Source organism: Ammodytes marinus, assembly GCF_949987685.1.
Source record: "Ammodytes marinus genome assembly, chromosome: 14".
NCBI classification, from domain to species: Eukaryota; Metazoa; Chordata; class Actinopteri; order Uranoscopiformes; family Ammodytidae; genus Ammodytes; species Ammodytes marinus.
In genome coordinates, this window is record NC_137218.1 from 29,336,429 (window position 1) to 29,480,607 (window position 144,179).

Genomic DNA, 144,179 nt, shown 5'->3' on the forward strand with positions numbered 1-144,179 from the left:
TGTCAGACTAGTAAAATAATGATGGGGTTTGGTCAATTAAGCAAAGCAAATTTTCTAAACACTTGAAAGTAACTCTGAACAAAATCAAATACAACATATTATAATTCAAAATGTTTTAATAAGATTCAAATGAAAGATAGAACCAGTTAGATTAGAACACAGTCTGGGGGTCAGAACACAGGACCCTTAGAGCCAGCTTGTGTCTGGGGGTCAAAGCATAGGAAAATCAGAACCAGCGAGAACAGCCTGGGACTCAGAACACAGGAGAAGACCCAACTGGATTATAACATCAGCCTGTCATACAACTAGGCCTACTCTACATTCCAGCCCTGAAGGTTACGGGGAAAGATGAGAAGGTGCTCTTTCCGTGTGGTTGCCCCAGGTCGTCTTCCTGGTGTATTTCCTTGGCATGATGGCTTTTCTACAATGTGTATGACATTAAAATAAAACATATGTTATGTAATATTACATTAAAGTGCCTCACTTTCCCCCACATCATTTGGCTCACTTTCCCACACCACCACAATTTGAGAAAAAACTACCTCTCTTAGCATTTCAGTCTAATCTTTAGCTAATATCATCACATGGTTTTTGTATGTTGGTAGTTCATCAACACGTATGATAGAAGTTTTTCTACGTGAATACATTTGCTTTGGCACAACAGTTGATTAAGTTGACAGCAAGAAAATTTACTTTTACATGCAAAATACCTATTTTGGTGAAAAAAACATGCTTACCACAGCACCATGAGGTCCTCTCTTTCAGGGCCATGGGGAAATGAGAGGGGCTTGAAAACATATATCTCACATGACCAAATTTTTTTTCCGTTGCCTAGATACAGGGGGTGGCTCACATTACCCGATGCCTCAGATTCCCCCGTTCTCCCCTGCATGAATTATGATATCCTTAGTCTGGATTTTTTTCTCAAGTGATTTTATACTTCTTTAGGCATGAGAAGAAAGAATATAACTTAATTTTTTTTAAACACACATTTTTCAGAGAGTTTTACACATGTCCACTCGGGTGGACTCCATGCGTTTTGACTTCTCAACTTTGCACTTATTTATTTAACAAAACAGTGAAAAAAAGTATATATTATCTGAAAACTATAAAATAATATATATGTTCAATGCCTGTTCACATATATAAACATATTCCAATCCCTCAATCTAATGCAAAAGCGTGGAATAATTTTTTCAATCAAAAATTTCTATAAAAATAACAGATAACTTTTTCCTTTGTTTTCCAATTTCTCTTTTTCAGATGTCATTTTGCAGTATAGCCTAATGACTTGTACATCACTTCATCAAAGCTATTTTAATATGAAAATTGGCATCATAGTGACACCAACTGTTTTACACATAATGGAATGGTCTGGAAATGTTTTTCTTTTTTTACACAAATACTTCAAGTTGCATTCTAATAACATAAATCAATTGATTTAAAACCAAAAAGTTACAGCAAAGTAAGCTTTTTCAAGCACAACACATCTGCAGTCATAGTATTTATTGAAGTCTGTGATGCATGATGTCCAATTTAGTGGACATGTGATTAAACATCATTTCCTCCCAATGTAAAATCAATAATTGGAAATTTGAACAACTATATGACTCCTAAGATGTTACTTGATGTTGTCATATTTTTTTTACCTGCCAGAGTCAGTTATTTTTGAAGTATTTACAGGATATTCCTGAGCTACACAACTTTTCTGCTCCCCGGCGGCCATCTTGGTTTTGACTAATTGTGGCTGCTCTTACAATGGTTGGCCACTGGTTGGCAATGCATTGGATGACACACAAGAGTCCACTGTAGTGGCTGATATGCAACTAGGCGATCTACACCCATGCATATTCAAGAAAACAGCATTTGAATAGCTGTCCACTGTAGTGACCACTATGCGTGAAAGGGTTAAGTGAATCATTAAAAAAAAATCCAGTTTTGCTGTCGAACTTTAGCGTTTGATTATATAGTGTATGGCAAGGCTTTTCAGTTTGTCACTGACCTTTTCACATGTACTTTTTCAATTTATGTCCTGTATTAAATGAAAGGCTTATTGATATTATATATTGAATATTTTGTATGTATTGTTGTTTTTCCTTTGAATTTGTTTTGAACTCGACGTCATTGTAAATGAGGGTCACCCCTCAATTGGTCTCTCGAGGATAAATAAAAGTTAAATGAAAAATTAAAATATCACCTTCAGAACGTCACAGTGAAAATAGAAAAATCAAAATAATCAATGTAAGCTCTTCAACATTGTGGCCGTGAAAAATAAAAGAGTGAGGCCTTTCAAAACTATGTCTCTCTATAGTAAACTATAAACTATAGTCTCACACAAATGAATAAAACATATATTTACTGTAGACATGAGGGATGACCTTTTTTAGTCACCAAAACTACAACTGTTGAGGATTTTTTTTCAGTGTTCTGAAATCTCAAAGAATAGAAGGATGATTTAAATGGTAAAGCTTGCTTTGGTGTGATGTGTTATAGACAGAGTATTGTGAACAGACAGAGACTAAATATAAACCAGGAATCCAATTTTTTTTAAAGGATGCCACAGTCTAAATGTTAATACAGATTATTTTCAATCTTCAATATTTATTTGTATTTCCTGAAAGGCCTTTGGCCAAATAAATGTTCTACTAAACATCCTAAACTTCTATCCTGATCACTGTCTGCTCCTCAGCTATCTTTTTCTTTAATCTCCAAAGGTGAATGCTTTGAATGATCTGCTATCTCCCAGCAACATGCTTGAGGACCCTCCCCCCCTCCACACACACACACACACACACTCTCTCACACACACACACACACACACAAAACAAAACAAAAAAATGGCCTTCAACAGCACATAATGCTGAATTCCTATTTGAAGGCTTGAGGCTGGGGGTGGGGTCTGCTAAAGTCCATTTACAGTACGGGTCAGTACATCTGAAAGCCTTTACCACTGCAGCCAAATGCTTTGTCTCCCTCGTTCACAGCTAGTTATCTAGACCACAAGCTTCACAAAGGCAATTGGCATTGTATTGTCCAGGCTGACATTAACCCCGTATATTTTCACTGCTCTCCATTTAGGTCCTCTTTTCCTTCTCAGTTCACACAGAGCCAGGGGTCACAGCCAGAATGGAGAGATACTTAGATACTTTCAAACAAAGACAAAGCAAGAAAAGAAAGAGCAACTGCCGTGGCGATTAGTTCCGTTTTTTTTTTTTTTTTTCGTTTTTTTCTTCACTTTTGTTTTGTTTGTTTGTGACACAAAGCTCCTTAACAGCCAGATGGGGGGCTGCTCTTAAACTGTTTCTTACCTGATCCCCGCCAATATGGCCGCCCATTCATATCCTTTTTTCCACACAGTCACTCAGCTTTGTGTTTGTGTTGACAGACAGAAGAATGTGGAGCAAATTAATGTTAACAACAGCTTTAAACTGTTGGCACATTCAGGCCGTACATGACATGTTGTTTTATTGTGTGGACAATGTCCAAGGGAGATATTTCAGGCGGGTTAGACTGAGGTCAACTGAATAGTTGCATGTCTTCATGATAACAACGGTTACTCAGCGGGTCAGTTGGCCAGGTTCAGCATTTCCAGACTAAAGCAGGTCTGTTAAGCCCCTATCTAATCTTTAGATGCACGAGGAAATCATTCCTGGTGTGTGATAGAAAATGATTTCTCATCTGGTTTTCAACATTTTCATGAGCACATTTTTGTACATTTAGTACATTCCTAGAACAGACGGAAATGGACTGATAGTAAAAAAAAAAGGTATACACTATCTTAGTTGAACATATGACTGGTTTTAGCATGGTACTCTAGGGGTCATGAGTTCAGCTCATTCCCCCATTGTCAGCACTTTTTTCGAAAAGTGCTTTAACATTCCAGAAAATTCCTTTGAGAAAATTGTATGACGTGTTTTTGTGGCATATTGGAATGGGTTAAGAGTTACATCCATGCGTTTTGCATACCCAGTGACATCAGTCACATTAACATGACCGTCCTCATTAGCATTAGCTCAGCGTAAGAGTGCAAGTGCTCAATCAGCAGGTGAAGCTTCACAGTGACAGACATCAGAGGGTACACACACACACACACACACACGCACACGCACACACACACACACACACACACACCTGCCTCCAAACTGTCTGGCTGGTATAACTGCTTTTAGACTGTGGTGATCACAACAACATACACAGATCAGACCTTATACAGTATAAATATATATATATATATTTCAGTGATTCTTGAGAACCGGGACAAAAGGCTGGGACAAAATGTAACTGCTGTTATCTTTAAAACTAAAAAGATTTAAAATTGTAGATGTTATTAGGGATTAAGAATAGAATGTCTGGAGCACAATTATCCCCTTAAATGTAATTTTATTATTATTATGTCAAATTTATGACACTTGTTATCTTCTCACGACGTCCAAAACAGTGTGTCCACAGAGAAGGTTTCAATCTTTCATATGCAATAAAACCTATTAAAAATGTACTTTAATGATTAAAAAGAGCTTTTTTCATCAAAGGCAACACTAAATAATCGCTCATATCAATAAAAAGTGTTTTTCTACAACGCATTCATGTTTTATAAGGTTTCTAAGTGGGGTGACACTTTTTGTCACCACCGTCAGACATTTCATTAAAATGTAATAAAATCAGGCAATATGAGGGGCAGCTGTCTCTGTGAAGGACCTATTGTCACAAGCTATCTGTGCAGAGTACATTAGAGTCAGACAGGCTCTGATTAGTGTTGTAGTTTTAGAATATTTTACATTACAAATCTTGAAAGTCCTGCGTCACAACCATGATATGTCAACACCGACTTACAATTTCTGAAGAAGTTATATGAAATGTTTCGATAATTTTATTTTCCTGAAGTAGTTCATACTAACATCAATCATCAACATAAAAACCAAATGGCTACTATAAAAACTCTATTTGTTCTGTTTAAGAAACGTTAAATATGTCAACACCGTCAGATATCAAAAACATGTAGGCCTATATTCATATACATTTTGAAAAAAAAAATGTGTGGCTCTATCGGTTTTGGTGAATATTTGTGATCACTATGCATCTCATGGGTCTAGCATAAAATGAGGGAACATTTATTTGTGTTTTTTGGTTGAGTTGACACAAAATAAGGAATGGCAAGATAAAAAGCCCATGTTAAAAAGGTGAAGCAAGGTAAAAAGTCCATTTTGATAAAAAGGACAAAAGCTGGGAGGTTGTGTTTGTAGGGTTTGTATTTTTTCAACATTGCACCCTGTTTTGTCCCACTTCGCAAGAATCACTGATACATACACATACACACACACACACACACACACACACACACACACACACACACACACACACACACACACACACACACACTCGGTTGAAACATTATAGAGGCTTTTTGGCCTTGGATCTGGAGTCATATTTTTCTTCATTTCCTTCCTAGTCAACTCTTCTTGACCTATATTTACATCCAACATGAAATGAAAGGAAATCGCCAGCTGTGAGAGAATCCTTACATAACCTCTACATTCTTAATGACCTTGTTTTTCCAGCCTATGTTGAGTTGTGTTGGCGGTTTGTGTGTGTGTGTATCAGCAGGCCAGGTCAGGCTCCACTGAGTGTGCCGGCTGGTGCTGCTATGCATCATGTGAGCTCACAGCACGGGCCAGACTTCTTCCACTGCTATTTCTGTCAGTGTAAAATCATGAGAAGCACTTCAACCTACACAAGGCTGGCCTGAGGCTAAGACCTGGGCTCCACACAGGGCCAACTCTGTTCCCTCCCACAAGCTAGCAGCACAAATTAGATTAGATTTGTCCATTGGAAGTCTGTCCCTCCTCAGTCAGATGAGTGTGTGAGCCGAGTGACTACAATCCCTTTGTTAGGAGGAGGAATGTCCAAACAAACACTTTCCCAGGGTTTGGCTAATTCAGATACAGATGCTGTCAGGTTGAACCCTACAGCTCTTGACTAGACTATGCTGAGCTGATTTACAATCACAGTGTCCTAGTAGTTGTGCTACACTGTTCTTTTAGACTGGGGTTTGCAGCGAATTCCAGTAGATTTAATTTTAAAAATGTTTGGAGGTTATGGACTTGTCTTTGCCAGAATTCTATAAAATGAGCTAAAACGTATATCACTTAAGAAAAAACATGCCATTTCCATAGAGTTTACGGTGAAGATCATTTAATTATTTTATAAATACATCTTTCTTTATTTCAGTATACAAAATAACAGTATGTACATCCACCCTAAAGTGGTTTTACAAAATCCATGAGTTCCGCTCATATGCTCTGAAAAATAGAATATACTTTGGACTGTATGTCAGACAGACAGATAATGCGCCACTTTACAAAGTCCTTATTGCTCTACTCAAGATCCACACAGGAGACACGGTGAGAGTCCACAAGTTCCCTTTGTGTTCCTTCTTCCTCTGTTGTCCATTGCTCCAGAGGAAAACCAGCTTGAATAGTACCTGAAGAAGCTATCCATGTCTTTGGAATAGAGCCAAACATCTGTCTAGTGAGGGGGAAAATGCAATCCCTCTTCTCCAGCATAAAATCCAATATTATTTATTTTTATTAGAGATAGAATAAAAAAGGTTTGTCATCATCCCTGTTAGAGGGATTTATAATCATTAACAAGAAAAAGTAAATACCCAGGAGGACGGCGGTCTTCACGTAAACCGGCACTGAGCCACAGTCTCCACGCTCCAGTTTTGTGAAGCCAAGAAGCTTACGAGTCCAATTGGCAGTTTTTGGAGATTCAATACGAAAATGATACTGACACAAGAATAGAGCACTTCTCTGTGAGATACACATGCTGAAGCTTAAGTCCAAAGTAAGCCTTCTCTTGGTATGGTAGTGCTTTGGTTAGTCTGTAGCCTGGGGTACAAGGAGAGAGGGGTGCTGGATGGGGCCAGCAGTGGCACACACTCTCATTTGCAGACGTATCGCTCCACCACGCGCTCACACTTCTTGCATGTGACGTAGCAGCACCAGTGGTACTTGCAGTGGCAGCGCTCCACCAGCGTCTCTGTGTACGGGTTGTAGCCACGGCCACAGCACATCAGGTCACAGCTGTCACTGCCCAGGGAGGTTTTGTTGCACTGCCTGAAATGAGCACAGACAAACAAAGGATTGTTAAGTTAAGTTACATTATTATGGTTGGTTACATTGAAATTTGTCTTTTCGCATATCCTCTCTCAAGTTACCACACATTGGAGGGGGTCAGAGCGCAAATCAGACCATTTTATTTAACATCTTTTGCATAGAGAAACAGGAGGCATATTTCCAGAAGTTAACAGCATTCATTCTAAAATGTGCGTTGCAGTGTGGCAGCCTAAGAAGAGCCTGCAATAGTCCTTTAAAAGTCTAAACCGGTGAGCTTGACATTTTGTGCAGTCTTTCCTCCAAACATTGTTTTCTTTGACTGTCTTTTTGTTTGGTGGCCTATGGGCCATGGAGCCTCTTGCTCCTGCAACCCATCTTGAATGAGCAGAGAATAGCCCGCCGTAAATCACACTGAATACACAGGGCTGCCATCCCTTTCTTTAGCGTGCCCTCTCTCCACATAATTGCATTGTTTTATGATGGCAGAGTGTTAATGACCAGTATAGTGAGGGGGGTCGCTGTGCCGATGCCTGCTGTGGGGGGGAGGGGGGGGGGGGTGAGACAGCTTTATTACATTGGGTGGGAGCTTGGATACAGACAGAAAGCCCCACAGCACAGTCATTTCAAGTCAGTTGCAAGATCTTGTTATCTCACTGCAGTCTTTTAAATGGAGCAAGAGGACAACTAGGTTCATTCAGTGTATCTGCTGGTTACAATCACAGGCACAACAATGTCATTTGAGAGTAGAGCACAGGCTTTAATAGCATGCCTCATTCCAGGGATATGATCACCTTCCTGCATCACTCATCACACTTTATCGATTAAGAACGGTTGCTAGAATTCTCTTCCCCTTGTTCCAGATTCTCTTGTTATTCCAAAAAACCTACAAGGTCAATTCAAGTGTACAAACTGATAAAGGCTCTATTGGCTCAACAGTGAGCGAGCAATCAGTGACATGATTGTGGCAAAGCAGATGATATTGTAGCGATGTGAATGAGTGTTAGTACACAGGGAGGTTTCAGGATTGGTCTGATAACATCGGTCTAGACCAGGGCTGTACGCAAAAATTCAGTAGCACAATTTTTTTTTTGTAGCACACGAAGATGATCGTTCGAAGACTTACATAACCTTAACCCTTGCATTTCGCTCTAATTACCTTTGAGCATGTTGGTCATCTTGGTCTCATCTGAGATTCTCAATCAATATTATATCCTATTGTGCAGTAATAATTGTAATTAATAAAGGGTGCAATTATTGCAATTTAGACAAGATTTACCTGCCAATAGCAATGTTTGCTGATTGAGAATTATTTCCATTATTTAATATTTAATAATAACAATATTTTTTTATAACATTCCCTTTTAATTAAAACCAAACTTTAAACCATTGGACATAGTCTATAAACTAGTTTACACGTGTACAATTTAGGATAAATTAAATAGGTTGCTGTGAATTTTTTCAGCTGAAGGACCAGTTGCCTTTCAAGCTAGAGCAATGTGGGGCTGTGAGTGCTAACTTCCTGTTCTTATCTGCTTCAAAATAAAAGTGAACCCACGTTTGGCTATTAACATGCTTTTAATGTGAAGGCGCATAGGAAATGGTATGTTTGCACACGCGGTAACTTAACTGCGTTTAATGTAAAAAAGAGCCGTGTCCTTCCGTTTTTTTACCGTTGGTGAAGTGTATTAAGGCTCATTTATGCTCCAATTCCGTGCGTAAATAGAGACGTACGTTTACAGCGTTATATCCGTCACTGCCCTCATACTTCCATGCGTCCTTTATGTTGGAATCGACATTACGCAAATCAACCATTAGTGGGCAGCATCGCCGCTCAGAGTAAAACGTTACTCAAATAGGAAGAACAAGTCAAACAGTGAATTAACTGGAATAAATATTTTATAATAGGTCCATGGAAGAAACAGCTTTAGCGATATAGGCCTACTACCGTAGCGATGGAAGAGGCTAAACTAGAGGCTGTATTATAGACAGCGGGGGTCTGTGAGGACATTAATCACGACATGTCAAACAAACTAGTCTCGCACGGACCTCCGGCACTTCTCTATTGCTGCCGTCAGCCTGCCGTCTAGCTGACATTCTTCCCCGTGCGATCCCCGCTCATGCTGCTCTGTTGTAGTTGTATGTCCCTGTGCCCCGGCCGTGTAACTTCATAGATAGATAAATGTGTATGTCATTTCGTACCAACTCACACAAACCTCTCCTCAAAAGTTAAGACATTTTCTAAAGTATTATGTCTTTCGTTTGTGTTTGTAAACAAATGTACAGTAAGTGAAAGTGAACTGTTGGCGATGCCCCCCGTGATCTCCGGTAGTAATGCTCTGTTCTGTCCGTTTGGTACACATCCACAAGCTTGCAGGATACGTGCAGAAATACGGACGTAATGTACGCAGAGTACGGACAGAAGGCTCCATCCGTATCCGTATGTAACGTAGAGCATAAATGAGCCTTTAGACGCTAGAATCGCCGCACGAGCATAGATCCTGAACACACATCTTTCACCAGCCAAAGTGGCGCGTGGACTCAACTACTTACTCGCCTAAGAATACATTTACCCGCTTTTGGAGAGTGTTAATGTAGAACCTTCTAAGCAGTGGTGTGCATCACTCCTCTCTGTGTCTAAATGAGATAGTATCTCCTCATTAGCAACCTGTCGCACTAGTGCGAGTAGACTTGTATTCATCATCGCACGTGATCAATTTTAATAGCAAATGCGATCAAGACTGTCACACTGTACAGCCCTGGTCTAGAAACATATGAGAATAATCTCTCCCCACTCATGGACACTCTGTGTTCCTCATACACACACATCAGCGCCACACCTCCATGTAACGACGGCAGCAAAGTGCGCGCCTCATGGTCTGGCTAAAGCATCCATGTTGGCGCAGCGTGTGGCTGCTGCCCTATCAGGATACAGACATGGGCACAATGAGTGTCCTTGACATGAAGCATGTCTCTGTTTATCTGTAGAGTGGCCTAAAGCTCAGGAGAAACATATAGTGGTCATATGATGTATGACATTTACAACACAACAACATCACCTTCCATAATGGAGCATTTTATTGACAGTGGCTTGCACAGCCATGGCTGCTGGAAATGCTGTTTTGCATTGAAGCCTATCAAGTACATGTTGAAGTCATTGCATTCATTCTTATAAAGCATGACATATCAGAGTGTGTCTGTTTAAACCATAAAATGAAACGGTAAAACCTAAAGAAACCAAACCACGTCATCCACAACAACATATGCCTCATGGGCCATACAGTACTTAAACAACTAAAAGACATATCCAGACAGTCCATCCCTCCAACATTTTAAGGAAAACAGGTAGGGGAGGACGGGGGAATGTGAGGCATCGGGTAATGTGAGACACCCCCTGTATCTAGGACACCAAACACATTTTTGGTCATCTGAGATATATGTTTTCAAGCCCCTCTCATTTCCCCTTGGCCATGAAAGAGAGGACCTCATGGTGATGTTGTAAGCATGTTTTTTTCACAAAAATGTCTTTTTTGTATCTAAAAGTAAATTTTCTTGCTGTCAACTTAATCGATTGTTGTTCCTTATCAAATTGATTCCGGTAGAAAAACTTCAATCATACATGTTGATGAACTACCAACATATGAAACCATGTGATGATGATAACTGAAGATTAGCCTGAATTGCTGAAAGAGGTAGTTTATTCTCAAATTGTGGCAGTGGGGTAAAGTGAGACAGTGTCTGTGCCCTATTTTAGGGGCTGTTTATACGACAACACGAAACGGTGCATACACAAAAATATTTTCGCGGATGCACTATATCATTTACATGAAAACAGCCAACGCAGACATGAAACCGCAAGTTTTTGAGATCAACTTCCAGGGAGGATTTTTTGGAAAACACAATGGTTTTGGTTTCTTGTAAACACCGAAACCATTTTCCCTGGTAACGCTGACGTCACAGCTCCACTTCACGTATGCGTAGCTGATGCGTAGTCTATAACATTTGCTGTCAAAATACCCACACGCGAGTTATAAAGTTAGAAGACAACATAAAATGCAAGGTGTCTCCGTGGCACCATGACAAGTTATTGAGACCACCCGTCACTTTGTCTGGGGAAAGATTTGTGCTCTGCCGGTTTTTCTAGCGAAATAAACGTGTGTAGCTTCTATATGCCAGGGACACGGCTCTCTCTACATTAAAAAACACTATCCATAGTTCAGCGCGCAGCGGTTAAGTTACTGTTCAACAAAAGGAGCATTAAGGCTACGGCTTCACAGTAAAAGCATTTCACTGGCTAAACATTAATAGCATTTCACTGGACAAACGTGAGTTGACTCTTATTTTGAAGTATGCCTAACAGGAAGGTAGCCGCTCACAAAGCCCCTTCACTATCAGCAAGTCTTCTGTTTTCACGAGTTCAATGCGGTGAAATAAGAGGACAGAAAGGTTGTCATTTACGATACTTGTAACCCCAAGCTTACACCAACCGCTTTATGAACGTTAGTGGCATTCATTTTCGGTTACAGTTTTATGCATCAAATTGTACCGGAAGAGCTATCTACTAGGCTGTGTCACCGCTGACTATAGAGCTGATAAGCGGAAGTCGCTTACTTCCGGGACATCGGACCTCTCGGCTCGAAAAATTACAACGGTAGTCAATGGAAAGAAATGTATTATTTTCTGGTCCCAGTCATTAAATTTGTGGACTAACAGCTCTTCGCTGCTCTTGACGCTTACATGGACGTCGATTTGGCTAAACAAGTGGGGGGGACAAACAGGCATTCTGGAGTGCATTTTCAAAAGTGGGGGGGACAATTGATGATAATGATATTATATAGTACTGTTTATGCCTAGACTGCTTTGTTTTTTGTGGGCGGGCTTTCCGCACCGAGCAGGTAGGCCTGAGGGGTATACTACGAAGTGAGATTAAGGGCTGAGCGAGGTCTGTTGAGTCTGAAGCCAGAGTTTTCAGTATCACGACGAAAGGTGGCTCTCTTTCTACCTGGCTAGATCACCGTGGTAACAGAGGCTGCACGGCTAACCTGCTCAGACCAGTTTTTGTTTCAGAGTTTGAGCTTAAATTCGGCTCTTAGAGCGCTGCCATTTAAGGAAACTACACATTTTGAAATCCCGCGGACCTGACTATATTGTCTGAGCGATACTTTTCACTGAGTAAACTAGTTAAATCAGTAAACTTATTGATCAGTAAGTTAATGAACGAAACGAAGCCGTGACATAAGGCTTACAGCAGAGTGAACTGTAACATCGCGCTGTGGCTTTTTGCCACATGCATACAGTTATTGATGCAGAAAATGTTAAATAGCCTAGACGTATGCAGCGCCATGCTCTCACCTCAAATGGTTTTACCTGGCGATCTACACACACTGGCTCTTAATGAAGCGTTCTATAAAATCACAGTTTGCAACATTATTTCACTGTAGGCTTCTTTCTTTTCATCAGTAGCGATTACAGTTGGGACGTGACAGGTGACAGCTGTCACAGTTCGGACATCGCTGCAGACTCGCAGGTTAAGCTTCTCACAGTAGATTCATATTTGTCCGGAAAATACAGACTACATGTTTTTTAATGTAGGCCTATTGGTATTTGTAAGATTCAAATAAAAGGCTAATAGTCTAAATCATTATGATGTGGACCAAAACTAAAGTGATTTTCCATAGGCTATTCATTTGGGGACAGTGTCAGACTCAAATTACATTCTTAAGTGTGGGACTATAGGCGTAGTGCTATAAATATAGCAAAGTAGCCTATATATATTAGGCTAAATGTTATAGTGTTTAAATCCGAGTTCAACGTTTCATTGTTTTATAATGTCACCTTACGCACTGCGAGAACGATCGGCAAGATAAATAAATCATGTCCATGCTGGCAGCATTCCACTCTCCTTAGCCTATTTGCAGTAAGAGTTTTTTTCGGCTCTCTGATTTCTGCTGTAATAATTCAGACTGACAAACTCTTCCTCTTGAATGAAGTTGGCGACACACTTTTGTTTTACTCAGCTGCTCACAATCAGTCCGTTTGTGTAAAGTTAGCGGCACAAGATCAGTCCAGGGACGCGCACAGAGCCTGAAGCCGAAACCCTCGTTCAACATAAGAGGTTGATAACTTCCTTCGTGATACCGCTTAGCTCTGAGCGAGGGTATGTGTCATGTTGAACCAGATCAAGAAAAGAGAGCCGGGCTCTGTTGTTGAGTTTGTTTCGTAGTATACCCCTCAGGTGTGTGTTTGTCATGATGAAAACTAAATGTCAAGGGAAAGAGGCGGTGGTTTAAAAAAGTATTTTGACCGCTTATTAAGTTCACTCGTTGCTTAAAATGGTTTATTCGTTTCCCAGTATATTTTACTTTATTTATAAGACAGTTGTGTTCTTTTTTGAGTTGTAAAGTAAAGGCAATAATTTTTTGAAGTCGCGAGTGCTTGGAGATTTTTGGAAGCTAGTCGAGCTGACCTCGCCTTCTTTACCCACGGCTGTACCCAAACAAAGAACAGCCGAGACGATGATACTGTCATACTTCAGAATGTATAACAGGTTTCAACATGTGAAAATAAAGTGACAGCTGCGATCAATATTTTTACAGTTGTGAATGATGATGCTGTATTATTCTACTTGTTAAACATGAAGGCTATTGCACCCAGATTACCCGCGCGCAAAAGTAAAGCTGCGTGTGTGTGTGTGTCCTTGATTAATGCGCGTGCAACCCCCTCCCCCCCCCCCCCACACACACACACACCTGCCACGGACCTTCGCCGAAAGGAAGGAGAGAGAGAGTTAGGACCGTTACTTTGTGTATTTTCTAAGAGTTTTTATGCTATCTGAGTAATTAGTGTAGACGTGTCAGATGAATCGACACATTTATTGTGATGTTTTATTATTCTTCTACTCAGTTGGTGCTGAACATAAATTGCAAACTGCGCGCTTACAGATGCACCGCAGGCTTAATATTCACCATTTGCTTAGCTCTATTGATAATGATAAAGAGAAGCTTTATTTAAACACTGTCCATGTGACGGTGGTGATTGATTCATTGTAACTTTGTTTGCTAGATAGAATCTCAGCGGCTGTCTCCCCTCACATTAAGGCTATTTTCTCTATAGGCACGCAGTCAGTCTTGCGACACAGTGCTGTGTTCTAATTAAAACCCGACAGGAATAAGTTGGCTACAATTGCCCCGCACGGCCACCGAATAGTCGAATCTCTGGACTGAAAAGCATAGCTGAAAAGACAGATCTGGCGGGGGGCGGCCGCTTGTAGATTCGCTCGGTCGAGAGCGGTCGAGAGGGCGACTGCGCGCCGGGCATCACTGGAGCTTCTCCCTGCTGGGAGAGCCAGCGAGTCGGGCAGGGCTGGAGCGGCTCTGCCCCCAGCTACGGCGCATGAACCACCGAAACAAGGATAGGCGGCGGCCAATCACGGTCGCGCGTGCGCGCACAGACAGAGAAGAGAGAGAGAGAGAGAGAGAGAGAGAGAGAGAGAGAGAGAGAGAGAGAGAGAGAGAGAGAGAGACCTTGACGCTGTGTTTTAATACGGCTGGACGCACTCCATGTCCGGCTTAAAAAGTGGGGGGGACAAAATGAGTCTTGACGAAAAGTGGGGGGTACATGTACCCCCCATACCCCCCGTAATCGACGTCTATGGACGCTTATGATATACGTCACCACTCGCACCCGCTTAGCTCAGAAACATGGCTGTGTCTTTAATGCACTTTACAGCCTTCTTTCAATGACAAGACAAAAGTCTTCAGCGTGGCGAAAACCACTACAAAAGTGGACATGTGGAGAGTTTCAATTTCTCGAGTGGGGAGATTGTTGGCGGAAGACGCAGCATTAGCACTGTCAGTGGAGAAGTGGAGGGAATGTGTATTGAGGTGACGTCACAGAGGCGGCAAGACTTGTAGTTTTTCTTGTTACATTTTTTCAAAAGCCGTTAGACGAATAATCATACAACATACCGTCAAACTCTTCACATCATGATCATTTAGACCCATACAAAACATGTATGTAATCCAAGGCATTTAACAGAAAATAGTAGATTACTTTCCATTGACTCCCATTAATTTTATTTTCAGCCGAGAGGTCCCATGCCCCGTAATTCCGCCCCTTCCGCTTAACAGCTAGAGCGATTTCGGCCTGTTTCCTCTGAAAACATGTGTACGAGTGAATATTTCAAATAAACTGCGTCTGAACGGGTTTAAAAAAGAAAAAAAACGTGAAAACTATCATGTTTTCACCGTGTAAAGTGCCCCTCAATGAATCCATTATATTTGAGGTAGCAAGGACACTAGTTTGAAAATACAAAAGACAATGTGGGCTGGAGGTGGGGGTTGATGGTTGAAGGGGTGTCAGCAAGGGCATGGTTTGGCACGTATGTATGTGGGGGACAGGAGAGTGACCTTTAACATCAATAGACTCTAAGAAATATGTCTTGTATGATCCCAATAAAACAAATGCAGAAAAAAAGACTCAAAAGATGGAAAATGACAGCTGGGTCTAGTCCTGTTCTGAGTCCCAGACTGTTCTGGTTCTGATTGTCCTTTGCTCTGACCCTCAGACCCTGTTTCCACCTGGCATTAACATCTGACTTTTTGAATCTGGTTACAAGTGGACAGCTCTCAGTCCGTGTGTTCCCACTTGTATTTTCAAATGTGACTTCTCTGTCTACTTGTGATCGGATTCCATTTACCCGCGCTGTATTTAAATCAACACGTTCATCATTTCCGTTTGCATTGGTGTTTTTAACTGGTGGGGTTCAAACAAGTAAACATACAGGGCTGTACAGTGCCACAGTTTTAATCGCATTTGCTATTAAAATGCATTACATGCGAAGATAATTACAAGTCTAGGTTGACGAGATATGCTACTGTTTCATTTAGACAAGGAGGCGCGATGCACAACACTGCTTAGAGGGCTCTACATTAACACTCGCCAAATGCGGGAAATATCATAGATAGTATATAAAAGTAAAAACTCTTAGGCGAGTAAGTTATTACGCCTCTTTGGCTGGTGAAAGAAGTGTGTTTGCGGGGCGCCTTTTCTAACGTCTGCTACACTTGTCACCACCACCAGTAGGCTACACGGGCGGCTTTCTGTATGAAGTTAAGATACTGTATGCGAACAGAATATTTCCTGTGCGCCTTCACATTAAAAGCCTGTTACTACCCAAACGCGAGTTGACTTTTATTCTTAAGCAGATAAGAACAGGAAGTCGTTGCCTTGCAGCTCTCCAGTCAATAGCAGCGATTTCCGTGTTTTCAGATTTACGCAGTGAAATGAAAACAGAGGAGTAAGCTTGTCATTTGCAACTCGTTCATGAGGCTTCTATAAAAGCTGCATGAACGCCGGTGATGCATTTTCAACGTATTTCCGCCCAGGCAGGGGGCAGCAGCTGAGTAGGAGGTCCCTAATGTGGACACAAACCACATTCGTGTTTCCACTACCAAATGAATGCGAACACATCGGACACGAGCGACGTAAACCACCTCCGAATGTGGTTTTTGTGATCCGATCTCAATGCGTCTTGAGAGTGTTCTCACCTGTAGTTAGAGCTGTATTCATGTGATCGGATCACAAAAACCACGTTAATGCCAGGTGGAAACGGGGTCTCAGACACTAGCTGGCTAAGGGTCCTGTGTTCTGACCCTCAGACTGTGTTTTAATCTAACTGGTTCTATCTGTCATTTGAATGTTAATTATTGAATATGAATTATATGTTGTATTTGATCAGAGTTACTTTCAAGTGTTTTTTTTTCTTAATTGACCAAACCCCATGACTCTGTTACTAGTCCGACATTAGTTTTGTAATATTTGGTTTTCAAGCTAGCTGTCAGGATTACAATTTGTGTTGTTATGGTAGTTTCAGAGTGTACAAAGTAGGAGGTTCAGTTTACCCCCTTGATTTTTCTGGTCCGTCTCAGTTTACCCCACAGCTGGGGTAAAGTGAGACACATGACAACTTTTTTTTAAACAATCATATTTTCACTGCCCTTTGTCTTGAAACAATTCTGCTAATGCCCATTTCTAGGAAACATCCTGAATTAATGGGAAATGTGTACATTTGAGTGATAAATCATTTTAGCTCGCTAAGAGGGGAGCAAATGTAAAAAGTGGGTAACACTTTAGTTTGATAGTCCACTGTTGACACTCAACAAGCCATCAGTAGATATGCAGTTGCATGTCAACAGTGGACTATCAAACTAAAGTGTTACCAAAAAGTGTCTCAGATTACCCCGTTCTTCCCTACATTTAAAAAAGCTTGCTAGATAGTTGAATATGTATACCATGTTTCTCTGATATTGGTAAGGCAGATCCTCAGACAAATTGGCTCCTTGCTGACCGCTAAAGAATCACAGAGCAGAAACACTTCACAGTGTGTGTCCAAACTGAAACACTGGAGCTGAATAGTGTAAATAAAGCTTTATCTTTGGGGTGGGGGGGGGGGCATTAACTATTTCCTCATCCGTGTGGCCCTCTCCAATCCATATCAGCTGGAGTGCCCTCAGTCCTAAGAATAACAGCATTAGTCACTGTTGTAGATAGTGGGACTACGGCTCCAGTCCACAGTGGCCCTTTCAGTGACACATGCTCAGACATACACAGACAGAGCCCTATCAGAGGCTGCTGGGCGTTTTATCAGGCAGCCTGCACACTACCGGTTCCAAGCTTGGATGAGCACACATCCAGTTGCTCATCTGTCACTGATATGAATCCTGCTACTAAAGCTAATAACAGAGAACTAGCATTACCAAATATATATATATCCCCCTGTTTCTCTTCTTCACACTCACAGTCAAAGCCACTCATGTCAAGTCTCACCTGTCCTGTGTGCCAACAGAGCCCTGCTTGTCATTCTTGGTACAGAAGTCCGGGGAGCTCTGCAGGTAGACCAGCTCGTTGTCCCTGACCGGTCTGATGTCGATGTCTTTGGGGACCAGCTGCTTGCGTGTTCCCATAGGCCGGTGGACCACCTTGGTGGCAGACAGGTACTTGGTCTTCAGGTCCATGGCGATCTCCCTCAGGTCCTGCAGGCCTCTCCAGCAGGTCTTTGTAGAGCAGGAGCCAGAGACACCGTGACATTTACACTTCATCACCAGAGCCTCTCTCAATGCCTGGACAGAAGACAGAAGACAGAAGACAGAGGACGTGGAGGTAAGATAGTGCTCTGTCTATGTGAGATTACAGAAAAAGATCCAATACAAACCAGGCACACACAAGTACATTTACAATTTGACCTTCATCCTACCGACCATGTTGTCCCCAATTACTTTTTATAATTGTTTTTTTCTGATTCCCTTTTAATGAGTGGTTTTAAAAATTTAAAATATTATTTAAAACTAAATGAAACCAGATTTAAACAATGATAAAAAAAAAGTTATGAAGGGGATTACACTAGGAATAGTAGCTTCAATTTGCATTAAAGTGTATATTCATCGATTACAATATGCTAATTAAATGTTACCTTAAATAATATGAATCCATTCATTTTTACTCATAATAACATAATAACAAATTATGTTTTGAGAATAAATAAATTCAAGTTTTGCTCTGATGGTTGTTTCTTTCACTACTTTATGCCTGGGGTCAGCAGGGACCCTGTCGGTGGTCCATGTACAGTATGTTACATAGGGTGGTAGGATGAGTTCAACAAACATTTGTATCTCCTTTAGAAAAAACCTTCCGTTATCCCTATCTTTTAGGATGAATCAAATCTGCCCATCAGCTTACTTGTCTCCCGACTTCACTGTTGTGTAGGTGCATGAGTTTGTTGGCATGGGAGCCTGCACGCTTCATCTTCATAGGAGCATCAGAGAACTTGGAGCCCATGATCAGACCATAGTGCAGGTTGTCAGCGCAGCCCCCCCAGCGGTGGCCAGGTTTGAGGATCTCCCCGGGGATAGGACCACACGAGCACTGCCTCAAGTCTCCAGAGGTGCAGGCCCGCGCTATGGTGTGGCCGATGGCAGCTGCTGACAGGGCGTAGACAAACGCCGATTCTCTTGTTCCTGTCAATCATAGATAAGAAACACAGATTATATCCAGGTCAAATCAAAGGGAAATGCCAGGTCTTTAAGGCAATGGCCCTGCAAACTGAACTAAGCAGAGACATAGCCATTCAGTGATCATTTTCTATATGTTCAATGCCAACACTTCAACGTAAACTATATTCAATGGTCCATAGCAGTTTTTAGGACTGCAACTATTTTAATCATCAATTATTTTCTTGCTTAATCAAGTTTTTCGTCACAATTTCCTAAAGCCTAGGCCCTAAGGTAAGATTGTCAGATTTCACTGACTTGTCTAACCTACAGTCTGAAGCTGGAACTAGTCAATGTTTGGCATTTTGACATCATAATAATAAGTCAATTATTAAAAGCTCAGATTATTTTTCTGTTTTTAATTGATTGAAAAAGCATTTAACTCTAAAAGTTTAAAATTAGCAAAACTAATGTTGGTACATTCCAATGGTTAAAAGTTATAACAGCAAAATAAAAAGAACATTTATAGCCACTCCTTTTTCTAATACACTTCTGTACTATCCATCCATCCCATTTCCCTCCCCCCTTTCCTTCTATGTTCTCAGTGAAATGGACTGCGTGCGCTAAATGAACCTATCAAGCACAGTCCATCAGTTGTGTGACTCGAAGGCAGAGTGAGCCCTGATGTGATTGCTGGTGATGGGCGTACATTCAGAGCACATATGTTAATAGGCCGGGGAGTAATTGGAAGTAAGGGGAAGAAATCAAGTCTGGCCGTGGGCTGGTTAGATCAAAGCCCTGCCTGGACAGAGATGAGCCGTTTCCTGTGGGGTGCAGGCCGTTCATTTGGTGTTTCATGTCCTCTCTGTAGAGCCATGCACACCCCCCCCCCCCCTCTAACCCCCACTGTCTCTGGATGACTCAATGTCCTTTTGGCAATAGAAAGTCCCACTCCAACGCAAACAGTTGTTCAGTCTGATAATGTCTGATTTTGTAAATAACAAGCCAATTATTTGATCATACAGAATGTGCACGTGTTGTGAGGAGGGTAATATATTCATATAACAGCTTCAGTATAGGTCCCTGGCACAGGCAGGCTTCAGGAGTAAATGATGGAATCATTTGGCTGGCAGGAAGAGAGTGTAAAGAGGAAACAACACGTCATCTTAAAAGCAGAAACATGTTTGAAAGGGACTTTCTCTAAATAGCATGTTAATAGATAGATGGCTTTTGAGGCTTAGACACTGTTTAAGGCCCCAGGATCATTTCACTAGTTGCTGTAAAATGAAGTGAAACCTTGGTTCTGGATATTCATTAAAGGTGTAGCATGAAGATCAGAGCCTTTAGAAAGCACAGACGGGTTGTGAGCCTACCTCGGTCCAGGTCCGGACGATACTTGGGGGCATCTGCTGGGATGTCGATGGAGGAGCAGTTCCATCTCATGTCCCCAAAGGTCTTCTGGCATGTCTTCTTGACTTCCCGTGCGGCCTGGATAATGGTTTGCATGAGCTCCAAGTTACTGCGGCACAGCTGGGCCTGCGAGGAGACCATGCCCGGCAGCAGCTTACAGTGTTGGGTCTGGTTGATGGGTACAGATGAAGGAGTGTGTGATAGCGCTCTGCGGAGCGGGGGCAAACGACGGGTATTGGTCAGTATGGATGATACAATACAATTTATACATATTCTCTTTGCAGTGACCATGACATTGTGATGATAACTAATTCACAATTGTTAATGTTGTATGAGTTGTGAACTGATCACATTCATATTAATAAGAAAGCATGTGAATTGATGATATTTTATTTCTCAAGCCTCCGAGACACATCAGCTTTGATCAAACAGCCTGACAGGTAAAACTACAGGCAGTGGGATATGTTCGCATGACTTTCAGAAAAGAGATGATCTCATCACAAGAATATCCAGAAGGAAAATCAGCTGTGGATTCATAAAACATAGGTTTTTGGCACATAGCATTTATTTTGTAAAAGACAGAAGAAGCCTTAGGATGTGCCAAAGAATATACAGTAAAACCCCACCACATTCCCATCCACATTCAGATGAGAAAGGATAATGATCCCTCTGCCTCACCATTTGCATTTCCCACCAACAGAAGGAGCCGTCCTCTGTTGGCATGAATCATTTGTTTACAGACTATTAAAGGCTGCAAACATTTCATTTAAACTTGAGTTTTATTGAAGATAATCTTAAAAGCTTAAACCACAAGCAGAGCAGGTTAGCTGTGATGTCTGCTGTGTGTGTGTGTGTGTGCGTGTGCGTGTGTGTGTGTGTGTGTGTGAGAGTCCCTGAGAAGCGCCTGCACCTGGGCCTGGTGTGCATTAGGAGCTGAGGGGCCAACACTCTGAGCCCAATGATAAGCATTGACTGTGGTAACCCGCAACTCACAGGTGTTTACAGCTGCATGTGTTTTGCATTGCAGCGCTGTGCATTATCAAGACTGTGAGACTTCTCGCTTAGATTTAGCACCGGCCATGCCAGCTCTCATGGGCCACCATTACAAACACTTATTCTGAGGAGAAAAACAAGGACAAGGATATTGTTGGTAAAGCCGGAGGAGAAAGTTTTGTGTTTGAAGTGATCCGACATGAGACAGGAATAAAACTCACTTTGAGAAATATCCAGCATTGTGTTCAAATAGTAAATAACACCTCAAAGCATTTGTGAGTAAAACCAAACAAAACTATCCAAACCCTTTCATTGAAACATAACACATCATACAGAATGTGCACGTGTTGTGAGGAGGGTAATATATTCATATAACAGCTTCAGTATAGGTCCCTGGCACAGGCAGGCTTCAGGAGTAAATGATGGAATCATTTGGCTGGCAGGAAGAGAGTGTAAAGAGGAAACAACACGTCATAGTGAAAGAATAGCAACATGAATTCCATACTGTCCAAAATTATGGGCAAAGATATGTTTCATTATTTTACCAATCTGCTCAATACGAGCAAGCCACATGATGAGCTCCCTTTACGGCACACACACAGTCCTAACACTGACTAAGGCCTGAAGAGACACACAGCACTGACAGCACCATGACGCCTGGCCATCTCTATCACCATCCTCTGCTTATGAAGCAGCAGGGGGCTCATTTCATCTGAAACACATATGGCATCTCCTTTGACACAAGCTGCATTCTGGTGAATTAAACAAAGAGGTTTCCGTTCCTAACCTGAACTACTGCCAGCTCATCTACACTGTCCTGCTCATCACACACACATGTACAGCACACAGCCTGTGTCTTGATCAGGAGCAACCTGAGGAATGTTGGGGCCCATTTCAAAGCTGCCACGGGCCCTCCACTCCATCAAACACTGAAACGTGCTGCGAGGAGTCAGTCACACTTCATACATGATGTATCTACATGACGTCATCTGGTCTGACATAGTTTGAAGGTAAAGCAGCTTAAAAAGGCGACAGGTCTACAGAAGGACAAAGTGCAGAATACTTACAGCCATTTGATGCCGGAGCAGAGCTGGGCCAGCAGCAGGGCTGTGAGCACGCCCACAGGCAGGACACAGCAGCTCCTCATGGTGACACACTCTGATACAAAGGACTGCTTGGCTCACACTCAACAGTCTGCTCTCATGCCACGGCGTGCTTCTCTAAACCCTGTAATACATATTATAAATATTAGCAATGACTTGGCAGTGCCACAGCGGGCCGTTTGGAACACTTTCTAGATGGTAGTAGTAGAACTACAGACCCGTACAAGGTTTAGGACCTCCAGATTAAAGATTTTAAAACTGGATGACGGAAAAATCTAATAAAGCAATGACACATTAATATGATGAAGAATATTTTAGTTCCAAAGTATTAATCACATTTAATAAAATAAAAACATGATAGCCAGATAATAATGTAAATTAGTTAAATTGTTTTGCTTTGCAAATCTAACACTAGACAGAAGAAAGCAGACAAGTCTAAATGAAGGGAAATAGATGTAAGGCCTATGGTAGGCCTACACTGTCCACAATGCTGACTTTCTTCATTGACTGACATTTTTCTGTTCCATGCTGTTTTGTTATCTATTGTAGTTTGATGGCCTATTATATTTATTATTAGAGTCATAAGATTAAGTGGCTGGTTGTTGTAACATGATACATGGTACTTTATGATTTTAAATCATTGATTTATGGCTTTCTCAGTGTTTGACGAGGAGTTAAATTAGACGGACGATTAAGGTTTCATACAATCACGTTAATTTGAGCTCAAGGCGTATAGCAGGGCCTGTTCGATTACGCGCCCTTCGCTTTATGCTCCAACGGAGAGTGAGTGCGGCGGGAGGAGCGCAGTGCTGTGCGGCATAGCGGCAGATAACGCTCCATGGTCTGGGTAAGAGAACCATAGTATATAAAAGAACATACTATCTATGGGTCAGAACAATGCGTTTGGAGAGCGTAAAGCGCCAGGTAGCGGAGAACGGGCCGCTCCTCGAGACGTTTGAAACCTTCAGAAATCACATCGACTGATGATTTAAATGATGACAGAAACTCACAGGCCGACTGTGGTGTGTTGACTTGACTTGACCAACGTCTTTGCACGCACTGAAGGCTAAAATAGTCCTACCTTTTTACTGAACATTTAGGCCTAGGCTACAGTCTCTGTTTGCCGGTTGGTGTCATGTAATACAGTGACTTTAGGCCTTGAGTTTCAATTCACAAAGCAGCTCCTGTCTTTCCTCCAGCCCGGTAGATAAAGACTAGGCGGCTCTCCCTCTCTCTCTCTCACACACACACACACACACACACACACACACACACACACACACACACACACACACACACACACACACACACACACACACACACACACACACAGTGCGTCTCTCATTCAGCCCAATGACTCTTAATCATATTTCCCAACGATATAAAAAACCCGTGATCCACTCTTAAGTCTTCACGGGTAGATAATGTAAAATCTAAGCTTCTAGCTGAAAGTCTAAGAACTAAACGTGTAATGTTACACATGACATGAAAACAGGCTTCAATAAGTAGCCTAGGCTACAGGCTCTGACTCTTAACAAAGTAAGGTGAATCACTATCAAACTCATATAAAGGCTCATTCAGCCCTGACTTTTCTCAGCAGAGTTCCGTTGACAACCCGACCCATTCACGCTCTCTCACACCAAACTTTCCTTCCAACTAGTTTGAGCTCACCTTTGCTGCGGCGCGCAACTTTCCACCGATCAACCAAAAAACAAAACAAGAGAGAAAAAGCAGTAGTGTAATCTCAGCAGGTAGGGATATCCGTCAGCCGCGGTGTGCTCGCTATCAGCCAGACGCCTTAGTAAAATCCAGCATGGGGAGGTAGAATAGCTCCGGACAGGTACGCATGGTGAGTGTGAGTGTGTGTGAGAGAGATAGAGAGTGTCCAGAGAGGCTGCAGGCAGTGAGCTGGAGTGGGGGCAGACTGACTCTAAAGTAGCCCGGCCTGCTTTGATCTCACTGCTGATGTCAGACCTGCATTAGCATAAGAAAGCACGAGCTACTTGGAAACACTCGAGTTGGCCTGAAAATCCGCTGGAATAGTGCCGTGGTATATCCCCATAGGGAAGTGAAGTGAGTTATAGTGCGTCTGTGGTGAGGGATAGTCCATGTTTAATGACCTGATTTTAATGGCATTTGTATAGCGGCTCTGGAATCAAACTGCACCAAACGCCATGAAGGATTCTCAAATGACCTTCTCTGACTGTCCTTAATGGTGGGCAATATTTTCACCTCACCAATTATTTAACACGGGACTGATGTAGGCTATTAGAGTTCCATCAAGCTGTTACAAAAGTATTCAAATAAGTTTCCTTGTCAAATATATTTTTTTGATTAGAATAGCGGGCACTTTTCTCCATAATGACTTTTAACATGGTTCCCTGCTTAAACATATAGGCTAATGATATGATAATGATCATTATTTTATGAAGTACACTATCAGTATCACTACTGCAATGGCTATAAATTAAGTACGAAGTAAGTGTTCAAAGGCCACAATGAGACATAGGCCTACATGGTTTTATATTTCATTATAATGATACAGGAGAGATACAGTGTGTTGGTCCATTATTGTTCCTGAAACAATATCTGGTGTGTGTGTGTGTGTGTGTGTGTGTTGATCAGACTAAGCCCTTTGAGAATAAATAAAATAATTGTATCATTGGAATAACATTTCTCATGCTCTTCATCCTAATCTAGAAACAATCTTTAACATTCCAGACGGTGTCAAATGATTTCTCTCTTCGGACCAAAAGAAGAGAAGTACCAAAACGCTTCAATAACACTGATCAACTCTGCCCGCCACTGTTTGTCGTGAGCAAGCAAACTGCCGTCTTACAATGAATGTTTCTTCTGTGCTCTAAAATATGAATGCGGTTTTTTAGCTACTGTTATATTTGAAAAACAGTTCTAAATTGAAATGATGCATTAAATTCACTACGATAGTAAAACCCTATTTTATTAAATAGTGCAGATACCATTTAACAGTCACAACAAGATGACAATTGTAACACAATAAGACATGATATTGTGGTACTCAAAAGTACCCACATGCACACACACAAAACTCTATCCAACGCATGCCCCTTTGAACCCCTTCAAATAAAACCTTCCTAAAGTTACATAGAGTTTTCCTGCACTGATTGCCTTCAATATTAAGACACACTGTAAGCGATACGCTGCAGAGCCAGCTGTGGGGAAGTAATGTAGAGTTTTCCCTGACAATGTGCCGTGCCTCCAGCGCTCAGACACAGGCAATAGGAGTGAGCTGTTGTCCAGACCTTGACCTTGATACATATAGCTAACATGGCTGGCCCTGTGCTCCACTGGGACGGGCCCATCAGGTGTTGTCATGCTGTGTGAGTGGACACATTAACCGACCACAACAAGCCCTCTGCTGCAGGGAAAACACACCCGGATCCTGTGTCTAAATCTGTCAGCCAAAGAGGGTGCACGGCAAACATTGGACATAGCCATATGTAGGTATCTTTATTTAGTGGGGCCGAGCTACGTGTTCCAGAGAGACTCAATGTGTTTTTACATGGCAGTCAACTGTGAATGGGCACAGGCCGGAGCATGAGTGGGAGCGAGGGGGAGCCAGCAGGACCGTGCCCGGGCTCCAGAGGCACTTTTTTACACTCAAGCTCTCCATTCCTGAGCTATAGGATCAACACACACACACACACACACACACACACACACACACACACACACACACACACACACACACACGGTCGGATGTGCTCGGTCATATGATTTACAATCACAATAATCAGCATGCTGGGATGACTGGTGGAAAAGCTACGGTACGTCCATGAAAATATGTCCCATTATATTAACAATAATATATTTTTTTTACAACACTCTTTTTTCCTTCAGATGTGGTTTGAGCCCCAGCTAGACGTTTTATTTTAAAATGAGTTTGAATAATTCCTTTAGATTTTGGGATATTACAAACACCAAAAATAGAAACTGTATTTTAGTTTTGCTTCGGCAAAACACGGTATGTGCAAACTGTATATCACAATTCTTGTGTTGTAAAACTATTGCCACAGTTTAAATCCTAAATGGAGAATGGAGTTAGCCTGGCTGTGGCTGAATGCAGTGAATGAGTCTCACAGCATTCAGCCATTCTCCATCCAGAGTCACCAGTCTACAATGTAGAAATGATGTACATGGCAAAAGAAAAGGTTTAAAGTTACATTTATTTTCCGATTGCTATTTTAAATGTTTCAATGTGATTAAAAAAAGGAGAATTAGATGGTATGTTCTCAACTTCGCTCAGTTCTATTGCCAATACCTCAGATCATTGAAAAATCCTCGCCACACTGTCAGGTTTATTTTTAATTTGAAGTGTAGTACCTTTGAGTTAATTATGTTTTGATAAAAGAACTGCAATATGCAAACCAGAAAGATAAACTAATAATGGTTGAACACTCTGATGAGGTACGTTCATTTCTGCCTGTTCTCTATTACCGACTCAACCCATCTGACCATATATGTTTCCCCAATCAAAACTAAAAGCAGGGGGTTTGATCAACAGCCATGGTGTATATATTAAAGTAAGAACTTGAAAAGGAATTTTCAAATGGAAACTATCAGTGAACCATATCCGTAACGGTTACTTATTCATGGTGCCTCTTATCTCCAACCAAACAGTGAGCGGTGCAGGGCCCTGCTGCCAGTAACAAGAACATCATGTATTGTCAACGGTATTCCTCAAGGGGAAAGACTGTCAGAGCAGAGAGGGACAGGGACAGCTAAAGATCTGGTGTCCCTCCTGTGAACGCTGCCTAGCTCATAGTTCGTACAGTCTCACTGTCTCTACTGTGCTTTGAGGACGCAGCCCTTTCAAGTGACAGATGGGTGGCACTTCTGAACATTTCATGTGGCCTTCTAGGAGCCTACAACAACCACGCTGGGTCTTGACGAGACCTGTTGGTTTCAAGGGGCATGGCCCAGGTCTTCACCAGCAAAATATCTTTTGTTTGAGCCGTGAGATTAATGAGTACCTTCACTGCACAGAACCAGCGCAAGCAACCAAATATATATTTTAAAAGGAAGATCCACCATAAATAAGATTTATGTTTGTTATCAAGTCGTCTTAACACAGATCACCAACCCTGCCGCCTACATTGGAACATTTGAAGCTGATGATGTTAATTGATGTAGTCATCCGGAGAAATCATTTGGATTCTTTTCATTGACTGAATCAATGGGAAAGTATCATTTCATTTTTTACCCATTTCTCTAAGTAGGTTACAATTGAATATGAACAGCATTTACAGCTGCACATTAGAAGATCAGTATATAATACTCTCAAATGTCTTGGGATTTTCTTTTTTTAAGTTATTATTTACTGTCTGTGGAGCAGCTGCAGGATTTTTTTGGTAGTATTCACAGTATGTCTCAATGGGTCCAAGTCATGAATTAAAACTGAGTTACAGATCACTTAAATATTAACATGTGAGTTTTAGACATTTCAGACAAGGGACATTTCTTCCAGCGTCAAGGGCCAGCCGCACTGTCTCTCACAGGTCCTTTATCCCACTGTATTGAAGCCATAGCACTGCGTCTGAAGAGGTGTCGCTGAAGAGGTGCAAAATGTGATGAGGGTCAGTCTGTGTGTGTGTGTGTGTTGAGACGAACTATGTGTGTGGGGTGATGACTTCAACAGAGTGTGGGGCGCCCCCTTCATCTGCAGACGTCTGTGCTCTCACCTCCCGGTAAACATAAAGCTGAGGATCATAAGCAGAGGCACCAGCCCGGCTGTGGGCCTCTAAACAGCACAATAGATAAATTGTGCTGATACATCTGGTTCTTATGAATTTAGCCCTTTAGATTGTGGTTTACTGAGGACTGCACCAGAGCATCCTTAGAAGCGATTAAAGCTCACTTCTTTAAAGATTACAAAGACATTTTCAAAATTCCAAGCTGCATTGTCCATTGCTTTGTGAAAAATGTCCAATAAATGTCCAAATAAATGGGTGCTTTTGCGTAGGTCCAGAAAGGTGCTCAGTAGCATTTTGACAAGAGTTATTAAAAACAGTCGAGTAAAGGTTGTGACCAATCAAAATAAATTGTATTTAATCGCGTGCTCCTTTATACACCAGTGTTGGTCAAACACATCCAAAGACACAGTCCTTTACACTCAGTTCAAAATCCTTAAGCTTCACAATGCGACGTAACCCTTAAGTGTTCCGTATAATCAACAAGCTGAATAATTAAAACCATAGGTTTTGCTGGTAGTACTGGGTCAGAGGACATGAATTCTGGACTGTGCTGCCAATTTTCCCTGAAAGGGAACCTTGAAATAAAATCCACTTAAGCCCTCTGTCTTCCCCTCCAGAGAGTAGTTAAATCCTGGCTGTGTATGGACATGATTACAGTGCCACGGGTCTTACATCAGTGCAGAACCTTGACTTCCAGCAGGAAACCTGCTGCACGGGTCAATTATGGCAATACCTTGTTCTGCTTAAAGATGGAGGATGTGTTCTTCATGCTCAAACACACCTACAATTTAAACAGTAACAATGTCCACTTTTACATCCAAAGTGTAAATAAATAAAAGCCAGCTTTAGGACATCCATGGCTGTTGGCAGACAGTGTAGAGCTGGGATTGTGATCCTGGTGTGCTCCACATGGCTACACTGTGAACACAGCAGACAGAGGCCTGTGCTCAGCAGCGGAGCGGGGATGAGGAGATGCTCCTTTCACACTGAGCTGAGCACCAACAATCAGGGCTTTGTCATCTGCTGTTACAGCCACAGGAAGAATACATGGCTCTTTAAAAAGAGAGAGGGGTTATCAGTGTTAAACATAAAGTGGCTTCATGTTAACAAACACAAACTGTATGTCAAAGGATTTAACAGTAGCATAGGCTACTTGTTCTTTTAAGGGGAAAATATTACATTTTAAAGAAACCCTGGGGAATTATGTCAGTGTAACTACAGTCAGTTAATAGCACTATTAACAGGATTATAATCAGCTGCAAGAAAACTGGAATAAAAAAGGACTGCTATTTATACATACATACATATCAGTTGAAACATGTCAAGGTACTAAATGTTGAAGTTAATTTATATATACAGTATATTTGGAGGGACATTGTCATTGACCAGTGGTTATAACAATATAAAAAGTAAGAACTATGGCCTTTAACAAAGACATACCTAAAAGCTACTTCCCTGTGCTTTCATAATTATCTGTGTTACTGAAATGTCGGTCCTAAAAGACTACACGAGACTGTCCCACCGGAGACCCACGGAATTCCCTTGTTCTTAAAAATGACTTATCAACCAAACCACTATTCTTTGAAGACAATTAAATGAAAATAAATAAATATTTACCAGCTCTAAAGTAAATGTAGTGGTTATATGACCTTAAAAAACCTCCCTCTAAAACCATCCTTGTTGATCAGTAAGGGAATTGTGCAAGAAATGTTTTATTCAATACATCATGACCCAAATAGAGGGGCAACTGCCCATTTGTGGCAATCATTTACAATGGCAGCCTGGATTGTGGAAGTCATGAACCATACACGGAGAGCACATTGAAATGCCCCATAACCACATCACAGCTAATATATAGGAATATTGTTCTCTTTCTTAAATTCAAAAGGCTGCAGGTTCTTTGTGGTTGTGTAGCGTACACATTTTAAGTATCACATAAGGAATGAGAATGAAGTCCAGAAGGTTCATAGCAATCAGCTACCAGCATATCAAATGTATATTCATCTATATATTGTGCAACTTCTTAACAGACTCACGTATCTCCTCTGGAATCAAGTTACAGCCTTGTGGCACCATCTTGTGTTAGTTTACAGACATGACAACACATGAAAGCCTACTGTAAATCTACTTTGATACAGAAACACAAAATCAAAAACATCTTTTTGGAACATTTTATTACTTTTTTGACAAATATATATGAAGGTTTTCCTATCAAGGAAACATTCTTTCAAAGATACGTTTACAGCAAATTCATTCCTGCAAACAGGAAACATGGGAAATCATTAGAAGACATGATGGAACTAAGAGTTTCTACTTGTGCCCAAGGAAAGATAAGGGTGCAGTTTAATAATTGTAATGAATATGTGACAGCGATACAGAAGTATGTTAACACCAATTAGACAATTTTAATGACTGTATAATCATGACACATGGGGTGAATTATCAGTTTTGCATCAAGGCACACAAGCATTAATAACCATTAGTGGAACATTGCTTTTTTTTTGCCAAGACATTGGTCCCATTGGGCAGTACAACTGTACAAACAAATTAAGAAAACAAAATATAACAAAGGGCTTGAACTGCAGGATAACAACTAAAGAAAATATCAAAGAAGTTAGATCAATAATGTACACAGAAATATTGAGTTCAGAGCGTGGGACCTCAATTTTGGTTTGAGAAAAATTCAGTTTTAAGAACGGAGGGGATGACATTTCAAACGCATTGCTCAAATCTGCTAGCTGTGACGGAAGACCTGCAACTCTTATAGAGGATGTAGATCAGTGAGGGGTCGCTTGTCCTGCTGTATAAACTCCTGTAAGCTTTTTTTCCCCTGCCTGAAGTTGCTCTCCCTTCTCGAGAAGGGCAGGATGACCTGGAGTCTGAGGAGAGTTTCAATGTTACTGAAACTTCTGATCTGTGACGTCTTGAGTGTATCGAGCACAGTGGTTGGGAGATAGCCTGCTAGGGGATCCAACCATTTCTCCTTCCACGACTTCATCTCAGAGTGAAGGGAGGCCTGATCTGGCAAGTCCTCCTTGTACAAGCGAAACACAAGACCACTAAGAATGCTGGTTTCTACTTTTGACATTGCATAAGGCACAATCTCCAGACACCTCAAGGTATCCAATACCTTTTCTGTGAACAGGTCGTCAATTTCTTCTATCGAGTGCTCTACGACTTTCATGCTGACTGATTCCTTGTAAAACTCACTCAATGGCTCTAGAAGCACTGAATGCAACATTGTGACATGAAGTCTAGAAGCCAGTGCCACAGCTTCCTCAAACCAGGCCTTGTGATGCGAGTCAATATCGCTCTTCAGGTTACTGAGGGATGCTTTGAGATCAGGCAAAGTACTCATAGCAAGTAACATATCTAATGGTTTGCCCTGAAGCGACTGACTCAGCTTTTTAGTTATGTTCAAGATGTTCTTCTGCACCACTGTTGATAGGATGAACTCAAAGTTTGTGATGGAATGGAAGAAGAGGGCTGCTTGCTGCTGGATGGCTGTATTTCCCTCCCCTCTCAGCTCATTCAGACAGAGCATGGTGGCTTCTAAAACCTCTACCATCACCTCATGCATGTCATGACTCTTATCCCAGTTTTTGATGAGTTTGTCCCTTAGCTCGTTGCCCTTTCCCTCATCATGCTGAAACACGTGAAGGATCATGTCTTCCAGTTTGTTCTGGCGTTCTGCATCCTCTGTGAGCCAATGTAACATTCTACCTATGAGAACGGCTCCATCTGCTGCCTCTTTAGCAGGAGAGGATCTAGCCAGCCATACATTTAGAGACAGAGCAGAGCTGACTGTTCTTACAGCCTGGGGGTACTTCTTAGCAATAGCTAAACTTACGGCCCTCATCTGAGCTCCTACTTCACCAACACTCAACGAGGCCTGTCCTCTACAGTACTCCATGTTGAGTCCCCACTTTTCAGACAGGGCAATCTCAATAGAATCAGCAAGGACACCTGGGTCTGCACCCAAAGGGATGAAAGCTAACGTTTCCTCACACTGGATGTCTTCTTTGTTCAAGTATCTGATACACAATGGGACATATGGCTCACCGTCAATTTCAACAGCTTGCTCGGTAATGATTGTGAAGAACTGGGAGTCCCAGAGTTCCTTGAGGATTTGTTCACGAAGCTGTGGTTCATAGAAAGACACAGCATTTCTTGATCCTTGAACCGCCTCCAGCATTAATTCATTAGCAGCTGATTTCCCCACTCCATCGACAGGCATCTCCGCTACACTGGAGATGTGTGATTTGTTTGCGTCACCTGGTTTTACGTCAATGCCTCCTGATTTAAGATAAAAATAAAATGTTAGCCACATCATCATCATCATTTGTTGTGTAAATTAGAATCAAAAGAGTGACATGTTGCCATGGTTGCACTTACCACTGTCCAAGTTTAGTCTTTTTAGAGTTCCCATCACCTGAAAAATATGTGGAGCTGATTAAAATGGCTATTCAAATGCAATAGTTGCTTTCTGATGCAACATTATGGTTGAAGAAAATACATTTATTTTAAATGTACCTGGGAAAGACATGTGCTGCTCTCTGGATCGACTGCCATACACTTCTCAATGACCTCCGGTAGTCTCTGCAGTGTTGTGCAGTGGGAAAGGAGAATCACATGATCCATCCTGCTGCCTTTGCATACAGTGTTTTTTAAACGATCCCTCATGGAATTGAGAGTGGTCTTCATCAGGTCCCACTCCATACTGACACTAGGCAGGACAGCTACTAGCCTTAGCAGTAAGGTAACAGTTGGGTGGCTCTTCGACTCGGGATGGACTAGTGTTTCAGTGATGGATGTTGGAGGAGCAACGTCCTGGTCTTTCTCTCTCCAGACAGTGGCCCAGGCATTGATCTCCTGCTCGGCTGCTTCAGGTTCGGGGAGATCTGTAAGGTAGAGGCTGAAGGGCTTGTCTGTGGACTCCTGTGACGTGGACTGTGGGTTGCAGGAGGGCAGCAATGATAGCACTGATAGAGCCTTCAAGTGGCTGTCTGAGAAGCTGTACTTCATTTCATCAATGAGACTTTTGAGGAGAGGAACACTCAAATTTTCCCTGTAATAAAGCTCAGGAGACTCATAGCTGTTGGCTTCCTCTGAGAAGCACACTTGTTCTGGAGCAACCTTTGTTGCTAGCTTGAACGCCTGCTCAAACCAAGTGGAGTGCAAGGTGCTCACATTTTCTAACATGTTGTTAAGAGTCTCTATGATGGAAGGGATTTTTTCCACCTCGCAGAGAATATCAGCAGGGTTTCCACAGCGGAAGACAGTGCTACAGTTACGAAGAGGAGCACAAGCATTTTTCAGAATCACTAGTGTGACAATGAAATCCATGTTTCTCAGAGCGGTAGAGAGAACTTGTGCATGCATGGACTTGGCACCGACTGCACTAGAGCTGACAGCATCTAGGCAGCTGAGGACCCCCTCTAATGTGTCAGTCAGTATGTCAAAGAAGTCCTCTCTCTTTTTCCACCTCGAACAACATGTTTCTGCCATTTCCTCCAGGGCCTCTCTTGGCATATTCAAAAGCCCATCAACAGCCTGTGCTAGCTGGCCCTCTAGTTGAGGAGATCCATCGAAGAACAGCAGCAGGTCTTCTGTGATATCCAACATTTTTGCTACTGAAGGACAAGGCACACTTCCTGCCAGCCAATGGGCAAGGCCGCAAGACTCACTGGGTGTTACGACAGAGAGCGGATAGCTCTTGAGGAAATCCAAAGACATTTTCTTCAGGCTTTGATAACCTGAGCCAAAATGCATGAAAGCTTGTCCACGACACTGAGACATTGGCAGGCCCCAGTCTTCAGTGATAATCTTTGCGAGGTTATTTGCTTGTTTATCAACTTGACAGTTTTCATCAAATGGTAGAAACCCCATGAGCTCTACTTTGGGAGCAGATTCTCCAACGTACCTGACAAAAACAGGAAGGTGTGTCTTGTCAGCAATTTTCACAGGCTTGTCTGTGATAAGTGAGAAGAACGGTGATTCCTGTATTTCCTTGAGTATGACATCTCTGATTCCATTTATGAGGAGGAGGACCATTTCATCTTCACCTATAGAAGGTGTGCATTTGTTCTCCTTTCCAAACCAATGGCACATGCTGAGCTCCTGGATGAAAAGCTCTCGATCCTCTTCTGAGAGGTCCAAGAGACTGCAACTATTCTTCCCCAGGAGTGCAGCGAGTCTGAACACTGTTGCTAAGCTTTGACGATTATCTCCTGAGTGCCCATTCTCATCTGTTGCTTTCATTTCTTGATCCTCAGTCTTGTCAGGAGATTGCTGAATGTTAGGTTCTTCGGGTTCCTCTTTGACATCAACTAAACGTCAGGGAGAAAAACAGACGTCACAATAATGACAAACATTCAGGTTATGGGAAACAACTATCCATTACTTAACATTTGTTAAGTGATAACTCTCTTTACTCAGTAGTTGCCACTAGGGGTGGGAATCTCTTGGCACCTCACGATTCGATTCCGATTCAGAGGTCAACGATTCGATTCAAAATCGATTTTCAATGCATCTCAATGCAAAACATTTTTATGTACATACCCATGTGTGAATTTCAAAAATATATTTATATGCACATCTGAGTTTGCTACTCGGAGTTTGCTAATCACTTCCCACTTTTGTGATGATCATTAAAGACAATCAACAAATGAATTGCCTTCTCTAATATTGTATTAAGAGAAAAGCTTTTCTTGTCACAAATATGACTTTCTATGAACAGCAGCTTGCATTTCAACACAATATGGAAGTATGTAAAAACTAAACCGATTCAGTTATTTTTATTTCTAATCTCGTAAATCATGTTTCTATAGGATTTCTATTCTATTATCTATTATTTTCTATGTCATTTCAACACACTGTACAAAAAATATGGCTTGGAATTCAGCTCTCATACAAAAACGTAAACAGAGATAAAGCCGGTGCAGGTCATGGGTTTGCTGCTCTCAGCCCTTTTGGGGCCACTTTGGAAACAACTCGCACATGTGTGGTGTGCATGCGCAATGGCGCAGGAAGTATTAGTATTTCCAAAAATAAATAAAAAATAAATAAATATATATAAAAAATAAATCGATTATTAACTTTTCTGAATCGATTCAGAATCGTCCGAGAGAGAATCGATATTAATCGGAAAATCGATTTTTTTTCCCCACCCCTAGTTGCCACATGAATTGAAGAAATATTGATCAACATCCATACCTTCCATATTATTTTCAGAGTTCCTGATGAAGCTTTTGGATTCCTTGTCCTGTGAATATACAATGTATATATCAAAATTAGTCTGACATTAAAATAACTCATGAATATTATTATTATTATTTTTTAAGAAAAACAAAAACGTACCAGGCAGATACCCTCCAAAGCTTGCGGAGTGACCTTCAAACATTGGGTTACCATGTGGTCTAGGTCTCTGCTGAAGTCTGAGCCCACCTGAAGCATAGCCAAGCATGGGGACCTATTTTTGGGATTTGTATTTCTCAGGTAGTCTTGGAACTTCTTGTGGCGCATTACAACACCACAGTCCTCCAGTGCTGTGCTGGGTAGCACTGACATAATCTTCAGCAGTGCATTGATGTTCCCAAAATACTGCATAAGGGGCAGACGCAATGTGTGAAATATTGAGCCTGGAACAGTCACAGATGCAACTTTGGTCTTCCAAGTTACTCTCCAACAGCACAGCTCTGTGAAGAAGTTGTCAGCATCAGGAAGATCTCTGCTGTAGAGGGGAGGCTTTGCCTTCAAGCTCTCAAACATGTAACTTGCTGTGACTGAGCATGGAACTAGGGAGAGGAAGTTGAGAGCTTCTTTGTGGTCCTCTGAAAAATGATCCTTCACAGCATTGATAAGGTTATCTACTAGGGGCACACTTAACCCATCTTTGTAAAAACCAACTGGCTTCATCATTCCGTCTCTTGGCATCGAGTTTTCAGGCACTTCAATCTGCACTCTTAGACTCTGTGCCATTGCACAGGCTTCATCAAACCAGTTTTGGTGAAACACTTTCATATTTGTTTTCACTCGGTTCAGAGTGGCCACAATACCACTAATTTGGCAAAGTTGGGATGCAGCGGTGAAGTGGTCCTTCTGGAGACCTGCACTTAGCTCTCTGGTAAAAGAGGAAGCATTCTTCAAGATCACCATAGCAATGATGAAATCAAATTCCATTACCTTCTGGAGGAGTGCCCCGGCTTGTTCAGAAACAAAGGTTTTCCATCTCTGTGGGTTGTTTTTGACTTTCTCCAAACACTCAACTAGGGGCTCAAGCATCTGCACAAACACCTCATAAGAATCATGCTTCTCTTGCCAAAGGGCACAGAAGTTCCCCTGTAACTCTTGCACCTTTTCATAGCTCTCTCTCAGACCATAGGCTATAACGTGGTCGAGCTGTTTTTGTAGAGTAGCGCTGCTGCCAAAAAACATCAAAACCTCTTCAAATGTATCCAGGGCTCTCTTAATGGCAGACACTGGGATGGATTTTGACCACCAGGTGTTGAAAGAGTAGGTAGAGCAGTGTGTGCTTATAGCAAGAGGGTGCTTCTCCTGGACTTTGCAGGCAAAGGCTTTCAGCTTGTAGGAAACATCACCAGAGCCTAGGTATGCCTGACCTCTGCAGTTATTCAAGTCGAGGCGCCACTCAACTGTTACTATTTCCAGGAGACGCTGTACCATGGCATCACACTCGAGATCTGCCTCCAGGAATCCCATCAACTCCAATCGCATGACATCAAAACTGTCCACAAACCTAAGGAAAAGTGGTAGAAAGTCTTTCTCCCCGAACTTCACAACACTGTCGATGAACAAGGAAAAGAATGAACTCGCCACTTCCATGAGGATTCCTTCACGGACGGCATTCTCACACACATTGAGAACTTCTTTCATTTCAGACTTGGTCACATACTCAACCTCTGCATCCTGAGCAGAAGCATCACCATGTTGGCTGCTTTGACTGCTGAATGCTGCGGTCACTGCAGCCTGCAAAGCAGATTTGAGGGCTACTCTATCAGTCTCTGCACATTTCATCTCAACAAGCCTTTCAGCATCCATCTCTAGGTTTATGATTTGTAATTCTTCTTCGGTGTCCTTTTCAGCATGGTTCCCATGTGATGCAACTAAAACGAAAAGGTGGGAATGGTCCTCATTAGTATTAGCATCAGCATATTGTAGCACTAGTAAAAAAGCAAATGCCAAAGTGTTCATATTCAATAATCACACTTTAACAAAACAATATTTGTATTATTATTATTATTATTATTATAGTCTTCCAGTCTAAAAGTCATTTAAATCCAACATGTCTTTTAAATCTTGCCATCACATGTACTCCGAAGACAAGCAGGCTGTGTAATGATTTACTGTGATATGTGATAGAATATAGCTGTGTGATTATCCAAAAGCTCAGCATGCTAAAATGGTCAAACAAACAAAGGTTCTCACCATGGGAAGGTTTCTCCTTTGTGTCATCATCCTACAATACAGAAAATAGAATGTCATTTCAAGTACAATCATTTTATCACTTCAAAGGGCGATGACATTTAATAGCATTCTGGTTATGAACATCTACTAACCATTTGCAGCAACTTCAGGATGTCTGGATGCTTATGGACATATGACTCCACCATTTGTTCAACACTGAAGTGCACATCTTGGTTCACATAGACATATGCCATGCTGCATCGTCTGTGGTCCTCTGGTGTGGCGCTCAGGTAAGAGTGGCACCGCTCCAGTACCATATGGTATTGGCCATACACATCTGCCTCTGCATTGACACATGGAACAGTGCCCAACACTCTCAGCAAGCTCTGCACATTCGGGTAAAACCCAATATCTGGAATCTTGAGGGTAGCGAACACTGTGGTTGGTAGGATTCTGCGCTTGCTTGCATGCCGCCACTTCACTTCCCAACAACCAAGCTCTTCATAGAATGTGTCAGGCCTCGCAAGGTTGTTCAAGTTGGCATCTGCTACTTTATCCCGGCGAATGCTAAAATTGTGGTCGGCCATGTAAGATGGCACTAACGAAAGCCATCGGAGAATCCTGACCATCTCTGTGCTGAACACTCTCTTCACCTCTGCAACAAGGTACTGCAAGATAGGCCTACTCAGAGTTTCTCTGTAAAAGTCCTCCAGTGATGTTTCGGTTGTGTCTCCTTGGTCCATCTCTGGCTTAGTGACCTCCACTCCCAGCTTCTTTGCTCTGCCAACTGCATCTGAGAACCATTTTCTGTGGAATATTGCAAGCTCCTGTTGGTATTTGCTGACCAGCTTTAAGGCATTAGAAATTGTGTACTGCAAGGTACTGCTGATGCTTATTATTCCCCTGAGACTTGAGTTGAGTATGCTCACACAACAGAGGGTGTTCTTCAGAGCAACAAGTGTGATGATGAAATTGAAATTCTTCAAAACTGGCTTGAGCCTGGCCATCTGCTCAGCAGTGTTTTCATCTACCTTTGAAATTATTTCGTTAATGCAGTTAAGGAATGGCTCCAAAATTTCCAACATGGTCTGGAAGGCATCAGTGCCATATTCCCAATTCTCACTGACAGCTGCCTTGATCCTTTCAACTTCTCCTTTCATGTGCCCATAGGTCATCTGGATCTTTCCCTCCAAACGCTTGCACAGCTCTGGTGTTCTCCTGAGTAATTTAGCCACCTCTTCTACAGTGTCTGCAACATTTTGAATGGAGGGCACAGGCATGCAGCGAATAATCCATATGTTAAAGGCATAGGGGTCACTCGGTGACAGAACTACTTGTGGAAACTCCTTCAGAATTCTGCAGGTAAGGTCTCGCATCTTCTGACACATGCTGCCTGAAACCACATATGCCAGTCCTCTACAGTGCTCCATCCTCAGCCCCCATTTGTTTCGCAACTCTGAGAGAAGCATGAAAAACAGGTTCTCTGCATCCATGTCGCATGGTAAGAACCCAATGAGATGCTTTTGTGGGAACCCATCTACTGTGACAGACCTGATGAAAACTGGAATCTGCTCCTTGCCCTCTATAATGGTCACATCCTGGAGCAGAATGGAGAAGAATCGTGCCTGTATGAGGCTGTTTTGGATCTCCTCCCGAATGAGGTCTTCGCTGGACTGGAGGATTTCTTTCTTGTCAATTTTCTCCACACAAATACGATTGAGAGCCTGCTGACCTCTTGTTCCTCCAATGGGCTCATCACTGTTGATGTTTGCACCATTGATGCTGAATCCAGTCAGTGCCAGGATTTCCTTGAAATAGACTTTCAGGGTCTCTTTTGCTTTGAAACTGGCTACATCCTCTTGGGTTTGGTTCTCTATTTGCAGTTCAGGTGTTTCACTGTTGGCTCCAGACACTTCTCTTGTCTCCTCAGTCACACCATCTGTTGTTTTGTTTTCTAAATGGGGGTGAGAAAAAACTGATTGAAATGCTGAAATTATTTATTAATGATTCAACCTTTCACAAGGACTGATAAAGTTTGACAAACACTTAAACTGAAACGGCTAAAAATAATGTATTTTTTTAAGAATGAATAGGATGAAGTTGCTGTACCTTTTGTTTTCTTCACAGAAGAAGGTTCCTGTTCCGACTAGGTAGATGGAAAGGATAATTACAGGTTTGCAATTTTAGTGTTTAAAGGACTAAGACAAATTCTATGAAAAAGTAGGGCTGCACGATTATGGCCAAAATGATTATCACGATTATTTTGATCAATATTGAGATCACAATTTTTTTAACCACGGTTATTCATTGATTTTAGTGACAAAAATATTTTTATTGGACAGTCACGTAACATAACACTGTTTTCATATCCATATGATCGACTATGCAATATTTCTGCTAATGTACAAATCTTTGCATAAAAAAAAAAGTATCCTCATTATTAACCTGAATATTAGGAGTTGCGCCTTGTCAAAATAAATCACAACCTATATGGCTTTACCATGTCAGAATTTAATTTCAAAGGACAGACACAGGAAGTGGCGGGCAACACTCAGCAGCAGTCCAAGTTAGTTAACCGTTGCTGCCTCATGCCTTTACTCGCAACACAAGGTTTGATCTTTGCTTCAGACAGAGGCACTGACTGTATGGAGTTATTATTGGGTTATAAATCCGGCGCACAAAAAATAAGTCCTAATGAGGGGATGCATGTGATTTCACACGCGCAAATATCTGCTCTCCCTCGCGCAATAAGCAGCTTCCGCTCGCTCGTGGGGCGCTTTCGCCGCGGGCGGAAAGTTATTCACACTTTGGGGGTTGAGCCACTGGACTTTGATTGACAGCTCTCGGGGAGTCTGGAGTTGCCAGGTTTTGTGTTTTCATGTTCTGTTGTACAGAAGAGAGACAGTTGCCTGCATGGACAGGCTGTGATTCCTTCACACAGACACATGGTCAGCGAGTGGTTAGGGGAGCGACTGATTTGCTTCGCAACAGAGCACACGTTCGCATGATCATGTAAATTTGATCGTGAGAAGCCAAAATCATGATTGTGATTATAATTGTGCAGCCCTACGAAGTATTTTAACTAAGCATCAAACAAAAAACTTACAGGATCTCTAGCTCGTTTCCTGTTGCAGGCTGATTGATTATTCACAGGCGTTGTAGAGTCAAACATCGTTGGAACAGCATCTTCCCTTAAGACAAAACTGGATGCGCTCTGAAAAGCAAAGAACATAAGATCACACTTTTAGTCTTACAGAATATACATGACTCGTCAAACAAGGTCACACCAGACGATACTAAGGATGTGAACAATTTAATTTCAAAGGACAGACACAGGAAGTGGCGGGCAACACTCAGCAGCAGTCCAAGTTAGTTAACCGTTGCTGCCTCATGCCTTTACTCGCAACACAAGGTTTGATCTTTGCTTCAGACAGAGGCACTGACTGTATGGAGTTATTATTGGGTTATAAATCCGGCACACAAAAAATAAGTCCTAATGAGGGGATGCATGTGATTTCACACGCGCAAATATCTGCTCTCCCTCGCGCAATAAGCAGCTTCCGCTCGCTCGTGGAGCGCTTTCGCCGCGGGCGGAAAGTTACTGTAAAAAATGTAGTGTCTATGTCTGAAAAGGAGTGAGAGGAAGCCGAAGCTTATGTATTCCCACCCCTTGTTCAACTGCTCGTGCTATGCATTTATCAGTTTTAAACAACTATACAATACTCTTATATTTACAACATTTACAAAGCTTTACATTTTTTTTTTTAAATTGACAAAAATAAACAAACGAAAACAAAAACCCCCAAATCACTTATCCGAATACAACCAGTGTAGCTAATATCACACTCAAAATCACCCACATTCATCACGATAACGTAAAAAAAAAAGTGTTTTTGTACCTATTTTTAAACTGAATTATGTTTGTGCTAAGCTCTACTACCTGTTCTTAACGATTCTACAAATTCACCCCACAGATGGTAAAGCACATACTTTTAAGAGTTGTTCTGAAATTGTATTTTTTTAAATTAAGTTCCCCTCTCAAATTCTACCCACCCTGTCTGTCCATAAACAGTTTCTGGATGTTTCCCGGAAGTAGTTGATTTCTTGCCTTGAACATGATTTGTGCAGTCTTAAATTTTACCAGATCGGTGAGCTTCAGTGCATGTGACTTTAGGAATAATGAGTCTGTTCCCTCAAACCACCTAGCGAGCGGGTTAGACTCACAGCGTATGTTGCCACAGTAACGGACTCTGAGATGCACTGAAGCTTCTTCATGAAACGGAAAACCCAGAGTTTCCTCTAACTCAGAATGAACAAACTCTGGGTTGCCTCAAAACCCGCTTCCTGAAACAGGCCCGTATACTTGCCAAGTGGGCAAGTGCTTTTGAAACCTTAGTGCCAACCCCTGTACTGCCCTGTACTGTACAAGAGTGTGAAGCCCAGAAAATGAACCAAGGCAGTTCAGGTCAGTAAGGCCAACTAAACTGCATCAATGCAACACCCAAACATCGATGCATAATGCTGTATTATATGCTTTTATTTTGAAAATCTCCTTGCACGGGTCGGGTGTGTGTGACACGTATTTCAGCCCGAGCCTGTCCAGCACCGCAGCCTCAGCTAAAGTGGATAGCTCCACCAGGCTAATGAGCTAAGTTAGCGAGGAATCCACCAAGTTTAGCTTAGCGCCTTGAAGACCCACATGTCCCAAAACTACACAAGTGTACCTCCAAGCACTTTTTTTTTTACTGCTGCTACACCTTATCTAACTATCTATAAATCTATCTATCTATAAAGCAAGAAACGTCTGTCTGTGTGTGAGTCTGTCTGTGGCTCGCATATCTCTCTGAGTTTTAGTCAGATCGGCATGAGCTTCCGGATATTGCTTGCGCACAGCACGAAGGTGTGCATCCTTCATTGTGAAGTTTTTAGAAGTACGAAGGTGTGCATCCTTCATCCTTCATTGTGAAGTTTTTAGAAGTACGTGCGCACACTGAAGGCTACAGTGAGCACAGTGAGAACGGAGCATGAATTAATCTCCGAATAAACCCCGCCTCCCTCTGACGAGCAGGACACACACAGCAGACCGACACAGCCTATTGTTACTTCCTCAACAACTCCTCACCTGCTCCACCTGTCCGCTTTAGTGGTAAAGACAGCACTTTACGCTATTTTCACTGTAATAATACAGCACGGTCTCAGATTCTTCCACAAAATGTTTTATATCCGTTTGAAAGCTAAACCGAAAGCCCAAGCGCGCACCCAAGTCCCCCACACACAGCTGACTGCTACGGACACGTTAACGTTAAAAAAGCTAAACCGAAAGCTTGAGCGCACGCATACACAGCTGACTGCTACTGACACGTTAACGTTAATTGACAGCAAGGTCTCGGATGCTTCCACAAAATGTTTTATATCCATTTAAAAGCTAAACCGAAAGCCCGAGCGCACACCATAGATAGCAGTGTTTTCCCCAGCGCTTTATAGTTAAGGCGGCCGCCTTAGCAAAACCAGCCCCCCGCCTTGACTACTGACCGACAAAAAAAAAAAAATTAAAATTAAATCTTTATTTTTTTTATTTTTAGTGCTGCACAATTAATGTACTAGCAAGCGCGATGTGTGATTTTTCATGGTCAGAAATGCGCGAAAGGCCGTGATTTGCGGTAAATAAATGTGCACATATGTCTCCAAGCGTTTCTCTCTGCTCAGACTATCAGCTGCTCTGTGTCGGGGGCTCTGCGCGCGCGACTACGGCATGTACGCGGGAAACGAGCAGCAGCAAACCGACATTTAACCTGTGGCGATAATAAACGCAGTGCGGTTCTATGGGGATATTTAGCTGAACAGAAAGAAGTGCTCTGCAAAGCTAGACTAGTTTAAGACTCCACATCACCGTGGCAACACAACTTATCGGCTCATACAGCGCAGAGAAAAGTCTGATACATGCATGAGAGTGATGGCCCAGGCACCTTTCAGTAAGTTTACAGAAGTGCACACTGTAACTGTCTTTGAAATGCATTTAGTAATTTTAAGGGGAAAACACTTTGTATTATTTCAATTATTGAATTATTTTTCAAACAGCATGCTTGTGTAGCCATACAAGATTTATTTTTCTGAATTTTAAATGCTGCTTTATTTTTATGTTTTAAATTTGGAAATACATGTTCCAAAACAACCAATAACCTCTGTATTTAAAAAGAAATCAAGCAAGTAGGCTAATAATAACCATATATGAATTAATCGCATCACAGTATGCCTATTGTCCACAATAATCTCACAACAGCCCCCCATCCAAAAAGGAACTTTAAAAAGCACTTTGATACACATGTTAAGTGTATGGTCCATTATTTTTATTTAGTGTGTCTGCATGGTATTGCACCAAAACAGTAGAACTTTTCTTTAATTGTATTTTGTACCGTCTGCATGTTTGCACAAAATGTGCACATAGCAAACAAAATTGCACAACTGTAAGGTCAGTGTCATTCAAATAAACAGAACTATTTCTTTAGGGCGCATTGGCATCTTTGAGCAAAATACCCCCAAAATTTTCGCCGCGCCTCCTGTACGGCTAAACAGTGACCACCTTGACTAAGACATTTCCTGGGGGAAACACTGGATAGTAAATAATATGGTTGTAGCATCCGGGCTGACCTCAGTTATTCACACGGCATCCAATAATCCTGGTTTGTGCGTGTCGCCATTTTGTGAGATTTTTACTCCGCCTCACGTCGGGGGGAGGGAGATAGCTGACGTATACCTCTGAGGCAAAGTGAGGGACAACGGGCGGAGAGCTATTACTCAAGAGATCGAGCCAATACATTTTAATCTCCGATAAAATAAAAACTAGCGTGTTCCAAAAAAAAAAATCACCCCCCATAGTGTTGTCATGGAGATATGACCTAAACATACAGACTAAAATGGTTTTGTGGCCCAGGCTGTAAATAGGTTTAATAAGACCTTGAAAACGGCCTATCTAACAAGTGAGTCAAAGAAAAACTGCTCGGTCTTGGCACCACCCCCCAGTGGCACTTTCTGGTTACTACAGTTGTAGGTCACTTCCTTATTGGATGCTGGTAAAAATCGCTGAGGTTGGGGCTTGGCGCGCACACAAGTCTCCCCCCCCCCACACACACAGCTGACTGCTACTGACATGTTAACGTTAATTGACAGTTATCCAAACTGTGTCTTATCTTTCAAATACCTAACAGTAATGGTAATGGGGTTGACAATGTTGTCATGGCGTGCAGCATAGACTCCTTTTATACACAGTGCAGCCATTTACTATAGGCAACTGATTGTAAGTTTGAGTGCATTGTGCAGTATGGATGGCAGTTTGCAGGGTACCATAATATCAGATTGTATAGGTAACACCTGTACAGCTCGATTCTTCTTTAGGCTTCAACACTTAATTAATTAACACATTTTGTGTTTCATTTCACTTAACAAAACACATGGAATTAGTTTGTGGTTATCTTTACACAATACACTAAGGAATGTTGCCCTACTCTATAGCCAACTTCTACAAAGTAAGTTACTGATAATAACCTTCAACAGTGTAAAATTAGCCATTAATGATAGCAGCCAAATGTACTGTCTAATATGTTTCTTTGTTTACCTGCTTCCTAAGGGCACTGCACTAGTATGAATAGAAAGAGATCGAAAGTTATTAAGGCAATCACACTTTTTTTTTTACCTTTATTTTATAAAGGAAGTCCCATTGACATTCAATAAAACGTCATCAAAAAGAGGGATCTGGCCAAGGTAGCAGCTGAAGTTTATTGTTTAGGGCTGCAACTAACAATTATTTTAATAATCGATTAATCGGTTGATTATTTTTTCGATTAATCGGATAAAAAAAACATTACTTCAAATTCACAGTGCAGACTGAAGTGTCAAAACACCAGGTTATTGCTCCAACGTCCCGGAACTATTAAAAGTAATATTAAATGATAAATTAATAATTAAAAACACAGTGTATGATATACTTTTATACAGTATATAACGGATGTCCATGGTAAACCAGTCAACTGATAATATTTTTAACCGGTAAATACTAACGGTTAAAAAAATGTAATCATCTTAATTTCTCTCAGATGACAGGAGATCGTTAATTTTTATTGATATTAATACCATTTGAGACTCCTTAACGATCCAAGTCTTTATTGATATCACTATTGATACTTTTCTATTATTTTGTTGAAATAGAACTTGTATTATTGCTTTAATTGCTGATATGATCATAGCTCAAGATAGGACTAAACAGGTCATAATTCCATCTTTACTATCTATTTTATATTGCTGGGAAGACAAGTTTTCGCCAAAATATTAAAAAAAAATGTTGTGTTGCATTTGAACACATCAATCATATTACTGAGCCGGCCTGAACACATCACAGTTGACATGTTTGCTACTTTTTTTAAGCTAACTAGCTCTATATCCTTCCGATTTTAACATGGATTTAAAATCTGGATCACTATTTTTAACTGAAGGGACTTTCTACACCGTTCGGTTGTGTGATTACTGCCGCTGCTTTGAATGACTGTTGATGCGCCGATGCCGACTCTCCGAGCCTGTCTGCACACCGTCTGCAGCAGCAGCAGCTGACAGAGTTTGTTTGGACTAGACGGATACTGAGTTGAAGGAGTTTTTTTAACCCAAAGACAGCAAAGGTACAACACTTTTATATAGGCCTACAGTCTAGTGTTAGATATGACCAAAATACAAGCTGTGGCCGCTCACACTATAGCTTTCCCGCACGTGAAGGTGGGCGTGCATGAACCTGTCGGCGGCTGGATGTAAACAGTGCCACGCCTACAAGTGACTTATTAATCGCGCGACTCAACGAATCGATGACCAAATTCGTTGCCAACGCTTTTAGTAATCGATTTTATCGATTCGTTGTTGCAGCCCTATTATTGTTTAAACCTTGAAATTTCAAGATCTTTAGTGTTAAGAATGATGCAATTATAATTAAGTTGTTTTTTTGTGAATTGATATGAATTGACAGGTTGTGTTAAATGGGCATATCGTCAATATCAATCGCAGGCCCCGAATCGAATTGAATCGTATCGCAGCAGACTTTTGATATCGGCAAATATCATATCGTTGTCCAATGAATAGTTTTAATATCGTATAGTGATGAAACCAGAGATGTACATCCCTAATTGTGACTGACAACCCTACAAACAAATAAATCATATTTCTACTGATTTTAAGATTAATTTTTAATTTTAATGGTGCAAGTGAATACGGGCCAGTAGGGGTGGGAATCTCTTCGCACCTCACGATTCGATTCCGATTCAGAGGTCAACGATTCGATTCAAAATCGATTCTCAATGCATCTTGATGCAATTTTTTTTTCATGTACATTTTAGGGATGGGCACGAGTAGTGTTTTCGCTACTCGAGTGATCGCTTGCATTCCTCGAGGATCAATCGATTCCTCGTTAAACTTTTTTCTATTTTTAGAACGCAGCGCACCTGTCTGCAGAATAACGGTGCAGCACAATAATGCCAAGACCCAGCGCTTAATGCTTATTGTAAAACAGTCACAGTTACCATATGATTGTAAGGATTTATTTTCCACAAGTTTAAAACACATTTTCCTAATTGAAAGTAATTAAATAGGCGGGCCACAATTTAAACCGATCGAGTCTGAGGTGGGGAGAAAAAAAACGAGAAAAAAAAAACCATGGGCTGTAGTTGGCTAACAAAAAAAAAGACACCATTTAAAGTAAGAAGGGCAGCAAATGCAATAAAATGATTGTCCTACAATTGAAATACATTGATAAATAACTCACCAAAGCAGTAGAACTGGTAGTTGTATAGGCTATCCAACCGCGTAATGCTCACTCCGTGTCCGTGACTATAATTAGCCTACCGCGACTAATTCCTCGTTAACGGAACGTTACACCGGTCGGCTTTTGAATCTCAATCCCATATTCCATAATAAAGGCTTCTTAACTGTCGTTGGCTCGGAGCGAATGTGCCCGAAGTCAGCCTGGCTTCTTTACGTGACTTTCCAAGTTTTCCAGCACCGCATTCAGTGCCGCGGTGCTGTGGAGACCACACACTGGCTGCGCTGCATGGAGGTGGCAGTTATTTGCGGTTGCTGTTTGACACAACGCTCAGTTTATTTCACTAGGATCAAAATATTTAATTTTGTTAAACTATATTTTACCCGTTTTGTGTCGTTTTTTACACGTGTATAACATTTTAAAATAGCGCCGGCCTACAGGCTACAGACACTTAAAAAAAAAAAATGATTTTCCTCATCCACCTATCGAGTTCATTTGAAACGAGGAGTACTCGAGTACTCGATTACTCACGCCTATCCCTAGTGATTTTCAAAAGTATATTTATATACACATCTGAGTTTGACAATCAACAGATGAATTACCTTCTCTAATATTGTGTTAGAGAAAAAGTTTTTCTTGTCACAAATATGACTTTCTATGAACAGTGCAATAATCAATGCAGCTTGCATTACAACACAATATGGAAGTATGTAAAAACTAAACCAATTCAGTTTTATTTTCTTTCTAATCTTGTGAATCATGTTTCTATAGGATTCCTATTCTATTATGTTCTGTGTCATTTGAACACATTGTGCAAAAAGTATGGCTTGTTTCGCCTAAAGGGGCGCGAAACATTGCTGACCCTACAGTTACACTCTCTCCTGTCCACCCATGTTATTGTCACTGTCTTTGTATGTTTCTTGGTGGAGTGTGAACTGGAATGTAATTTCGTTTCTCGGTAACAGTGCAATGACAAATAAATCTGATTCTGATTCTGAGAGCTGAAACGATTCATCGATTGATTCGAATAATTCGATTACAAAAAATGATCGATGAATTTTTCTTGCCTCGAGTCATCGTTTATTTAATTTTACAGCTGAGGTCACGGTTTTCCGCACGGACCATTTTTAGTGTGACACAACCGGCGCATACGTCACCCACAGAACGGACAGACGCGGCATGTTTTGACTTGTTTAGGGGCTAACATTAGTGTGTGCTAAAATGGAAGACATTAGCGAAAATAGTGAGGAAAGCCAAACGGGCAGGAGAAAGCGACAGAGAATGTCCAAGGTTTGGGATCATTTCACGTTGAACATTAATGAGAAGACCGTGGTGTGTGTCCACTGCAAGACCGAGCTGGCGTACCATAACAGCACGACTTCCATGCTGCAGCATCTCAACAGAAAACACCCATTCCAATCGGCAGACCGCCGGCCCGAGACAAGTAATTTTAAAATCAATGCTGCTATAGTTTACGCTACATTAGTGCAGTTGGAGGCTAAGTTATTGTTTATTATGACTAACGTTATAAGTATAGCTAGTTAATTAAATGTGGCGGCTAATAATTATGCCCCCAAGACTAACGTCACCACAAAGTTTTTATTTTCAAAAAGACAGCGCTGTTCAAGAAATAAATACACGATAGCTTAAGCTGAACTATAGCTGGTCACTTCTAGTTGACAATACGGTGTTGAAGCACGTCAATCAAGTGTGTCTTGATTGATGGATACAATATCTAAATAGCAGTTTAATGTGAATGAACTCTATTATCATATTGTTACATAGTCATTTTTATTTTATTTATATTTTTTTCAGTAAACCATCATAGTCTCGGATGGACACATTTATGCAGAGAACCCATCTCAGGATTTGTTTTTAAAGCCAGAATGTCTGAAACTATGCATGGGCTTGTTCCAAGTTTCCAAGCTTATGTTGTTCCTGAATTGCAAAGGTAAAAACTTGTAGTTCTGAAAGTGAAGTAAATGCTTACTTAAACCCAAGAATGTATGGCACATAAATGCACTTAATTTATCCAGTGTTTCCCCCAGCGCTTTATAGCTAAGGCGGCTGCCTTAGCAACGGCAGCCCCCCGCCTTGACTACCAACCACCCCAAAAAAAAAAAAGTATGATTTTTTATTTTTTTTTGCTGCACAATTAATGTACTAGCAAGCGCGATGTGTGCTTGTGCATGGTCATAACTGCGCGAAAGGCCGCGATTTGCGGTAAAAAGCATGTGTCTCCAAGTGTTTCTCTATCAGCTGCTCTGTGTCTGCGGCTTTGCACGCGCGACCGTACCGCGCGCGACTACGGCATGCACGCGGGAGAGTGCAGTTCTATGGGAATATTTAGCTGAACAGAAAGAAGTGCTCTGCAAAGCTAGAACAGTTTAAGACTCCACATCACCGTGGCAACACAACCTACCTATCAGCTCAGACAGCGCAGAGAAAAGTTTGAAGAATGCATGAGAGTGATGGCCCAGCCAAGTTTCAGTAAGTTTACAGAAGTGCCACACTGTTACTGTCTATGAAATGCATTTAGTCATTTTAAGGGGAAAACACATTGTATTTATTATTTCAACTATTGAGTTATTGTTCAAACAGCATGCTAGTGTAGGACAAGAAGATTTATTTTCTGAATTTTCAATTCTGCTTTATTTTTATGTTTTAAATTGGGAAAGACATCTTCCAAAACGACCAATAACCTCTGTATTTAAAAATAAATCAAGCAAGTAGGCTCAAAATAACCATTAATGAATTATAGGCTATCACATCACAGTAGGCCACAATAATTATTGTCCACAATAATCGCACAACAGCCCCCATCCAAAAAGGAACTTTAAAAAGTTGAATTTGCACTTTGATGTGCATACACATGTTGAGTGTATGGTCCATTATCTGTATTGAGTGTGTCTGCATAGTATTGCACCAAAACAGTAGAAGTTTTCTTTAATTGTGCTTTGTACTGTCTGCATGTTTGCACATAATTTGTACCTGGACATAGCAACAAAATTGCACAACTGTAAGGTCAGTGTCTGTTGTATTTTTCTATTAAAATTAACAGTTGTTTATTTCTTTACTGTGCATTGGCATCTTTGAGCAAAATACCCCGAAAATGTTGACGCGGCGCGCCTCCCATGACCAGGGGCAGTGACCACCTTGATTAAAGGTCACATATTATGCTAAATGCACTTTTTAAATGTGTTCTAACATATCCATGGGTCCACGGTGTGCCTAGAGACTGCCAAAATATAAAAACAAATAACAGACTTCCGGTCTGGCGTGTTACGTGATGGCAGCATAGAGCAGCAGGCTCCCGACCGATTTAACAAAAAGTGTCCGACAAACTCGAATTTATTTATTTTGCAAAGCGTTAAAGCTGTAGAAGAATTAACGGACGGAAGAAAATGCCCAGAGGAAAAAAAAGTCACAAAAGTAGTGCAAAAATCGACGAAGAGGTCGACCAACTGTCGCTAGCTAGCAGCAACATGGAGGACGACATGACGCAGGAAGAATTAGCACCGAGCGGCGACGCTAACTTGGGCTTAATTCTGAAAGAACTACGAGATTTCAGGAAAGACTCAAACCAACAACTCATCGGTATAAAGGAGGACATAAATAAAATACACCAAAGAATGGAAGAAGCAGAAGAGCGGATCAATGCGGCAGAGACTCGGATTCAGTCTTGGGAAGAGGTGGTATCTGGGTTGGTGAAACTACAGGAGCAAACGGAGGCTAAACTGACTGATTTGGAGGGGCGTTCGCGTCGGGATAATGTCAGAATATACGGAGTAAAAGAGGGAGCTGAAGACGGAACTACATCGGTGATCGCTTTTGTGGAAGAGATGCTGATGAGAGGTCTGGAGCTCCCCCCCTCCACAGCTTTAAACATCGAAAGAGCGCACCGGGCGCTCGGTCCCAAGCCCCCACTGGAGGCTCCGCCAAGATCGCTAGTGGTGAAGTTCTCCAGCTACAGAGTGAAAGAAGACGTACTCAAAAAAGCCTGGCAGAAAAGAGGTTTTGATTTTAAAGAAAAGAAGATACACTTGGACAACGACTACGCGCCAGAGCTGCAGCGGAGACGGCGGCAATATGCGGAAACGAAAGTGGCACTTAAGGAAAGAAACATACGATTTCAGAGCCCTTTCCCGGCCCGATTGAGAGTATTTTTCGAAGACGGCACAGTGATCTACAACTCAGCTGAGGAGGCGACCGCGGACATGGTGGAGAGAGGGATACCAGTGACAGTTCTGAAAAACCCAACCTCCCTTCTGGACCAGATTAACCGGCTGACTTGGAGACCCAGCAGAAAGCAGGACAACAGAGAGTCTTCACGTCTCAAGCCAAACTTCAAGGAGCGGCTCCATGCTTTCCGACACCGGGACACTTGATAAGTACTAGCCTAAATAAAAATTTGGCCATGCTAAAAGAACTTGGTTATTTAACCGGTAAAATAGAGAGTATTGATAACTACTTTTATACTTTTTATGTTTCCTCTCCCTCATTACCGTGACTTCTATGTTAAGATGTGATTAATGCATAGGGCATATGGGTGATGTATGAGGTCGGGGCGCAACCTTGTGTTCGACATGGACCTAAGCACCAGCCTTAGAGCTGAAGAGGGCCCTCTTTCGTTAGGAGGAAGAGATTTTCCCTCTATATTCTCACTCCAACAGACACAGGCCAAAAATGTAGCCTTAAATTTGGAAGTCAACTTTGTTATTCTTATATGTTTTTTTTATTTTCCTGTTACCATGTTACTGGTTAATGTTATAGTTCGTGCTACAGTTTGGTATAGCACCAGGGGTGTAAGTTTTCTTTTAAAGATAGGACTGCAGGGACCTAAAATATTTGGAAAAAACGTTTAATGACAAGGTCAATTAAAGTACTTACATACAATGTAAATGGTCTGGGAAACCCTATCAAGAGAAGTAAGGTCATGGCAAAACTAAAAAGAGAGGGAGTAGAAGTAGCTCTCCTGCAGGAGACCCATTTAACAGAACAGGAGCACCAAAAACTTCAGAGGTGGAAGTTCAACCAGCACTCATCCTCCTATAGCAAGGGCTCAAGGAGAGGAGTATCAATACTAATCTCAAATAATTTAGACTTCGAATGCACTTTTGAAAAAAAAGACCGAGAAGGAAGATTTGTATTTATTCGGGGTAATTTGCAGGGTGTTTTGGTCACTTTTCTGAATGTATATGCTCCTCCGGGATCTGAATGGACATTTTATAAACAAATCTTTGAATTGATCACTTTGGAGGCTCAGGGAACCCTAATTTGTGGGGGAGATTTTAATATCAGACTAAACTCAACAATGGATACATCAAAACCTCTTCATCAAGGTGGGGGGAGAATACCCAAAAATATTAGAGTAATGATGGGGGAGCTGGGGCTTTCAGATGTATGGAGAGACTTAAACCCAACTAAAAGGGACTACACCTTTTTCTCACATCCACATTCAGTTTACTCAAGGCTAGATTACTTTTTCATGTTTCAAAGAGATTTTTGTAGGGTTCAAAATTGTAATATTGAGACTATGGATTTATCAGATCACGCTCCGGTCTCCATGGACTTAATATTAGATCTTGAGAAGAAAAACACAACCTGGAGACTAAACACAGGAGTGTTGAACCAAATGAGGCCACAAATTAGGAAAGACATAAAAGATTATCTTAATGATAATGACAACGGAGAAGTATCTCCCTTGATCCTCTGGGATGCTTGTAAGGCTGTCCTCAGAGGGAAGATAATTGGCTACAGCTCAAATCTAAAAAAGAAAAGAAAAGAAAATTTGGAGAAGTTAGAAATGGAACTTAAAAAGTTAGAAGATACACATAAGAAAACACTTAATCAAAGAATAAAAATGGAAATAAACAAGAAAAAGAACGAATTGAATGAAATCCTCTCAAATGACATTAAGAAAAATTTGATCTTTTTAAAACAAAGATACTACGAAGCAGGAGGAAAGTCTGCTAGACTACTGGCCTACAAACTAAAAAAACAACAGGCAGGAAACACAATCCATAAAATTAGGGACCCTATAACAAACTCCATACATCACAAACTAAAAGATATGCAACAATCATTTGAAGCTTTTTATAAGAACCTATATGCACAGCCTTTAGTAGAAGAATTAGAGATTGAGACATTTTTTGATTTGATAAAACTACCTAAAGTAAGAGATGAACAAAATGACCAATTAATAAGCTTAATCACAGATTAGGAAATAGAAAAGGCAATTTCACATTTAAAACCTAATAAGGCGGCAGGCCCAGACGGCTTCCCCTCTGAGTGGTATAAGGAAATGAGGGACCTGATGACTCCAATTCTGAAGAATACATTTAACTGTGTTCTCCAGACAGGTGCGACCCCCCCATCATGGAGTGAAGCAGTGATCTCCTTGATACCAAAGGAGGGGAAAGATAAACTTGATTGTGGAAGCTATAGGCCAATAAGTGTACTTAACCAAGATTACAAGATTTTTACCCACATCTTGGCAAAAAGACTTGAACAAATTCTCCCCCAAATTATAAGTCTAGACCAGACAGGTTTTATTCAACAAAGACAGACACAAGATAATATACGTAGAACGCTACATGTAGTCGATTATATATCAGAAAATAAAATCCCTGCAGTACTAATGAGCCTTGATGCGGAAAAAGCTTTCGATAGAGTCAATTGGAATTTTTTATATAAAACACTAGAGAAATTTGGTTTTCATCACACATTTATTAAAACTATTCAAGCCTTATATAACAGCCCAATAGCAAAAATTAAAATAAATGGAGCCCTATCAAATGTTTTCAACCTTAAGAGAGGGACTAGACAGGGTTGTCCGATTAGCCCATTACTATTTGCAATTTACATTGAAGCTTTGAGTTTGGGGGTCATCCAAGATGAAAATATTACCGGTATCAATATGCTAGGACTGGAACATAAACTCTCGCTTTTCGCGGATGATATTTTAATATATTTGTCCCACCCAGAGAAATCACTTTTGAAACTCCTATCATTCCTAGATATTTTCAGTTCTGTGTCAGGTTACAAATTGAATATTGCCAAAACCCAGATACTGAGTTTTAATTACAAGCCTAGCCAAATTATAAACTCTAATATCCAACTCAAATGGGATCTAAACCACATCAAATATTTAGGAGTATTCATTCCAAAAGAACTAACAAAATTGTATAATTTAAATTTCAACCCCTTGAATCAGAAAATAAAAGAGGATATAAAAAGATGGAATTTATTACCTATATTGAGCTTTGAATCACGAATTGAATCAGTAAAAATGAATGTATTACCTAGGATGTTGTATTTATTCCAGACTCTCCCAATTGAAATAACAGACAAACAATTTAATGAATGGGATAAATTAATTTCACAGTATATCTGGCATGGGAGAAAACCAAGAATAAAATTTCGTACTATCCAACTAGCTAAAAATAAGGGAGGACTTGCACTCCCCTGCCTGAAGGACTATTATACATCGGCCCAGCTGAGAAGTGTGTATTGTTGGTGCAACTCAGATTACCGGGCAAAATGGAAAGAAATTGAAGAGAACATATCCGGAGAGGTTCCAATCCGAGCAAGGCTAGGGGATAAAAGATTAATTATAAACTTAATGGAAACAGATAATAAGTGCATCAATCTCTCATTGAAAACATGGTTAAACACTATCACTAGGTGTGATTTGCAAGAAGAAATGAAAATCCTGAAATGGTGCGCTCATGATCTCGACTTTTTACCAAGCAAATTGGACGCAAATTATAAGGGCTGGGCTAAACAGGGTCTCTCCTCATACTGCACCTTCTTTAATAAGGGAACACTGATCGACTTTCAAACGTTAAAAAGACTACATGGGTTGAACAATTGTGATTTTTTTAGATTTCTACAGGTACGTCATCACATAAATAGTTCCCTGTTAGTTAGTCAAAATGCCTTTGAAAATTCTTTAATGAAAGTTTTTATCAGTGCGTACAGGTCAGACTCTGGGTTTAAAGTAATCTCAAGATTATATAAGGGCCTTCAGGATATCAAACAGACAAGTACCACCTATATAAAACAGAAATGGGAAAGGGAATCTAAGAGAGGTATCCCAGAGGAAGTTTGGCTACAATATTGTGAATTTCAATGGAAAACATCAGGCTCAGTCTCATGGAGAATGTTTGGCTGGAAGAGTCTAAGTAGATTCTTCATTACTCCTGTCCAGTCATCTCATCACTCAGGCTCTTCCAGCTGCTGGAGGCAATGTGGCTCTATGGAAGGCAATCACTACCATTTGTTTTGGGAATGTCCTAAAATCTTCACTTTCTGGCAGAAGATCCATACAGAGCTAGAATCTGTATTTGAGACTAAAATTAATTTTAATTGGGACGAACTACTTTTTGGTTTACTTCACTCAATCTCTACAAATTATCAAACAAAATGCCTCTTTGGAATTCTTAGTATAGCTGCCAGGAAAGCAATCACAAGGAAATGGCTAAAACCAGACATCCCAACTTTAGAAAATTGGTATGATATTATCCACGATATATTTGTAATGGAAAGAATAACGTTCTCCGTGAGGCTCCAGCAGAGCAAATTCGAAAAAATATGGGAAAAGTGGAAGAGATATATCGCACAGAAACGACCTTCTTTTGTATGATTGATCTGATCTGTTGTCTTTGGTTTTTTTTATTTATTTATACTTATGTGTCATGTTTTTCTTTTTAGCTTTCAAATACAACCCCTGCTGTACTTATTTCATTCCACATTTTTGAAACTGAAACCACCCCCTGTTCTTTTTGTTCTTTTTATTGTCTCAAAAAAAAAAAAAAAAGGATGGAGCAGTGTATATTTTGCATCAATATGATTGTAAACTGCATATACGAATGTGTCTCCAAATAAAGATAATTTAAAAAAAAAAAAAAAAAAATAACAATCTCTTCTTTTCTCACTCTCCCCCTTTCTGAAACCCCCACCCCTCCCCCCCAATATACTCCAGTCAGAATTCTCCCCTTTTCTGACCTCAAAAACCGGAAAGCCAGAAGCTTCCACTGTGCAGCCCACACCCCTATTTCTTATTGGTCCACGGCCCTGACAGACAGAGGGCGAGGCGTATCTGGCTTCGCTTCCGGACAGGGGGCGGGGGCAGCTCAAAGATTGTATATTTACGAGGGGAGCTGCAGCTCTTTTTAAAAAATAGGCCATTGTGAGATTAGCTGAACATCAGCATAGTACAATAAATTATCTGAAAGTTTTTTTCAGCAAACAATTAAAGAAAAACGTATTAGGGACCACTAAGACCATATAATATGGAGTATAATAGAACCGAAAAGTGTATAATATGGGAGCTTTAAGCCATTTTCTGGGGGAAACACTGTTATCTGTCAACATTGTTATTTCTCATGGTACAAGTACAGACTAATAAACAATGGGAAAGTAACTAAATTGGTACTTTTGGTAGAAAATATGGTTTGCTACTCCATGCATTTTTGAAATAAAAAATGTTGATTTTTCAAAAAAAGGAAACAAATTGGTTGTTCATTGGTTGTTGGTTAATTGACATGTGTTATTTTCTCATGTTTATTTATAATTACTTTTCAATTAAGCAATGTATGTTTTATCCGATTACTCGATTAATCGATGGAATAATCAGTAGAATAATCGATTACTAAAATATTCGATAGCTGCAGCCCTACATGGAATTCAGCTCTCATACAAAAACGTAAACAGAAATAAAGCCGGTGCAGGTCATATGGGTTTGCTGCTCTCAGCCCTTTTGTCACCACTTTGGTTAACAACTCGCACGTGTGTGGTGTGCATGCGCAGTGGCGCAGGAAGTACTAGTATTTACGAATTGCTATACACTGCATTAATCACTGCAGTTTTTGACTGATGGAGGGCTCTTGCCTTAAAATCCAGGTGGTGACTTATTTTGGCCAGGCAGTGTACATCCCATAACAGCACCGCTTCTTCCCCCCCAGTGCTTTGGAGCTTGGGTGGTAACCTAGACGCAAGCCCCCCGCCTTGACTATCGACCAACCGTTTCTACCGTCAGCAGAAGTGCTGCACAATTAATGTACACGCAATAGCGAGCTTGCATGGACATAGCCGCGCAAAAGGCTGCAATTTACGGTAAATAAATGCGGGTGCATGCCGCCAAGCGTTCCTCTCCTCTGGAAAGTTAAAAGTTGCGGGAAACACTGGGTAATATAATGACAACGAAACGGGACGCTTTTCCTATTAGAATTATTCTAAAAAAGATTGATAACATGCACAACTGATCTGATCTACTTACCATTTGAGAGATCATGGAGGGCTCAAAGTGCTTTGCACAAAGTTTGTACAGCTTATGCAACTGATCAGGAGATTCCGATGCCAAATCCTGGCGATGACAGTTGTCCAACCATTGTTTGCAGCTGAAAAATAAAGGTTTAAGATTACATCAATTGTTTAGCATAGCCTTCGTGACTCAAATATGCACAATATGCATATTCCTTGTAATCTTTTACTTTCTATACAATGACTTGACAAACAGACGAGTGCTCAAAAGGTTTGTGACCCGTATTAACATGGTTACTCTTTACATTACTAACATGCCATCATAGTAGCAGACATAGGCCTACGCTACTTTCTTCATCTAGAAGGTTATGACTCATTAGAGGCACAAGACCTTCACCAAATACAAACATTTGTTCAGAAGTGTATACAAGGTGACATTGTTTTCTGATATTAAAAGGGATAAACATGCTTACTGTGTGAAAAACTAATAGGAAAAATACACTGTTTAGGCTAGTTGTTTCAGCGAACACCTGCTGTTAAATTCATTAAAATTTTAACATACACACAACTCTGCTTATTTATATAATTGGATGCTTTATATATGTTTGTGTTGAATCCTTGTGTTTTTATCAGCTTTTTTTAATTTATTTTCTTTAAAATAATGTTGATTGTTCGAGATCAATAACATATCAAATATTGCACAGTGCACATGCATGGGGCCATTATGCTTACAGGGGCATGTCTGCATCATTACATGGATATGGCACAGCACTGATACATTTCTGCTTTGCTTAGCTGAATTTATAACAAGGACCTGCCGATGTGTAAGTGATGATAAAAAGGAAAGAACAAAGTTGGAACTGGTTGCTGACTAAAGCCTTCTCCATTTAACACGAGGTATTTGCTTTCACTTTCATTACAATTCCCCCATAATACTTCTGTTATTTGGCTTTATTGATGTATGCAAAGATAATCATAGAGGTGAATAGATTTCCCGCACATAAGTTTTAACTCTCCAAATATGGAGGCATTTTAGGTGGAGTCCACTAACAAGCTGAACTGTAGATGTCATTCCAATGAATGGTTTATAAACAGGATAACACTCCTATAATTGCACAAATCTCAAAATGGAAATGAGAAAACACAAGTCAACGCTAGTAAGAGCGAGGCAACAGCAGGATCAAGGGAGGCGCTAGACTGCTGTTTACAGGGACATCACCTGTTCAAAGCAAGTTTCTTTTAAAACTGCCAAAAATGAACTGTACAGTTAAACGATTGATTACGTAACGCTTGGTAAGATATACAGACGATAACGCCATAAAGCACTATCAGTAGGAGGTATTTGGATCTTGATAAACTAGCGCTAGTTCTACTAATGTTACCACCCCATCGAGACGGTGGGTGTCGTGTACCTAACCAATGGCGATTTAAATAACACAAAAAGTTTTTAAATGTGCTTTCTCTTGGTTTGTGGAATGACTCAACACATAAAATAAACTGACAGAGCTTATACAATACGCCAGTGTGTCTCCAGGCCTCAATGAGTGAACAGAGTTTATTTCACACGGACTTTTCTTACAAGAGTAACGTAAGTCTGCGCCATTTTCGATAGAGTTGTGTCGCCGTTAGCCAACATGATGTGAGGCTAACGCCAGTGCTAACAGTGGATAGCTAACACATTCATTTTGAATGCAAAGTGGCTAATTTTTAGCAGAAATTTCAATTGAATAAGCACAAAACCTACCGTTCCGGATCCAAAGGAAAGCTGAAAAGTGGAGTGGAGTTTTCGGATTCCCCTGGCTGGTAATCACAGTTCGCTGCGGCGCAGCAGTCAGTCATTTTGGACTGCAATGTAGCTTGCTAACCAGTTAGCTAGCTTAGCTGACGGTTGCAAGCTGGCAAGCCTACTGTGAACAAACCTGCAGGAGAGCCTACAGAGTCATGCCTTGGGCAAACCCCGCCGCAGACACAGTTTCAAAGTTATTGTCGCTTAATGTCTCTTTGCAAACTATGAACCCTCTAATTCCATGCTTTCAAAAGTTGATGTTGCGTTGGAGCCAAGAGTCGCCGAAAGCGTGTTATCCCAACAACCAGGAACTAAACCGTGCAGTACGGCGTGTTAACCAGGAGAGGGCAGAGTGGCACCACCAGGCCTCACCAAAGACTTTCACTGTCAAGATAGTTCGCATCCAATTCCGAGGACCGCTGCTAGCTTTTCTGTTGACAAAAATGTGGTAGTTACTCTTCCTCACACGTTGTAAATCGGATTATGTCATTCTTACTGATCCTACCCATTCTTCAGTGTCGTAAAACCCATTCTACGTTTCTATCCTCTGTATTGTGTCTGTTGCAATCTTTTATATACTATCTATGGTTGCAATGCGCTATTGACCGAAACCTAGAACATAGTGATTGGTGTGTATCTAAGTTTTTTCTTTTTTTATAAACAAAAAAATATACATATAGAGGAATAGATTTGTCTGATAAGGATACCACAGCTGACTGACAGTCCTCCCTGTCAGGGTATGTCTTCATGTACACCTCAACCAGCTCATAACCAACATCATAGTTTATCCTCAAGAGTTAGACTTTTTCTCATTTGAATTTGTCAGACGTGCATGGTCTCCGTGTAGCCTACACCTAGTATAAAAATAAATTCAGAGGTAAGTGTGTTTCTGTAGATGTCTTATATAAGCACTTGCTATAAAATATATCTGAAGATGATGAGTGAAAGACATGCAGAACTTGGCCTTACGCCATCCTGCAGTGGGCCCTGCAACTGCAACACCTAAATGATTATTAGCAACCATGGGTGTTATCATTCACGGCTGTGTGCTGCTATGATCAATTAAAAGGTCTCCAGTTAAAAAGGTCTACTTGAAGGAAGAAAGGAATCGGCTGATCATTTAATGGATTAATAATATAGCATACAAAATAAAGCTAATGCATTCAAAAAACCTTTAGGAGAAAAAAAACATACAAGTAGTCTACCATATTGTGTCATTCAAACATGTGTTATGAGCTGCAGATGATTAAGTAAGGTGGTTCTTTGTTTACATTGCATAAAACGATAACGCTCCCCTTTGTGTTTGATTGTATCACATTTCACCACATACTTGAGTGTAAATTTGAGTCAGAACAGATAACTACCATATACCTCATTTGCAGACATTATACCCAAATTGCAAGATGGCAGGGGACAGGGGTGTAGATAAGAATTGTGATACATATTCACAGGCGACTTGAAGCTTCACACTACTTTGTCCTGATGTCCAACTCACCATGATGGCACTAGTCTCTGTGTCCCAAATCTGTCCTGGAAGGAAAATGATGTAGTAAACACATACATCATTACTATAAACACAAGTCTCTGGATTGGTATTTTGACCTCATTCAGAAAAGGAAAAACCAAAGAACACACTCAAACATTTCAAATACAGACCACAAAAGATTCTTAAACCAGAGAGAATACCTCTTTATTAACATGTTAATAAGCCCTTATCCAACAGTGACAACAATTTGCAACTTAATTAAACAATGGAGCTAAGGAATGGACTGCATTGCAAAGGCTGGAATCAGGACTCATTCCCACCCTGGAACGTTTACAGGGTGGTCAACACCTGCTACCTAAATCATAACTATGAAGCAAGACACAGCAAGAACTAAATAAAAGTTAATAACGTCACCGTTTGACACTACAGTGAAGTTGCTTGTTCCTTTACATTTTATATTTGTCCACAACACACTAAACAAAAAAGAACAAGAAAAAGACGTAGTCTTCAAATGAATGATGAGAAGAGCTGTGGATTATGTGTCCAGACGTATCAAACCACAGCTGACTGAGACACGTCCTCCCTCTCAGGGTATGTCTTCATGTACACCTCAACCAGTTCATCCAGGTCATAATCAACATCATAGTTCATGCTCAAAAGAGCAAGACTTTTTGATTTGAATTTGTCTGGCGTGGTCTCCATGTACATGTGGAAGCGCTTGTACGCCACATCACAGGTGTTCTCCATGGCCAAGGTAGGCAGGATGCCCATCAGTCTCAGAACAGCCAGCATGTTTGGGAAGAATTTGACATCGGCTAGCTGCAGTGTCCCCTGCAGATTGGGGGGCACTGTGTCGCCTTTGCCCTTTTTGGTCCATTTGACCCACCAACAGTGCAGCTCTGCAGAGAGGGTTCCTGCATTAGGGATGTCATTCTGAAAGACTTGAACACTCTCTTCATCAGGTTCGGTAGTCTTCTGCTGCTCTATCACAGCAGGGACCAGTGCCAGACATCTCAGAGCCTTCAGGTGCTCCTCACAGAAGAGTCCATTCATCTCTGTGAGGAGATGGTTGACCACAGGAACGGACAGGTGCTCTTTGTAGTAACGCTCCGCTCCACTGGCTCCACCTTCTGACTGATGCTTTCTTAAGTAGGAGCGAGGAACCTTAACGGGGATCTCCATGGCGGCGGCTAGGTTCACCGCCTCATCGTTCCAGAACTCGTGATACACATCGATGTTGTCGGACACTTCCTTCAGGGAGTGCAATACGGCTTTCAGACTGGTTGCAGCAAAGTGGGCGTCTGTTGCTGTCCCTTGCATGTTGGTGCCAAAGGCTCGTGTCAGTGTCAGAGTGTTTTTCAGCACCACTAATGCCATGACAAACTCAAAATCAGCTAGTGCTTTTGAAATCTCCAAAGCACTGTGTGTGACTTGATCATCCCACCTCATGTCCTCGTTGTCATGGACACTGTCCACACAGAGGAGCAATGCCTCCAAGATCTCCACTGCCACCTCAAACGCATCGTTACGTCTGGTCCAGCTGCCCTGACAGATCTCCTTCAGCTCCTTGGCTTTCTCCTCCCTGTCCGGGTAGAAAATAGAAATGGCATTTTCCAACTCTAACTGAAGTAGAGGGGAGTGAATGAAGAATGATTCGACCTTCTTAAAGGCAGACATGACAAGCTGAACCCCTGACAAAGCAATACCATTTGCCAATGACACGTTCAATGTACGAGTAGATCTTGGTGTAAGCACTGCCATTGGATATTTCTCCAGCAGTTTGGCAGCAAATCTTTTCATTTTACTCCAATGTGTCCCGCTGCAGGAGTGGGCCTGTCCTCTACAATGTTCCATATCCAAGCCCCATTTGTCAGTCATTTCAGACAGCAGTCCCTCTGCTAAGGCATCTCCATCTCCTTCAAAGGACAATAATCCAACAAACCTCTCCTGCTGGAAGTTAGACTGGTCCACGTAGCGGAGAAAGACGGGGAGAAACCATTCTCCTGAAATCTTCACCAAATCATCGGTAAGCAATGAGAAGAAGCCATTTTGTTTAACTTCCTCCGCCACCTTACTATGGATGTAGTGCTCGCACACCTCAATCAACCCACTCAGCCGAGAGGAGGGGCAGCACTCCTGATTCACATCGTACCTCTTCTTAAGGATTTCATCTCCACAATTCATGCGATATTCTAACAATGCCTGAAAGTTGCTTGACCCAAGGCCATCCTGTTTATCATCCCCAGGTCCTGTCGGAGGAATGCTTTGCTCTCCCAAGAGTACAAGAACTTCAAATAATGAGCGTAGATACTCTGTGTATTGGTCCTTCTCTGGGAGGGCCTGGACATCTTCTTTGACAGACTCTGCTGCTTTCCCCTTTTTCATTCCTAAAAAGGGAAACAGATAGAGACAGACAGAGACCCAATCAATCATTCATCATGTGACACGTGGGTGTAGGAGACAACGTGTCTTTCTGTTAATATTTCTACTTACTTTTTCTCCCCTTATTCTCAGTTTCTTCCTCTTTTGTCTACAGAATTCAAACAACAAAAAAATTACATTAAAACTACAAAAGTCGAACAATAGAAATAGTTTTTTACACATTTAAATGTAATAGGATTTATTTTACACACCGGCCCTTTGCTGCGTTTCACCTGCCCATTCTGAGGTTGGCTCGCTGGAACAACAAAGATGGTTGGTAAAGCATCCTCCTTCAACACTGCAGTCTGAGAGTTCGGTAAACAAAGTCAAGCAGAAAAGCTTTATTACATTGTACATATGAAGGTTCTATATAAAATATAACTCATGCTGAACTTGTATTCAGATCATACATATATTTACTAAGTACCACCCAATATACAATATTCATTGAATAATTAGGCTAATAATGATACTCTGACTGCATTAAGCCCCTATCACATATTGATTACAGATTTGAAATTACATTAAAAGCACTGCAAAGTCCAGTGGCATATTTTCCCTGCAATTAAGTCACAACACCTTTTACGACTTGAAAACATAACTTACTTACACTATCAAACAAAGATGGTTCAAAATGTTTTCCACAGAGTCTGTAGTATCTGTACAACTGGTCAGGGGATTTGTCTGAGAGATCTTGCCTCTGGCAATTTTCAACCCACTTCTTGGACCTGAAAGGAGAGGTTACACCAAAATGAGAACATGTTTAAGAATTGATAGAAATGTGGGCTTTGCCGTTCAGTGATTCAACAATTTAACACATACATTTTTCCAATAATAAATTACTAGTAACAATGACTGAGAATCCAATCCATCCAACATCAACAGTTATAACATATTTAAAATGTCCTATATATTATTATTGAATAGGAAATAAGGTGTCTTCAGGTCAAGTTCGCATGATTAATTATAAACGCAGCTTGTGTTGACAGTGACACACGTTATAATGCAGCACCACAGTTCAATTGGGTTTGGTACTGGGCATCGCTCTTTTGTTTGACTCAAATGTAATGAATGTGCAAGTTGTGGATTGATACAGATGCTTATGCTAGAACAAACAACAGCAACATGGTCATACTTTTAAAAAGGGTTCACACTGGACTAACAGACCTTTTCATTGCAGATATTTGGAATTGTCAAAGCAGAGAAGGCACAGGTGAAACATACCATTAGCAATGGCTTAATAGTTCCATCAAGACTCCCTTTTATAAGCCAGCATGCCACCAGCCACATAAAACTAGGAATGCAGCATTTTATAATGTTATAATACACACGTGCTTCTCTTGTTAGGATATGCAGAACTGTGGACTGAAGGACTTGTCTTTTCAGCAGTAAATGCTGCAGGTGTTTGTACTGCTCCTTTACGCTCAGGTTCACCCACATGTTGTATTAGGAACCACCGGCGGCTATGCCTACACATGTGACCAGCCTCCACATGGTCTACACATGTGCCATGTGTGTAGGCTACCTTTCGCAAAAAAACACAGGCACGTGCATCTGTCAAACTTTTAGATTAAGTGTTGCCGATCTTGCTACCGTATTTGTATCTGGTGGAAGTCATAAAGGACATACAACAGGGCTAAATAGGCAACTCATTTTGAACCGATTTCTTTTTTCTTTCTTTTTTTCAACTAAAGTGAGCCCTGTTTAAAATGTGTTGCCTTGTTGTAGTTTACTTGATTTTAGGCGGTTGGACAGCCGACCTTCTAGCTTTAGCATCGGTATTATTAGCATTAGTTACCTTTCTGGATCCTGCGGAAACCGGAAGAGTGGTTGCGGCTCGGATTTGCCGCTGGTACAGTTCAGCGCAGCGCAGTGACTCTGCATCTTGAAAAGTACAAATACAAATATCATAAAGCTCTTTTTAGCGGTTAAATCTTTCTGAGGAAAGCCAGCTATGTTGCTAACGATATTTATATGTCAAGCCACTATGAATGTCTAAATACTGTTTCCGACTTAGCTTTCAAAATAAAATATGTTTATTTGGTTTAATAGGCCTACATTAAATTAATCAGATAATGTAAAAGGAACGGTTTTTCTTTCAACATACTGATGATGACATAAGCCGTTTAGAAGCGCTCCAACATGCCCCCATGCCTCCACGTTGTGTCAGCTTGTCAAGTGTGAAAATGTCATAACGGTAGGCTACTACACTGCCATTACGTAACAAATCTAGAGGATCCCTTTAGCTTTGTATTGTGTTGTGTATACTTATTACACTTGTAAAATACACAAAAAATAATAGCAATAGCATATGCTTTTTTGTTTTTGGTTGTAGTTAAGATTTTATTATGAAGGCGAATTAACTTGCTTGTTCGAACCATGGGTTCGGTTCAAACGTTCAAACACTTTTGTAAAGCTTGATTTTTTTTTAGCAACGTTGTTGACATGTAAAAGTATATGCCCTCCATTGTCACAATCTGTTATATATACTTTGTTAAACATAATATACTGTATGCTGCGTTGTGTACAGTGGCAGCCAATAGGATGTCCCTGAATAGACATGTGACCTACGAGAGGTCAAGTGAGCATGCGTTTAATAAACGACTGCATTTCCAGTCAAACAGCAATGATGCCGCACTGTGTGTTATTTCTACATTTATTATATTCGGCCTAGCACTGGGTATGCACGCCAGGATCGTTGAGCGGACCATCTCTGCTAACAAACGTGCATCATGATCCCAATCCGCGCTTCTTTTGTTTCCCACAATCCTTTGCAACATTTTCAAAGCCCAAAGATTGAAAACCATGTTGAAAACATGTCATGACATGTTTCCAAACCAAAAACAACAACTTTAATAGGATCTATTTCTGTATCATTCAATCATTTTCACACTTGTAGGTCCAGGGGTAGGCTAGGCTACTACTCCCGTAGAGGATCAATCCTCAGTAGCAACGAATCACGGGTTCAAAACTTTCCCGTGTTCGTTCTCTGCATGCCATTCTCATCTCTGTTTCTACAGTTATCCATAAACATAGAAATGCCGAAAAGTAATTAAAAATCCCTTATATTCTCTGACTTAGTAAGGGAGAGTGGGGTGAGTTGTGCCAGGGGGGAAGTAGTGCCACCCCTTGTTTAAAAAAAAACATAAGAAATTGGTCATGTGACCACATATTTTGGAAGAGCCATCCATTTGACTCATCCTGCAATGAAGGGAGACATATGGAACGAGATGTAAGCTCATTTAAGCCACAAAAATAACAGTGTTTTGCCTTCAAAGTAAAATGTCCATGATCAAGGTTGTTTGATTATTGTGTCTAAACAATTATAGACACATTTGAAAACATTTGACATGTTTTAATGCTTTAGTATGCTACACAGTCACAATTAGCACAATGTTAGTCCTGAAGATGGCCAGAATGATGATGATGATGATGATGATGGTGACTTTGTCATTGTGAGCTTTGCAGGTAAAACCACCTAGACCTGCTAGGCCCTTAGTTAAGAAAATTGACCATCAATCTTTGTAAATATTTACTTTAAATAAACCTAAAATGAGTAATTTTCTAATGGATTTGTCTTGCTTTTATATAGCATTACAGTTTATGAGATATATCAATGAATTTACCCCAACGTATGAATAATGGCAGCCGAGCCGATTACTCTCTTCATTACACAGGAACTATAATTGGTGCCACAGTAATTTACCAGCTGCAAATATCTGATATAATTATCTTGAAGCTTTTTTTAAGTCTCTGTAAACCCAGACTTAAATAGTCTAAATCAATGTATGATATTGGGTGTTGGATGTCTCAATACGCTTTTCCAAAACAAAAAAAATGCTCTTTTTCTGACCTTTGGTTTTGATACTGAAGTAATACAGACTCACTAACAGTGTTTCAGGATTAAATGTATGGAAAACATCATCCGTCACTGCTTCAGATAATATCCTATTCATTTCATCTCTTTGACTCATTTTATGAGATGGCAAGAAGACCTCAACTAACCTGCTACATACTTTGTTATAAAAATAAACAATTTGTGGAATGTTTAAGTTGTTACATCGCCCTTACCATGTAATGTTCTTAGTTGTTGTTTTGTTTCCTGCTGTTGTTTGAGCATTTTTTTTCATGTGAAAATAAGATGTTATTAAGATCATTGTTCACTATCTAACTAATATGTAAAATTCAGAAGGCCTATGCTTAACGTAATAGGTCCATGGACATACTGGTACTGCCACATATAGGCCGATATATTGACACTATATGTGCATTTTGTGAAGTGTGAGTCATAAAAAAAATAACAATAATGATAATGGATATCACTCTCGTTGAATATGAATGAGCATTTCTCCTGGAGGATGGGTTGTTACAGTCTGACATGCTCTGGGCGTGTGGCAGTTTGAACAGACCGGTATGAGTGGAATTCTATTTGCGTTCAAACATTCAAACCGAAGGGCTGAGCAGTTGCTGCATGAAAGAAAGAACTATACTTTTCCCATTCTCGTGGTTAATTTTTGGGGACATTCTATTGGACTTCATTTTCTCGCGATACTAGCACGACCAATTGCAGCGCAGCAGCACCAAGTCAAATCCCAATGTTTTTTCCGCACTGAGGCAGAGGCAGGCGACGTGTTTTTCTCCAGAGCTGAGCGGCTGAAGATTGGATTTCTACAACAAAATACGACAACAGGGTAAGATAACTTTTATTATTAACAACATTAGTATTATAAATGCCGTCAACGCATTTGAGCAGAATGTAACTACGGCCAACGTCTAGAATGCACGATATGCTTTTATTTCTCATGTCAGCTTCCTTTACATGTTGGGCACGTTACGCCACAAATCACATACTTATAAATAAATATTGCTTTGCGTTTCGTTTTACATCACGTGCCCAACCTACGGTATAATTTGTTCAAATTGTTCTTAAAAAGTAAAAAAAACTAATTGAAACTAGTATTGTTAGCTTGTTGGAGTTTAGACGACAGCGTCATGCACGTGCGTAAAAAGACCTTAGTTGCAGATTATACTGAGGATTATTCTAGCATGTAAAATGGTGTAAATTAATGAACCTGGTTGTTCACATTAACCATGTTTGTCTGTATTCCTTTTTTCGCCCCCCAGAAATTTCAATTCATTTAACCTGGTTGAGGCTTCACAATGGAGAACGTTGCAATTTCAAGACGAAACCAGACCTATAAGAAAGTAAGTTAACGTAATGGATATCATATAGCATATGTCTACAACCTGTTGTGTTTACAAAGTTATATTGAGATAGATTCAGTCAATTTATGGTCCTGTTTTGATTGTTTTAGGGAAACAAGGAAAATGCTCAGCCAGTGTCACATAGCCGGGCCCTCCACACTGAACATGCTGTCAGACACCACAAAATTGTTTCACAAGCTCCAAAGCCGCCAGCTGCTCTGCCATCATCCAAAGCTGCTCCTGGCATGTACAAAGGCAAGGTCATCCAGTCAAAGATTGGATCCATTTGGAAGTCCAGTGCCACTGTGTGCCGGGCAGAACCCAAACCATCAGCACCTAAAACAGAGGGCAAAGTGACAAAGAGAAGGTCCCTATCTGAGAGTGACATCCGGGGGAAACAGAGGGCCGCACCTACAAACTCCAGGTCTGTTTTAGACAGAGTTACTGTCCCAGGCCGCCGCCCTGCTGCAGCCTGCTCTGCTCACCCTCCCACCAGAACCAACACAGCAACACTCCACACTAACACACACACCCAGGGAAGAGGGACTCGCAACGCACTGCCAAAGGCTCCAGGGACAGAGAAGAAGGTCAACAAATCTGCTGTCTCAAGTTCACTCAGCCAGTACAGATTTACCATGGAGACTGCAGAGCAAAGAAGGTAACATTTTTACACAAACACATAAAATATTTGCTCTGATGTAACTTTACATCAGAAACATTTTTAAATGTATTTTTGTTCCCTTTGCAGAGCCAAACTAGCCAGCTGGCAGGCTGCCAAGGGCAAGACTGTTAAGAGACCAGCCATGACAGCAGCAAAACCCAAAGTCTCTTCAAACCCCAGAGCCCATCTCAAACCACAGTCTCAGTCTCTGGTTGAGCTCCGGCCAGCTGCACAGTGCAACCCTCAACCTGAAGCCAGTGTGGAAGCATATAGGCCTCACTGTGCATCCACTCAGCCAGCACACAGCCTGACTCCTGTCATAATGAACACCACCCTGGACCTGCTGGAGACCTCTGAGGCAGACCTGCCTGTTTACCCAGAGGGCTCGGTGGATGACGTAAGCAAAGGGCCAGGGTTTCTGGATTACCAATATCACCTCCCACGGTCATAAAGCATCTTCTTCTCTTTGTTGTCATTTGGACAGATTGTTGTGAACCTGTGTGATGCTCTGGAGGCCTTGGCCACGCCCTCTACATGTGACCATGGTAAGCTCCCCTGCAGAAATGCTGCATTTGGTAAATGTAGTGGTATTAGGTCAGTTCTGAAATATATAATTGATCTATTCGGGTCATTGACATATGTAGTCGGATAAATAACAGTAATCATGACTGCCTTTTCTTTGTATTTACACAACTCTCTTGTGACTGTTCCCATTAGAGTGTTCACAGGTGACGGATGTGTGCAAAGATGAAAGGGAGAATGCTGAATGTGAAGAGAAGCCTGAAGATGTTAGCCAGAAGCTAACGGAGGAAGAAGTGAAGCATGAAGGAGAGAGTGAGACAGAGGATGGGGAAGTAGAAAGTGATGAGGATGTGATGGAGAGCACACCCAGGATGGAGGGAGCTTCAGTTGTCAAGTACAGCGTCAAGACCACTCCATACCTGCAAAGGTGAGTTTATTAACTTTCACTTTCACTCAAAATAATAAGTCTTTTGCCTTATCCTTTCATTCAACTATTGTTTATCAATTAATTTAATGGCCACTCTGTAATTTATTTTCTTTTTTATCAAATGTTTTAACCTCCAAATATCCCTTTTATTCTTTTTAGTGTGAAGAGGACAATTGAAGAGGAAGCCAGCATGAATTCCTGCAGGAGAAAGAGCAACATCAAAGATCTGAAGTTCCTGACCCCAGTGCGCCGCTCCTGTCGTATCCAGAGGAAGAGCTCTGTGCTGCCCAGCATGCTGGTGGACCATGACCCCTGTGTCTCCAGCCTGGCTGAGCTGCTCACCCTGGACCAGGAGGCTCATGCCTACATCTACAGGAAGAACCCTGCTCTCCTGGAAGACCTGCCAGACCAACACACAGCCTGAGAAGATAAACCACTAGAAATGTATGGGACTGGAGCTAATGGACACTTTATATATAATGTTACTGTTTAAAATGTTCCACTAATCAATGTTTCTAAGCTGAGTATTGTATATATTATTTTAATGATTTGAAGGGGAGGGGCATACCTCCTTTCTTCTGAATGTATAACTCATTACTATCCCCTAACACTATATTCTATGTTAATATGAAGTTGATAATTATTGCCAAATGTGCCAAGTACAATAAAAGAAAGTTGCCTAATCCTAAATAGTTGTGCTTTAATGATAGGAAGCCTAACGAAGTACCGGACTTCTAGAGTTGATAAAACAACTTTATCTTCATACAGCCTACATACTGTACACACAGTACTCGAGTTGAGGGGGGATGGCATCCCCCTTGGAAATAAAGATCGCAAAATCATTCCCCTTCTAAAACGGCCATCCCACCTTCCCATCCCCTGTTATTTTATCAATGAATGTGGAAATATTTCAACATTTAGTAACACCGGCACTTTGGCTGCTGGTAGCCTACTCCACTCTGCCCTAGATGCCAGGGGCAGGGAAATGTATTTTTTTTCCAGCCAATTAAAAAATGTGAATGTAATATACCATTACCGTTTCTAGTTTCTGATTGGGTGGCCACGGGCTTTCGCCACCTCAAGTCATCTGCTTTTCTGTGGTCAACTCAACTGTCACATTCCTTAATATCAGTGTTTCTGACAGCATAAGTGGATTTTTAATTGAGAGATACTGTCATAATTTTTTTTTTTTAAGAATCTGAAAATTGTATACTTCTGCTTTTCATAGAAAGGGGCAGATGGTTGTTATACTGATGTGGAAAGCTTCTGGTAGCAGTGCTATCATGGTCAGCATTGATGCGCTTACAAAGCTTACATTACAGTAACTGTGCCAAAAAGCAGACGCAAAGATCTTGCAAGGGCAAAAGAATTCCGCTCACGTGCTCAGCACGCTTGCATTTTAGGTATCTCTGTCCACCTATTAAACATATTTCTATCAGCCCAACACCTGAATGGAGCGGCTGTTTAATCTCTGCGCCTTCACTCTAAATATTCAGAATAAAACAATGGTTAACTGATTGCAAGCTAATATGTGAAAAGGGGAGTACTGGCAACCCCCAGTTGACATAGGTAGCATTTGTTGGTGGTGTTTAGTAAAAGGAAGATCCAGACTTAAAATCCAGCCTGCTATTTCGTTGCACTGCTCAATTGGTTGATGCCCAGAAACATCCCGCCGGAGCAATGGAAATCAAAGTACAGCCTGATGGGGAGGAACTGTGGACTACTAGTGGAGTTTCTGTGGCAAACTTCTCAGGTGCTTCCTTTACTCGGGACATGGGAGCTTCAGACTTGTGTGCATTCCAGTAAATCTGCTAGATTTGTATTTGATCTTTTATATACAGTCTATGGTTTGTATAAGACATGGTCGTAGGTTCCACATTTTCAAAATTGATGAAAAGGTCATTCTGCAAACGGTGTGCTATCATGTCTGAAGTTGGCGATTTTCCACATACAATTGAACGCATCATGCATGTCTGAGTGAGTTGTCAGTGCGAGTGCAGACTGCTGTTACGATGCAGAATCTCTGTCTGTACTTCTTATAACTTCTGGGTCACAATGTTGGATCAGAACACAGAAAGCATTCTGCAGGTAAGAACTGACAATGTACTGACTTCATACAGTCAATAATGTTCGGTTTTGAAAGAAACTCCAGAAGTGCCTGCAATTACATGTACAGCCACCAGAAACAAGGTAACTGAAATGTTCAAGGTTACAGCTTTAATGAAAATACCACATTAGTATGCCTTTAATAACAACTATGGGTCCAGCTTTCATACAATTAACATAACTTGCTAAATGCAACAGAGTAGTAAGTTCATCCTTTCAACCAGTTTTGGGTGTAACCCAGATCCATGAACTGCTCTAAGTGAGAATAAAATGAAAGACAAAGCACTATTTTAATCATGTTTAATCCCACTTTAATTGACCAAATAGAAAAAATCCATAGCGCTCTTTAATGAACACTGCTTTCTTTTGACCACTTCATGGTGAATCACACTTCCTGACATGAGGCTGGACGTTTGACACCAGCTCCCTCCGATCTCAGATGAGACATTTCATTACAATAATAATAAAAAAAAATGAAAATCATTCACAAAAAAAAAAATCTCAAATGCAAATTTCTTCCCCCAAACCAAAGTATAAAAAGTACTCTTTTCCCACTCATCTGCAGACCACAGGGGAAGGTGTTCAGTGCTGTGCGCTAAAAGGCTGTTTCACTGCCGGCTGAAGCTTTATGTCCTTGAAAGCCCCCGGTTGTCCAGATCTTTCACCTACAAGATGGAACACAATACTTTGTTACACAGGTCTGTAAAACTGTATTAAATTATCCTCAGATTATTCTATCAAAACATTATACTATAAAACATTAAACGTCCTTGAGCCCAAGGTGACGTCTTCACATCTCTCCCCCAATTAACAGTTCAAAACCCAAAAGGGTTCACCTGACTAGAAAGCAATCTAACTAAAAAAACAATTTGTTTTCTAGGTTTAGATTGTAAAATGTACCATTTACCATCTGTTTCTCTCATTTCTCATAACCTATGTCTCCAAAACTTTGTTTTCCTATGTTTCCAAGAAGAGGTTTCAGAAGAGCTGATGCTAACCAGCAGTGTATGTATCTCTAACAACAGCAGGCATGCAAGCTAGTCACCTTTCGGCAAATTTTGCCATTTTGGAAACAAAATTGGCCATCTATGCGATTCGTGGAGATCCGTTGAGAAAATATTTTGGGAGGGGGGGAGGGGGTCTGATGGCCAGCACTGTGTGTGTGGTGTGGAGCATGCCATGGACCTATTAATAAGGTGGAGTGACCATAGTGACTAACTATAGCCCCTTTTACACAGAGATTGCGGCATATTGACGGAACAACATCACTCCAAAATGCCGGCTTTGCTTGCTTCTGTGTTATCTCGCTACGCGCTGAGTCCAACATCACTGGGACTGTTAACCAAACTGACAAAATCAATCCGCTTCACCTCTGTGTCTGTGTGTTTGTGTGTGTGACAGGTTGGTTGTGAGCGAGTCTCTTTGTGAGGGTATAATGACCGTTGCTAAGGATCTACGTCATAGTTTTGATGGATAGACGTCTACAAACAGGGCTGCTACTCGTTCAGAAAACAATGGAATACTTTTTCAACATGACTTTGCATGTATCAGGAGAGCAGGGTTTGGCCGCATATTGACAGTTAGACAGTAACTTCAGGCTGCAGCCCGCAATGTAAATGTTCCACAGTAATTTTCTCTGTGAATTGTGTTATTTATGTTGGGGGATAATGCTTTGTTAGCTAGATGGAGCTCTTGTTAAACATATTGGCCGATTAGAATTATCATTTGTAGAGTGTGCGAGTCTTGAGTTGTGTTAGCAAAACAGTAGCTCTGTGGCTAACAGCTGAGCCGGAGCCTTCAGTCAGCTGAAGCAGACGGGGCGAGCAGACTATTCCCCCGTTACTAGGTCGTATCCTTGGTTGTTCCTATTTACTGGCGTAACAAGTAAATAAGAGCTGCGCGTCGGGCTCCTGCTTCAGCTTGTCGGTCTTTATTTCTAGCAAGTGACCCGTTCGCTATACTTTATCCCTTACTTAGCCTAGCTTTCCCATTGTACAACTTCTCCTGGGCAGAAATAGACTCATACACTCTGCAAATTGAAGCGCGGGGGTTTGGATTGAGCAACGGACTTTATGATCAGATAGATTATACGCCGTTCCTTTTATTTGGTGATTTTTACGGGACATCAGGCCGCCGTGATTAATGTTAAACACACGTCCTTCAACTGCTAACATGGTCGCATGTTTAGAACGTAGGCTATGGAACGTCAAACGCCCCCCTGTTCCGCAACAACAAGCTGGAGCATTTAAACAGAGAGGCGGAACTGATTGTGTCGGGAATCTTACTACCCCCCGAGGTAGTAAAATTCCCGGAACAATCTCTCGCACCTTTCTTCCCTCGTTCCGCAACGGTCGCATTTATACAACAGGGCGGAGGGCCGAAAGGCCGGCATATTCCCGGCTTTCACTGGCTGTGTAAAAGGGGCTTATGATTGACGGATGTTAACTCCTATCATATGAGTTTTGACGGTCATTTGGCCAATCAGAAACAGTATTTGTCATTGAGGGGCGGTAACATCAGTCAGTCAGAGCCTTTATATGTCCATGGTCAGAGCGTCTGCAGGGAAGTTTACATTTTTTTCTCTCCGAGTCATCGGAGCGTTCAAGTAGCCGCAGCCGCAGTACTATTATTTTACCATGTTAATGTGCCTACTTGGTTTATGGGAATCGCTTTTTAAATAAATTCACAGAGTTTGCCAACCGTTGTTTTACTGCCGTTTGCATTGCTTTATGCACGCGCTGATTAACGGCCGCGGTTGGCGGATTGTCACTGGAGATTAACGTGTCACCTCAAGTTAATAATGTGCTTTTGTCTATTGCTGTTTTCACAGTTTTTGAATGGTGCGTGGTGTTCTAGCCGACACACCTGAGGTTAATGTAGTGACTATAGCAGATCAGCGCCGAAACAACACTATCGTCCCATTTTGCACCATTATGTTCCTGCGCACGACTGAGGTGTGTGTGCGTGCGTGAACACGTCAACGAGATTAATTATGGTGACAGAGTGTATTCTTAAAGGCCTACTAAAGAGAAATATAGGGTTAAAAAAAAACGTACTTTGTAAATATTACTGTGATGTCACAGTAAAAGACATCACAGTAATATTTACAAAGTAAGTTTTTTTTAACCCTATATTTCTTTCTGTTATGTCACGAGAAAGAGAAATATAGGGTTAAAAAAAACACCTTTTCTCAGGCTAGGATGAACCGATTTCAATTTTTTTCGCACATTTATACTACATAGGATCTCAGAATTCAATACACCTTCATATTCAAACCGGTGAAGTAGGCCTTTAAGTGTTTGATTGATGGTTGTGTAGCAAAGATAAGGCAAATCCTGTTTGCCACAATATAAATAGTTAGTTTATTGTAAGGGAATTTGGTGTGATTGATTTGAGGCTCCATGTTATTTTCTGTCTTATTCAAAGCTGGTTATCCCAGCATTTTTAACCGTTTTTCTAAGCTGTTTTTAAAGTTTTTCTTGGTAAATAGTTTTGCTCATTTTACTATTCATCTGAATATGCCCCCAGACCACCTTACCGGGGTTTGTTTTCGGACTTCTCACCTTTTTCATGGCTTATGAGTTTGCATGCCTGCAACAGGGTAGGGAGAAAGACTTTGCATTTTACCTTGTATATCCTAACCAGCCAGTGCTCTGTTGTGTAGGCCTCCTCCAACACATCCAGTTCAAAGTCTTTGTTGCCAATCTCAGCATTTCTCACTCTGTCATAACCAGGTGGGCGCTCTGCAGAGAGATCATCCAGACGAATCAGAATCACAGCAACAACATGAATGTGTATGCATTACTCTTTATTGATGTCTTGTCTGCCTGACGACGATGCAACAGCCTAGGCCACTACCTGCTATCTAAAAGTTTTGGCACACTAGTTTCCACGGGGCATTGTGTTCAGTCTTGCTCCATATTGTTTAAATGAAAGTGCTGCATCATTAATCATGTAAACATGCCTGTCCTTTACAACATGTCCCTGCATGTGTGTGTCCAGATACTCACTGGCCTCTGTGTAGACCTGTCCAAAGCGGTAGTAGCACATCTTGTACATGAGGCAGTTTAGCAGCACAGGCGAGCCCTCCCGGTCCACTCTGAACTCTCCGGTGGGAGTGTAGTAGTCGTGCTCCTTGATGTGTTTGCCTGTGTCTGTGCTTCCACCAATACGCACCATCCATAGGAACTTGTTGATGTCTGGAATGCATACAGACACACACATTACAAAAGCAGTTTCAAACATTTGCAGAAATGAGTTTGGTCTAAGTCCTTACAATGCAAAGAAAGAGGCAGCCAAATATTTCCTTGTACTGTTCATTCACTAAAATACAATCAAAATTCAAAAATCCCCATTTGACTGTTGAACACAACTTAAGGCGGCAATGGTTTTTCAAGCAGTGGATTCTGCTGCTTTCTGATGTCTGTTTGGGTTACATTAGGGCCTTCCTAACTATTCAGTGCAGAAGGATTATTACAGCTAGTGTAGGAGGCTGATCTTTCAGGAGTTTTTATTTTTATTTTTTTATCTTATATCTTAAATCTACCGGCAGCTTTCACCGTAGTTTCACCATTTCCTGGTGTGTCCCTTTCAAAATAAAGCTCCCAACAAGCGAAAATGTGGCAAAAAAAAGAAAGAAAAAAAGGCAATGGGGCGCACGGATTACTGTCCAGACTCAATATAGACTCAATATAAATCATATGCATCATAATTAGAATTATCTATGAAATCTCTATGTAGAAAAACAGGGCTTTTAGAAGCAGCGCTGCAGCAGCAGCAGTTGAGACATATGTGTGTCCGAGAAAAGCGGTAAGGTGACGCGCTCCAGAGGTACACGCAGGATGTGTGTGGAGGCCGTAACACTCATTCAACAGCAAAGCTTATAGTCCAGGCAAAGCAGCGTTTTACGACAGACTAATTGTAAAATAATTTTTTGCAGCTTTAATCATTTCTATGAGGTGTCCAGAACAACATACTAAAAGTCCTAAGAAATCCTAGTTGAGGAAATATGTTTAATTCTCATCAATCCGAGCTGTGTGCCAATAAGGCCAGAACACTCCAATGGGGCTATTTTTTTCCCTTTAGTCCTATCAAAATTAAACTTTACAAAATGAAAGTATCCATGAAAAGTAAACATTTTTGTATTACAAGTTTCTTTGAAAATTAATTTTAATATGCAAATGAAATGAGCTATACACTTATCGAATATGCCCAAAATACACCCAAATAGGCTTAATGTTTTCCTTTACTCCTACCACAATAACACTTTACATAATAAAAGTAACTTTTTTGTATTACAAGTTTCTTTTGAACTGAATTTGAATCTGCACATGAGCTCCACACTTATTTAATGTCCTTATTTGCCCAGGCAGAAACACCATTCATATCAGTGATTCTTGAGAACCGGGACAAAAGGCCGTCTTCCATATGCAACTGCTGTTATGTTTAAAACTAAAAATATTTAAAATTGTAGATGTTATTAGGGATTAAGAATAGAATGTCTGGAGCACAATTATCCCCTTAAATGTAATTTTATCATTATGTCAAATATGTCACTTGTTATCTTCTCAAAACGTCCAAATCAGTGTGTCCTCAGAGAAGGTTTGAATCTTTCATATGCAATAAAACAAAATCAAAAATGTACTTTAATGATTAAAAAGAGCTTTTTTCATCAAAAACACTAAATAATCTCTCATACCAATACAAATTGTTTTTCTTCAACACAGTGGTGGGACACTGTCACCACCGTCAGACATTTCATTAAAATGTAATAAAATCAGGCGAAATAAGGGGCAGCTGTCACTTTGAAGGACCTCTTATCAAAAAAAAGGTTGTCTTGTGGCACAACTTGCCCCCGCTGTGGTGTAAGTTGTGCCGTTGGAGAGAATACCATGGGGTAAATTGTGCCATTGATATATATCTCATAAACTGTAATGCAAGACAAATCCATTAGACAATCACTTATTTAAGGTTTATTTAAAGTAAATAAAGTAAATATTTTACAAAGATTGAAGGACAATTTTCTTGAACAAGGCCTAGCAGATCTAATGGTTTTACCTGCAAAGCTCACAATGACAAAGTCACCATCATCATCTTTATGGCCATCTGAACTCTCATCAGTGGTGTCGTTAAGTGGAATTGAGATGTCACTCTCTTCTGAGCTACTGTAGACAATCACTTTATTTTGGTGACCAGCGTATACAGCCATGCCAATGGCACAACTCTCAGAAATGTACTTTGCACTAGCTGCTCCGCCCTTGTAGAACCAACTGCCACCTGGCATATGCGATTCCCCCTCCATTTCTGCCTTAAAATCAAGGCTCAAAACCCATATGTACACCCTGGCTTTTCCTCCCCATTAACTATCTTACCTCTGCACTACTATCTTTGTTTATATGTGGATGTCTGGGCTTTATGTCTTTTATTTTGGTTATTGTTATTTTGCCTTAATTTTTTACCTACTGAATGCACTATGTACAGCACTTTGGACAGTGCAAACTGTTATAAATGTGCTTTTATAAATAAATTGTACTTACTTACTTATAACTCACCTAGGCCCTCTGGCACAAATCACCCCAACCCCAGAATTTTGGATAATAAGCATGATGCAGCACTTTAGGGCTGACATCATGCTAACTATATAGACTCAAAGTGTAGCATACTAAAGCACTAAAACGTGTCAAATGTTTTCAAACGTGTCTATAATTGTTCAGACACAATTATCAAAAAACCTTGATCATGGAAATTTTACTTTGAAAAGGCAAAAAACAGTTTTTTGAGCTTAAATGTGCTTATATCTTATTCCATGTTTCTCCCTTCTTTACAGGATGAGTTAAATGGATGGCTCTTCTTAAATATGTGGTCACATTTCCAATCCAACTCAGGCCACTCTCCCCTATATTGCTCATTTGCATATTCAAATGAATTTTCAAAGAAACTTCTAATACAAAATGTTTTGCTTTTCATGTAGAGACTTTCATTGTGTAAAGTTTTATTGTGGTAGGAGTAAAGGAAAAAGATTAGGCCTATGCGGGTATATTTTGGGTAGCCTATATTCGATTAGTGTATAGCTCATTTGCATATTCAAATTCATTTTCAAAGAGACATGTAATACAAAAAAAAAATTCCCTTTCATGGATACTTTTATTGTATAAAGTTTTATTTTGATAGGAGTAATAGAAAAAAATAGACCCATTGGGGTGTATTGTTGCCTGGCCTTATTGGCACACATCTCGGTTAATGAGAATTAAACATATTTCCTCGACTAGGATTTCTTAGGACTTTAGTATGTTGTTCTGGACAGTTTATAGGAATTATTTATGCTGAAAAATTATTTTATACTTAGTTCTATTTTTGGCTCCAAAATGAGTTACTTTGCCTGACTATTAAGCTTTCCAATCAGACTATTAAACCAAAGCCCATGAAATCAAACTCTATAAAAGTGCCTGTTGAAAAGCCGTAGGGACACTAAGATATTTGGGACATACCGTCTGAAGAGTAGCCCGTTAGCCCTCCAAAGATGACCAGGACGTAGCTGACATCCAGCTCCCTCATGATCTCGTAGGCCCTCTCTTCTGTGGAGGCCATGGCCTACAAGACACGCAGCAGCCCAGTCAACACAGAAACACTTGACAACCATCATGTATGAGAACCCCAAAGGCTCCTCAGCTCACCTGTCCAACTCTGGAGATGTGCGTGTTGTTCCATGTGTTGTTGTCCACTAGAATGGTTCGATTTGCCATGGCAGTTATTTGGTAGCCATAGTCCCACCACGACATGACTTTGGCATCCTGGGAAAACAAAATAAAACTCAATAAGTGAATGGTAGCATTAACAACAATGATGTGTTGCGTGACTTGCGTAGTACCTACTGTAGCAATACATCATCATCAGCCGTGGGTTTTGGGACAGAACATTACAAGTGTAGGCAGCAAGGCTCAACTAATGTGGACTGCTGCAGAATGTGGCCAGGCACTTCCTGTGTCTGTCCTTTCAAATTATATTCCCACATGGTCGAGCCATATTAGGTTGTGTTTTATTTTGACAAGGCGACTTCATTAGAGTTGCCTTTATTTCTTTCATTTTTCCTTGAGTTTTGTTCTCTCTTTTTTTTTTCAACTGAAGACCTTTCTGGCGGACTAATGTTTGGTGGACTATAAGGGGGCTAGCCTTGTCCTACCAGACCATCGTACTTCATTTCATTTGTACAGAAGGTCAGGAATCGATCAATTGACAAACGTTAACTCACTTGAAGGCGGGTGTCTGTTGAAGTTTAAAACTATCGGATCTGCCCAGTGCAACTTTGGATCTGCCAACCAATCGCATAACTGAAACCTGGAGCACAACCTCAACGTCATTGTTCTCAGCCATTCCCTCTGTTCGCTGGTTGGACCGGCAAAAAGCTGGCGGAGAAATCCCGCAAATATACCGCAGACCCAGACTAACTACTGAAGGGAAATTAAAATTGAGTGGTAGTAGGTAGGCGGGCGGTTCCAGGCTATAAGGGGGCAGTCCTAGAGTCTACAATTCAGATCAATGGTTCCTTTTCATTGGAAGTAAGTAACATTTATTTATATAGCACTTTTCACAGACAGGGTCACAAAGTGCTTTACAATGTGCATAGAAAATAAAAGCATAGTAAAAAATACGTCTAAGAATAAAATGAATTAAAAAACCAAACTGATAAAATTAGCAACACAAAAAAAGACAGAAGTTAGCCAAATGCTAGCCTAAACAAGTGAATCTTCAATTGACTCTTAAAACCGTCCACACTGTCAGCAGAGCTAATGTTGGTTGTCAGAGCATTGCAGAGTCTGGGTGCCAAAGCGGCAAAGGCTCTATCCCCACGTCTTCAGACGAGTGTGTGGCATGGCTAGCTGATTTTGGTTAATAGACCTGAGAGACCGGGAAGGGGTGTGTAGGTGAATTATGTTGGCAAGATAAGCAGGGGCCTGACCATGCAGAGCATATAAGTTATGGTGAGAATTTTGAGTTGGATCCTGTAGGTTACAGGGAGCCAGTGAAGGGAGCAGAGTATAGGGGTGATATGGGCACGTCTGTTTGATTTAGTAAGTAGCTTAGCAGCAGCATTTTGAATGGATTGCAGGCAGTGAAGGACAGTTGTGTGACTGACCTCAGGAGTGTTGTGTCGGAGCCAGTAGTAGGCCTCTCTGAAGTCATCAAAGATGATGCGGCTCCCGTCCCCTCCGCGCGCTGACAGGACAATGGAGGGAGAGGAGTAGGCTTCACTAGTCACCCAGGTAGAGTGGAAGGTGTATGTGATGAGGAAGAAGGTCATGACCAGAATCATCCCACTGGCAACCTGGTACAAGTATGCAACACAGGACGTTACCTTTCGGTTCTTTACCCATTACTGTGCTTTAATTCTGACTACTGAAATACATTTGATAAGTAAGAGAAGAGAGTACACATCTGCACAAAAAAGTAAAAGTCTCAATATGAAGTGGTGTCTCCAACCTCATTCTTGATAGGGTAGGTGGCGTCCTGCTGCTTCTTGCTCTTCTTGTCTGGCCGGCTCACATCCAGATTCTTCATGTAAGTGGTTAAGACCTGGGACACTCCAATGCCTGACAGGATGCACATGACTGGAGCCAGGACCAACATCAGACGCACCTGTTGGACAAACACACAGGCTAAACATCAACATATGCACTGTAGACAAGGAGCTACAAGTTCATGTTCCATTTACTAAAGGCATGTTTCATGCTGTGATTAGGCCATCTTCTGGTGACACTGTGGAATTGTGGCAAAGCCCTCAGTCCTTTGAGTGAGTGAGTGAGTGAGTGAGTGAGTGAAGGACGTACCATGACAGCTGAGAAGTACATGCTGGTGACTCCATACATGATGATGAAGATCCTGGCGTCAGACAGGTTGTTGAAACAGTAGTAAAGACCAACTGTAGGAAAGGCAAGGGAACCGTCAGACAACAGCCAACCAGCATCCAGTAAGCTGTCTGCAGCATTAACATGACAGCTGGAGTGATCATACAGGATAGAAACTAGGGCTGTGCGATATTGACAAATAATATCTAGATATTTTAAAAGGATTTTGCCGAAAAAGATAACAACTTCATAATAACTTATTTATGAATATAAAACTGTCTCCCAACACATTCATTGTATTTAGTAACAATATTTATTTTAAGCGTTATCAGCTGATCCAGCTTTAGGTCAGGTTAGTTAGGTTGGATTCTGGCTTCAGGTGGTGAGAACATATGAGCCTCACGGAGCAGACACTTATTACAATTAGAGCGTTTCTGTGGGTGAGACGCATGAGAAAGATAAAAAGCAAAACTCTACTATCCGTCTCTCTCTCTCCGTCCGTCCGTCCCTCACGGCTAGGACACAGATAGACGCATATTCATTGATTTTTTTTACTCCATATTGTCATTTCACATTGTTAAAACAACTATTGAGATATAATCTTAGACGGTACTAGCACACAGCCATCATATAAAGCCCTTGTTACTGGGGCGCCTTTAGCTCAGTTGGTACGGCGTCCCCCCCCAGCAGCAGACCCGGGTTTGATTCCCGCCTGCGGGCGTTCTCTGCATGTCACTCCCCTCTCTGCCCCATTTCACCTCTGTCTCTCTGCACTATCGATAAAGCATAAAAATGCCCCAATTTTTTTTAAATATATATATATATATAAAAAAAAGCCCTTGTTACTCTATGAGTGTCTGAGGTGTGAACTGACCTGGAAACATGAAGACCAGCAGCTGCAGGTCAAAGTAGTAGGAGGACCAGGTGGTGGGCTGGTGCTCAGAGACAGAGGCGATGATGGGAATGTTGTTCTTGGCATAAGAAGGGTCCAGCAGGGAGTAGAAGCGACCGGTCCATGGAGAGATCTTACCTGAGGGAAACAAAGATGCAGGTATGATATTCTGACGGCATGATAACCCTAGGCAAAATACCACACTGTCACGGTATTGCTATTACAGCTCTCAAATGTGTTGTTTTGAAACATCTAGGTAAAAAACTAATAACATATAGAATATTCTGTACATGAATTCATTTTCAGAGACATGTTCACTTTCTACACATTTCTATTTTAGTCAAAGTTATGATGAGGGATATTCTGAACATTAAATAAACTTGCATTAACATCTTGTAGGGGGCGCTAATACCATAGAGCGGTATGACAGAAAATAATAGTGGTTTTGAAATTCTATATGCAGGAGAAAGCCAGTGTCTGTACTGGTGCACCTGGAGCCTCTTACCAGTGAGCATGAGCACAGTGCCCACAGACAGCAGGACGAAGCCCACCAGGGAGATGACGCTCTTGAACAGCACTTCAAACTGCTGGGTATTGAGTTTGCTGCGCAGGTAGTCCACAAAGGCATGGATCTGGCACAGGCCAAACACACCGAAGGCTGCCATGTGCTCTGATGACTGCACCGGCTGGATGACAGGACAGAGAGAGACAGGGAGGTGAGCAGACTCCATCACATGACACGGGGACTTTACAGTCCTCCTCTGTGTTTCACCTCACCTGGAAGCCAACAAAAGAGATCTGCATGGAGAGGATGGTGCCCAGGCAGTACACGGTGCAGTAGGCCACGTAGATCCGGTGAGAGAAACGGCCTGTCAGCATCAGAACCAGGACGTGCAGCGGGATCAGGTTGATGAGGAACACATAACCACCCCAGGAGGAGACCTACATACACAACAAGACTTTACAAAGGATCTCTGGAAGCTACCAAGAACTCCAGTAAAGCATGAACATTGGAAGATCTTCTCACCATGTAGAAGTAGGCTAGTGCACAAATGGACGACCAGTACACTGAGCCTGTATTGACAGCCTTGATCCACATGTAATAGGTCAACAGCATGCAAAAGATGGCAATGCCTGGGGAAGAAAAACACAGAGGGGATGTTATATAGAATCTTTAAAGGTCTCATATTATACACTTTTCTGTCAATATTATATGGTCTTAGAGGTCCCCAATACGTTTTTCTTTAGTTGTTTGCTGAAAAAAACGTTCAGATCATTTATTGTAGTATGCCTCTATACCCTGATTTTCAGCTAATCTCACGATGGCCTATTTTTTAAACCGAGCTGCAGCTCCCCTCGTTTTATATACAATCTATGAGCTCCCCCCGCCCCTGTCCGGAAGTGAAGCCATTGGCCTCTGTCCATAGGTCCATAGCTTGCAGTGCCTGTTACCACGGTTAGGTTTACCCATGAGAAGAATCATGTCTAGTGCTAGTAACGCAGGAGCTCAGCCGCACTTTGAACAGTTTGACATGACCGATCCTTGTCTACATGAAAGACTATGTTCATACAGATACTAATGTGGGGGGGAAGTGGCTTCTTCTCGCTGTGACGACATATTGAGAAGAATTCTGAACGGAGTACATTGAGGGGGAGGGGTGGGGGTTTCAGAAAGGGGGAGAGTGAGAAAAGGAGTTTTCTTTTTTTTGACACTTTGGCAGTCTCTAGGCACATCGTAGACCCATATTTATATTCAAAAACATTGAAAAAGTGCATTTTGCCTAATATGGGAGCTTTAAGTGATATCTTCTTGGAGTAAGAGTGTTATGCACATAAGGTGTATACCTTCATTATCATAGGAGCCAGCAACAGACCGAGAGATATAACCAGGCACCACTGCAATCATGGCAGCAGCCAGGAGCCCAGCTCCTGCATCCTACACACACACACACACACACACACACACACACACACACACACACACACACGTCAGTGGCAATAGGGAGTTGCTCGATATCATCATATCAATCATTAGGTCTGCTGTGAAGACGACTGAGCCTCATGGGAGGGGGGCTCTAACCACTACACCATGAGGGCCTCCAGGCTTAGAGAAACTATAAATGTTCCTGTTTAGTTGACAAAATAAATAGACAATCTGTGAAATCAGTTTTACATTCTTCTGTGGACCTTTAAGGGAACCTCCTCAAGTCTTGAGAAATAAACTTGGATAAGGTCATCAGGGTTCTCTCTGGTTGGGCTTGAGACTCAAAATGTTTGTCCAACTTGTAGCATAGAGTTTAAAAGATGTGTGCACGCAGCTGGCAAGGTGGGCCGAATGAAACACACTATCGAGTTGCATTGAAGCTAAACATATTAGCAACAAAATGTCACCATCTCTTTCCCTCTTCAGTTTTTATTTTGTCCACTTATCTGACTCTTATGAGTCCTTTCAACAGGTTGAATTATTTAGATGAATTGCTGGAGTGCACTTCAGCATAAAACTGGTTCAAGAGTTAGAGTTTCTAGCCTAAAATAACAGTTCCTTCCTCCCTTTACCTTTAGTTCCTTGGTAAAGTGATACGTGACTATGGCAGTGAAGGAGGAGAACAAGGGAGCCAGGAACACACAGACATTACGGATGTCAATGGTGATGTGGAAGAAATGCAGGGTGTGGTAGAGGAGGGCAGAGGTCACCATCAGTCCTAGAGAGAGAGAGAGAGAGAGAGAGAGCTTTGCATTAGAGCCAGCAAAGGCAGACAGAAACCTACTGACATCTCTCTTCTGAACACCTCCAGTGCCTTACTGCTGATCTCCACACTCATCCTACCTGGATAGATGGTGCCACCGATGATCCTCCCCAGAGGATACCATGCTCTGTCATCAAACCAGTTATGGAACTGATAAAACCCTTCCTCTGTTAAGAAGCGGGTGGTACGGTAGTTAAAGTACCTGCAAAGGGAAAAGAGGGTGAAGGGGAGATATCATTTAACAATGGAATAAACATCAACAATCCTGGGAAGTAGCCACATCAGAGGTAGGACTTACGGATCAAACTCGTGGATGACACTTTCAAACCTCAAGACGGAAAAGAGTCTGGTGGAGAATGCTGGGGACAAGAAAAGGCACTCGGATCAATGTGTTGTGTTTAGTTTGTAGTTGTATGAAGATAATTCTGCGTGCGTGCATGTGTGTTTGTGTAGTGAGCATGGGACTCACAGAGGATAGCTGCCATAGACAGGATGAGCAGCTTCAGCAGTGTGTCCTGTTTCTCATAGGACAGACGGAGGAAGCCCATCTTGGTCATGTTGGCGAGTTTAGGGACAGCTCACCGTCACCTTCTGGGAGGAGGAACAAACACACACACACACACACACACACACACACACACACACACACACACACACACACACACACACACACACACACACACACACACACACACACACACACACACACAGTTAGGTCTACAGCTACACATAGCAGGAGCACTGTGGATAACTAGCAAACATAGGTTACTTTTCTTTCTTTTCTTAAATTCATGCAAAACGAGAAAATATTTTCATCTAAAGCCAGGTTGTAACTAAGCAAGCCAGACTGCAAAGGAGATGAAATCAAAGTGTTTTCTATTCCAACTGTTACAAAGTAAACTTCCAGGTCCAGCCCAACCAGATAAGGCCACGCACTATGTGTCGTCAGACACCAGGAAGCACCGCACTGGGAAACGTCTTGTCCACTTAATGCTCTTATAAAAAAGGTCCATGACTTTATGCACGCTTTTACATAGCGACAAATAAACCGTCAAGCTTGCTAATTTAAGCTAACTTTGGAGGCAATACTATTAGAGAGCCTGCCTTTTTAGGAGTGACAGTACAATTTAAACAACCTATCCAACGTCACAAGGAAGAGCAAGCAAATGAGCAGCAACACAAGATTGTGAACTAGTCACCAACACGCAACATGCACAATGAAAATCAGTGCAATATACAGCAATAGACAACATCTTCTAGCTCCGGGCCGGCTACTGTTGATGCTGCTTCCTTACAGTTCAAAATGTGAGTAGCTAGCGAGGCTAACCTGCTAGCTGCTGTATAATGAACACCCTAGCCCGACACCTCTACAGTCTATTTTGAAAATAGCAGTGACGGCTTCCCTTGTGGCAGCAGGACAACAGCCTAAAAGCTAAAGTACTGCTCCAAAATGAGCTAACAGGTTTAATGTTCAGCAAGACTTACTTACCCGCTCGGCTTCTGATACCTTTACACTACTATTCTCACACAACCTTCACTGTGAACTAATCCCTCCCTGACTCCGCCATCTTGTGCGCTCATTGGTTGAGCGTCAGTGAACAGTAATCCTACTCAAATCTGACTGGCTGTTTGGCTGTCATTCAAATGTGCTTCTCTACCTCGCCGTTGTAATGTAGTGACGTGTCCTTAGTGAGGGAAGGTAACGTGTCGCCCCCTAATGGTGCCGTACCATACACCTCTTACAGTACTAGATACTTTTTGTAGTAGCCTAGCCTACAGTATTTTGACAGTGACACTATAAAATTGTGCAAAAAGTATAACATCAATTACAATTATTTAGAGGACAGGATTTAGGTTTGCAGTCTTAACACTTTTCCTTTTTAAATTCCATACTCTTTGGAAATGGAAGAAGGTAGGCTACATTTAGGCTAGGCTACTCTAAGTCAAATCTGAGTGGAGAAAAACAATACTTTCAAATCTTTGTTAGATCTTTACAGCTGTTCATCTGTATAAAGGAAGTGATGTGCAATCTTATCTCGTGTTCAGATAAGATGTATTCCACAAGTGACCATTAAAACATGTAGCCTCCCACTATGATGCAGATTTACTGCTTACTCAGTGGCGTGCACAGACATTTGGGGGGCAGGTGCTCAGTGCAAAATAAGGACACTTTGTGCAGCATAACAACAAGGCATAAGGCTACCTTTTCTACAGGCAATTCAATTGGGAATCTCTGAGCCAAATAACCCAATATTTCTTTTGATGGATGACCAAATGATTTTAAGGTTAATTGTACATAGACACAATCCCCTAGTGTAATGACTTCTAATTACCAGACACACCACATAACAGTTTTTCTCACAGGATTTTGGATAACTAGGGTGGGGACCCTGGACCTACTAGGGGGGTCCGGGGGAGCAAATGTTTAGAAAATGTTTAACCTTTTAAAGTAAAATTCATCAATCTGGTGCACTTTGAGAAGAAAAACTGAGGCTAGACTTCCGGTTCAGCATGTGAAGAAGAAGGACGTGTTGCGCCGGGGCTCCCAAGCGTTCACTGCTTTATTATATATCATAGCACCACACACTACTCAAAAGCCGTTTTTCTGCTTGGTTATTACGACCACTGACTGTTTGGTGATGATGGGCCGCAGAAGGAGAAAGGGCAGAATTTGCCGGAGAAAGAGGCAGCCACGAGGTCGGACTGTCATGGCGGAGATGATCCCCTGCCGCCGGACCTCGACAAGCTCCGCGCTGTCCTACTATCCGACCTAACAACAACCCTTACTACAACCATGAAAATGAGTGAGTGAAGCCTTGAGGCCCATTTCTGCTGCCTTAGATGCCGTCAAGTCGACCACCGACTCGCTCAACCTGAAGATAACCGCCATGGAGACAGCACTGTCGGACCACAGCGACCGGATCACCGCCCTCGAGCAGACATGTGCTCGTTTGCAGTCTGAAAATACACAGCTGATGGCTAAGACCGAAAATTTGGAATCACGGTCACGTCGCAATAATCTACGCGTGATTGGAATCCCGGAGAAGACAGAGGGAGCAGACCCAGTAAAGTTCATGGCTACCTTTTTCACCGAGGTCCTGGGCGCAGGCTTCTTCTCATCCCCGCTGGTTCTGGATTGAGCTCACCGCATCGGCCCAGCGCACTCGGCTGAGGAGGGCGGGGAGTCCAGACCGAGAGTCTTTATCATCCGGTTTCACTACTTCAGTGATAAGGAGCGTGTTCTGAGACAAGAGAGGGATGCACAGCAGCTCAGGTACCATGGACAGAATGTTTACTTTTTACCCGACATGACCGCCAACATCGCTAAGAAGAGAGCATCCTTTGCCGTTGTGAAACGTCAAGATGCAACAGAAGTTTAAACCTACATTCAACCTGCCGCCTTCATCGTTTGGGGATGAGGACATTGGGTTTGGGGGAGGGTTATCCTTAGGGTATTTTCCCTCACTTTGTTTGGGAAAGTGGGGAGGGTGGGAGGGCAGGTTCGAGGGCTGTATGTGTTTTTGTTCTAGTGGTCTAACTGTCTTTTTGTTTGGGGCAAACTACTGTGTCACTGCGTGAGTATTATGGCTAATAACTTTGTATGATACCCGGGGGTGATGATACAAGCAGGAGGGGTTACCATGGTGAGCTGGAACGTGCGAGGCATGGGCCATCCAATTAAACGAGCAAAGGTTTTTTCACATCTTAAATCTCTATCTGCCGATATTGTGTTCCTCCAAGAAACTCACATTAGACCATCAGAGCGGAACCGGATGTGCTGCAGATGGGCAGACCAGATATTTCAATCCACTTTTTCAAGCAAAGCCCGCGGTGTGGCAATTATTATTAAGAAAAACATAGATTTCAAACATGCCCGAATGGTACCTTTGCTCTGTTCATGTAACACTTCTTAACATTTATGGCCCAAATATTGATGACGCTGCATTTTTCCGTAAAACCTTTGATATGTTACCCGACCTTTCGGGCACAAATGTGATTGCTGCGGGACCACAATGTAATCCTTGATTGGCATATGGACAGGTCATCAAAGAAAACAAGCTACCCTTCTAACTCATCTACAGTTCTGAAAAACTTGATGTCAACTACTAATTTAGTTGACATCTGGAGAATACAGCACCCCACAGACAGAGACTGCTCCTTTTTTTCCAAAATACACAATTCGTATTCTCGTATTGGTTATTTTTTATTAGACTCAAGACTCATACCCAACGTAATAGACACCAAATATCACAACATCCTGATCTCGGGTCATGCCCCAGCGGCCATTATTCTTGACTTAGGGCGATCCAAACAGCTAATTGGCGTCTACGCCCTTCACTGCTCAACGACAAAAAAAATTGTAAATACATGTCGGGAAAAATCACTGAATATTTAGAGACCAACGATACCTCGGATGTCTCTGACTCCACCTTGTGGGAAACTTTTAAAGTGGTCATGAGAGGTTATATCATTTCATATGAAGGGTCTTTAAAGAAATCTAGAGTAAGACGTTTAAAGGATTTTGACTTGGAGCTCACCTCGCTGGAGACATTATACAGAAACACAAATAACCCCCAAACTCTGCAAAATATTCTTAGTCTTAAATACGAGTATAACAATATTTTAACGAGTCAAGTGAGTGATCGACTTCTCAGACTTAAGCAACATTATTTTGAATTAGGCGATAAACCTCAAACTTTGCTGGCCCGCCAGCTCAGAGGGCAACAAGCCAGCTATCCATACATACGGGTTGCGTTCCGAATCGCATACTCTTTCTTTTTTCTATTCTACATACTACATCCGACGATAAAAAGAATCTAGTTAGGATGCAGTAGGCATACTATTGGGACATACTTTTCTCTCTTATTTCATCATAACATTGCGCCTTGATCTTGCCTCTTGCTTTTATATCCGTCGCATCCCCGTTTGTTTTCATATGGAGGCTTCGTCGATGTTACGTCACTTCACGTGCGCACTGGATTGTGGGTCAGAATCGCCCAAATAGGATGCACTTTTCAACACTAACAATCTTGGCCGCATGAAGTAGGACATCCGGGTACTTCTAACCATCCTAAATCTGGCCACAAGAATCGGGACATCCTAAATCTTTTTTCTACATACTATATAGTAGAAAGTATGCGATTCGGAACGCAACCACAATAAAATCTCGCAGAGGTGTGGCTTTAACTGACCCGAAACAGATAAATAAACGCTTTAAGGAGTATTATCAGGAGCTGTATAAATCCAAAGCTAATGGTTACGCATGGTTAAAAAAGCTTGACATACCAAAACTAGACAGCGCCTCCCGCAAGGCCTTAAACTGTCCCCTGCAGAAATCACGGACGCTATCAAATCTCTGCATAACGGCAAGAGCCCTGGGCCAGATGGCTTCGTAGTTGAATTTTATAAGAAGTTTGCTGACCAAGTAACGATCCTGCATAGAATGTTCTCCCACTCAACCGAAGCGAATAGGCTCCCACCAACACTGTATAACACCAACATTTCTCTTTTGTTAAAACAAGACAGAGATGAAACTAACCCGTCCTCATATCGACCAATTTCAATGCTTAACTTGGATTTCAAAATTTTTACAAAATTTCTGGCAAATAGACTAAACAAATGTATAGAATCCATTATTCACACAGATCAGACCAGGTTCATCCCCAATAGGTTTTAATTTTTTAATGTTAGGAGAGTCCTAAATATTATAACAAATTCGACAGCTCTTCCAAACAAGCAGTTCTGTGTCTGGATGCGGAAAAGGCTTTCGACCAGGTTGAGTGGGGGTACTTGCTCAAGGTGCTGGAGGAGTTCGGTCTTGGGGCCCCTTTTATTTCCTGGGTGTGTTTAATATATGCCCATCCCACTGCCTCCATTCTAACAAACCAGGAAAGATCCACACCCTTCAGAGGGGCACGCGCCAGGGTTGCCCCCTCTCGCCACTCCTCTTTGCGTTGGCCATCGAGCCCCTGGCTATTAGCATAAGCGGGCACACACTTATAAAGCCAATATCACTAGGTGGGATGGACCATAAGATCTCTCTGTACGCAGATGACATCGCCCTCTTTGTAGCCGACCCTGAGAATTCCATCCCCCACCTACTCAAGCGAATTAATTATTTTGGCGACGTCACAAACAAGTGAACTCTTGTCTTTAACAGCAGACCTGGCCCCAACATTCCTAGCCAATACGCAGTTTAAAGGTCCCATATTATGCTAAATGCACTTTTTAAATGTGTTCTAACATATCCATGGGTCCACGGTGTGCCTAGAGACTGCCAAAATATTTAAAAAAATAACAATCTCTCCTTTTCTCACTCTCCCCCTTTCTGAACAATCCTTAATAATGCCGCGTTTATGACGAGACAAAGCTTAGGGAGCTACTTGTGTAGTAATTCCATCGGTGAAACTAAAAGGAATCTCCTCAATGGTTGTTTGCCTGTTATTTACCTAGTGTAGCATGTAGCTTCGGGAGTAGCACCCAAGCTACTCCCGAAGCTACACCCAAGTTATTCCTGTTGAACTCAAACTGTGAAGCTACTGTTTTCACTGGTTTTAAATCGTCTGAGTGTTATTTTTAGCCGTTAGCGCACATGTAGCTTCGGATGTAGCATCCAACGTTTGCTTCTATTACACTAACTTAGCTTTCCCATTGCAGTTTAATAATGCCTCGTTTTTAACACCACAAAGGGTGGGAAGTTATTCCTGTAGAAATCAAACTGTGAAGCTACTGTTTTCACTGGTTTTAATCATGTCAGGTCATGTCAAACTGTTCAAAGTATGGCTTCGCTCCGGGTAAACACTGTATTCGCAGTCACGCAGTGTCTCTCTAGTATCACGAGAGCACGGCAGAGACGGTGGGAGGGGCCAGCCAGATCGCAGGCTGCAGACACCAATATAGGTCATCCGGAGACCAGAGGAACATCAGGGTATAGAGGCTTGCTACAATAAATGATCTGAACGGGTTTTTCAGCAAACATTTAAAAAAATAAGTATTAGGGACTACTTAGACCATATAAAATTGACAGCAAAGTGCATAATATGGGAGCTTTAAAACAAATCTGGTCAGTATAAAGTACCTGGGCATTAAATTATCTAAAAACCCAAAGACACTTTTTAAGTTAAATTTTACGGAAAGATTGAACAAACTAAAGGAGAACATAGAGAAATGGAGAACGTTACTGATCTCCCTTGGCCGTGTGAACGCAGTAAAGATGGTCTCCCTGCCGAGATTTCTGTTTTTATTTCAGAATGTGATGTAATGCCTTTCATTTGGGGATATAAAGCACATAGGATCTCAAAAGCCCATCTTCAGAAACCCAGGAAGCATGGCGGACTGGGGTTACCATGTTTTTTACATTATTACTGGGCTGCCAATGCTAGAGTGATGGTGTATTGGCAATTTACATATAAAAAGGCATTAGACCTGATCTGCCCCCCTGGTTGGCAATTGAAAAAAGCTTGGCCCCAAAAACTTCTCTTACTGCCCTCCTCTCCCAGACCGCCTGCCTCCTTTAGAGGAGACCACTTTACCTTGTCCAACGGTCAGAGAATTTGGAACCAAATTAGGAAGGCCTGTGAACTACCGAGCACGACCATACATGCCCCAATCTGGCAAAACCATGCCTTCCCCCCATCGTTCACAGATTCAGCATTCAGAGATTGGAGTCGGAAGGGAATAGTAACAGTTGAGGACCTTTATATAAATGGTCACTTTGATCAGCTAGTATCAAAGTTTTTCACTGTCGAAAGCTCGATTCTTCAGGTATCTACAGTTAAGGAATTATGTCAGACAGAATATACCATCCTTTGAATCCCTGCCCGCAGATGATTCATTGTTCAACATTTTACTGGGCTCACCAGAAGCTAAAAACCTGATTTCATCATTAGTGGGAATATTTTTAGACCGGCAGGACAAATCTACTTTAAAAATAAAGCAAGCCTGGGAAAAAGACTTAAACATTGGAATAGCTGACGATGTCTGGGAGGGAGCGCTAAAAAGCATAAAATCCTGCTCTATAAACTCGAGGCTTCAGTTAATTCAATTTAAGGTCACACTTAGATTGCACTATTCTAAGGTTAAACTGCATAACATTTTCCCAGATCTTTCGCCTTTATGTAACAGGTGTAAGATTGCCGAGGGTACACTTGCTCACCACTTTTGGGAATGTCCAAATCTTTACAACTTTTGGTGTCTTGTATTTCAATGGTATTCTAATGTTTTAAATGTTTCTTTAACTTCTGATCCGGAAACCGCCCTGTTCGGACATTCCACAGCCCTGGAAAAATTTGACCATAATGCACGCATAATCATGGTTTATGGCATGGTAATTGCTAAAATATGTATCCTGAAGCTGTGGAAGTCCGACTTGGCCCCTCAGTTCGATACCTGGCTGAGGGAACTGGTGGGCATTCTACATGTGGAAAGGCTAAGATATGAGCTGTCAGGCCACCCCCATAAATTCCCCGCTATATGGGGCCCAGTGCTGCGGCACTTAGGGAACCAAAATGTGTGAGGTTTGCCCCAGTTTTGTTTTTGTTTTAGCTTTGTTTTGTTTCTTGTGTACTTATAGCTTATTTTCTTAATCATTTTGTCTTAGTTATTTATTTCACTTTTTTTTTTCTTTTCTTGTCTGTTTATGTGAGGGGGGGGTTGTGTATGTATTGTATGTGTTTACTTATTCTGTTTTTTTTTGTCCGTATTTAAAAAACTGTAAAACCACTAAAAAAAAAAGAAAAAAAAAAAAAAAAACTGAGGCTAAATCAATTTTGCCTATGTGAGCTATTTAGTTCTATTTTATGGAATACTTTGGAGACACAGAATTACCAAAAAGCAGAAAGAAAAATCCTAGTTATTCAAAAAATAACAAAAATGTATTGTCGATCTCCGTACACGCCCCCAGGAAGATTTTTTTAATATAACATTGTTCCAGGGGCCTATATTGAGCCAGTAAAAAAATAAAGAAAAATAATTAAAAAAATAGTTTTTCTTTTTATATTATAAATGAATCGTGGCATTATTATCACATGCTTTTAATCGTAGAGTATTTATAGAGGGTCATGTCAGCATTTACACTGTAAAAAAGCCTTTTTTTCTTCTTCAAAAGGGCACTTGATTGGTCCAGGGGGCAAACGGCAGGTGCTCAAGCACCACTTTGGGTCTACCTGTGCACGCCCCTGCTGCTTACTATATTGTGGATTGCACAAGGCAAGGCAAGGCAAGGCAAGTTTATTTATATAGCACAATTCAGACACAAGGCCATTCAAAGTGCTTTACAGGGGCAAGATTAAAATACATAAAACACATTAGAAGACATTTAAAAGCGAATGAAAAGAAGTAGAACATTTAAATAAAATAAAAATGACAGGTTAAAATGGAAACAGAAAAGTCTTCAGACTTGATTTAAAAGAGCTGAGAGTTGCAGCAGACCTCAAGTTTTCTGGGAGTTTGTTCCAGATATTTGGTGCATAAAAACTAAAGGCTGCCTCTCCTTGTTTAGTCCTAACTCTGAGGACTGTAAGTAGACCTGTCCCAGACGACCTAAGGGCTCTGGACGGCTCATAACGTAGCAGATCAGTAATGTATTTTGGCCCTAAACCATTTAGGGCTTTATAAACCAACATCAGTATTTTGAAATAAATTATTTGAGTGACAAGAAGCCAGTGTAAAGACCTTAGAACTGGGGTGACGTGATCCACATTGTTGGTCCTAGTGAGGACTCGAGCAGCAGCGTTCTGAATTAGCTGAAGCTGTCTGATTTACTTTTTTGGAAGGACACTGTTACAGTAGTCAAGTCTACTAAAGATAAATGCATGGACAAGTTTTTCTAAATCTTGCTGAGACATAAGCCCTTTAATTCTTGATATGTTTTTAAGGTGGTAATAGGCTGACTTATTAATTGATTTAATGTGTTTCTAGAAATTCAAGTCGGAGTCTATGACAACACCAAGATTACTGGCTTGGTGTGTGGTTTCTGACATAACAGATGTAAGCTGTGCGCTGACTTTTAATTGTTCATCTTTGGCACCAAAGACAATTACTTCACAACCACAATATCTGCATATTGTAAACCTGCTCTCTTATTATATAGAACATGTATTTGAGTTAGCTCCCTCTGTGCCCCCCTCACTAGCACATCTTGTATGTGGAAAGGGAAAGACAAAACTCTGAATTCATTGATCAACAAATTGAATACTGACCAATTTTATTGAAATTAGACGTATTACTTTTACAAAATCTCACTCACAAATATCAGTCTGCACGAACACAATTGCCCTCTAACAATAGTTGCACACCGTTTTCAAAATCATGGTCCCTCCCCATGGCCATGAGCTGATGAATGAGAGAGAGAGAGTGGGGGTGCATGGTGGTGGGCTTCTGGGCCAACATTCAGGATGTATTAACATTATATACAGCACAAATAAACAGCCCATGATCTGAAGGGACCAGGTTTGTTTGCTTCAGCTCTGGGGGAAAACTAGAGCAAGCGCCTCCAGGCTGTTAACCTATGTGTTAAGATAGAAAGATATGTGACTCCTTCCTATATTAAAGAACGTAGCAATGTAGTGTTTGAAGTGCAATAAGCAAAAGATGGATGCAGCAGCTTGGCAGTGTCATATCACCTATCCTCACCTGTTAAAATTCACACAGATCCAAACAAATGGTTGGGCAGCTTTTCCTTTGCTGGTGTCAACTCGTGACACCTTGAAACATGTGCATCTCATCAGACAGTGAAGTGAGATTTTAATGTGGGATGAGACACCAAGCAAACCTTAAGTCGACACATGAAAAGAGTGATTCACTCACTGTGATTTGGTTTATATTTCTAAGGTCATCCATCCTTTTAATAGCAGCTCTTCAACTGATTTGTATATTCTTATGAAACCAGAGCTCTTAACAGGATAAAAAGCCTCCCTTCTTAACTGTACAATGCTGTCATATGACAGAGTGAAATATCCATTTACCAGACAGCATTCCATCTGTAAAGAAGGAATGTGACTTGCAACATCAAGAAAACGTGTATTGTAGTTAAAACAAGAGTGTGCTCTGTTTCTGAACACAAACAAGCTCCGTCAAAAGCAAATGAATATCCTTCAGCCAAACGTTTTAAAACTAGCCATTTCTTGTGCTGTCATTTATTCAAGGAGAGTCACTGAAATGGCACATTATAAAAAAAAGAAAAAAAAAGAAAAAAGAGAAAAGCAAATTAAAATTCAGTAAGAACACAAGTCAAGAGCTGAGTATATAATTTGTTTGGAGTCGGAGGCGCGGGGCAGTCAATTGTTGTGTCAAACCGAAAAACGCATCTGGTGGTTGCTGTAAATGAAGAACCAGAGAATAGATAAAAACATGTAAACCCTTTGAACTAAACCGAATATCGTCTTCATCAATCTGCATCGAGTAAAAGCCTCTCTACGACTGCTTTCCTATTTCCTGGCGGTGGATCCATCAGTGTGTGGGCAGAGGTCTGTGGCGGGCCGGGGAGGTGTGGGGGGACGCCAGCCTGTCTGAGGAGGCAGACCCCGTCAGAGAGGACTGCAGGTGCACCGTCTTATGGAACAGCTTGTTGCTGATCAGAACAACCAGGGAGAAGAGACGCAGCTGGAAGTGGCTAGGAAAGAGGAGACAGACAATATGATTAGTCACTCTATGCATTGAAAAAAACTTATTTTAAAAAGACAAATGTATTTCACACTTACTACAGCTTTGTTGGGGTCTTGGCCTCATTGGCGCTGATAATGAATAGAGGGAAGAGGATGGAGAACAAGCAGCCACTAGGTACAGAAGAAAGAACAAAATTAAACTCCGTTCAGTAAATGCACCCTTTGAATATCCACCATGATTTGTGGTGTTTTGTATTTTTACTTGTGTTTTCTCAGTTATACTTATCAGAGAATCAAACATGTTTTAGTTCATTTCTGCTGCTTTCTAGCATTCAGAGAGGCATTTGTATATTTTGGAATGTCAAAAGGTGACATTGAAATTTGATAAACATTTGAGTTGAGCTCATTGTGTTACATGATGGTCAGGAATGAAATGCCAAATCCCATTGCCTTTACATTTTGCCTCAGTGTTTTCTTACTGAGGGCACAACCACAACATGTATCACTTGTTACAGAGGCTTGGCATAATATCAATAGCCACACATCTGTAGTCCACAGCTCAGTGACGCTGGAAAAGTAGATCATATATTAACTTGTTGATCTTGGTTACATCATTAAATTAATGTTGTAAACATTTGGACTACTCTATCAATATCAATGAACCTTTACTTGATTATCAAGAATAACAAGTTTTACCTGATGATGTATGAGGAGGGCAGGGCGGTCAGCAGAGCCATAGGCAAACCAAAGCCAAAGTAATAGGGCCAGTTCCTCTCAATATTGGACAGCCGTTGGTGCATCTCAATGCCTTTAACAAACAGACACAGTTTAGTTTGAGTTTTCCATTCAATCCAGAGGGTTTAGTATGGGTGTACTAGTAGTAACCTGAGGATCTCACCATGGTTGAACCAGCGATACTCAAAGCAGTACAGGGAGTAGAGCAGAGACATGTGGAGGAGGCTCACCATCTGTCCAATGGCATCGATGGGAAAGAGGCTCACAATCATACCCTAGACAACCATGAAAATACACATCACAATTATATTCACCGAGTACTGTGTGCATTTTCATTTCATTTGCTTTAGCTGAGAGTGGAGATGTTGTTATATTTGTTAGAGATCAATGCAGATCAAGTCGCTGCGTAAAATAAGTCCTCAAAACAAGAACAGCAGCCCTCTTCATCAGTTTCTAAAACCCCTAGACCTGTTACCTTATCCACATACAATTAAGACACAGGTAATGAAAGAAAGTACTTTTCTGATGATGAGCTAGCATCGTTTGTGAGGAGGATTTAATGGCACTGCTACAATATTCAGCAGCACAATGCCACAAAGCCTGCCTCTCTAAATTACAGTGGGTAAAACAGGAAGTAATCATTCCTAGGCCACATAATTTCCAACATAGGGAAAATCATATCAAATGATTTCAGAGTATTTGAATTTAGCAAAGCCTCTGCAGAGCATAACATGATACATGATCATGGACTTAGACTGATGGACATAGTGTCTGTCATAGACACCTGAAAGAGAACCTTGCTATGACCTGTTGAGAAGACATTGACCATTACACCCACTTTAACTTCAGCAGACCTGACGAAACTATTCACACTACAGCAGCTCAACAAGCTCCTGTACAGACTCCAGCTTCTTCTTCTCCCTCCTTTGCAGAACTGATAAGAGCACAACAGGATGTTCCCAAAAAATATGAACGTCCTCCGTTCTATGGCCCTGGTCACACACAATGCATTTGCTGCGCTTGTGTTTGCCTTTTATTGTTTTCTTTTTTCTGGAACGTGTTAAGATTATAGCATCCGTTGTACAGTCTATGGAGCAGACGCACAGCGCGCTCGGCAACGATGCAACACTTCAGCTCAGTAGTCTCGCCTTTTATTTTTCTTCTTTTTTTACCGTCAGATGGACGCTGTTCTCAGCAAAAATAAACAGAGAAATAATCTGTCCTCTGCCCGTGTTAACAGACCAGAGCAGTCACACCGGCACCTCACCAGCCCCACTATTCATCTCACCAGTCTACTCTTTTTCTTTTTTTCACCAGACGATCGCGTCTCTGCTAAAATAGATAGAGAAATAATCTGTTGACTCTGATTCACTGATTCTGTTGAAAATCAACATTTATTGAATGTAGCCTGTTATAAAATGATGTACAGCGCAGATACATTTACTGCTTCTCTATATGTCATCGGCCTGATATGCCTAACCTCCCTGGGACTTCAGACCCCGGTGTAAACACACACAGCCATTGTGGCCAAGGAACTAAAGGTACATGGTCGAGGAGTTCCTGGAACTCAAAGTTCAAAAGTTTTGGTGGAACAAGGCTTTATTTTACTTCTCCTCTTTCGGTTCTTATGTGAATTGGTGGCATCATGGCAGTCTAAAGTGTACTTTACAATGCTTGTGTGAAATAGGCTTGTTTTTGTAAGAAAAATTACCTAAATCTCTTTATCATGGCTATATTCTATGTTTTATAGAACATTATGTGGACTTTGAAGATATATGTTTTATTTATATATATATATATATATATATATATTTTTTTTATAAATATATTTTTATATATATATATATTTATATATATATATATATATATATATATATATATATATATATATATATATGTATTCATTTTATGGGTATTATAATGGCCTATTCAAAAAACAACGGAAATGCCAAATGTTCTAATCATTTTGGCCACCACTATTTTTCATTTTCCTTTATTTAACCTCGAAAGATCAATTGAGGGGTGACCCTCTTTTACAATGACATCGAGTTAATTACAGATACACAATGAAAATACACAACAAGCTGACAAAGAGACAACAACAATTAAAACATTCAGATCAATTGAATGAAGCAGAACAATAGCCCAATTAAAACAGTTACAAGTGGAGTGGGACTGATTCAAAATAATAAGTTTAAATTAGTTAACAGTTATGAGTGTATTTATTTTAATTGATGTTGTAGGCTGTTCCAGGAGTCAGGGGCACTGTGGCTAAAAGCAGTTTTACCAAGCTCAGACCGGGCGTATGGAACATATAACATGAGCATGTCAGTTGAGCGGGTTTGATAAAGGCCATCTGAAATAAGCAGCATTTCTGTCAAATATGGCGCATGCATATACAGGTCCTTCTCATATAATTAGCATATTGTGATAAAGTTCAATATTTTCTGTAATGTACTGATAAACATTAGACTTTCATATATTTTAGATTCATTACACACAACTGAAGTAGTTCAAGCCTTTTATTGTTTTAATATTGATGATTTTGGCAAAAAAAGTAAAGAAAAACCAAAAATCCCTATCTCAAAGAATTAGCATATTTCATCCGACCAATAAAAGAAAAGTGTTTTTAATACAAAAAAGTCAACCTTCAAATGATTATGTTCAGTTATGCACTCAATACTTGGTCGGGAATCCTTTCGCAGAAATGACTGCTTCAATGCGGCGTGGCATGGAGGCAATCAGCCTGTGGCACTGCTGAGGTGTTATGGAGGCCCAGGATGCTTCGATAGCGGCCTTAAGCTCATCCACAGTGTTGGGTCTGGTGTCTCTCAACTTCCTCTTCACAATATCCCACAGATTCTCTATGGGGTTCAGGTCAGGAGAGTTGGCAGGCCAATTGAGCACAGTAATACCATGGTCAGTAAACCATTTACCAGTGGTTTTGGCACTGTGAGCAGGTGCCAGGTCTTGTTGAAAAATTAAATCTTCATCTCCATAAAGCTTTTCAGCAGATGGAAGCATGAAGTGCTCCAAAATCTCCTGATAGCTAGCTGCATTGACCCTGCCTTTGATAAAACACAGTGGACCAACACCAGCAGCTGACATGGCACCCCAGACCATCACTGACTGTGGGTACTTGACACTGGACTTCAGGCATTTTGGCATTTCCTTCTCCCCAGTCTTCCTCCAGACTCTGGCACCTTGATTTCCGAATGACATGCAAAATTTGCTTTCATCCGAAAAAAGTACTTTGGACCACTGAGCAACAGTCCAGTGCTGCTTCTCTGTAGCCCAGGTCAGGCGCTTCTGCCGCTGTTTCTGGTTCAAAAGTGGCTTGACCTGGGGAATGCGGCACCTGTAGCCCATTTCCTGCACACGCCTGTGCACGGTGGCTCTGGATGTTTCTACTCCAGACTCAGTCCACTGCTTCCGCAGGTCCCCCAAGGTCTGGAATCGGCCCTTCTCCACAATCCTCCTCAGGGTCCGGTCACCTCTTCTGGTTGTGCAGCGTTTTCTGCCACACTTTTTCCTTCCCACAGACTTCCCACTGAGGTGCCTTGATACAGCACTCTGGGAACAGCCTATTCGCTCAGAAATTTCTTTCTGTGTCTTACCCTCTTGCTTGAGGGTGTCAATGATGGCCTTCTGGACAGCAGTCAGGTCGGCAGTCTTACCCATGATTGCGGTTTTGAGTAATGAACCAGGCTGGGAGTTTTTAAAAGCCTCAGGAATCTTTTGCAGGTGTTTAGAGTTAATTAGTTGGTTCAGATGATTAGGTTAAGAGCTCGTTTAGAATACCTTTTCATGATATGCTAATTTTTTGAGATAGGAATTTGGGGTTTTCATGAGCTGTATGCCAAAATCATCAGTATTAAAAAAACAAAAGACCTGAAATATTTCAGTTGGTGTGCAATGAATCTAAAATATATGAAAGTTCAATTATTATCATTATATTATGGAAAATAATCAACTTTATCACGATATGCTAATTATATGAGAAGGACCTGTATATATATATATATATATATATATATATATATATATATATATATATATATATATATATATTAGGGGTGTAACGGTACATGTATTTGTACCGTACCGTGACGGTACAGGCACGTATTTGGTGTTACAGAGGTGGACCGCGGTCCGTTTGTGGCGTACATAGCGTTATATGGCGAATGTACAGGCTTGTTTTGCTGTGTGGAACTTAAAACTTGTCGTCGGAGTTCCCCCCGGACCATTTAGCCTCCGGCTCGGCTCGCACGTGCGCAGTAGCAGCCAGCGATTGAGAGTCTCTTATCTCCATGGTGAGCATGAGGGTCAGGCAGTGTTGCTAACTTAGCAACTTTGTCACTATATTTAGCGACTTTTCAGACCCCTATGGCGACTCTTTTTTCAAAATAAGCGACCAATCTAGCCGCTTCTTCTGGTGTTATTGGCGACTTTTGGAGACCCTGGCTGTCGCTAAAGCATGTATCGCTCTTAACTTCTAAACAAGCAGCGGGTGACTCCGCGGCCACTCCCCCCGTCCCAGAGCACTGACAGGCGGCCGAGTTCTCACGCAGCAGTCAGAGCAAGAGATAAACAGCTCTCCACTCTAGTGTTCCGTTTGCGTCACTATTAGCAGTTATAGTAACCCTCATTTACAGTCTATCAGTAGTGCAAATTAGGGGTGTGCACGTGTACACGTGTACACGTGCACACCCCTAATCTGCACGTGTACACGTGTAACCGTTTAGTAAATCATAACCGTTTAGGAAAAATCAATAAACGAAAACCGTTTTTTTTTTTTTTTCAAATTTCAAAGTTTTTAAACATGTTCTGGAGACACGTGTTTATTGATTTTACATCACTAATAAACTAATTGGGGAGGATAAAAGCTAGTCTGCCGAGAATCTGTCTGTCCCTCGGCGAGTGTGTGTGAGTGAGTGTGTGTATCGGCGCACACACACACACGGGGAGTCGCCGTGCTGGGGCTCGACTCACAGCCGCGGAAGAGTGATGAAAGATAACCTAAAGATTAAAGTTACCCGGATGACGTGAACTACGCTCGTAAGTAGCCCGAACTTTATAACACCTGTTCAACATGCATTTAACGTGGACATGTAGAAAGCGATAGGCTATATTAATCAGGAAATGAATGAAGCGCGATTATGACGGCGAACGTGTGTGTGTGTGTGTGTGTGTGTGTGTGTGTACCATGGACCTATTATAAGAGGTGTGTAAACGAGCGTAGTTCATGTCAATTGTGTGTTTACAGGCGAACGAACGCGTATGTGTGTGTGTGCGCGCGCGCGCCTACAAGACGGCGGGGGCACGAGGACAATGACGTCACGGTTAACCGTGTACACGAAAAAAAAGGGGTCGTGTAACCGTTTACAATTTTTTGTAACCGTTCACACCCCTAGTGCAAATAAAGATGTTATACAGTGCTATCGAACAGAGAGCGAACTGCATGACGAAAGTCAATAGGAAACCGGAGCTTGCAGGCGCCCCCCTGTTATTCAAATCCCGTTTGAGAGATAATTTAAGATTCCAGGTGAATTATGAAAACAGTGATAGACGTTTGGAACAATGTCGGTTGTTTCACTGCGATCGCCTATGCGGCAACACGTCGAACATGCATTTTAGAAGGCACCAAAATAAATAAATAATAAAAAAAAAATACGGGGCGATAGTGTATTACAGAACAGTTAGTGGCGTTCGGGGCACAGAATCTAGGTCTACTATAGGCTACTGACGAAAATCACACAACACATTGCATCTATTTATTAACAATATTTATGAATTTAGGCTATATTTTGCTGCTCCAACTCAAATTCAGCCCAGCCAGGCGATAGTTAAGTTTCAGTTTCGTTTTCATCTCCGTGGTATACAGCCGTTTGGACCAGCTGATCGGCTCCCGACAGCAGGAGTCAGTCTGCGTTCCAGTTGTACTGGGAAGTCGGATTTATGGTGCCAGTGATAACTGAACTAAATGATAAAATAAAGTGATCTTCTCCTTCCTATATCTGTCCCTCCACTGCACACTCAGTCACTACTATCCATGCTAAAAGGAAGTAGGATTATATAACCTCATTTAGCACATTATTTTTAAATATTTTATATTATTTATTTATTTATTTTCTCCCCCATCTAATTTTGACGATTTTTAGAAAAATGTGTTGGTCTGTAAGCGCTAAGGGAGCATGTTTAAATAAAACCTGTGAACCTTAACTTTTAAATGTATTTTATTGTGCTACGCAGGCTTAGATATTAAGGTTTTGGTAGACTTGACAATTCATACTATTTTTTCAGAAAACCCTCAGGCATTAAGGACATGCATCCTAGATTGCCATAGTCGTCAATGGGTTAAGAGAGCTGCATCAATATTTTCTTTTTTTAAAGCCAAAAAGACCCATTAATAGCCTACTGTATATTTTTTCATTGCAATTTTAGTTTATACTGAACCTACACTAGTATTTAATAAGTATTTTATTTATTGGAGAATTGCAGCAGTATGTTTATATTTGTTATGCATTTTATTTGTATGTTACATACTGTCAGCTAGTTACTGACAGCTAAAGCTGTTCATTCTCTCTTAACTATGAACCGTACCGTACTGTACCGTACCGTGACTTCAAAACCGAGGTACGTACCGAACCGTGACTTTAGTGTACCGTTACACCCCTAATATATATATATATATATATATAAGTGATTCTTGAGAACCGGGACAAAAGGCCATCTTCCATATGTGAGCCAGCGCCTCAGTGTGACATGTACCTGGATGAGGAAGAGCGCCTGGAGCAGCAGGTTGAAGAGCATGTCTGCGATGATCTTACTGACGCTGGGAAAGGGCTGGGCCTTACATCCAGACACTTCAAAAGCTAGGTCAGCTATATCCTGCAACAGAGAACAACACTTTGATATGCCACTGCAACTAGGAACGCACAGGACCAGTGAGTTAACAGTTTAAACGCCTGCTGCCTCACTAGACAGACTTGGATCGCTACATTAACGGCTTGGTAATTGTCTAGAAGAATGTTAAGGCTGAAGGGCTTCTGAAACGTTCAACATTGGGCTTGGTTTTCTCAATGTTTTTTTGCTTATAGACTATTCTGAATGAGAACTTCTTGGGCAACTGGTTGGGGAAATGAGTCGCTAGGTGCATCCCTAACTGCAACAAAGCTAAATAAAACATTACAAATATAAGGATTTGGAACAATCTTGTATTTGGCTTTGTGATGGCACAAGATAAAACTATAAAACAAATTGCTGTTCCTGTGTAATAAAATTATTCTCATTGATTGATAGAAGCACTTGTAAGAATCCCAAATAGTTTTGCTTCAGGCAACAAGTCAGAATGTCCGGCTAATTCCCCCTCTGTGTATGGTGCTGTGGGCCAACAGACCCTTCAGAGTAGTGGAATAGTGATCTTCATGGTTCAGACCTGATTTTCATCAGATCTGTAGCAGCTGGAAGGCTTTTACTGTGAAGCAGCTGAAGTGACAGGAGTCCAGTTGATTGGTGACTTTGGTTCAACTCACTGCTCAATCAAAATGTATCGGTATCTGCTGGATATTTCCCCTTTGTTGGTGTGTTTTTGTATTTTCTTTGTTTTACATACGAAGAACCAGTATGAAACATTTAAGAGTGTTGAATAGGGTACACACTTTGTAAATATGGCATGTCAGACACACACAGCGTTCCAAATTATAAGGCAAATTAGATTTGCCAAGATTTTCCTAAATAGTCGATGCAAATCACAGTCAGTATAATTTTCAAGTCATCAACCGTTAGAGTATAATTCGAATTTTATTGAACAAACCTCCCAATAATAATTTTTCTGGGGACTCAGAACCAGTCAGTATCTGGTGTGACCACCAGTTGCCAAAACAAAGCAGTCTAGGCATAAACAGTACTATATAATATCATTATCATCAATTGTCCCCCCCACTTTTGAAAATGCACTCCAGAATGCCTGTTTGTCCCCCCCACTTGTTTAGCCAAATCGACGTCCATGACGCCGGTCAAGCACATCCCAAACATGCTCAATGGGTGACATGTCCGGTGAGTATGCTGGCCATGCAAGAACTGGGACATTTTCAGCTTCCAAGAATTGTGTACAGATCCTTGCAACATGGGGCCGTGCATTATCTTGCTGAAACGTGAGGTGATGTTCATGGATGTATGGCACAACAATGGGCCTCAGGATCTCATCACGGTATCTCTGTGCATTCAAAATGCCATCAATAAAATGCACCTGTGTTCTTCGTAGGGATGGGGCCGATCCGATCCAGTATCAGTATCGGGTCCGATATGGCCGAAATCTGCGTATCGGATATCGGACTGACAGCTCCGATATTAAAATCCGATTTTTTTTTTTTTTTTTTTTTTTTTACTATGTAAGAGCGAACATGCGCCGACGTTCGGTGGAGGGAGAGAGGACATCACTTTCTATTTTGACATACAGTACATATCAGTTTGTTAGCCAGTGAGCTAACCAAAGCTAATCAAAGTCAAGGAAGTGGAGAGGCTTGTGACAAATTCTACTATGTAAAATACAGCCAGAGAGAGGAAGACTGTTTAGACAAACAGACCACCACATATTCTAGTGGGGCAGAAGTGATCATTGAGAAGGATTTGTTTTGTGTGACTCTATAATTCTGCCTTTAAGATAAACCTTTTTGCATTTGTGTATATGTATTGCTCTTTTAAATTAGAATTGCTTAAGCCTTCCTAGCCTAATACATAAAATCACCACCAACAAAAAAATGTATAACAATTATGATATCGTATCGGTCAGTATCGGTAGATATCCAAACCCTAGGTATCGGAATCGGAACTAAAAAAAGTGGATCGTCCCATCCCTAGTTCTTCGTCCATAACAGATGCCTGCCCATACCATAACCCCACCACCACGGGCCACTCGATCCACAACATTGACATCAGCAAAGCGCTCACCCACACGACGCCACACACGCTGTCTGCCATCTGCCCTGAACAATGTAAACCGAGATTCATCCGTGAAGAGAACACCTCTCCAACGTGCCAGACGCCATCGAATGTGAGCATTTGCCCACTCAAGTCTGTTACGCCGACGAGCTGGAGTCAGGTCAAGACCCCGATGAGGACGACGAGCATGCAGTTGAGCTTCCCTGAGACGGTTTCTGACAGTTTGTGCAGAAATTGTTTGGTTATGCAAACCAATTGTTTCAGCAGCTGTCTCAGTGGCTGGTCTCAGACGATCTTGGAGGTGAACCTGCTGGATGTGGAGGTCCTGGGCTGGTGTGGTTACACATGGTCTGCGGTTGTGAGGCCGGTTGGATGTACTGCCATATTCTCTGAAACGCCTTTGGAGACGGCTTATGGTGGAGAAATGAACATTCAATGCACGTGCAACAGATCTGGTTGACATTCCTGCTGTCAGCATGCCAATTGCACGCTCCCTCAATGCTTGTGGCATCTGTGGCATTTTGCTGTGAGACAAAACTGCACATTTCAGGGTGGCCTTTTATTGTGGACAGTCTAAGGCACACCTGTGCACTAATCATGATGTCAGATCAGCATCTTGATGTGGCACACCTGTGAGGTGGGATGGATTATCTCAGCAAAGCAGAAGTGCTCACTATCACACATTTAGACATATTTGTGAACAATGTTTGAGAGAAATGGCATTTTGCTGTGAGACAAAACTGCACATTTCAGGGTGGCCTTTTATTGTGGACAGTCTAAGGCACACCTGTGCACTAATCATGATGTCAGATCAGCATCTTGATGTGGCACACCTGTGAGGTGGGATGGATTATCTCAGCAAAGCAGAAGTGCTCACTATCACACATTTAGACATATTTGTGAACAATGTTTGAGAGAAATGGTAATATTGTGTATCTGGAATTAATTTTAGATCTTTAAGTCCATCTCATGAAAAATGGGAGCAAAAACAAAAGTGTTGCGTTTATATTTTTGTTGAGTGTATTTAGTGAAATCAAAAGCTATTTCAATCAAAAACATCTTAACAGGCCAAGTTACATGTTAACATAGGACCCCTTATTTGATATCACCTTCGCAATTCTTGCATCCATTGAACTTGAGAGTTTTTGGAGAGTTTCTGCTTGAATATCTTTGCAGGATGCCAGAATAGCCTCCCATAGCTGCTGTTTTGATGTGAACTGCCTCCCAACCTCATAGATCTTTTGCTTGGGGATCCTCCAAAGGTTCTCAATAAGGTTGAGGTCAGGGGAAGATGGGGGTCACACCATGATTTCTCTCCTTTTATGCCCAAAGCAGCCAATGACACAGAGGTATTATTTGCAGCATGAGATGGTGCATTGTCATGCATGAAGATTTTACTACGGAAGGCACTGTTCTTCTTTTTGTACCACGGAAGAAAGTGGTGAGTCAGAAACTCAACATACTTTGCCGAGGTCATTTTCACACCGTCAGGGACCCTAAAGGGGCCTACCAGCTCTCTCCCCATGATTCCGGCCCAAAACATGACTCCACCACCTACTGTCTGACATCGCAGCCTTGTTGGGACATTGTGGCCATTCACCAACCATCCACTACTCCATCCATCCGACCATCCAGGGTTGCACGGCACTCATCAGTAAACAAGACTGTTTGAAGATGAGTCTTCATGTATTCTTGAGCCCACTGCAACTCTTTCAGCTTGTGATCATTGATTAGGGGTGGCCGAATAATAGGTGTATGCACAACTGCAAACTTCTGGATCCTACACCTTGAGGTACCAGAAGCTTCAAATACCTGTCTGCTGCTTTGTGATGGCATTTTAGCAGCTGCTCTCCTATTCTGATGAATTTGTCTGGCAGAAACCTTCCTCATACTACCTTTATCCGAACGAACCCGTCTGTGCTATGAATCAGCCACAAATCTCTTCACAGTACGATGATCACACTTAAGTTTTCGTGAAATATTTAATGTTTTCATACCTTGTCCAAGGTATTGCACTATTTGACGCTTTTAGGCAGCAGAGAGATCCTTTTTCTTTCCCATATTGCTTGAAACCTGTGGCCTGCTTAATAATGTGGAACGTCCTTGTTAGTAGATTTCGTTTGATTGGGCTTACTTAGCAAACTGATTATCACAGGTGTCTGAGATTGATTTCAATGATCCAAAGCGCCCTGAGACACAATACCATCCATGAGTATCCATTAAATACAAAAAATTAAATGTTTATGACACTTAATTCCAATTTGCATAATAATTTGGAACACAGTGTATGTGTGGAGAGTCTGACCTGGAACCAGATGGCGTTGACTATCTTGCTGAGGACAAAGAGAGGGAGGACCCAGAGAGCACTGAAGACGGAGGTGAGGATGAACTCTAGCCAGGCCCACACACTGCCATGGAGGGAGGGGTCACCTGCAGGGAACACAGTTGGGTGACTGACAGCCTAACAGAGCTGAGAACATCATTCACTAGCAGCCATACTTGCATACAGCAATACATACCGATGATTTTAGCTGTGAGAGTCTGCAGCAGGGGGATAAACACCCGGTAGAAGAGGAAGAGACTGAGCTGCACAGAGACAATGCAGTGAAGAAGGTTAATGTTCAACTCGTGCCTCTCTACAACCTTATACAATCTACAATACAAAAAAAAGGAAATAGAATTTTTTTTAAAGCTTTTTGAGATTGTGTATTTATATAAATTACATTCAAGACATTGTAATACTTCTTTTAGGAAGTGCAGACAGCATTAAAAGTATTATAAGACCAGTTTGTATTAACAGGTGGATAAGCACAGCCATACAGAAGCCTTATTACCACGGAAACCCCAATACCATAGTGTGTGAGTGATGAGGCTTCACATCTTACCCAGAACACTCCTCCATTCCAGGCACAGCACTGGACAATCCTGCTGGCTACTTTGGGATCACTGAAAGAGAAGATAAAGAACGACAATGTCCATCAGTGTTGAATGTTAAGGGTCAGTTGTGTAGGGGGTCAAACCTATGGACAGCTCTGTGCCGCCACCGTGCGGCCAAAACACTGCAGTACACCTTTACCTCTTCAGGTGGGCATATCCAAACGCTAGCCGGAAACTCCACCCCGGTGGAAAACCGGGACCTTTAAAAAGGATGCCCCGCGGCTTCCTCTTTCTTTCTCGTGCTCGGTGTTAGCTGACCCACATATAGAAACAACAAGTCTGTACAGACCTACAGGGCCTCCTTCGATCCCTGAACCAACCACCACGTGTTTTACTAAAGTTATCGCCTGCGGCCGCGGCGATATCCAAAACGACGAAGTGAGTTGAAGCTGTTCCGTTGGAACGACCAGAAGGACTAGGAAACAGGCGGTTTACCTAGAAACTTAGCCTCTTGGACCGCGGACCGGAAGCCGGTCGATTTGTTCCCGACCGCCATCTTCCGCACAGAATCAGCAGTGCCCTTTTTGCCTCTCTCCTGCGATCGGAAGACCGCAGAGACCAGCTCCCCGACCGCCAAAGGCTCGGAGCCTGGATTGGATCGCCGTCTTGCGAGCCCCGTCAGTCCGGAAAGGATTGGCTGCCCGCCACAACGACGAGCAGCGGAAACTAGGTTTCCCCCAAGTGAGATTTTGGCATATAATTACCTGGGCAGATGTTTAGTTATTATTACTTTTTAAAGTGTGAACAATACTGTTTATTTTCAAATTTGTGTTTGCCATTTTGAACAAGCTGTGTGATCTATCTCCGTTTGTCCTCCCCCACGGAGAGCCAGAGCGGGAAAGTTTGATCATTTTCATTCAACGCTGCAGTGTGGTTTTAAGTCTGCTGTATGTTTCAAAAACCTCACACCTTTCTTTTTCCCCCTCCCCGCGCTCAAGCGTGGTCTTTCCTCCTCTTCCTCTCCTGCACGCACGTACACACACGTTAGATAACCCTTATGGTAGTCTTTATCAGATAGAATTGGTGTTAAGATCTTTGGTAGAATCCCTTTTAAAGAGCTAGTGGCTTTTCGAAATTCCCCGCCTCAAATCCCTTCTAAAAGGTAGACGCCCTTTTGAGTACCCGTGGTAGTCACTTCCCCCATCGGGTGGAAGTAGAATAGCCTTGACTAGCCTAGCCATCCAGGGACGCCATTTTGTGGTCTTAATAACCTAGCCTATTTCGGTCGCCATTTTGTGCCTCTCGAGTCCTAAGTCACGTGAGAACTCCCCCGTTCCTTTTCTTACTTCGTTTCACCCACACACCACACCCACACACACACACTCACTCAGACGTACCCACACACTCCCTCACTCACTCACTCCCACACACACACCCATATTGGTACATGGCTGTATAAACAACAATGTTCTAGACGTTTTTCTTTGATTAAGTGTATTTGCTTTATGCGTGTATAAAACGGATGTTACCTTAAGTTTCATTGTGGTTAAAATAAATGTTCTTATATTGTAACCAGAAGTGTTTGTGATTTATTTGTGTGGATATTATTGGAGTGTCAACAATCAACAAGTGAAAGATTCTGTAGCCTTCAGTGTTAAGATCATATTACCAAATTTATAATAGTAATTACTTGATTACATTATTTTATGGAAATGATCATTGAGACTAGGATTTGCTAATGTTGATTTGTTTAACTGAACATTAAGCTAATCAACATTTGAGAATAAATCCTTTGATTAAACGAGACAATTTGCTATTACTTTTCCATTCTTGAATGAATGCTGGTGACCCTTTTGAACTTTAATAAATTATTAAAGTATTATTAATCATCAGATTAATTTCTAATAGCTGAATTAATCTGAACCACCTGTACCTGCTACAGTTGGATTGAACTTGTTCTTGCTTAAACAGAGTCAAACAAACAGCTGTGTTAACCCATTGATGACTATGGCAATCTAGCATGTCCTTAATGCCTGAGGGTTTTCTGAAAAAATAGTACGAATTGTCAAGTCTTTTATTTTTTAAGATATTTTTTGGGCATTTTTATGCTTTATTGATAGTGCAGAGAGACAGAGGTGAAATGGGGCAGAGAGGGGAGTGACATGCAGAGAAGGACCGCGGGTGGGAATCGAACCCGGGTCTGCTGCTGGGCCCGGCCCGGGAGAGGGACGCCTTACCAACTGAGCTAAAGGCGCCCCCACACAGGGCCTGCGGTAGCCAGGGGCCAGGGTGGGCCGTGCCCACCCAAATTTGGGCTGTGCCCACCCAATCAAAAAAAATTTTTTTTTTTTTTTTTAGGTGGAAGTCCAGACCCACTATCGGACGGACCTGTTCATTCGCTGTCCAAGAAAATGTCAAATAAAATTCAGACAATTAATTAATACTAAAGAATATACCATTACCATGCATTGCTTCTAATTGTATATTGGGTGGGCAAGACAGCCTGCCTCCAAGTTACCCACCCGCTTAAAGTGGTCACTGGTCAGCAGAGCCGGCCCGAGGCATAAGCGAAATGAGCGGTTGCTTAGGGTCCCGACTGCCAGGGGGGCCCCCCCAATTTATTTTTTTAGTTTGTGTGTTTGATATCAACATCATATTATGTAAATGTAAATTATTAATTTAATTTAAAAAAGTGTTCTTCTGCTTCGTTCCTCTCACTGCATTTAAATGAATTCATTAAATTACAGAAAAATATGTCCCGTAAAAGAAAAAGAGCACCAAGCCCATCCCAGAGGACCCTGCATAATATTTTTATATTATTTCAAATTTATATTTCTATGGAAAATCCATGTGTCTTTCTTCAATAGCTTCTAATTCATCCGACCCAGTGTCTCCAAATTATTTGTTCACACAAAATTCCTCAGATTTAGCCTCTTAATTTTCCTCTCAAAGTGCACCAGATTCATGCATTTCACTTTAAAAAGGTAAAAAAAAATCTCCCGGGGGGGCATACCCCCGGATCCCCCTAGCAGAGTTGTGACCTCGGCTGGCTACTATTTTCACCCAGCTGGACATTGGAGCCAATAGTGGAAATACTATATATCTATGTGTATAGTATATAGCTCTGGACTACCACCATCCAGGTTGCCCAGTCCCAAAGCTTTCTCTTCAATCAGCTCAGGCTGCCTACAGTTAATACTGCGATTAAAAAAAAATTATATTGTATATAATGTATATTACATGTTATTCATAAACATTTTGGAGAAAAAAAACATGCAAGAATCAAATCTCCCACACAGCAACACTCAGTTTATTTGCATATTGTGTTCTACACAAAAATCAGATGCAGAGATCTTACAAGGGCAAAAAATGTATGCGCGCGCTCGCATCTTCGGTCTCTCTGCCCAGTGTGCCCACCTAAAATTTCTACAGGCCCACCCTAATCTGACTGTCTAGAACCGGGCCTGATTTGTCAAGTATACCAAAACCTTACCATCTAAGCATGTGTAGCACATAGAAACATGAAATAAAATTTATTTTCGCTCCCTTAGCGATTACAAACCAACACATTTTTCTAAAAATCGTCAAAATTAGATGGGGGGGGGGTAAAAAAATAATATAACATATTTAAAAATAATGTGCTAAATGAGGTTCTAATCCTGCTTCCTTTTAGCATGGATAGTAGTGACTGAGTGTGCAGTGGAGGGATAAAGATAGACGGATATAGGAAGGAGGAGATAGCTTTATTTTATAATTTAGTTTAATTATCACTGGCACCATAAATCCAACTTCCCAGTACAACTGGAACGCAGACTTAAGGCCGAATTCCACCGGCTGCCTCTCCGGTCCTTCTCCGCTCCAGCACGATAGCGGAGCTGTCATTTTTTACTTTAGTCAGTGGGTGAGTTTCCACCAAGTCCGCTGCACCGTCTCTCTGCTCCGCTGCTGCTCCAGCTGTCCGGTGAAATACACACTGCTTCTATTTCTGCCGGATGCCTGAGCTCACCGCATCAATTTAGCACAGAACACATCGAGATAGACAGGAACACAGGCGCCGACAAAACAATAAAACCTCCGCTTAATTTTCAAAATAAGACACTTGGTGTGTTCACTGCAGGTAACAATCTCAAAACAGAGACACATACAAGCATGTCCACTGTTCTTTTACTCGTTCAGATGGGAACAATAACCTTCCTTGCGTTTGTTGTTGTGTAAATACCATATAGGAGAATCATATTATCTAGAACGATCGCCCGTCACTTTTATTACCGCGGGAACTCCTCGGTCTCACGACTCCAGCTGTTCAGCGGTGCTGGCCGTGCCTGCTTTGAAAACGGAGCCAGTGGGTATTGACGGACGTGGGCGCACGGAGCAAAACCGTTGGACACCGCACGCGCAGCCAGTGGAATCAGAAATCACATACCCCAGCTTTAAGTCCCAAAGTGACATACTCAACATCCTGGTGTGGTGGTTATGTGACAGGTACACAACAAGTGAAGGAATAAGCTCATTTTAAAAAGCTTGTTTTTTGTTACTAAAGGGGAGTTTAAACCCATTCAACAATTCAAATGCTTTAATAGTGTGTCCTGTATTACATGTAACCTAGTCTGACCATATTTTATGAACAAATGTATATAGAACAAGTTAGGAAAATATTGCTGTGACATATACGTCACATCAGGCCTTTAGCCTTAAAATAGTCATGGAAATCCTGATGTCCTATATTTGTCACACTAACAAAAATGGTAATAAGCTGATCAATTAATTTAGCTGTTTCAATTATTTTGAATTAATATATTTTCTTTTGTTCAATTCAAAGTACGTTTGAACAAATATAAACAAAAATGAATGACAACACATTCTTCTAGTAGGGTTAAAAAATTAAAAAAGGAAGGATTAAATTTAGGATTAAAAAAACAAACATCAGCAATGTGTTCTATGTGGTCCACTTGGTTTGTGTTATAATTTATAACCCCCATAATTTTCGTTTAAGGAGAAATGGATCTGGGTACTTATGGGTTGACTCAGAACTCTGATCTAATATCACCTCTGCAATTCAGAAAAAAACAGGCCAAACATTTTTTCTCAAGATAATTATTACACTTCCGAATCAGAAGCAATATTTAAGAAAAAAGTAGCTGTAGGCATATATAACTACAACTACTTTTTTCTATATATTTCTATATATATAAAATATTTAGGCAGGCGGTTCTTAAACCATGTGCAGCAAACAGACTGTCACTACTTTTAAATTGGGAGTGTAAGACACATTAGGGGACAGTATCGAAGAGACTGTTCCTCAGCAAGTGATCACAGTTACTACATCATTTCTATATTCATATTAAGCTATTTAACAAGGCTTTCCTGTTACTTTGGGAACATCACACAGCCTGACATAAATCTGCTCTACGTCACAGATGTTAGAAAACTAAGTGCAACAGAAATAATTAATTGTGAATGTAGAGCATGGTCACCGTGTGTAAGGTGGCTGCCTATATGAACGACAGAAGGGCTAAGAATACTGATCAGATGAATGATCGATCAAACGTAAAACCATCAGGAAATGATAAAAACACCCCGATGGAGTGATTTTGCTTCAGGGACGTGATGTGCCACACTTTCTTCAGCTGCAGCGTAAAGTGACAACAAACAAACTGAGCGAACATACCCGCACAACTCACTTCCTGAAACAGGCCACAGACATAGAAACATTCCATTGTATAAGTATTGTTTGCCTGTTCAAAGAACCAGGGGATCTTGTTGACAGCACCTAGTCCCAGGCTGTGTAAACTCCTCTTTTGATAGGATTTTTAGGATAAACTCTTTCTAAAGATAAATGTAGTCATTTAGTTGGTGGAGAATGTGTGAAATGGTGCACAGCATGGGAGGTGCCCAGGAAGCTCTACCTGGGAGGATCATGTCAAGAGGAGCTGCTAAAAAAAACGGGAACATATAAGCATGATGCAGGAGCACATCTGACTGCACTCTGGCTTAAAGTAAGATGAATAGTTGATAGTGTGTGTGTGTGGCCTACTTGTCCGGTTTGCGCTCCTCACTCTGTGCCCGTCTCTGAGCCAAGGCTCCGCTGGCTCTTCTCCTCCGCTGCTCCTCCCTTTTCTGCTGGATGCGGGCATCCAGCTTGGAGATTGTTCCAATCCCCAATATGGAGTCCTTGATCCCCTAGAGTACCAAGACAAAGAGAGACCACTCATAATCTTTCTGTTTAGCAATGACTTGTCAGGGCTGTACGCTTATTTTTTTAGGTGGTAGCACTGGTGCTAGCAAGCAAAAAAATTCAGTAGCACAAAAATAAATTTGGTAGCACACAAAGTAGGCTATGATTGAAAACTTGCATAACCTTAACCCTTGCATTTTGCTCTAATTACCTTTGAGCATGTCATCCTGGTCTCATTTGAGATTCACAATTAATATGATATCCTAGTGTGTGCAGTAATAATTGTAGAAAAATGAATAGGGGTGCACTGATTGCAATTTAGAAAAAAGAATCTGACCTGCCAATTGCAATTTTTTGCTGATTCAGAATTATTATTATAATGTCCTTCTGTTAATTAAAACCAAACTTTAAAACATTAAACATAGCCTATTAAATAAATAAGTATACATATTGGTACAATTTAGGATAAATTAAATAGGTTGTTGTGAATGTGTTGGGAGTAGCTTTTCAGTGGCTTATTTAAAACTTTGGTTGCGTTCCGAATCGCATACTCGATTTTTACTTTCTTTTTTCTATTCTACATACTACATCCGACGATAAAAATAATCTAGTTAGGATGCAGTAGGCATACTATTGGGACTCAGGTTGTGTTCCGAATCACATACTTTCTACTATATAGTATGTAGAAAGAAGATTAGGATGTCCCGATTCTTGTGGCCAGATTTAGGATGGTTAGAAGTACCCGGATGACATACTTCATGCGGCCAAGATTGTTAGTGTTGAAAAGTGCATCCTATTTGGGCGATTCTGACCCACAATCCAGTGCGCACGAGAAGTGACGTCACATCGACGAAGCCTCCATATGAAAACAAACGGGGATGCGACGGATATAAAAGCAAGAGGCAAGATCAAGGCGCAATGTTATGATGAAATAAGAGAACGTTGGTTTCTAGTTTTTTTGATGTGGTTTTTACTGAGAGGGTTTTTATCATGGGAGCTGCTTACAAAAAAGAAAAAAAAGAAAAATGTCAGCTCCTTAACTTCCTCTCAGGTGAGGCGAAGATGGCCATATATATAAGCAGAAAGAACAGAGTGGAGAACAGAGAAGGGCAGGAGGCAAAGGCAGTGTGGCTGGTCAACATTAGAGCAAGACTCTGGCTAGATTTTAGATTCTATAAACACATTGGAGACTTAGACGCTTTTAAACAGCGCTGGTGTTTTAATGATGTTGTCTGTTCAGTTGTTGATGAAGAGTTGGTTTTTGCACAAGTTTTTACTAGATGAATATTTTTTAATCATACTGGGATTTTAATACATTAGCACTTTGTTTGAACTGTTGAATTGTAAAAACTAAATTTGTGTAAATAAAGTGTTTTGGAAATCTCTCTCTCTCTCTCTCTCTCTCTCTCTCTCTCTCTCTAATTGGCATGACAGTTTTTTAAAAAGCAATATTGCCAAAGCAAACATCAAATAATTCAAACAAATATTCAGACAATACACAATGTGTCAAAATAAAACAATATACAATATGAACGATATATACATCTGTATGAATATTATATTGTGTGTGTGCCTCAATCATTTACTCTCTCTCTCTCTCTCTCTCTCTCTCTCTCTCTCTACTCGCTGCTAGAATCAATCGCCTCGTTTGAGAAGGAGCCGTCTTGCTAAGACCTGCGCAATTATCGGTGCTGCGCCGCTGCTGAATGAACGTGGGGGAAACACTGCTGAGTGATAAAGCATATTACTGAAAAACAAAGCTAGGGATTTGGAGTTGACATAGGCCTATGTACGTTATTTTGCCATTATTTTACTGGTCCGGCCCTCTTGAGATCAGAGAGGCTGTATGTGGCCCTCGAACCAAAATGAGTTTGACACCCCTGGGTTACAGGCTTGATGCAGGCATTGCAAGAGAAGGATTTGCAACAAAATATTAAGTCTGATTAACTTTAATTCATTTTTAGTCTATCTGTTCCAATACTTTTGCTCACCTAAAAATGTGGTGTTCCTTTACAAATAATGCTATCTTCACAGTTGTGTATCAGATCCAAATGTAAATACATGGAAATGAAAGCTGAAATGTTGATCTATTGTTTCATATTCAGATTTTGGTGTCAAACCCAAATGTTCCCAGTCTACAGCAAAAATAAAGGAATTGGCCTCACTGTTCCAATACTTTTGGAGGGCACTGTATATCGCCGACCAGAAAATGTTGTGAAGATGGGCATGAAGATGTTTTGCTTGAGCAATCAATCAATAATATACAATAAAACCATGTTGTTGCAAAGAGAATAATGGTTAATTGGCTTAGGCTACTTACTGTCTGGGATTTATGTTGGCAGTGAACTCGGAGCAGAAATACATTAACACTGTATACTTAAGTATTTGTTTATTTAGTATCGTCATCACTATATTTAACAATGTAACTGCATATCGTGTGTGTGTGCTGACCGTGGCAACATTGCGGACGAAGGCCCTGACGCTGTCTGTCATCTCTGGAGCGGCTGCAGATCCATCAACTGCGGAAGGTGGGGGGGCTGGTGAGCCGGGGGTCAGCTCTCATGGCAGGGAGGGGCTCACCGACTAACCTAGGACAGCCCAACACCACACGCGCACACACACACTGGTTACCAACAGAACAAGACATGCCGGGAGAAACAGCTGCTCCTCTATTCTGGAGTCAATCAGTTTTATAAGATCGAATTTGTCTACTTCATTTCACCACCCATGATAAATGTATCCAATACTAGTGTCAGTACAATTAAACTTAAAGGCCTACTTCACCGGTTTGAATATGAAGGTGTATTGAATTCTGAGATCCTATGTAGTATAAATGTGCAAACAAAATTGAAATCGGTTCATCCTAGCCTGAGAAAAGGCAGAAAGAGTGTTTTTTAACCCTATATTTCTCTTTCTCGTGGCATCACAGAAAGAGAAATATAGGGTTAAAAAAGAACGTACTTTGTAAATATTACTGTGATGTCACAGTAAAGGACATCAGTAATATTTACAAAGTAAGTTTTTTTTAACCTTATATTTCTCTTTCTGTGATGTCACGAGAAAGAGAAGTATAGGGTTAAAAAAACACTCTTTCTGCCTTTTCTCAGGCTAGGATGAACCGATTTAAAATGTTTTCGCACATTTATACTACATAGGATCTCAGAATTCAATACACCTTCATATTCAAGCCGGTGAAGTAGACCTTTAAGATAAACTAATACATCTAGTGCTTTTAAAAATAGTTTTAAGAACAAGCAATACAAAAAACACACCTTCTGGACGGGACACCGCCGCACAGATGAGAACAGTAGGCTAACTAACTTGATGAATAGTGTTAAATAAAGGGAGGGGGTCTGTTATTAGCTAACGTTAATCTCTGCTTAATAAATACTACCATTGTGACTTTGTCTGCATGGTTATGTTACACAACAGAAACGCCACAAGATGAGTGTCAGTTACACTACTCCCGTGACAAAGTGAAATGTTGGCCCTTGTCTCATGGAGACACTTGTTTGTAGAAGTTAACGTTAGCAGGCGGACTCAGTGTGTTCGCTCCAGATAGATAGCGTACGGTCCGTCTCGATATGTAGCCTACATACCCTTACTGTTGAGCTAGCATGCTCAGCAGTATCAAACCGGTCTCATAATCATTGGCATGCGTTGTTTTGTTTAATGATGTGCTAGCTTAACCCTCTGTGCTGCTAGCTAACTGTTAACACTCAACAACTAATTTGACTGTTGTGTTTTCGTCAAGACAACACCGCAACAAGCGTGTAAAGTCGGAGACACAGCAGATGTATAGCTTGCTTACCTCATGCAACAGGCTCGAGGTTATATCAACTTCGTCAATTCTTAATTTTGCTCCCTGAGCGTGACGACAACAACAACACCAAACAGACACTACAGCAGCCCAGCAGCAGCCAGGGCCGTGGAAAACATATTGCGCAAGCTCCGACTTCTAAGTCATATGGGAAGTGTAGTCCGCCTTCTTCTTCTTCTGTATTGTTTTTTGGCAGTTGGCAAAACCTTATAAATCCATTACCGCCATCTACTGGTATGAAGTATGTGATATTCTCTGAAAACTTTTGCCATTTTTTTCTTTTTGCTCCAGGGGATTCGCCCGGAACCCACTCAGGCCTGCCCAGACCATGGCCCAGACAAATGACTGGGCCCACTTTACTCTTACTGAACTCGTATCAATGTGCATGATGCGCTAATTCCAACATAAACACATACCTCTGTACATGTATTTGGAGGGAGACACAGTGAACGGGGCTACACACTCGGACACACAAAGATGAACACACTTAGAGGAGAACTTTTAAATGCATCTTTATTCTTCCAAAAAAATTAAGCATAAAAAAAATAAACAAATGGGGCTAAAAGATACATTTTCATAATCCGTATTTGTGAAAAGGAAAAGAAAATATAGCATTAGCCTTTTTGTAAACAGGCCTTAGAACATGATGAATAAATAATAATAAAACAGAACAGAACTAACATAAAAACTGCATCATCAATGCAAGCTTGACCTTAAGAAAAAAAAACATTGCTGCAATTATAGTATGGGTCAACATGTATTATCCACAAAATATCAGAAGCATGGGCTAAAGACACACTAAAGCAGGGCTGCAGCAACAGACACACATATCAAGGTTGACAAAGCGCTTGATATAATAGTTCTACTTCAAGCTTATTCTTTGCTATTTAAATAGCCATCCTCCTTGTTTTTCTTTGGTGAAAGTCCTTTAGGATGTCTTTGAAGTCTATCAGTTTGGCCAGTTCACATTCTATGGCAAGTATAGCCAGGTTATTGAGCCTCTCCTGGCTCATTGTGGAGCGCAAATAGTTCTTTATTATTTTCAGTTTACTGAAAGATCTCTCTCCTCCTGCCACAGTAACTGGTAAGGTGCAATATATTGTTAGTGCAATGCAAATGTCACCAAAAATGCTCTCAAGCTTCATGTCGTAAATCTGGGTGGTAACGATCAGTGGCGTCACTAGGCTGTTTTATTCGGGGCTAAAGCCCTGGATCTAATTTGATTAGCCCCAAATCTTTTTTGTTAAAAAAAATATATAGTAGAGGAGAACAGGGGAATCTGAGGCATCGGGTAATGTGAGCCACCCCCTGTATCTAGGCAACGGAAAACATTTGTGGTCATGTGAGATATATGTTTTCAAGCCCCTCTCATTTCCCCATGGCCCTGAAAGAGAGCACCTCATGGTGCTGTGGTAAGCATGTTTTTTTCACCAAAATAGGTATTTTGCATGTAAAAGTAAATTTTCTTGCTGTCACCTTAAAGCGGCTACGAGTAACATTTAAATATCTTTTAAACAGCCTCATGTTTCCTCTGATAATAAATTACCTTTAACAGCAAACGAGACCATCAGTGCAAAGAAAGACTTTTTTAAATAGTTTTTATTACTGCTTTTGGTCTGGTCGCACACCCAGTCCGATTTTCGGTTCGCTCGTGCAGGCTCTATGGTCACATATCCGTATTGGTCGCAGATTTCAGTGTGGCGCAGCAACGTGAATTGAGAAGCCTATCCCTCCAGGGGCCTCATTTATAACGGTGTGCGTAGAAACCTTCCCAAAACATTGCGTTCGCACAAAGCCAAGAATGTGCTGCGCCAAAAAAAAGTTGAGATTTATAAAACTGTGCGGCGCACTGTTGCACGCAATCTTCCCTTTATAATTATCCACCTGCGGTGAATTGTGCGCAGACGATCTCCGCCCGTGTCATCCCACTTCACCTCCCAGTTTCATCCCACAATCTACCATACATGGCGAATGCTAAATAGCTCCTGAATATGATGACGCTCTTAATAAGCACGACATTTTGACTGACATGGGGAAAAAAGGGAGGCAACCAGCCGCAAAGAAAGCGACTGGGAAGGAAGAAAGCCCGTGCCATGCGTCGCTGTAACTGCCACTAAAACACAAACACACACGCACGCGCTGATCACATATCATGATTGGTACAGTCGTTATAGTCTTTGGTAAACTGTTTTGCCCAACTTTGTACTGTATGAAATATCACGTATTAGCGAACCTGTTGGACTATATGTAGGCCTATATAAAATGTGTTGTGAGAAGTGAAATAATGCATTAGCCTGTAGTCTATTCCAAAGCATTGTTCCCTTTCCGTGAGATCCACACATTTCCAACAACAACGTCAGATTATAGTTTAAACTTCCAGGGTGAGTTGTTATGGGAAAGAGATGCATAAAATAATTTGCTAAATTCATAACATGATTTTATCTAACGAAATATTTAGTTTTAATTAATATGTTTGGCCTTAACTTTGTACAAAACTACTTTTTACACACAGCCTAAAATATTGACTTTGCTCTCCCGCTGGCCACGGACACACCTCCCGAGGTATATGATATTATTATAGAGTAGAACTATAAGATTACATGTAAAAATATAACCAAAACATGTATAGACCTACTTGATAAGTAAATCAACCTACATCATTACTGCATGCCATAGACAACAGTAGCCTATATTCGCAACAATAGGTACGCACATGTAATTGATTAAATATATTGGGTGCCATGCATTTCACAAGGATATGTGTGTTTTTCCGATGACAGAGCTTTATTTCGTGGTGTTGCCATTGAGTGTCGCTGATTCCCCGAGTCAGGAAAACCTTGCGGTAGCTCTACGCATGGTCAAAAGTTTGCGTGGGAATACGCACACTTCTCCGCAAAGAATTCTTTTATAAATACCACCGTTTTGCCACCGCACATTTGACCGCACATTCTGCCTGTCTACGCAAGGTTTTTGTGCGTAGAAAGCTTTATAAATGAGGCCCCAGGTGAGGGAAGGGGAGCGGGAGCCTTGTTTGAGACAGTTATTTGTCGTCATAATGACTGATAACGGGGCTGAACCATCAAAGAAAAAATGCAATGAAGAAAAGCTAAAAGGGAGAGTGATATAGGCTACGGGCGGGACCAGGGCGTTGCCAAGCAACGTGTATACAATTTCACGAGAGTGAAACTAGACTGCAGTGTTTACTCCTAAATGAATGAGCGGTTGGTACTAACACAAAGTTTGCTTTGCTTCACCATCATCAGATAACCATTATCTGAAATAGTAATTATTTACAACAACATAAACACATTACCTCATCGTGATCCATACTAACTGCCGTCTCTCGTTCATTCGCTTTCTGTGAGGAGTCTGACAGCTCCGTGAGAGAGACAGGCCCAATCTAGATCCACCCCCTACACCCTAACCCTATCCACTATCCCTCCGTTTGCGTGTTCGCGGGGAGGGCCCGCCATATTGAGTGTCGTCCCAAACCATCGAGCCTCGAGTGTAAGTGGGTGATAAAGCCCTCGATCATCGAGTCTGCATCGACGTTGGCTCAGCCCTACGTTTGACACAGGTGTCCGACAATCAATTATGTCCGGAATGGAGGAGCTAACTTACAAATGAGAGTTCCACGGAGTTTGTTTCCCGAATTATAAATGAAACGTAGCTACTCTTACCTCAAACAGACATTTGATTGATTATTTTTATGCATAGCCCTAAATGACGGAACCGGAGGGTAGCCTACAATATCAGAACGAACATGTTGTTTAACACTTGTTGATTTGATTATGCCACTTGTCTACCGTTAGTGTATTTTCAAGGCGTGGAAAAAGATAAAACGAAGCAGATGAAGAAAATGCCCACAAGTTAATAAGGGACAGTGATTATTATTTCCTTAAATTGTTAGTAAGATTTGTGTTTCTGTTACAGCCGATGAGGGGTAGTAATAGCGGCGGTGACGTCAGTCAGCTGGAGCGCATGACTTTTCTTATTTATGACCACCCTTGCAGTGCATTATAATTTATGCACGCTAATTAACTGCCGCGATTCGCCGGTCGTAATGGCAGATCATGACAAGTGGAATACATGCTTTAGCAGACAATTGTTCTTTTCCCTGGTTTTGTATGCTGCTGTGCATGTAAACTAAAAGGATAATTAAACAGCGGATCAAACACCCACCCGTTTTCTCCACTACAGACTGAGCTGGTAAAATTAAGAATATGCAGTTAGAAAATGTTTAACAACAAATAAATTATGCAGCCAAAGAAGCATGGGAGTGAGTTTGTTTTTATTCAATACTACATTTTACTCTTACATGTGTAGCCTATATATGAATGTAAAGAGTGTTTCAGGTCAAATATAAATGTGGTGGAATTCTATTTTAGGGTGAGAAATAAAGACTTAACAAACTAGTGTCTTCTTCCTGTTTCCGTCTGGCAAAGGCGAGGGCTTGCCAAAGCCGCACCATTGTTATACCCTCCCCCTTAATGATCGAGTGGCACTCCACAGCCGCGAGTGTGACTCCACAGCGAGTCACACTCGCTCACGGAGTGGGAGTGCCTAGGGAGTCATTTGGGATTTGGCCAGAGTAGTTAGTTGACACTGCTGTATCAACTCATTGTAATCAGGTGTGTGTGGCAGTGACTGGCATTAGTTGATGCAGTGTCAAAACCACTCTCACGGAGCCGAAAAGAGTCCTCACACTTTCAACACACGGACATGCACTATATTGCTCCCTTCTCAGTTCACCCTCGCGTGCCTGGCACGCGCTAGGAAACAGCTTTGCGACAGCGGGCGTCGTAAAAATACTACCGCTTTTGTCCAAAGGGGACGCCAACGTGCCATGTTACTCGTAGTGGCTTTAATCAACTGTTGTGCCAAAGCAAATGTATTCACGTAGAACAACTTCTATCATACGTGTTGATGACCTACCAACATATGAAACCATGTGATGCTGATAACTGAAGATTAGCCTGAAATGCTAAGAGAGGTAGTTTTTTCTCAAATTGTGGTGGTGGGGGAAAGTGAGCCAAATGCTGTGGGGGAAAGTGAGCCACTGTCTCACTTTCCCCCACAATGAGGCACAAGTTAAGTTTAGTCTTAAACATATTTTAATGTAATATTACACAACATGTTTTATTTTAATGTCATACACATTGTAGAAAAGCCATCATGCCAAGGAAATACAACAGGAAGACGACCTGGGGCAACCACACGGAAAGAGCACCTTCTCATCTTTCCCTGTAACCTTCAGGGCTGGAATGTAGAGTAGGCCTAGTTGTAGAGTATGACAGGCTGATGTTATAATCCAGTTGGGTCTTCTCCTGTGTTCTGAGTCCCAGGCTGCTTTGACCCCCAGACACTAGCTTTCATTTGAATCTTATTAAAACCTTTTGAATTATAATATGTTGTATTTGATTTTGTTCAGAGTTACTTTCAAGGGTTTAGAAAATTTGCTTTGCTTAATTGACCAAACCCCATCATTCTTTTACTAGTCCAACATTAGTTCTGGAATGTGTGGCTAGCTTTCAGGATTCTTACTGTTACAATATGTGTTGTTATGGTAGTTTCAGAGTGGAAAAAGTAAGTGGATCAGTTTACCCCACAGCTGGGGTAAACTGAGCCACATGACAACTTTTTTTAAAACAATCATATTTTCACTGCCCTTTGTCTTGAAAAAATTCTGCTAATGCCCATTTCTAGGAAACATCCTGAATTAATGGGAAATGTGTACATTTGAGTGATAAATCATTTTGGCTCCCAAATGTAAAAAGTGGCTCAGATTACCCCGTTCTCCCCTATATATTATAATTTTTTTAAATTTTATATTTTTTATATTTTGCTGCATGCAGAGCCTGTGCCATATCCGCACATCGCACATGCTCCCATTTGTTAAAGCTCACATATTATGCACTTTGCTGTCAATTTTATATGGTCTAAGTAGTCCCTAATACTTAATTTTTTAGATGTTTGCTGAAAAACCCGTTCAGATCATTTATTTTAGCAAGCCTCTATACCCTGATTGTCCTCTGGTCTCAGGATGACCTATATTTGTGCGATCTGGCTGGCCCCTCCCACCTCTCTGCCGGGCTTTCTTTATATGTCGATGGGGCTCTCCCACCGTCTCTGCCGTGCTCTCGCGATACTAGAGAGACACTGCGTGACTGCGAACACAGTGTTTACCCGGCTGGAGCTAAGCAATACTTTGAGAACAGTTTGACCTGACATGATTAAAACCAGTGAAAACAGTAGCTTCAAAGTTTGATTTCTACAGGAATATCTTCAAATCCTTTGTCATGTTAAAAACTAGTCATTTTCAGACTGCTGTGGGGAATATAAACAGCGTGTTATGAGCAAAACTTGGTGCTACAACCGAAGCTACATGGGCGCTAACGCTAAAAATAAGACTCAGACGATAAAATAAAATAAAAATACCACTAAAATCAGTGAAAAAAAATATCTTCAAAGTTGACTTCCACACTATTAAGTTCCAATCCTCTGTCCTGTTAAAAACGAGGCATTTCCAGACTGGTGTGAGTAATAGAATTATGTTTTTATGAGCAAAAGCTGAATGCTTGTCTCGAAGCTAGCTCGGAAGCTACCGGCTAAAAATACCACACAAATCAGTGAAAAAAATATCTTCAAAGTTGACTTCCACACTAATAAGTTCCAATCCTTTGTCCTGTTAAAAACGAGGCATTTCCAGACTGGTGTGGGTAATAGAATTATGTTTTTATGAGCAAAAGCTGAATGCTTGTCTCAAAGCTAGCTCGGAAGCTACCGGCTAAAAATACCACACAAATCAGTGAAAAAAATATCTTCAAAGTTGACTTCCACTCTATTAAGTTCCAATCCTTTGTCCTGTTAAAAACGAGGCATTTCCAGACTGGTGTGGGCAGGGGCGTAGCACCAAATTCTGGGCCCCTATACAAAAAGTCCTGATGGGCCCCCTGAAAAGCGGTCTTACAATACACATGTCTCTCTGAGCCAGACAACTCCACAATATTTCATCTGATGAATGACCAAATCATTACTTTTACCGGTGTTTCCCCCATAATATGTCTTAGTCAAGGTGGTCACTGGGCAGGGTCACAGGAGGCGCGGCGCGGGGGTATTTTGCTCAAAGATGCCAATGCGCACTATAGAAAGGAACAACTGTTTATTTGAATACAGATGTGCAATTTTGTTTGCCATGTGCAAGTATAATTTTACAGACAGTACAAAACACAATTAAAGAAAACTTCTACTGTTTTTGTGCAATACTATGCAGACACACTAAATACAAATAATAGACCATACACTTGTGTAGGCACATCAAGTGCAAATTAAACTTTTTAAAGTTCCTTTATGGATGGGGGGCTGTGATTATTGTGGACAATAGGCCTACTGTGATGCGATAGCCTCTAATTAATTAATGGTTATTATTAGCCTACTTGCTTGATTCCTTTTTAAATACAGGTTGTTTTGGAACATGTCTTTCCCAATTTAAAACATAAAAATAAAGCAGCATTGAAAATTCAGAAAATCAATCTTGTTGGCCTACACTAGCATGCTGTTCTACAAATAACTCAATAGTTGAAATAATAAATACAATGTGTTTTCCCGTTAAAATGTCGAAATGCATTTCAAAGGCAGTAACAGTGTGGCACTTCTTTAAACTTACTGAAACTTGCAGGGGCCATCACTCTCATGTATTCATCAGACTTTTCTTTGCGCTGTCTGAGCTGATAGATAGGTTGTGTTGCCACAGTGATGTGGAGTCTTAAACTGTCCTAGCTTTGCCAGCACTTATTTCTGTACAGCTAAATATCCCCATAGAAACGTCGCTGCGTTTATTTTCGCCACCAGTTCAATTCAATGTTGGCTTGCTCCTGCTTACTCTCCCGCATACATGGCTTAGTCATGCACAGGCCCCTGATCTCCTTGCAAGGGTCAGGGGCCTATCACGAGCCAGTCAATTATTTCTTTTTTTGGAATGGCATTGTTCAGGGCCTTCAAAGATCGGAGCCACACATTTAGCTTGTTAAAAAAAAAAAAACATAATTTTTTTTTTATGGGCCCCCCTCTGCCTTGGGCCCCCCCACGACTGTATCACTTTTCTACCCAGTCCGTCGGCCCTGGGTGTGGGTAATAGAATTATGTTTTTATGAGCAAAAGCTGAATGCTTGTCCTAAAGCTAAATAGCTATACACCAGTCAGGCAAAAATACCAATAAAAACATTTCTTTCAGTTTCACTGTTTGAAAAAACCCACAAGTAGCTTCCTATCCGTTGTGTTATTAAAAACGAGGCATAGACTGCTGTGGTTAAGATAAATTAGTGGAGTATGAGCAAAAGCATTCTGTGTTGGTGTATGTAACATTCAGGCTGTAGGCTACTATGGGCATCTTGTCGCTTAGCGGGGAAAGCAACATGGCTGTCACTCGGAAAATTTTCCATCGGATCTCGGGGTCGTGGACCAATAAGAAATGGGGGGAGGGGCGTTATCATAGACTACTGCACGGTGGACGTTTCTGGGGGGGAAGCATGGCCATATAAAGAAAATATGGGGATGTGGCTGTGCCGACTATTACGTAATAGTATATTGGGGGGGAGGGGTGGGGGTTTCAGAAAGGGGGAGAGTGAGAAAAGGAGAGATTGTTATTTTTTGATATTTTAGCAGTCTCTAGGCACACCGTGGACCCATGGATATGTTGGAACACATTTAAAAAGTGCATTTAGCATAATATGTGACCTTTAAGACTCTTGCGTAGCTTACTGCTAGGAATTTCTGTTCTACTGCTCAAGATTTTAAACCATGAATTGATGACCTTGCATTGAAGAAAATATATCAGTTTTCTGTGGGCTGTACATAGGCCAATCTATGAGGCTAAATAGCATGCCAATATTGATGACTGATTGTGTCAAGTGTCTAAGGATGAATGCTAACATGATTTGTTTCCATCTTTTGCCTTAAGTTACAATTTAGCTAACTTTAGCTAGCTCCCCACCCTTTTCAATTCCAATGATGGCTGTCATTTCATTGCCAATGTTAAGTGTCATAAATAGTTAACACTGGTGCTGCTGAGTCATGATTCCCAAAAAATAAATACTCAAAACATGTGATATGTTTTGAATGTGCAGAAAGTTATGAAAAATCCAGGATGCCCGAGAGCCTTACTGCATTATATTCCATCTTCTTTAGGAACCTGAATGTTGTCTTTTCCTTCACAGAAAAAAAATATTTCCTCTATAAAATGATGCAGAAAAGTCCTATTCCCTCTTGGGCTAAGCCCCGGATGTTTCAGAAACCTAGAAACGCCCCTGGTAACGATCCTGAGAAGGTGGCACTGTATACCTTCTTCAGATTGAGCATTTGTGTCTCAAAATCTTCAGATAGATACTTGGAATATTTTTGTGAACAAAGTTTTACATGATGACTGGTCCTCCTCACTCAGCTCCCGGAACATAAAGTCCCTTGAAATCGTCACAAATATTCCTGATTGACTGAGATCTGGAAGTCAGCTGTGCGATTATGATGTCCACTGCAACATAAAACACAGAATTCCTAAATGTTACATCTGGAGTCTCATGTGCATCTGAGCCTTCTTCAGTGCGCTGGCGCTTCCTCAGCCTGCTTTGGGTGAACTCAGGTTGGATTCCTACTGCTTGGGCTATATTCTGCGCTTCAATAAGCATTGAATCCCAGTTGTTTCACAGTGAAATGACTTCCTGCTGGAGAGCTTCAATGTTTGCAGCTTCTTGATCAAGAGATAAGCTGCCACTCTGCAAGAGCACATTTCGATCTTCAATGTGTTGTAGTATTTTCACCCAGATTGTGCACGACAACAGCTGGGAATGAGGTGAAATATTCTCTCAGTCCTTGTGCATCTGATAAGGCCTCATTGGTTAATTTGCAGGATGATATTATGCAATCAAGTCCTTCAATCACACTGGGGAGGTGGCGAGCAATAGGTCTTACAGCGTCAATGCGCGCACTCCAACGTGTATCACTCAGGCGGTGAAGGGAGCATCCTGTCTTTTCTTTAAACACAGACCACTGTTCTGGACTGGCGCTAAAGAGGGTGTAGAGGCAGTTGACACATCCCAAATAGGTTGACATTTCTTTGCATGACTGGGCAGCAGGACGTTCTGTTCGACATGGGCTATATCTTGGGTTGCATCACATTTTATGGAGAAATAGATGGACTGCAGTCTCTCGCCGAGAATAGAGTTCAGTACATGACTGCCACAAAGTTCAATGAACTCATTTTGAGATCGCCATGACAAATAATGCGCTGGTAAACCTTCCCCTCTCTGTCTGTACTGTGTGATGGGAGATTTGCCAGCCTGATTATACATCTGAAAAGAAGGCAATGTTCCTGTAGACGACCTCCTGTTGTTCTGGGCCAGTCTACCCCACCCACGATTAAAATATCAATTGTATTTCTCACCCTGTCTGTCTCCATACCTGTCTCCCCCCCCCACCCTCTTGTATTTTCCCCAATTCCCCCCCCCCCTCCCTGGCCTGTCTGTCGTTCTCAGAGCAACCTAACCCCTCCCAAACCCCTCCCATGTTTCTGCCTCTCAACCGGTTCCTCCCCCTAAATGTTCTTTAAATATGTCATGTCTGTATTAGGACGGGGCTCACTCTTGCAACATACTAACATGTGATTGTATTAGTGGCCTCTCCGCGGAGATCCTTGCTTTTGATTGAAATAAAACCTGATGCTACTATTAACGTATCACTGTTGCTTAATTTTTCCCATTACAGTTTGGCGAGCTAGCTGGACGGAGAGACGACCGGAGCAACACGGGGCCGACAACAGTTTTCTTGGTTGATCACCTGATTCTTTGAACTCATCTCGCACAAAAACTTCCCTTTTAAAACTCGGGAAAGAGAGGAATTCTGTTGCTCGTCCCGTGAAAACTCTGCCGTCTCCTCCTAAAAGTACCAGTAAGTGAGGGGTTGATTTTATTTAAAAAGCAAAAACAATTGGGTAAAAGGGAGCTACTTCTGGGCGAAAACTCTGCGAGAGCCGTCGCGGAATGCAGCTTGGCCGGGACTCTTCCGTTGCGGCTTCCCTGCCAAAGTGAAGCGGCTGCTGTTTAGTTTTGGCTTGGGTGCATTTCGTCGACTCTATCGTATTGAATAGTCTTTCCGATGAAGCACGCGCACTAAGTTGACGAATTAGTCTTAAAATCTAAAGGTTGTAGATAGAGCTTATCCTGAAAGTAGGCACAAATGTTTTCTTGTTTACTGGTTAAATCGACGGATTGAAAACAAGATATTTCGGCCAGGGTTTTTGTAGCCAAGTTTAAATTTGCCAGTGGAGGTAGTCAGAAGACTCTCACTTTTACAGACCAAGATAACGTTGTTTTAGCGGGGTTTTTCATTTTAATCATACAGCAAGGACTTTGAAATTTCATAAGTGTTTATTTGTTTTGTCTTTGTTTTATTGTATTGTTTGGTTGCAACTGTTTCTTTTTTTATTCTGTTGTGCTTTGTGTTAACTAGACAAAACGTGCCGACCCGTGTGGAAAGGTAAGTTGGTAGTTTTGTGTGTGCTTTTCTTTGGCCTTCTTTAACATGGGAAAGGCTTCTAGCAGAAAAGCGAGGGAGAATATTCCCATCCCAGATACGACAATTATATTGCATATGAAAGCACACTATGGCTTTCAACTGTGACTCAAATACATGTATGGGTTCGTTTCGGCTTCCCTGTCGGCGGTATCTTCAGCGTCACTCAGCTAATCAACCTTAAAACACAATTGCAGACAGAGGAAACCCGTACGGCGCACATGAAAAGTAAGAATTGTTTTAGCGCCGACTGGCTGGCATTTTACCAATGGTTTGATGAAGCGACAAGACGGAGCAATTGGTGCCAGCCAGCAGGGGACATAGTAACGCCATTTGTGTCTCAGGGCTTATGCTTACAGGTCGCCCGGAGCCCCAGACAACAACGTGCTCCGGAGACAACACACGCTGCCGCAGCCGGCATGACCACGGCACAAACCACATGCGGGCCTCCGCCCTACGTCCCCTATGTGTTATCTCCCAGCACTTAAAGATGTTGGAGAGACACGTTTTTTTTCGGAAGCGTTACTGGTTTTCTGTGCCGAGTTCAGACCAACTACCGCTGAGTTACGACTTATATTGATCGCTATATTGGGTAATGACTGGGCTAGTGTTTCAGCTACTTTCCCTCCAGAGCTCCAGAGCCAACCGGTTCCTGTCACCCCAGAGCATTTCTGTTTTTCAGTGCTCTTTCTTCTAGAAAGACGCAGACGCGAGAGACAACTCTGCGTTGCGCCACCCTCTCCATGTTTACCCTCGAACTAGGTGCTGTTCGCATTATTGGACTCTCTCTGTTTTAAATACGATATCTTTCCCCTTACTCCATGGCTTTGTGGCCGTTTTGTCCATTCAACGTTTATTGCATGTTTTTGGGGACACTGGCAGCGTGTCTGTTCAGTCAGGAAGTTTGGTGGTTTCCTCCTATTTACACCAGGGCTTAGCTCAAAAACCACAAATGCATGGTCACAGGCACACTACAGTCGTTTTGCTCACATTTCAGTTTCACTGTGAATTTCCTGTTAAACTCATCGCATTCTGTAGCCAATACACTTTTGCTTTTGCATGCTGGCTTTAACCTTAGAGGTTAAGGCATCGTCTGTCTTTTAGCTACCATTTAATTCCCAGTTCAGATGGCTTTGCTATCCCCTTGTCTAGATTCAGCAGCCTGTCTGTCTTTGATTCCTTATGAGTTTGGAGTAGTTGTGCCCACTTGCATATTGGTTGGTCACGGGACACACCCATTATTGCTATTGCTAAGCCTCATTTACTACATACAAATCAACCAGATTTACAAGGCAAAATGCCTGATCACCTTTTTGGTCTTAAACAGACTAGCTTATGGATATGCCTTTCAACAACTGCTGCCCATCTTAGTAATGTTTTTGTTTACACATTTGAGAAATGTAGGATTTCATGTTTCCTCCTTTACCTATTTTCTGTGCCAGTTTTGCTTTGCTCTTTTCCATTCTCCTTTTCTACCTTTCCTTTTAAGTTTGGAGTTGTCCTGCAGAGGACAACTTGGGAATTTGTGAAAGCTATACTTTATTTTTATCTTCATTTATTGCCCTCTAGAGTCTTCCTATCTGATTGTTACTCACACCTAATGGTTTTGGTAACTCACTGAGAGGATGAAAAGTACAACCTTCTCATCATTTGCTTCTTATTTTTGACTAATTGTCACTCCTGGCCTAGCCTGTGAACCTGCTTTGACCCATATTCCATAGTTGTCCTTTTAGATTGGGTACATCTTTTTATGCCTTGACTCTAACTTAAATCTTATTTTCAACTGCCACCTTTTTGGATAAAGGGACTCATTAATTTGTTTTAGACCACTACATCTCCTGGTTCAAGTCAGACTCACTCATTTGCTGCTCTTGTTACCACAGATTAACATGCACAGTCACCCCTAGAGAGGCTGATTAGTTATCTTTGTTTGCTCCTTTGCTTTTAGCTTCACATCTTCTAGGACCAGAGTGCCTTGCCATTTTACATCTTAAAAAGAGTAAAGGCCACCTTTGTTTTGTTAATTGAGGTTATGCAGCCACACGCTGGTTAAACATGATTTCACTTGTTCTGCCAAGCTGTGATTCCTTTCAGAACGTTTTACTGTGGGCTCGTGCATCGCCATTTTCGATATTTGGTCCTCATATGGGTAAGTACCTGCATACACACACTAGAGACCCATTTTAGATCTACTTGTTGTATCTGCCATTTACATGACCCCCTGTTGAGCTTGCCTGTTCCCCTTGTCGGCCCTAGGTGAATACTTTGCTTTGTTTGCCCTTGCCGATTTTACATCTCAAAGCTCAGCCATCTTCCTACATTTCTTAGTAACTGCCCACTGCTACAGCAGTTTGTTGGTGTGAATGTCTCTCCCCTTGTGTCACTATCGCTTTGCATCACAATCGCGATACCACACATTTACTGAATGCCCACCCACTGTTTTGATCGGCCATCAAAGCCTTTACAACATACAAGGCTAGGCAGTTTTATTTTATTTGCACATTTCAGAAAATGCTTGAACTAACTTTTCCTTCTACAGGTTAGGCACTTCCTTCATGCTGCTTTTGGCCTGATGACTGTGGCATGTTTTCTGTGTTTCTACACAGTGAAGGCATGTGTTGTTTTGTGCTCTGTGGTTCTGTCCCAGAGAAAGAGAGAGAGAGAAATAGGGAAAGTTAGTGTGTTTGGTTATTTTGTTGTTGTGGTTCTTGTTGTTTGTTGTTATTGAGCTTGAGGTGGTTTTATGTGTCTAAAATACAGAGTTCTGATCTCTGGTTTTGTCACGGTTAGACAGTCGGTTTTTGATTATTTTTATTGGATATGAATGTTTCCCTGGACCTCTTTCTGTTTCCCAAAACGTGCTTTCTTTTATGCTTCCTTTTACTATTTCCTTGATGCTAACACGACTAATTTTAACATAACTAACTTTGGGAGGTTTATGGTTTTGTTTTAATGAACATTATCCCACATTTTTCTGCGCCTTTGTTGATGTTTTCCCCACAAGAGACTTGGTTGGCTTTGCTGGTCCTATGGGTATGTATCTGTGATTTAGTTTTTCCCTTGATGACTACAAACAACCACGATGCGTCACCGTGTATGCAGCAGTGTGTTCCCCCTGTCCTGTTCTGAAAGAGCCTCCACTGTCCCATCCAGACCTGGAGCTTTGGTGGATGACTCTGCTTCACGGCATCCGGCCTCAGAGCAAGGCCAAGTTGGCTTCACGGTGATTTCTGCAGTCTGCAGAAGTTGCAGGGCGCATATGTGATACCTTTACAAACTGTTTCTTTTTGGCTGACATAGCGGCTATGACTGCCGTTAAACAAAATACTTGAGTTTCCCACAAACAACTTTTCTAAGCACGCCTGCTGTCAACTGTCACTGTCAACTGTCACTGTCACTCCCCTGTCCTCTCTTTCTGCTCTCCACTGACAGGTGAAGGAGTCCCTACCTTGCCAGTCACTGCAAGCGATGTCCCTGCCGACTACTGCCCGACGGATCAAGAGAGGCACCAACGACAGGACTATAGCCACCGGCTCGGACCAGATGACATCAGCGGAAAACCAGCCGCGACAAAGAAAAGGACGGCCAAACCACCTCGCCCCATGGAGAGCCAGACGACGCCCTACCTTGCTTTGGGCATTAATCTTGGTGTGTCTGGCCTGCGCCCCCCCATCCGGATGTGAAACACCGCTTTTCTATCGTCTGTCTACCGGACCCTCATCTCCGTCCAGGGTGCACAGTGTGCGCCCTCCATGCTTTCAGACCTGATGGAAATGTCTGCCCCCCCCCCCCCCGCTCCACAACCTCCCACCCCCCCCCCCTCCCTACCAACAACCCCCCCCCCCCCCCCCCCCCCTCCGACTACGCAGCCATCACCCTGATGGCTGGATTTGCCATCAACTCCCCACATCCTCCACAGCTCCCCTATTCCCTACACCCTGGCAGATTGGGCTGCCCGGGATTTGATGACCTTAAGCGAAGGTTTATCCTTATTCGGATGGCGATTAACTTGATTTTTGCCTCCAGTGGTGGCTTTTGCTGCATGTCCGTGCCTGTCTGCTACCCTTGGGGCTCTTTGAACTTTACAGGCATTCTAGGACTATTTTGCCTTTTAGTTTTTTTTGGTTTCAGCTTTCATTGTTTCTTTGGCCTTAAACTTTTGTTTTGTTTCTTTTACACATAAATTTGGTTTAATGTTTTCCTCTATCACGCCTATTGAGGTTTTTTCCCATTGATCAAGTTTCTGTTTGTGTTAATTTTGGCCTGTCCTGGGTTTATTTTTTTCCTTGCGAGGTTTTGTTATTCCCTGTTATCCCTGTTATTCCTTTACAGTTTTGGCTGTTTTGGGGTTTATTTTTTCCCCTCGTGTTTGTTTGCCTTCCTTTTGGTTTGCTATCTTTTATGTTATCATATATGATAAAAAGAGTGAAGTGTGATGGGAGATTTGCCAGCCTGATTATACATCTGAAAAGAAGGCAATGTTCCTGTAGACGACCTCCTGTTGTTCTGGGCCAGTCTACCCCACCCACGATTAAAATATCAATTGTATTTCTCACCCTGTCTGTCTCCATACCTGTCTCTCCCCCCCGCCCCCCCACCCTCTTGTATTTCCCCCAATTCCCCCCCCCCCCCTCCCTGGCCTGTCTGTCGTTCTCAGAGCAACCTAACCCCTCCCATGTTTCTGCCTCTCAACCGGTTCCTCCCCCTAAATGTTCTTTAAATATGTCATGTCTGTATTAGGACGGGGCTCACTCTTGCAACATACTAACATGTGATTGTATTAGTGGCCTCTCCGCGGAGATCCTTGCTTTTGATTGAAATAAAACCTGATGCTACTATTAACGTATCACTGTTGCTTAATTTTCCCATTACAACTGTTTTACTTTTTCATATCTAGCAATAAGCTCAAGCAGACATAAAAAAATCCCAATGTGGACCAAGCTCATTGGTGTCCGCCCTGAAAGCCAGGTTTTGAGAGGCCAAAAATAGTGTGACATCCAACACTCTCTCCAACAAAGACTTGTTCTTTTCAACTTGTGTTTGTAATTCCCTCTGGAACTGGCCATCAACACCTGTGTAGTGTGTGGTAAGAAAAGTCAAGCAAACGGTGATATAGTGTATAGCATCAGGTTTATTTTCAATCAAGATAGCAAGAATTCTCCGCGGAGAGGTCACCGGTTCCAACACACGTAAGTATGTTACAAGAAGTGACAATGTTCACTCAAAATCATGGACTATTTAAGGACATGGTGGGAGGCGGGTAGACAGGTAAGGCTGGGTGGGGGGAAGGAGGGGAAGGCAGGTTGGGAGGCAGACAGGTTTTGAGATATACATTCATATTATAATCGTGGGTGGGGCAGGCTGACCCAGAACAGCAGGAGGCTGTCTGCAGGATCATTGTCACCTTTCAAATGTATAGTCAGGCTGGCTCCACTCGGGAGATTGAGGGGGGTGGTTGAAACTACATTTCAGTTAGTCAGTTTACACTAAAACAGTCAATGTATGTTTTATACAGGCCTGTAGCAAATGTTTCCTATTTCATTAATAAGCATTCTAACATTTGAGTCCAGACATACATCATATGCAAAATCCGCCACCACACTTCTCTCTTTTTATCATATTATGATAACATAAAAGAAAGCAAACCACAGTAAGGCAAAATATACACTAGGGGAGAAAAAAATTAAACCCCAAAACAGTCAAAAGGTAAGGCAAAAGGAATAACAGGGAATAATAAAAACCTCGTAAGGAAAAAATATAAACCCAGGACAGGCCAAGAATCAAAGGATAAGGCCAAAATATCAAGAAGCGAGTTTAATGTGAAAAAACCTCAAATCGAATTCCAAAGAGGAAAAACATTAAACCAAAGAAACAAAAAAAACAAAACAAAAGTTTAAGGCCAAAGAAACAATGAAAAGCTGAAACCAAAAACGATAAGGCAAAATAGTCCTAGAATGCCTGTAAAGTTCAAAGAGCCCCAAGGGTAGCAGAAAGGCAGACATTTTCCATCAGGTCTGAAAGCATGAAGGGCGCACACTGTGCACCCTCGACGGCGATGAGGGTCCTGTAGACAGACAATAGGAAAGCGGTGTTTCACATCTGGGGGGGGGGGGGGGACGCAGGCCAGACACATCAAGACTAAAGCCCAAAGCGCGGTAGGGCGTCGTCTGGCTCTCCATGGAGCGAGGTGGTTTGGCCGTCCTCTTCTTCGTCGTGGCTGGTGCTGGTCCAGCTGATGTCATCTGGTCCATGCTGGTGGGCTGTAGTCCTGTAGGTGCCTCTCGATCCGTTCGCTGTGACTGGCATGGATCCAGGTGGTCCGTTCTGCAACCTTCACGGCCGTCATGGAGGAGAGGAGGAGTTGAAAGGGTCCCGTCCATCGCTTGCCAAGTCAGAACCTTCGTCTGGGAGCCTAGACCACAAACCGATCCTCGGGTGGTGGCTGGTCGTGGTAGTGCATTCTTCACCAGTCTGTGGAGAGCAGAAAGAGAGGACAGGGGAGTGACCGTGACAGTGACAGTTGACAGCAGGAAATAGCATCAAAAGGGTTGTCACTAATGTGTGTGTTGGATGCAGAAATCACCGTGTAGCCAACTTGGCCTTGCTCTGAGGCCGGGTGCCGTGAAGCAGAGTCAACCACCAAAGCTCCAGGTCTGGATGGGACAGTGGAGGCTTTTCCAGACAGGACAGGACAGGGGGAAACACTGCTGCTTTCACTGTGACGCATCTTGCAGAGGAGAGAAGGATATTGTTCAAATATAATCAAAGAGACAGCGACATGAGGTATCAACATTGCAAATTGAGAATTAAAAAGGCCCACTAAATTAGTTTAAAAAGGAAAGAAGATAACACTTATAGCAGAAAGTCAAAACCATAAAGAACAACAATGTTGACTTGTCAAATAAACAAAGTGATCTTACCTTTTGGATGCAGTCATCAAGCAAAACGTAACCATAATAAACTTACCGATCGGACCTGCAAGGCCAACAATGTAAACTGTGGTGAAACATCAACAAGTTTGCAGCAACATGTTGATAATGTGCAGCAAATAAAACAAAACAAATTACAAAGTTAGTTGTGTTAAAATGAGTTGTGTTAGGATTTAGGAAAACCACAGAATGTGAGAAACAGTAAAAAGAAACATAAAAGAAAACAGGTATAGCAATAGAATGAGATAAGCATATTTCCAGGGAAATAATCAGCACCTACAAGAGTCGGGAAGCAAAGATGAAGTTAGTAGCAAAACAAGAAACAAGTTTAAGCAAAGCTTAAACGATCGCTGCGCGCAACAGGAAAACTGAAATACACACCCAAGTGTACAGAGTTAATCCAAACAACAACAAAAACACAAACATACAAAAATCAAGCATTCAAAAATGCCGGCAGCAAGGTGACCAATTTGTCTAATGGTCAGGCAGACGCCAGAGTTGTCACACACAACACCGAGAGAGAAAAAGAAAGAAAAACAAGCCAACCGACTGATTTTTGGCAAAACCAGAGATCAGAACTCTGCAGTTCTGAACAACCAATATTAACAACCACAACAACAGGAAACACTAAATCCCTCTTTCTCTCTCCCCCTCTCTGGGACAGACCATAGAGAACTATACAAAACATTTCTTGCTCGGTGCAAAACACCAAACATCCCACTGTCAACAAAACAACCAAACAAGAGGGCCAACCCTGCCCAAATGCAATTTCCACAAGAAAGGGAAAGTTTCAAAGGAGTTAAAACCTGCTGGAGAAAAAGGACATTAGTATCATATAAAAAAAAACAGATTTCCTTGAACGGGGCAAGGCAGCAATGCAAATGAAAGCGTTGTAGTAAAAGGCATAGAGGGTGTCTATACCGTAAGGGCAATCAGTGGCAAGGGCAGCTAATTGTGTGGTGTGCAAAAGGTGTCGATGCATCTGTGTTACAAAGCTAAAGAGATGCTAAAGCTAAAGAGACGCATGGGGGGGGGGGGGGGGGCATTAACATTCGACTGTGGCTGAAATGGTCAGTAGGCTAAGCAATCAAGAAGACTAATCAGCTACTCTAAAGGTGGCTGCGCATTTTTATCTGTGGTTTAAAGAGATGTAATTGAGGGAGTTTAGCTTGAACCAGGAAAAGTAGTTTTTAAAGCAGAAGAACTAGTCCCCTTTCTAAAAGGAGGCTAGATGTAACCAAAATTAATGCTAGAAACGTGGCAAAAGTGACACATGCATGTATACAGGCTAGGCCAGCTAAGACAGCAAAAATGTGAGTAGCCTTCTTGCTACAGAGGATCCATGTATACACAGGAGGTGTAATCAAGGCATTTGTTAACAGAGTCATCTTAGGTGGCAGTATCCCTGTCTTGTTGAAGGGAGACAACTGGAAAAGTGTTTGACGCTGCTCCTCTGCTGGAGAGAGCAGCGGAAATGAACATGACGCCATATGAGCCCACAGTAAAATCATCTGAAAGAAAACACAAAACTAGCAAAAACAAGTGAAAACACGTCAACCAGCCTCGAAGGCCGGCTCCGTTTGCGTGTGGCTAGTCCAGCCACAGAAAAAGACTTGTGTTTCCAACAACAGGACAATTCCAAACTCAAAAGGAATTAAAAGACAGATAGGCTGCTAGCTTTAGACAAAGAAATGGCAAGGCCATCTGAACTGGGAACAAGTGAAAGCATGTTTAACCAGCGTGTGGCTGCATAACCTTAATTAACAAAACAAAGGTGGCCTTTACTCTTTTTAAGATGTAAAATGGCAAGGCACTCTGGTCCTAGAAGATGTGAAGCTAAAAGCAAAGGAGCAAACAAAGATAACTAATCAGCCTCTCTAAGGGTGACTGCGCATGTTAATCTGTGGTAACAAGAGCAGCAAATGAGTGAGTCCGACTTGAACCAGGAGATGTAGTGGTCTAAAACAAATTAATGAGTCCCTTTATCCAAAAAGGTGGCTGTTGAAAATAAGATTTATGTTAGAGTCAAGGCATAAAAAGATGTACCCATTCTAAAAGGACAACTCTGGAATATGGGTCAAAGCAGGTTCACAGGCTAGTCCCTCTAAGACTGCAAAAGTTTGAGTAGCCATTTGCAATTGAGGTTCCTTGTTTGCACAGGAAGTGTGATCAAAGGAATTGGTTACCAGAGTCAGCTTAGGCAGAAGGAAGACTGAAAAACAAGTAAAAACAAAATTATTTAAGATTTGGACAAAACAAAAGCATTAAATCAGGCAAGTTCAGCAAACGTTTCACAAATTCCCAAGTTGTCCTCTGCAGGACAACTCCAAACTTAAAAAGGAAAGGTTAAAAAAAAAGGAGAATGGAAAAGAGCAAAGCAAAGCTGGCACAGAAAATAGGTAAAGGAGGAAACATGAAATCCTACATTTCTCAAATGTGTAAACAAAAACATTACTAAGATGGGCAGCTGTTGCAGAAAGGCATATCCATGAGCTAGTCTATTTAAGACCAAAAAGGTGATCAGGCCTTTTGCCTTGTAAATCTGGTTGACTTGTAGCCTATAGTAAATGAGGCATAGCAAATAGCAATAATGGGTGTGTGCCGTGACCAACCAATATGCAAGTGGGCACGACTACTCCAAACTCAAAAGGAATTAAAAGACAGATAGGCTGCTGAATCTAGACAAGGGGATAGCAAAGCCATCTGAACTGGGAATTAAATGGTAGCTAAAAGACAGACGAGGCCTTAACCTCCAAGGTTGAAGCCAGCATGCAAAAGCAAACGTGTAATGGCTGCAGAATGCGATGAGTTTAGAGCACTGAAAAACAGAAATGCTCTGGGGTGACAGGAACCGTTTGGCACTGGAGCTCTGGAGGGAAAGTAGCTGAAACACTAGCCCAGTCATTACCCAATATAGCGAACAAAATGAGTCGTAACTCAGCGGTAGTTGGTCTGAACTCGGCACAGAAAACCAGTAACGCTTCCAAAAAACGTCTCTCTCCAACATCTTTAAGTGCTGGGAGATAACACATAGCGGCTAAAAGCACATAAGTATCCCAAGGCCGCTGAACAAAAGCGGGTTCGGCCGGCCTGGCCACTTCCATCAAGGGAAGTGCGTCCTCAGACATTCTGTGAAGTAATGGTGCAATACTCACCGGGTCCAGTAGCTTGGAGGGCAGAACTGGAACGGGAACAGAGGTAGACGCCACCTTGTTTAACGCAACCACACTGAGGTGTCTCAGGTCTGGGTATAATGGGACGTAGGGCGGAGGCCCGCATGTGGTTTGTGCCGTGGGCATGCCGGCTGCGGCAGCGTGTGTTGTCTCCGGAGCACGTTGTTGTCTGGGGCTCCGGGCGACCTGTAAGCATAAGCCCTGAGACACAAATGGCGTTACTATGTCCCCTGCTGGCTGGCACCAATTGCTCCGTCTTGTCGCTTCGTCAAACCATTGGTAAAATGCCCGCCAGTCGGCGCTAAAACAATTTTTACTTTTCATGTGCGCCGTACGGGTTTCCTCTGCCTGCAATTGTGTTCTAAGGTTGATTAGCTGAGTGACGCTGAAGCTACCGCCGACAGGGAAACCGAAACGAACCCATACATGTATTTGAGTCACAGCTGAAAGCCCATAGTATGCTTTCATATGCAAAATAATTGGCGTATCTGGGATGGGAATATTCTCCCTCGCTTTTTTGCTAGAAGCCTTTCCCATGTTAAAGAAAACCAAAGAAAAGCACACACAAAACTACCAACTTACCTTTCCACCCGGGTCGGCACGTTTTTGTCTAGTTAACACAAAGCACAACAGAATGGAAGGACAACAAGACAATACAAAAAAACAAAGACAAACAATAAAACACTTATGAAATTTCAAAATTCTTGCTATTTGATCGAAAACAAGCCCCACCAACACAAATATCTTGGTCTGTAAAAGGGTTAACAATTCTAGTTTAATCTCCCAGAAGGACCTGTTTAATAATTCAGGCTTTCCAAGAAAACTAAAATCTCTCTCTCTCTCTCTTTTTTTTTTTTTTTTTTTTTGTAAAACACAGAACTCTCCACTGTCAACAAAACAACCAAAATAGAGGGCCAACTCTGCCCTTATGCTATGTTCACAAGAAGGGAAAAGTTTTAAAGGAGTTAAAACCTGCTGGAGAAAAGAAAATTAGTACAAATGAAAGCACTGTCCAGCTGCTTGTCCCGGTCCGTCAACCGAACAAGTAACATTACCAATTACTAAACTACCTAAAACCTTCCTCTCAACCTGCTCAGTTCAACTTGAACAAATAAGACTAATTCGTCAATTCCAGTCCGGTGCTTGGCGGAAGGCCATTCAGATGCATTAACAGTCACACAGCACCCGGGCCGAAGCTAACTCGTGGCTGTTCACTTTGGCGTTCTAGCTTTATTACATTAATGGTTAATTAAAGTTCATGCTCACTACCAAGTAAATTTAAACGGGAGAGTTTCGCTCCGACTGTAGTGTAAAAATTCCTACAGAGATGTCCTTAGAAGTAATCCTTTAACCCAATTGTTGTTGCTTTAAAACAAAACATATTCTCACATACCGATTCGGAGGAGATGACAGAGTTTCCCCACGGGACGGCCAACAGAGGTCCTCTCTGTCCCGAAATGGAAGGGCTTGCTGTTGTCCGGTCCCGTGGACCCTCTGCCGGTGTTCTCCTTCCTGGAATTAACTCGCCAATTACTGTGGTAAGAAAAGTCAAGCAAACGGTGATATAGTGTATAGCATCAGGTTTATTTTCAATCAAGATAGCAAGAATTCTCCGCGGAGAGGTCACCGGTTCCAACACACGTAAGTATGTTACAAGAAGTGACAATGTTCACTCAAAATCATGGACTATTTAAGGACATGGTGGGAGGCGGGTAGACAGGTAAGGCTGGGTGGGGGGAAGGAGGGGAAGGCAGGTTGGGAGGCAGACAGGTTTTGAGATATACATTCATATTATAATCGTGGGTGGGGCAGGCTGACCCAGAACAGCAGGAGGCTGTCTGCAGGATCATTGTCACCTTTCAAATGTATAGTCAGGCTGGCTCCACTCGGGAGATTGAGGGGGGTGGTTGAAACTACATTTCAGTTAGTCAGTTTACACTAAAACAGTCAATGTATGTTTTATACAGGCCTGTAGCAAATGTTTCCTATTTCATTAATAAGCATTCTAACATTTGAGTCCAGACATACATCATATGCAAAATCCGCCACCACAAGTGAATCAGGGAATGCTGCAGATTTCGCCACTTCCAATCGCGATGTTTATGGGGGTTGCTTTTTTCATGCTCTGGTAATTTTGTGTAGAGGTTCTGACTATTCAGTGGCAGCGGTGGCATCATTGGGTAAAAAACCAGCTCTATCTGGAGATAAAAATTATGTTGTATATCCATACATAAACGACATAATTAAAAAAAATAAAATTATAAACTAATATGAACATTATCAGCATCACTGCAAAATATAATATCTGGCACTCAACTTACTGCCATGTGTGTGGCAATACATGCTGATGGACTGGTGGTTCACAGTTGACAGTCAAGTGTGCTGCAGATCAGAATTCCCTCGGTAAAGGAATAACACAGCTTCGTTGGCAGTTCATAAAAAATT

General features: G+C 41.6%; 6 protein-coding genes across 8 annotated transcripts; 1 reads left to right on the top strand and 5 right to left on the bottom strand.

Annotated features, from left to right (window-relative positions):
* Positions 1–6,172: 6,172 nt before the first annotated feature.
* wnt11 (wingless-type MMTV integration site family, member 11) lies at positions 6,173–24,490 on the bottom strand. The gene is made up of 6 exons (XM_080041050.1): positions 24,277–24,490; positions 22,570–22,729; positions 20,473–20,717; positions 18,849–19,126; positions 17,940–18,232; positions 6,173–7,115 (listed from the first exon to the last, which is right to left on the bottom strand). The coding sequence occupies exons 2-6, from the start codon at positions 22,647–22,649 to the stop codon at positions 6,941–6,943; spliced, it is 1,071 nt and encodes a 356-aa protein (XP_079897176.1). The 5' UTR covers positions 22,650–22,729; positions 24,277–24,490; the 3' UTR covers positions 6,173–6,940.
* A 6,025-nt stretch (positions 24,491–30,515) lies between these two features.
* On the bottom strand, positions 30,516–59,901 carry LOC307260806 (uncharacterized protein). Its single transcript, XM_080041131.1, has 11 exons — positions 59,567–59,901; positions 57,839–57,959; positions 40,870–40,977; positions 39,873–39,909; positions 37,916–39,717; positions 37,785–37,815; positions 35,697–37,462; positions 35,553–35,601; positions 32,871–34,666; positions 32,733–32,769; positions 30,516–32,633 (listed from the first exon to the last, which is right to left on the bottom strand). Exons 1-11 carry the CDS (start codon positions 59,659–59,661, stop codon positions 31,099–31,101), a joined length of 7,377 nt encoding a protein of 2,458 aa, XP_079897257.1. The 5' UTR covers positions 59,662–59,901; the 3' UTR covers positions 30,516–31,098.
* Positions 59,902–61,291: 1,390 nt separating this feature from the next.
* thap12a (THAP domain containing 12a) lies at positions 61,292–65,441 on the bottom strand. Its single transcript, XM_080041254.1, has 5 exons — positions 65,314–65,441; positions 64,126–64,243; positions 63,728–63,820; positions 63,588–63,624; positions 61,292–63,481 (listed from the first exon to the last, which is right to left on the bottom strand). The coding sequence occupies exons 1-5, from the start codon at positions 65,424–65,426 to the stop codon at positions 61,647–61,649; spliced, it is 2,196 nt and encodes a 731-aa protein (XP_079897380.1). The 5' UTR covers positions 65,427–65,441; the 3' UTR covers positions 61,292–61,646.
* Positions 65,442–68,132: 2,691 nt separating this feature from the next.
* On the top strand, positions 68,133–71,112 carry LOC307260455 (uncharacterized protein). The gene is made up of 7 exons (XM_080040708.1): positions 68,133–68,206; positions 68,640–68,720; positions 68,831–69,378; positions 69,469–69,778; positions 69,866–69,926; positions 70,099–70,330; positions 70,490–71,112. The coding sequence occupies exons 2-7, from the start codon at positions 68,676–68,678 to the stop codon at positions 70,752–70,754; spliced, it is 1,461 nt and encodes a 486-aa protein (XP_079896834.1). The 5' UTR covers positions 68,133–68,206; positions 68,640–68,675; the 3' UTR covers positions 70,755–71,112.
* A 1,420-nt stretch (positions 71,113–72,532) lies between these two features.
* On the bottom strand, positions 72,533–87,473 carry stt3a (STT3 oligosaccharyltransferase complex catalytic subunit A). 3 transcript variants are annotated; one of them, XM_080041635.1, is made up of 18 exons: positions 87,407–87,473; positions 86,387–86,508; positions 86,216–86,276; positions 85,998–86,119; positions 85,727–85,872; positions 85,016–85,106; positions 84,198–84,304; positions 83,948–84,112; positions 83,676–83,856; positions 83,153–83,308; positions 82,261–82,352; positions 81,914–82,069; positions 81,570–81,758; positions 80,110–80,226; positions 79,924–80,026; positions 76,447–76,635; positions 76,064–76,179; positions 72,533–73,101 (listed from the first exon to the last, which is right to left on the bottom strand). In XM_080041635.1, the coding sequence occupies exons 2-18, from the start codon at positions 86,472–86,474 to the stop codon at positions 73,063–73,065; spliced, it is 2,118 nt and encodes a 705-aa protein (XP_079897761.1). In that variant the 5' UTR covers positions 86,475–86,508; positions 87,407–87,473; the 3' UTR covers positions 72,533–73,062. The 3 variants fall into 3 exon arrangements, with proteins under 3 accessions (XP_079897761.1, XP_079897762.1, XP_079897763.1); XM_080041636.1 differs by having other exon boundaries at positions 86,387–86,505; positions 87,407–87,462; XM_080041637.1 differs by having other exon boundaries at positions 87,403–87,444.
* An 8,667-nt stretch (positions 87,474–96,140) lies between these two features.
* ei24 (EI24 autophagy associated transmembrane protein) lies at positions 96,141–120,187 on the bottom strand. The gene is made up of 11 exons (XM_080040685.1): positions 120,062–120,187; positions 118,702–118,838; positions 116,110–116,255; positions 110,084–110,144; positions 109,718–109,784; positions 109,504–109,628; positions 105,027–105,146; positions 98,419–98,530; positions 98,217–98,328; positions 97,617–97,691; positions 96,141–97,528 (listed from the first exon to the last, which is right to left on the bottom strand). Exons 2-11 carry the CDS (start codon positions 118,741–118,743, stop codon positions 97,366–97,368), a joined length of 1,023 nt encoding a protein of 340 aa, XP_079896811.1. The 5' UTR covers positions 118,744–118,838; positions 120,062–120,187; the 3' UTR covers positions 96,141–97,365.
* Positions 120,188–144,179: the final 23,992 nt, after the last annotated feature.

Coding starts and splice junctions, on each gene's coding strand:
- wnt11 (XM_080041050.1), bottom strand. CDS start 22,649: ATGAGGAGCTGCTGTGTCCTGCCTGTGGGCGTGCTCACAGCCCTGCTG. Junction 20,718..22,569: donor TGCTCCGGCATCAAATGGCT/GTAAGTATTCTG, acceptor CCCGCTCCGCAG/AGCGCTATCACACACTCCTT. Junction 19,127..20,472: donor TCGTCCGGACCTGGACCGAG/GTAGGCTCACAA, acceptor TATGATTGACAG/GAACAAGAGAATCGGCGTTT.
- LOC307260806 (XM_080041131.1), bottom strand. CDS start 59,661: ATGACTGACTGCTGCGCCGCAGCGAACTGTGATTACCAGCCAGGGGAA. Junction 57,960..59,566: donor TTTCCTTTGGATCCGGAACG/GTAGGTTTTGTG, acceptor TTTATTTTTCAG/CTGCAAACAATGGTTGGACA. Junction 37,463..37,784: donor AAAGGAGAAACCTTCCCATG/GTGAGAACCTTT, acceptor TTTTCGTTTTAG/TTGCATCACATGGGAACCAT.
- thap12a (XM_080041254.1), bottom strand. CDS start 65,426: ATGATATTTGTATTTGTACTTTTCAAGATGCAGAGTCACTGCGCTGCG. Junction 64,244..65,313: donor TTTCCGCAGGATCCAGAAAG/GTAACTAATGCT, acceptor CTCTCCTTTCAG/GTCCAAGAAGTGGGTTGAAA. Junction 63,821..64,125: donor AACCATCTTTGTTTGATAGT/GTAAGTAAGTTA, acceptor CCGAACTCTCAG/ACTGCAGTGTTGAAGGAGGA.
- LOC307260455 (XM_080040708.1), top strand. CDS start 68,676: ATGGAGAACGTTGCAATTTCAAGACGAAACCAGACCTATAAGAAA. Junction 69,379..69,468: donor GAGACTGCAGAGCAAAGAAG/GTAACATTTTTA, acceptor TTCCCTTTGCAG/AGCCAAACTAGCCAGCTGGC. Junction 69,779..69,865: donor CAGAGGGCTCGGTGGATGAC/GTAAGCAAAGGG, acceptor TCATTTGGACAG/ATTGTTGTGAACCTGTGTGA.
- stt3a (XM_080041635.1), bottom strand. CDS start 86,474: ATGACCAAGATGGGCTTCCTCCGTCTGTCCTATGAGAAACAGGACACA. Junction 82,353..83,152: donor GCTGGTCTTCATGTTTCCAG/GTCAGTTCACAC, acceptor CCTTTCCTACAG/TTGGTCTTTACTACTGTTTC. Junction 76,636..79,923: donor AACGGGCTACTCTTCAGACG/GTATGTCCCAAA, acceptor TATGCATTCCAG/ACATCAACAAGTTCCTATGG.
- ei24 (XM_080040685.1), bottom strand. CDS start 118,743: ATGACAGACAGCGTCAGGGCCTTCGTCCGCAATGTTGCCACG. Junction 97,692..98,216: donor CCCTCCTCATACATCATCAG/GTAAAACTTGTT, acceptor TTCTGTACCTAG/TGGCTGCTTGTTCTCCATCC. Junction 97,529..97,616: donor AAGACCCCAACAAAGCTGTA/GTAAGTGTGAAA, acceptor CCTCTTTCCTAG/CCACTTCCAGCTGCGTCTCT.